Source organism: Actinia tenebrosa, unplaced genomic scaffold, assembly GCF_029948245.1.
Source record: "Actinia tenebrosa isolate PJP-AT-01 unplaced genomic scaffold, QUT_ActTen_1.0 PGA_scaffold5__44_contigs__length_20552954, whole genome shotgun sequence".
Taxonomy (NCBI): domain Eukaryota; kingdom Metazoa; phylum Cnidaria; class Anthozoa; order Actiniaria; family Actiniidae; genus Actinia; species Actinia tenebrosa.
The window spans coordinates 6588489-6706932 of NW_028292582.1; the positions used below are offsets into that span (position 1 = coordinate 6588489).

The window sequence follows — 118444 nt, forward strand, 5'->3', positions numbered from 1 at the left end:
TTGTAAAAAACTGTTCAAAATTGTATAAATATGGATATTCAAAAATCGAAATTTTGCATGAAAACATTCATTGGAGCCATCTCGTCTCCAGGCGAAGGGTTTTCTCACAGAATTCACACTTTTCAAAAATTTATATCTTTGAGTTTTGAACTTATAGGAGGACTAGCACGTAAATTGTCCGAATTCAGCTGAAACTTTACTGGAATAACCCTTAAAGGTCTAATAATCACTGGTTAAAGTTTTTTCCTGATATTCGGATGGGAAGTATTCCAGCTATGAACATTTTTGTACTAATTTAAGAATATCCGATAAAAGCTTATCAAGCGACGAGTGGCAACAACATAAAAAATTGACAGTTCAAGAATAGTAGACTCAAAAATTTCTTTTCATTTCGAATACTGAGTATCGACTGTTAAAATAATTGTAGGAAAACTCACAGGATAGAACCGATAATACTGAGACAGTTAAAGAACAGTTGACTCAAAAATTTCTTTTCATTCCGAATACTGAGTATCGACTGTTAAAATAATTATTGTGGGAACACTCACAGGATAGAACCGATAATACTGAGACAGTTAAAGAACAGTTGACTCAAAAATTTCTTTTCATTTCGAATACTGAGTATTGACTGTTAAAATAATTGTAGGAAAACTCACAGGATAGAACCGATAATACTGAGACAGTTAACGAACACTTGACTCAAAACTGAAAAATTTCGTTTCTTTTCGAGTCAGAGCTATCACAGATGAATTAATCATTTCAAGCCGGACCAATTAAAAACCTGTCAACATGAAATAAGTAACAAACCATATCAAGACTACATGCATGTTCAAACTTGGATGACCTTTACTTATTAAAAACTTTAAATATCATTCCAATGATGCCTATGAAATATAACCACGTACAAACAGTTGGCAAAGCATTTTTCTTGACTTTAATTGACAGCGTTTGGCGGATTGTAACTCTTCCAACATTCTAACAAAGGGTGTTCGTGTTTTCTAGAATCGTATCTACTTTGGGTTTTCACGACTCGAGGTCTTATGACATCTGGATCCATTTTTAGCTCTTTTCCGAGCTGAGATAAATGCTTGTCACTGATATCAAAGTCCAGTAAGAAGTACCTAAGGAGAGCGAAAAAAAAAATTAATTAGCTTTTCCGGAGTTCGTAGAATAGCATTGCTCACGGTTACTAAAAATAGACATCACAAAGCCTTGTGGGATCGAAATGCCGACAAACATTGCAAATTAAGGTTTCAATTTAATAGAAAAAAAGATTAGTATGTGTCGGAAAATGATAGTTCCTCCATGAATTGGAAACAACAAGAATACAAAACATTGCTAGCATTGACACCAGGGAAAAACGTTTGCGCATGCGTGCACTTCAGCACGTTTTCTAAGAATTTTGAAGAGTTCGATTGAGAAAATAAATGTTTGTTTTCTCCAAGTATACAAAAAAGTTCGAGAGTATACTTTTGTTAGACCAAGATACTGTATCAACAAATACAATATGAAAGAATTAGTCTTAAGTTTCAAGCATGGGCACTAAGTTTTGGCATTCTGTGAAGTCCAATTTATAAGGCAAGTCAAATTTACTTATGTTTTGACTAATTTGCATACGGATTCAGAGCATGCGCAGACGTTTTTCACATGTCGTGAGTATTAAAACGTCAACTAAAACACCCCCATGATGCAACGCGTTCTGCTTCCACGAAAAGGCTAATATGATAGGACGTTTGCAAGATGGCACCATTTGTCTCCCACTACCATAATGCTTCGCGAATTTTCTTTTGATTCAAATTTTTATTCTCTCATGAGAATAGTGAGACAATTGGTGCTAATTAACTGAACAAAAAAAGTGCGCAAGGGATTCTGGTAGCTGGAGTCAAGTGACACCATCATGCAAACGTCCTATTCGTCTAGGTGTAATGTTCTCCCATTTCAGACCACATGTCATTCCCTAGAGTACAATTTCTTTGTTTAACGGTTGTGCATGAAAAAACACATGAATAAAACTCATACAAAGGATCTTATTGTTAAGGGAATGAAACGTGGTCTGAAATGGGAAAATATTGTAACGGGACGAAATGCATTGTAAAAATAATGGACAATCTTATTTTTATGCTGCATTGTTCCACAATGGCTCAAAAGAAATTGAAAAAAGATTTTGACCTCAGAATTATTCTGAATAACTGAGACAGAAATAGGTAACTCTGAAAAAAACTGAGTTCTATTTAGGACTTATTATTTTATCATTATTCTATAAGAAGCATTTTGAATTTAGCAAATTGAGGTCCCTTTTCTATGGTATGTACTCTTATCAAACATGGATGGTGTCAGCATTATGATACAAACTCAAGTTTCACTGCAAAGTTTGGATCATATGCTGATGTCAGTCCATGTTCAATAAAAGTATCCAGTGATCATGAAGTCACTCATGAGTTCGGTCGCCCAGACTCAAGTTGCCCGGGGTTGTGGTTTGCTCAACCGTATTGCATGGTTCAGACCCCTGCAGTTCATTACTTAAGGGTTTCCAGAACTGTCAAACCAATAACACAAACACAATTAAATTTTAAAAAGCAGTAGTAAAGCTTTATAAAACATTTGTAAGGCATTTTAGATTAGTTTTGGCAATCTTTACAAGGTATGACCAGACCATAGAAAACAGGGTCCGAAATTAACTTTTGAGCTAAGTGGTCCTTTGGACAACCATGTTCTAATTCTTAGGCGTCCAAAGCAAAACTTAGGAGTCCCACATCGACGCCATTTTGTAGAGCCTGAATGACAATGGTCAGCAGTTAGCTATAATGCAGAAGATGCAATCGAATTTGTCAGCGATATTCAATGCCTTCCAACGAATGCATTATCTTGAATTTTTGAAAGTTTATCAGTTGAAAAATGAACTTTCTAGGTTTTTAGCAGAACAAAATATAAATTAGACTTGCATTCGGACTTTACTGACTCTTTTATATTTTTATAAAAGAAAACACCATGGCAAAAATGTAGGTCATGAGAAGGACAACCACATTCCAAAATCTAGTTGTCATTTGAAAAATTTTAGTCGTCCCTGACGACTGGATGACTGCTAATTTCGGACCCTGAGAAAAAGGACCTTGATTTGTTTTTACCTCAAAAAATTCACTAACAGGCATTTTTTCATGCATGCTTTATGTTGATATCTGCTTAATAGCCAATCAGTGTGTGAGAAATTAACAACTTGTGGTAAAATAATATTTGGAAAGTACCTGCCATGGTTATGCCAGTCTGCATGTGCTCTCATTCTGTAAGGTAACTTTTGCTGCCCTAGGTTTTCCAATTTACGTACAACACCTCCCTTGTCCATGATGCTTTTACATGTTTGACGTAACAGGTTTACATAGCCTTCCTATAAGAAATCAAATCAAGGCTGAATCAAGATAATTTGAAAACTGTTTACTAGTCATTAGCCTTTCTGAGGTGAGGGAAAAATCTGGGTTTTGAGTTAGCATTGCAGTGCATTTGTCTCCTAAAACATTTATATACTGAAGTGCAAATATATATCCATTTAGGGGAAGCTAAGTGGTTCATGCTACACGATAGCAATATGGCTAGCTGTCTATCGATGGACTAACCACAAAAATAATTATTCCGCCAAGACTACAAAGTAGGTATCTAGTTTTAAAGTGTTCCACGGGGATGACAAAGAAAGTTTCTTGAAAAAAATAAAAGAATTAATAAAATCGTTCTTGTTTTTTTGAGGGAAGCAATTAATAGCAAGTGGCTAACAAATCTGTGGCCCTCATTCCATGATCGAATTGGAATTTAGAGTTGATTTTGTGGAGAGAGGAAATCCAGAGAACCTGAAGAAAAACTCTCAAAGCATAGTAGCAAAAAACTAGAAGTAACTCTACTCACATACAACAAGTATGTACAATTTAAGTTTTCAAACACAATTTCTTTAGTTACCTTCACAAATTCATATATTCTTTTTACGAGAACATGCGTAATAGGTAAATAAATATACATTAACCTGATTTATATTTTATCATTTATACTTTTATAATCTATTTTCATATATTATTATTACACCCAGTCTGGAGGGAATTGAACCAGGGTTGCATTGATGAGAGGTGATTGCTCTCACTGCTAACACTTACATGTAAAGTGCTACTCTGATGAAAATCGCTCAAACTTGGATTCAGCTTAAATTTCCTAAGAATACTCTTTAAAGGTCCAATAATCACTGTATGAAGTGAATTTATTTTATTCCTATGAAGCTCAAAGGGTGGCTAATGTGCTTATTTCACATTACTTGTGACTATAATATATATTTTGGGGTGTTTGGGTATTTCTTTCTCCCTTTACTACTAATATTTTGATCATAAACTACAAAGAAATGTATGGAGCGATAATTGATGTTGAGTGTATGACGTCACAGACTCCAAAAAATAATCGTAAAAATATCATACTTTCGTCCTGAATATCGAGAAAACACCTCATACAGTGATCGTTGGACCTTTAAAGAGTATTCTTAGGAAGTTTCAGCTGAATACAAGTTTGAGCGATTTTCGTCAGAGTAGCACTTTAATAAATAATTAAAAGTTTCTCAATAAATATTTCAATGATTTGTTTTTATCCTACTTTCAATTAATCTCGCTTTTCATTGGCTGAGAGCCCTTAGCCAATCCCTGATATTGAATGAACTTGACACAATAAATGTATTATGTGTAGGTTTTCTGCAGATATTATATATCATGTCAAGTTCACTCAAGGTCACAATAGAGATTGAACCCGGGGAAAGAAGTACTCTTGCTTGTTTAGGGTAGGGATGTGCTGCTGAGCCCTCTGAACCCTGACCCTGTTCAAGAGTAAAATCTCTGAAAATCTTACCCTTTTGCCTCTAAAAAAAATGTTCCAGTACTTGCAAAAGTAGTTACCCTGTTTCAAGAGAAAGAGCTTGATTTCATATATCCTGTTCCAGAGAGCGAGCACGATTTCATATACCCTTTTCCAAGGTAGAAAAGCTGAAAACATACCTTGTTTGGCAGCACATACACATAAAGTGAATATAGTAGATTACCCCCCACCCCCCATTCGCTAATTTTTCAAAGGTTGTTACTTGATTAAAATCTTACATTTGACTTACTTTACTTTGGCACTCTTAGTCCCAATGGGATTAATGAATACTTTGCTTTCAACTAACCCTTTCTTTTGTCTTCTTATTGTTTGTTTTTGTTTCCTTGCCTACCTTGTTCTCATTGGTTTCTTTTGTCTTATTCTACCATATAAACAAACACTCCTTTCTACCACCTCTTACTCTGACAAAGGACTACATGTAGTGCCCGAGAAGTCAGTAAGTTTTTTCATCTTTTCACAGTGTATAATTTACCTTTTTATCATTACTTGCAAGACTGTAATGTATGGTCTTCCTTTTCCCTATATATTAGCTAGCTAGGTAGAATGATCCAGAATTTGGAGCTACAAGACATACCACACAGTAAGGGTTGTTATATACAGAGCACAGCAACTCAATAACTCTATAATTTCCCACCTCCCAGAGTGTGAGCCCAGACTTCACAACAAACTGAGTACACACTAAAAGCTTAACTCATTCCCAACTTTTTTTGACAAAAAATTCTGATAAATTGTGATTTGATGAGGAACGTGTTATATCTTTTGAAGCCAAAATTCGCCTTGATTCCCAAACGTGTGGGTTCATTGAATGATATTTAACAAGATGAACAGTCTACTCACCCTGTTTAATATCCTAGAGATGAGCACCAGGTCATATCGTGGCATTTTTTTACAGTTCTTTTCTTTCTTTAAATTTTTACTCTCCTCTCATCGTGTCTGCTACTGTACGAACCCGCTGACCAATAATACACACAGGCTCTGGCACTGGTTTTCAGGCTATCACGGTTCGATTCACCACAGGATGTCTATTAAATGGTATTGCTTTTGAGAAAGCCGAGCCGGACGAGTTAGTCCAATAACACATAAATTATGATCTAACAGTTTTTTGTTAATGTGATTGAAGCCTTCATATGGTGAGGACAAAATTACTGAGTTTTGATGGTGGGTATCATTAAACTTTTAATGACTTTTTGATTTGACCGAAGGGTCAGCCATGACGGCTGCCTCCCTTTTGGAGGTCAACTAATTATAATATGTCACACTCAGTGACCTCACCAACACCTGACCCTACGAAAGTAGCTAGTGTACAGCTCTGGTAATCGAGGATGCCAACATTCGAGCCAGGGATTCAAGCTAGGTTTGTGACTGTTTTTGCGACTGTTTTGACTTCTCTTTTTGACTGTCTTTTTCCCAACTGCTTGTCAATTAACAGTCTTTTCATTTGACAGGTTTTTTTACTGTTTTTAACTGTTTTTTGACAGTCTTTTGACAGTCTTTTTACTGTTTTTGACTGTTTTTTGACAGGCCTTTGACTGTTTTTTTTTTGACAGTTTTTGACTGTTTTTTGACTGTTTTTTTGACTTTTTTGTTTGGCCGTTTTGTGAATTTATTACTGTTCAGGCGGTTTCCACCTTTTGGACGTGTTCAAAAGGTAGACCAGAGAGAGAGAGAGAGAGAGAGAGAGAGAGAGAGAGAGAGAGAGAAAATAATAAAATAAAATAATATATATATATAATATATAATAAGAACATGTCCAATTAGTCTTTTTAAATCGTCACTATGGTTATCAGTGCACTAACAAAATTATCCGAGAAAGCTAAAAGTTTCAAAAACTCTCCGATAATTTTCATACCAGTTGTATAATAGTTTGCTTTTGCTTGCACGCTAAACTATAGAAACGCTACAAGCTTTAAACCACGAAAAATAATTTAACGTACATTCCTTGGAGTGGTTTGTTGATCTAAGAAAAGCCACATCTTATTGTTCTTGCTTAATTACTTTTCATCGTGAAAGCTCTTAGTTGAAGATGTTTCACCAAGATGTTTACTTTATCATATTGATCAACAACCCAAGCACAACGAGGCATTTCGAGAGCTTTGTTGAACGAATGAATAGGATTTTGAAGTACTTTAGTCAGTTTATAGTCCAGTGTAGAACCATTCTCAGTATTCTGATGAACTTAGTGGGCGGTAGACCTGTGAAAGAAGAATAATATGGAGCTCGTGTAAAAGGTAGGCAAACACCTATTCTTTTTGGGTTTTTAGGCCGCAGTCCGCGGCCGTCTTCATTTAATAACGGTATTGATAGCACAGTTTCCAAAACGACTTACATGCAAAGTACGTAGGTATTTATACGTCAGTATTTATCCTACATTTTCAACAGTCACTCGTACAAGCTACTGCCCTAACATAATCCGCAATGAATTGGGTCGATTCAACGCCCGGAGCAATTGATCAGAATCATGGTGAACGGTACAGAACATATATAATGAGTGAATGATTCTAGTGGCTGGAGTGAGAATGCGAAGTGAATTTAGGCGTAATGTCGCTCATCATGAGTTACATATCATCATTATCTGGCGTGATATAGCCAGTGACTCTTAAAAGCCGCAAATATGATTGCGGACGTAGCTATGATATTCAATGAATATTATATACTGTATATCAAGGTTAAACACGATAGACAGTTTTTACCTTACAGTATATATATATATATGATATAAAACGGGAGAAAACAAAAGTAATTTTGGTATCAAAATTAGCTATAGGCGTTTTATCATTAGAGCCCAAAGTCAGTTAACGTAGTGCCGTAGGAATATGAATAAATAAATTATTGTCGCTGTTATTTATTTTGGCTCATCAATGTGCATTTAAGTATAATATATTTTGATAGAAAGTGGCGTTTAATGGTTCATTATCGGGGAATGCCGCAGACCTTTAGCCAAAACTCAATTGATTTTTAACCCTTTACTCAGTTATTGCGGTCTCAGTTCGCGAGCTTATTGCAAGTGAAAGTCTCGCGGAACTTTAATCGGTTTTGCGACTTTTTGCGAAAATTCGTGAGAAAATAAAGAATTTATTAATGACCATTTAGCAGGATAAAAGAGGTTTAGCTTCTAGCGCCTCAAATCAAAACCAAGAAACTAACGGATGCATGGATGGAGGGAGAGGGAGGGAGGGAGGGAGGGAGGGAGGGAGGGAGGTGTGGATGGATGGATGAATGGAGGGATCGGATGGAGGGAGGGAGGGAAGGATGGAGGGAGGGAGGGAGGGATGGAGGGAGGGAGGGATGGAGGGATGGATGAATGGAGGGAGGGAGGGATGGATTAAGGGAGGGAGGGGGGAGGGAGGGAGGGAGGAATGTATCAAATGGATCAAAGTATTGCGTGTACTTAAAACAAACTGTATTCTGAGAAGTGCTAAATTTTCCGAAAAGGCAGAGGTGTTTATTTGTTTATTTTACTTTTAGTATGATACGTACTTTCATCATGCAAAATTTCAAAAAATCCAACGATGGCATCTTTTGCCCTTGAAGGTTCATCGATATGATGACTTAAGTTCATAATCACTACCTGAGCGTAAAGTACATGATTGGCTTCACGATCTCATAAAAGGGGGGCATCTAAACTATAGCGTTTTCGGCATGGCTTCCACTCCAAAACGATCAAAAACGTAGATAAGATCAGAAATGATGCAATATCGTCATCTGCGCAGACGAAGAACAGACGTGCCGATGTAAATGACGTCAACGTTTTTTCAAGAGCCTCGGTTTCTGCAGTCCACACTAATACGGCAGCCTCTCCACGCTGAACGACGTGTTCAAATGTCACTGAGTTTTTTAAATTTGATGCGTAGAAGCAATACCAAAACGCATCGAAAAGAATGCGTTATCAAAACAAAACGAATCAGTGTGTACGGAGTCTTTATTCATTTATTTTTTATTTTGTAATTTTTTATTTCGTAATATTTTTATATATTCAGTTTTTATGTTTTATTTTTTATTTTTGTTTTAAACTTAATTTCGCCGGTCGATTAATGCGATTGATTGAGCAAACAATATTGATATTTTTTAAACAGCAAATCTTTTTGACAACATAGAAAAAAAAAAAAAAAAAAAAAAAATTAGAGTATTCATGCTAGTCTTCTTTACAGCTAAGCTATAGCTATTGCGTTGTGTATGTCGTCGGCCTTTACGCTTGAGTGTAATACATATCTAATTAGGAAAGGAAAAACAAAGGGTCATACTATTAGAGTTTTTAAACGTATCTGTTTCTTTTATAGGAGCAAATATACTGAATCTTGAAAATAATCCTCGAAGAAACTACTTGGAAGTGCTCGGTGTGAAAGCATCTTTTCTCCAAAATGCAGGTAACTCGTATCTCGTATTCCATTACTTTTAACGATAGTGAATTGAAAAGTGAGCTGTTCACATCTGGTACATTTAAAATAAGTAATAGTTTTTCGTCGAGTTACCTCGATGTGAGATTTAGCATGCATTCAAGGTCGTAAAAAGACGCAATGAAAAGCGAATGTTATCCACTTTTGCAGAAAGACTTGTGCGCTTCAACATTTTTGTTTCGTTATAGTCACGTGACTAGGATTTTGCTTCCTTCAGTCAACACATTATGAGGTACACGTTTTGAACATTAATGACTGAATAGAAAAGTACTTAGTCTCGTAGACATTAAAACTCTCCCGGAGTGATGTCGTTTACTGTCAAAGACTTAATTATCGCGAACGGTTATATGTTACTTTTTCCGAGTTCGGTATCTGTGCGTTTTGATTCCCGCGGTCCACTACTCGAATAAATTTTGCTTAACAACTAAAAATGGCTAAAAAAGATAAAAAGCAAATGGGAAAAAACGAAGCAAACAAACAAACTTAAGTCATTTACCGTCCATTTACCTCGGCACAGTTCTTCCCTAATCCAGACCTTCTGGCTAGTAAATATCCTCTATTTCTATATATATGACCTATATCTGACCTAGCCAGAGGAAGGGGAGGGTGAGGGAAGGGGAGGAGGAGGGGGATATTGGGATACCAATAATATTTTCCCTCTATGATACCAATATTCTTCATCATTACATGACATCATAGCTTATTAAGCAAGGTCTCTTAAGCCGTAAGTCAGACATTGTTGGACCGCACACTAAATTTTAAGAAAACCACAGATACTTCACGGGTTCAAATCCCGTTCAAGATTCAGAGTTTTTTCTGAGTCTTACAATTAGCAATATTAACTTCATAAGTTGCTTGATATACTGTGCAATTGGATATGATTTATACCCATACATATTATCTAAGATATCAAATATTTGGGTTAAAAATACCCTGATACCAATATACCCGAAAACCCTGGCCGGGTCTGCTATATATTCTGCATGATTCATTATTTGGTCTTATTTTTGGAGTGATTCCTGATTTGATTCTTGCACTCACACTAGTACCCCATTCTCCATCGGTCACCAGCAGAGCCTCATCAGCTAGGGATGAGGGCAAAACAATTGTCATCTCACGGTACCCGATTTAGGGGGAGGGGTGGTGTTACCCGGTACCCACCACCTCTGGAAGGAAAATCTTAGATCTCGTCTCCAAATATCTCCAAAACTAAAAGCCAAATCACAGGAATGAATGGACTGCCTATCTGCATGTATGCTAAAAAACATGTTTTTGTATAAAAATTGCACTACAGATCCCCAGTATCAAGCATTTGAACAGGTCTCTGAGGGGGGAGGGGGTATGTACCGGTACCCACCACCCTAATTCATAAAATCGCGTTCCTATTTTGGACCATTGTTTTGACCTCATCCCCTAATGCGTCAGTACGAAACGCCAACTAATCCTTTGGATTAAGCTTAGGATTAAAACGTTTAATCTTTAATATCAATTTTTCAGTGTAGATTTCGGGGTTCGGGTCTTTGTAATAGTTGTTGTGACACTAATTTTTACTACGTGCGAATTCCAGAGGAGGATCTAGGTAGGGCCGTAACCAGGGGGGCACAGAGTGCACGTGCACCCCCCCCCCCCCCCCTTAAAAGCTTAAGGTCCGGTCATCTATCTCCTTTTGCTTTAAAACTGCATGTAAATGTTTTTTGATTAAATTAAAACCACTTTCCATCTGCATATTGTAGCAGTTTTAAGATACACTCACCCATTATTTCCTTTTTTTTGGCTCTGCTTTTTATTTTGGTTACCTTTTTTTTTTTTTGGTTCTGCAAATCATTGCCTGTGAACCTCTGCCAGATCCCTGGTTACGCCCCTTCCAGGGCTATCCCAAGTGCCTTATTATTGTTTGCGTTGGTTTTAACCAGTTTTTGTGCATCTTTTTCTAAGTGTACTTTTATTACGAACAGCATTTGATGAACACATGTTCCGACTAATTTGGCAAATGAAAGTAGCCAGTTATAAAATCTGTACTGAACCTGAAAGCTCCAATATTTTGACAACTTTCTTTAGATTTCTTGAATAATTTAGAAAAGATAATGTTAAAAGGTGTAACATACACTACTTCAGTACAATTGATTTTTCACTTTCTACAATATCGATTTTAGCGGTTTAAATGAAAAAAAAAAAAAAAAAAAAAAAAAAAAAAAATCATACTTTACTCGCAATGCACTATGGAATAATCCTGGATCCTCCTGGTGCGAAAGCAAATCGTACTGAATTAATCAAATCATCGATTAGTTATCATTACTATATTACCAATAACTCCATGCAGTTCGGCCAGCAATCAGACCAACATAAATTAGCTTAAATTCGCGGATCGTTTTAAAACGATCCTGCATCATAAAAAAGCCGGCCAACAGCCCCATTCTTTGTACCGCTCTCCTAGTTCGATGCACCAGTTAGACACCCGTAGAGTCCAACTCTTCGTCAAAATCGTCATAGCCCTCATGGACCACTGGCATTCTCGGGGTTCTCCTGTCTTTCCGGAGAACCATTTCAAGCAGTCGCAAAACTACAGTTTATCATGCACGGCAACTCCAGCTCGGCTAGGAATGATTATTCGTGGTCACTGAATGGAACTGTAAAATGGAGTATTGGGTGCATAGAAAATATTATTAATGGCACCCCTCCCCCTCCCCCTTCATGACAGCTTCCCAGTTAACTCTGTTGGTCGCGTGGCGCACCGGACGGACCAACACTCAGGGTCCCAAAATATCTGAGTAGAGGTACTGTCTTTACTATAAATATATCTGCAAATGGTTAGACCTTCGTCGTGGCTGGACCACGTAAAAAGGCAGTCCCGTCTCATTCAGAGACGTTTAAAAACGTAGAAGGTCACAAGTTTATCAGTGCTAATAATGCGCACTAAACTGAAAACAGAAACATTCTGATGGCAAAAAGTGAACTTTTAAGATCGATACGAAATGAGGCTAGCTCTGAGTAAACGAGTCTGTGATAATGGAACACAGCGATATTTGATTAATTCGAAAACAGTCTATTGAGCCCCCGGCCTTCCCCGCTCCGCTGTCCCGTACAGTCCCTATTATAGGCATTACGAAGTTATAGCCTGCGGTTGGACGCGAAGTTTATTGGTTCCTGAAAACGAGGTTTTAAGTTATTCACCAGATGGTAACCCAGACTAGCTATCGAACAGCGCCTCTAACCTCAAGAGACCCTCAAATAAGTTAAGTTGTTTTCAAGCTAAGTTAAGTGCATCTTGTTTGGATTTCAAATACTGAGGCATCCAATGTTGATTTAGAAAACACGCAAGCGAACTTAAGATGTATTAAGTGTGTTATAACAACAAAGGCTTTGCCTTATCTTTCTGTCTCATTTCGGTGACCGATTTGACCGCGTTATGCTTATTGTAAAGTAGGATCACAAGAGTATTGGAAAGCTTGTTCAATTTGGTCCGTTGGTACTAAATTCTCTTACGATATTATAGTGGGATTATTAAGTAACATTCATAATGTAAACCGATCTACCGTTATGTGCATCAGTTGCTTTTTGAAAATCTGTTTTAGAACCTGCGCAAATAACTCGTTTTCAATACACGTAATCCTCATAGTATTGGTAGTGAACCGTTATCATTTAGAGCCAGATAGTGTACCTTTGATGCAAATCGAGTCATGGAATGTAAAACATTTTCCTCGCACTCCCATTATTTGATGTATAGTTTTTTCCCTTCGCGTTGGCTCGAGTTGGCTTCGAGTTGGCTCCCGAGTTGGCTCGGCCTTTTTTCGTTCGTAAACACCTCACAGTTATATTCGCCTGCTAATGACCAAGTGGGTCCCATCAAAAACGAAATACAATTATACCTCTAGCGGATCCCTTACTAGCCGTATACCCTTCATTTAACAAATAGTTGCATGGTTCCAAAATACCCCACGCAACTGCACCCCATTTATTTTAGACCAAACCCCGCCCCTTTTACTATAGACGCCTTGCATGTGACGTCAAAGCAGCTCAATTTGGAGGACAAATGAACGAATTCAAAAGGAGGACAAATGAACGAAGGAATTTCAATCTCATGAGAATTACCCTTTTCCACTATGACGTCAAATAAAAAAAAATCTATTGTTTAAACGCAAAGGATTATGGTCGGAGGAGGAGGTCAAATCAACGCAAATTCACCAAAAATTGTTCTAAAACTCGTATCAATCCACGAAGAGAAGTAGTAGAATAGCCAGAAAACTCTCAGAATATTTTTAGTACATATTAACACATATTATATCTGAAAACCAGGCCATTTTAGATTAAATTTCTATTGGATTTGGCGATTCTATCCCCCACATAAACAAGCAGTGACGTCATAGTGAAATAGGGCAATTGGAAACCTATCGTAATGTCCTCCAAATTGAGCTACATTCCGACGTTCTGCGAGGGGTCTATTCAGCTGACACTCTAAAGTGCCCGCTTAATAGACAATAGAGGTACCACTGTATTTACAGTAACTGACGAACTCGTGTTCAGCGGACACCATGGAAGGTCCCGAAGGTGCCCGCTGTATAGAGGTATCACTTTATTTAGTGTAAAGCGAACCCGTATTCAGCGTACACCATGGAAGGTCCCGAAGGTATCCGCTTTATAGAGGTACCACTGTATTTACTGTAAAGCGAACCCGTATTCAGCGCACACCATGGAAGGTCCCGAATTGAAGGTGTCCTCTTTATAGAGGTACCATTGTATATGTATGGCATTTAATGTAAAACGAACCTGTATTCAGTAGACACCAGGCAAGGTCGGTCCTGAAGGGGTACCGCGCATAATAGAGATGTGACCACTGATGTGACTCAGTAAACATTACATTTTTTATGACCCCCTCCCACTCCTCTCCCTCGACTCAACACACCCTCGGCTCGGGACCGTTATTCAGACACTCTATTAGAGAGGAGCTCCTCTCCTTTTCCCCCATCCTCCAACACTCACCGGCACTGACGTGCGCTCTGATAAAAAATGAGCAAATAAAGACTCATGATCGATTAACAAGAAATGAGTTAGAGTTTGAACAAGCGTACAAATGGAACTTTTAGTCGCAAGTCTGAAGAGCATTTATTCTGAATAGACTCTTTTCGAGTTCCAAATTACCTCTGTGTTTATTGATTACAGACTCATTTACTCAGGCTTAGCCTCGATTTTGTGAAGAATATTCACGTGTTCCAGTCAAGGCCCGTCAAGTTTCAAAGTGTTCGTAAGTTGAAGTTGTGCATTCTTTACTTTACCGTTAGTATTTGTGAATATTTAGACACTGATACAAGGTTAAGCCTGAGTAAATGAGTCCTTAATCAAGAAAGACAGCGGTATTTTGGAACTCGAAACTGGACCATTCTGAATGCTAATAAAAGGGAGGGCATTTCCTGTAAGAACCAAGGGAGGATCCAGGAATTTGGAGAGGGGGGTCAAAACGTTGAAAGGGGGTCCAAACGAGTATTTCAGTCATACTAAAATTTACTGTGGCAAAACTGAAACATAGGATAAAACAGTCAATGAACCTCAGGTATGCCAGTGGGGTCCTGCCTCCTCGACCCTCCCCAGACCCTCCCCCTGGATCCGCCTTAAAAAGAGCCGCCCAAACCCGCCATTCCTTTTTTGGTTTTTATTCCATTATATTTATCTAATTTGCTCGGCGGTTTGAATTAATTAGTGCACATGTTTTGCTGATAATTATTAGAAGACTTTGAAAGCTTTGAACCAGTTCAGGAATTTTTTTGCTATTTCCTGGGTTTTTTATCAGCAGTACCACACATTCTTCCAGACGAAGAACCAGCCAAGAATCTAAATATTTTGAATGCTAATGAATATCGTACGTGAACTGGAACAAGTGATACTCATCGTTATATTAAATCGTTCAATGTTTAAAATGAATGGAATAAATTAAGAAATGAATTATTCCTAAGTGAAAATAAGATTTTTTCCCAAAAAAATGATAAAAGGTTTCGAGCAAAGGCCGCAAAAAATATCCAAAGCTATAAATTGCATAAAAGTAAATTTCAAAATTAATTTTATCGAAATTTGAAGAGTTTTCTTGGATTTTATAAGAAGGAATATGATGGAATATGAAATTTCCCCTTGATTTATCTTACTCAAATAGCTCGCATACTTGGTCCGTAATGAATATTAGTGTTATACTGTTGAAATTGTCAGCCAATCAGATTAAACAATTCATCCTCTGGCATTCTTTACGCCTCGAACAGACCGAGTCTCAAGTGACCGATTTCTCATCAAAATAAAATTCAACAGGCTTGCAAATGTTGCCTTGAAATAGAACATGGACTTGAACTTCCGCTTGTAGTCTAGTATTTCTTGTACTACCTATAGCGTATGCAAGCATGTGGCTAACACTGGACTATTTTTTGCAACCATTTTGTGTTCCTTAGCTCAAACACTCAACATGGCTGCCTGGGCTGCTGTTCCAAGCACGAAACCTAATGGAGATAAGGTCAGGAAACGTTCTTTTTCTGGAGGGCTGCCTATGTTAAATCGAAGTGGATCAATGGCGGACAAAACTCTCCTTGGGGTGTTGAACATCCTACGGATGGACGAAGAGGCTGCAAACACATTCTTAGTGAGGACCATTCTTCCTGACGGCAACTTACGTCTGGTAAGAAGATCTATGTCATAGTAGTAATTACTGTTAGCATAGCTCGAATGCTCGAGCCTAACACACTTCTATTCTATGATTGCTCGCTCCTTCGTACTCTAAATAATGTCGACGATCACAGAAAATTAGAACCGAATATCATTACGTCGAGGTAAATTCCACTTTTAACATATAAAGGGTTTTCCGTGTGGAATATTTTGACGGGAATGATTTTTGTTCTGTGGATTCGGCTCGTTTGATAAATACATGACTTGGCCCCGAGATTCCAAGAGATGTTTAGAGTATTTTATCTGCTGCAAGATCATTCAGTTTAGCTAACTATTCATGCGATGCTTTCCTCTTAACATGCGTGATTAATACGTTTATTTGGAAGTTTACGCTCGCGTTAAGCAAACCTTGTCTGTTGGTGTACAAATTGAACACGAGAATGAAAATATCAAGATATTTTTTGAGGGCTTGTGGCCTCGATAGGCGAGAAGTACGAGCTATTTTCTTATCAGATGTAGAGATAGCAGGATTTAGTAAGACTAGAACAATAATGCAACCTAAATATTTAGCATGTTCCAGTCTATGTTTATACGTAAAATTTAATTGTTTCAAGGACGCACAAAATTGATGGTCAACCCAATGTATCCTCGACATCTTTTTATTTTTATATTCGTGCATTAAATGTTTTAACAGAGCTAGATATCTGAAATAATTTGCTTTTCTGATATAGAAATCAAATGCATATCTACTTATAATACGTCTGATATCAATTGTACACAAAAGTAAATTTATTTAGACACAATTTTCTATTAGGATATTTTGGACATTTAGGAATGTTACACACATTTGCTTTGAAATTTGCCCCGTATAAAAAAAATCACTTCTTTATACTTAAATATGCCCTCAGCGTCGTTCGAAGCCTGAGGTTTGGTTTGTTTATGTTTTCTCGTAAATGAAATCGTCGGCCTTCGGCCGGTTCATCGTCTACATCATCGATACTTACTACTAAAGTCAGAATTTCAAACGCAGCTTGAATTTCAAGCTACAACGAGACAACTTATATTATATATAATGTAATATATTTGTTAAACAATTTGTAGTTTGCGTAGTAGTTTCTTTTTTTAACCGCGAAGCTCACAAACTTTAATCGTGAGAGCTGCGCCTTTTTGACCTGTGCAATGCTTGCGGTTTTCGACCTTGAAATTAACATAGTCATTATTTGACACTTAAATGCTCCGCAACCGAAACATTTCGGCTCCGAAATTAGTTCAAAACCCATCATTAATCACTATAGGTTAGTTTCTCTCTTATATCTTACGGTTTAAGTCACATCTTGATCCCCACGCAACAGTTTAACAAGAATCATTTTATAGAGTAAAAAATTTATCGATGAATCCTTATTTGGCCTTTAAAGATTTTAGGATCGTATCATTGGTACTCAACAATTTTTTTACTAATCCAGAGTGATATTGGAGCTGAATCATGATAGCATACAGGAAGTAGAGCAATTATGTAAAACAAAGTATTCAAATGATAAATTACCGGTCCTTACTACTGTCTCTATTGTGTACCATAATTGATATAAAGAGGCTCTTATTTGAGGGATTTGAATAGTATCTTAGCAGCAGATCAAAACCTATGGTCTCACAAAAACTCTTTGAAATTTGACTTTGTAAAGTGGGATTAAAATAAGATTTGTCCAATGCAGATAAAGGATTGTATGACAAAACAGTAGTGGATATACATACAACTCTCCTCTTGAAATGAAGAGGTTGAAAGGAAATCAGATGATTCGAATCACTCTTTTGAATTTTTGTTTTCAGTGTATCTTTCTTTTCAATAAATGTCTCTGAAGTAAGATTGAATTTAAAAAATCTAAAACTCTAAATATGAAAAAAAAATCTACCCCATACATATCATACATATAAAGCCACATCATGTTTCAACCTAATATTATTATGGTAAGCTTATCTTGAGATTATTTGTACAGATTGACACTGTTCTAATTGCACAATTTAAATTTCCAATGATAACAAACAACCAGCTGCAATTTATCATTCTACTTATTTTTTTAGGCCAGAAATGTGATAATATGAAGTATTTTGCAAATCTTGTCTAGTTTATAACACTGAATAAGTGAGGTAAAGTTGTTATTTTTTCAATGTTCAGTTTTATAAAATTTCGCAGGTTTTTTACGCATTTGTATGTGAAGCTTTAATGGCATAACACAAAGGTTTTAATATTCTACCTGCAGCAATAATAATAATAATATAATAATAAGCTTCAATGATTTTACCATTTTTGAAAAATATATGAATGCCTAAAAATATGGTAAATACAATGTACAATAAGCGTATGTATAAAAAATAAAAAATAAAAAAAATAAACCAAAATAATAAAAAGAGCAATTTAATATTTGCACCACATATGTTCCATTAATGAGATATATACATTAATTATATCAATTGATTAATTATATAATCAATATTAAATATATTTTATATGATACCATACATAAACTATACTTACCTCATGTTGACTCACCCACTGTCATCATATTTCTGGAGTATTGGTGTGGCCACTTACATCAACATTTTTCTTTTGGACTACCTTTTGCACATCTTTACTATAACAAAATGTGAGCCCACGGCGAAGGGGTATCCTAAATGAAATGCATAAAGATATATTATGCATCGTAATTGTTTCTTTTGCATTAAAAAAAGGAAAAAGGAATTTTTCCAATAGATGATAGATCAAAGTTTACTAAGGGAGCATTCATTTTTAGCTCGTAAAGAGCTATAGAGGTGGCTAGATTTCAGCCAATCGTTTTGGGTAATTTCTGTAAGAATCCACACACATTGTTTGCAGAGGAAGCCATTTTGGATTTTCGATCACTTGATTATCAGCAGCATATTTTGAGTATTCTTAGTTTACTTTATGCTCTTTTTATTGGACCTTGAGAATGAGATATTGTATTTACCATTCAGTTGGAAGAAGAATCCAAAAACAGCCTGGTTTGTCATATATTGGTTGATTAGACTTGGTCCAGATAATCTCAATCATAGAAAATTTCGTAACCAGAAATCGAGAAAAGAAAGGATTGTAGCCAATCCGAAGCCAATAATTTAATTGATAAAGACAACAGTTTGTTTGCTCAAAACATAACTCCAACTATTGCCTTACTCGGGTCTCAATACCCTCAATGAAATGAGTCAACAAGTGTCATTTGTTATCATCTTAGTTCATTGGTACTCAAAAAGCTTCATGAGCTTGCCATGGGTTACCTTAGATTTAGAAGGGCGAGTAGGCCTGAAAAATAGATATTAGAGTATATGCCCAATTTGCTAGCCCATTGCTGGCTTAGTTTGGAAATTTTAGAATGGCCCCCAATACCTAAATGAAAAAATTGCAAAATGCAAGGTTATTAGAAACAATCAGTGGTTCCCTTTTTCACTTGTAAATATTTGATGCCCTCCCCTTAATTCCTCCAGCCCCCTCCCCCTCCTAAAAAATGCATGCTCCCTAATGTAAGCGGATTTTGTAAACTTTCATTTTTGAATTAACTTTCGTTATAAAATATCTGTCATAAATCTTGTGTTCTGATTGGTTGGGAACGTGTGCCTTATGAGAGCATACAGCACACATGCCAGTTTTTATTGCATCATTCATATGCAAAATAACAGCTATTCTTTTTATTTTGTTTTATAAAAGAAATAAAAAGACTTGCTTCCTGTGGTGTGTGTAGTTATAAAGCACTTGGGGATTGGCAGAACACCCGAGAAGTGTTAAGAAGCACACTATTTTGCATCATGCTTCTCCTAACACTTCTCTCATGTTCTGCCAATCCCTGCCTGCACACAGCACAGCATACACACACATTTTGTATTTCTTAATGCATTGAAGGAATGCTTAGTTTGCATAGATATATTCAGTTCTGGATGCATTATATTTATATTCGGGAGGCTGCTAAGCTTGAAAAAAAGCATAAAACTTGCATAAGGCATAGCTGTGTGCAACCTCGCAATCAGAAAGTGTGTACCGAATTGAAAGTATATCGAATCGAAATAGGCGACCAACTTGAATAACTAGTGTTTTACCTGTCACTTTAAACTAGCGACTGACTAGCCTCTTGTAAATGTGAAAACGTTTTTATTTTCCACATAAACATGAGGCTAGTCAGTCGCTAGTTAGTGCAGAACAATAGTTATTTAGGTTGGTTGCCATATTTCTATTCAGTGTATATTATGAATATTGCTGGTTTCCCATAAGAAGGAGTTAGCAAAAAAAAAAAAAAGAGGGCCATGTTGGATGATATATATATATAAAAAAGAGAATACTGACGAATCTTTTGTTAAATTCATCCAATATAGCCAGCTGTGAATACCTACCATCAATATTTGATACTAACTAAAAAATACAAAAGTTTCAAAGCAAAATATTCTTTATTTAAAAGAAGGGAATACGAAAAAAACCCTGATGATTCAGACCTACTTCTCAAACAGTCGATGTAAAATTTTCTTCTTCCCTATAATGTTGGGCTACCTGTGGATTTGGCGGGAAATTTCGCGCCAAAACGCGTGCGCTTCACCCCTCCAGCTCCAGTGTATGTGGGCTTAGCCTCACTTCTGAGGTCAGTAAACAAAAGCAGAAATCAGAATAACAATAAACAAGCAACTCCTGGATTCGAGGCTAAGCCCGCACCGGAGTTCTAAGAGTCGTCAATGCGTTGAGCTAAAGCAAAAACTTTCGCATACATAGATAAAAATCCATAAAAATCACACTGAGTTCTATTGTTTGTCTTACGTTACAGGTTAGTGCAGACTACAATATGACCATACGAGATCTTGTGACTGGAATAGTTCAAGAATTTCATCTAGAGAACTACCAAGTGCGGGAATTACCAGGAAAAACGCTTGCAGACTTGAATGCCAAGGCTTCTTCTGTCGAAAATTCTGAAATTGCTATCGAAGACGTTGAAAGAAGAATGTCAAACTTTGAGTTAGATAATATTCATGCGAGTAAGTTTTTCTATCGATAGTTTTCACAGCTGCCATGTAAGACGAATTTAACAAAAGATTAGTCATTAGTCTAGGCTTTTGTTATATCATCCAACATGGTCGCCGTGTCTTTTCGGTTAGTTTATTCTCTTGGGAATATTTGAAAACCATCAATTTTTCCCTATCCTTTAAAGGAGAAACAATAAGGACTAAATTTTTGATTTACTTATAAATATATCATAATTAATAACGACGTAGTTGGTAATATCAGTGAACTCGCTGAATGAGCATTGCCGAGGTCTCGCCGAGGTCTCGCCAAGGTCTCGATCATAGGAAGGGCAATGTTCGGCAATGTTACTAGCATTTCCCGCCAATACACATACGCGTACGCATTTCATCTTTAGAGTTTCCCGCCATATCCACAGGAATCCCGCATTAATTAATGAAATCTGACGATGGGATACGAGGTCCAAAACAGTAACTCGAATTTATATCAAAAGAAAAACTATCAAAGGAATAGAAATTAAACTTATTATCTTTAACAAAAAAATAAGGAAAGTTTAAGACTGGAAGTAAAACGTTTGGGCTGCTCCCCCCGCTACGCCGCTGCTAGCTAGTTTAAATGAATTCACACAAAGTTACGTGGAGTTTACCAGCGTCAACAAACGAGCGTTTTGTTACTAACTTCATCACTATTTTTCCTTAGTCAAAGACCCAAGATTACGTTGTGTGAAGGAGCTGCTTTACGAAGAAGAGCAATTTTTTAATGATTTAAAGTGTGTGTTTGAAGTTTATGCAGAACCCTTAAAGTAAGTTTCGGCTTTATTCATGCAAACAAAACTATATTTTTGGCTTGAAAGAAAAAAGAAAAGATCCCTGAAAATTTAAGTCATCAGAAAGCTGCAAGAAGCTCTTGTACCATGTCAGTTCCCACTCTCTAGCAAGCTGGGAGATTTTTATATTTTTATATTTTTAAAATTTTTAAATCATTTATTCTAAATGTTTTACATTTTTTTGGGAGATGGTACCAAACTCATTGGTTACATTTATTTGTACATTTTTTCACTCTGTTTACTAGCTCTAATCTATTAACCTGGGGTCCAGAGATTATTTATTCTCGCTCTAGCTTTTTCTGTTTTGAAGCAAAGGAGCGAGCTCGTTACAACCACAGGAAGCAAAATGGAACCTCTGGAGCCCAGAGTATTAATCTCTCAAATTTTCGTCAGTTTGAGACGCTACTTTTTCCCCTGCCTTTTCCCGTCTTTATGAGCTTCCTGTGGAATTGGCGCCAGGTACCCTGTAACGGTCACCTTACTACCTTTTATTAATCCTCAATCCATTCTTGTATTTGAGGTTTATGCGGCAATGGTGGGATATGCCGGATGGCTTTAACCTATGATTTCCTCTAACTAGTATTTTATTGTTTTTAGAAAATGGGGCATGACAAGAGCGGATTATAAAGCTATATTTGAACCACTAGAAACAATCTGTAATCTAAACGTTAGATTGAGTAACATGGTAAGTCTGTCATAGGTATATAAAGTTACTCATAGTCTCTCTAGAGACCAGAAAAAACGGTGAAATATTTGCTTTTATATCCCGGCGGTGCTGGTAGGAGGAGTTAACATGTCAGTCAAACTTAGCAACTTTGACTGTAAAAACCAATCAGCCAATTTAGGACAGTAAGTTGATTCAGCGGTACACTGGCTCAGAGATTCAAAACATTGCTAGCAGCGTTGAATGTGTTCCCATACAAGTAAATATGTTGCATGCATCCACTGTTTGTGGGAGCTTCAAGTGTACATTGTGTTCCATTGGCTTGTTGCATTTACAAACACGTCATTCACGTGACTTTCTCCCTTTGTGGCGCGGTCATCCCGATAATGTGGACACTGTTAAAACTCCTTATTGTATTGTATCAGTAAAGTAATATTCCATTATCAATAACAGTGTTGCGCAATTATGAGGACATGGATATTACGAAAGAGGAAAACTGCGCGTAGACCATGGTGAATCATGAATGATAGTTCTAACATATTCTTTCTCTGTTGAGCTACTTCAGAAATGCGCTAAAAAACATGAGTAAGATTGGCGTTGCGAGATTAGTTAGAACTAATTTTTTCGTGTTACTAGATGAGTTCGACTTTAATTTTATTGGCTCTTTGCTTTCTATCTTTTTTCCTTTCGTATTGTTTTGTTATTGAGTAATTTGGTTTACAATGTTAATGTCAAATTGTTAATACACAATATAACTTTTGGATCTCTTTGCAGTTGGAAGAAGCCGTTAAAAAGTGGGAAACTTCCACGACGTTGATTGGTGAGTAGATTAATCGAAGTATCTTTTTGCTAATAACCCATCATAAAAGGCAAAGCAAAATACTCCAGTTTAGAGTTCTTTTTTGCCCAGGGTTAGCCTCGATTTTTTGTAGAATATTCATGTGTTTCATCGAAGTTCCATGGAAATTGTGAAGTGTTTGTATTGTTGAAGATGTGCATTCTTTACTTTAATGTTATTTGTGAATATTTGAACACTAATATGAGGCAACTATGAGTAAATGCTGGAGTTTGTCGTAGGCGTTATTTACCGTCATCAGTAAAGTCGGTCGGACTAGGGAAATTAAAATAGGTGCCATCGTTAAAACGGTAAATTACTTTCTTTTCCACTTACTTTTCCACTTGTTTGATCATATTTTGTTGTGGGGTTAGCAATCTGTTGTCCCAGGATATCGAACCGCGGCCAGATATAAAAAATATCGCCCGCTCCAACAGCCATTCAGAGCGCACGAGTTTTGTAGCATAAAATATGTTTGTATTCTACAGGAGGTATATTCACTGAATTGGATATTCTGTGGTCAACGTACGATGATTATTTTCAGTTCTTCAGGGGTACTCGAATGTAAGTACTCAAACACATCATGCACAACAGCGCTTTGGTTGACTTGCGTATTCAAGAGATGCATAAACTAATGTCATAAGAAAATCTTATTTTTATAGCAACTGGTGTTCTAGGTTGGACTGTGAGACCTTTAGCAAGATGTTCTTGCTAGATACCGCAAACCTCAAACTGCAGTTCGATGTCAATCTTCAATTTCCGTCAATTTACTGGAAGAGACGCCATATTGAATTGCATTGATGCTGAGTGTTTTTCCGTGTTTGAGCGTGTTTCTAGGCCTAAACTCAGCAGTTAGCGGTTAGCGGTAGACCTGATGCTAAAGGTCTCTAGTCCATCTTTCTCCCCATATAAATGCTTCACTCACCTCACTCCCCGCGCGACCAAGTTAGGGCGGAAAAAACTTGACTCGACTGATGGAGAGGAAAGAGGGACTGTTAATAGTCTAGTTTTTTGGTATGAATTAACGTACATTCGTAGTTATTAATGACTTTTTCTATTTGTCTTTTAGGTACTTAAAGCAAAAGAGAGATTATGAACCAGAATTTCAAGCATTTATAAACCTGCAAAGAGGAGCTAGAAATACACATCTTGAAATGTTACTTCTCAGACCAGTGAGTAAATCATTTGATAAATCAAATCTTCCATCGCAGCACTTAAAGGTCCATTGTTCAACCCATCAAAAAGGCGACATTTTAAATAAAACACGAAACTTAATTGCTCAGTTGTTTTACAGCAAATTTTCTCGATTCTCTCGTCATTCACTGAATGAGGTGATAAATGAGGTCGTTTACACTAACAAGTCACGTGACCTTATCTCCTTAAAATTAGTTGTGTCAGAAGGAAAACCAGAAATGAAGAGAGCACCTCGATGTTAATAATAGGCGAAGGTTCAGGTCATAACATATGATACAGGAGTAATGGCATTAGATAGAACATCGGTATTTCATTTTGTTTATATTTTATAATATAGGGTCACGTGACTTGATGGTACAAATACATTTTTTGATTGACTAAACGAAAACACCATCGACGGAGACGTGTCTTCAAAAGTTAAAAAAACCATTTACATCCGCCCCCCCCCCCCCCCCCCCCCCCCCCCCCCCCTTGTCGTATGAATCCCAAATGCCACGTTCGGTACCTTGGATTACTATGATGTTCTTGAAGAAATAGAAAACGCGCGCGTGTGCTGTGTGTAGTTTTATAGCACGCGTGGGTTGGCAGAACATCCGCCCCCCCCTTGTCGTATGAATCCCAAATGCCACGTTCGGTACCTTGGATTACTATGATGTTATTGAAGAAATAGAAAACGCGCGCGTGTGCTGTGTGTAGTTTTATAGCACGCGTGGGTTGGCAGAACACGAGAGAAGTATTTGGAGAAGCACGACGCGTAACGGAGTACTTCTCGACAATTCTCGAGTGTTCTATCAATCCGCACGTGCTTTAAAACTGCACACAGCACAGCAAGCAAGTTTTTTATTTCTTTTATAAAATACAAATTACAATAACCGTTATTTTAGATAGGAATGACACTTCTAAAAGTGCGCGTGCGTGATGTGTGCTCTCATAAAGCACGCACTCACAACCAATCAGAACGCGAGATTTAAAAACAGTTATTTTATAACTCATTTTAGTCCCATCCAAGCACCAAAATGGTTGCCATCTCTGTGAAAGCCATTGGTAAATGGCAGACAAACAAATGTCTATTAATATATTTCATAATATACTTATACGATAGATAATACATTTATCACATCGAGTTCACACTCTATTAGGAATTGGTTGAATATTCTCGACCAATCAGCGGAGAGATATTGAGTAAAATGTACAAAATGTCGGATGTCGGTAACACCCGAGAAAACGATCACCTGTTGATACTTATTACAGAGAGAAAGAGACCGCTTACTTATCACCTGATTAATTATGTTATTGTACCATGGAAAAACAAAATTAGTGAGAGGATAGAGAGAAGACACAGTTCGAATCGTTAATGGAGCAGAAATAAAACTTCGATATAGGATTTCGAGATTCCCGTAGTATCTCAGTGTTAATCAACCAAATTTTGTAACAGATATACAACACATTTCATGTCCTTATCGTGGACGGCGCTTAGACCTCAAACTTGACAGATATAAAGTGGTGTTTCACAAATAAAGTCTTGGCACAAGGGAAGCACGAGTAATCACCAATTTGACCGAAATTCAAATAACGGGTCCGGTATCTAGTATCCTCCTGGGTTCCAGAGGGATTTTTTGGCGGATTTACTGAGAGAGCGGCGATCAGTAAATTCGCGAAAAAATTCTCTCTGGAATCTAGGGTAGGTGTTGAGTAGAGTTGTTTGTTGATTCTCTCCTGTGTGGTATGTGAGTAGAGTTGTTTGTTGGTTCTCTCCTGTGTAGTATGTGAGTAGAGTTGTTTGTTGGTTCTCTCCTGTGTAGTATGTGAGTAGAGTTGTTTGTTGGCTCTCTCCTGTGTTGTATGTGAGTAGAGTTGTTTGTTGGTTCTCTCCTGTGTAGTATGTGAGTAGAGTTGTTTGTTGCTTCTCTCCTGTGCTTTGAGGGTTTTTCTCCTGATTCTCCGGTATTCCTCCCTCTGTTAGGAATCAACGTCTAAATTTCAGTTCGTCCATGAGTCCACAGGTTTATTACTGAGCGAGCTTGTTAGCTACTGAGTAATAAGTGCTACCATCGTCACAACAAGGATTATTCTAATTCTTTCTAGTGTTTATTGGAATATTACGATCGCCCCGGCCTATGCTAATAAAACTCGCAAGAAAAAGGAAAAAGGTAGAAAAGTGTTAAATATTTTTTAATTTAGTAAGAAAGTAGTGGAAATGAAGGTCTGAACATGCATTTTACTATGATACACCGATTTATGCTTTTTAAATATCGAGCGAGCTCAGAGTGTTTGATACTCGTAAGTTAATTGAAACGATGAGATTCTCAGCATGAGAACGTAAAGGTCATGTATCGTCAAGTCTCTGATGTCACTCTCTACTTAAAATATTTGTTACACAATCCAGATTCCTGAGGCATTAATGATTCTGTCGACTGTTTCCTTGTCTGTTGGCGACATCCCTTCAATCATACAAGAAATAAACTAAGTTTAAGGAATTCTTCGAGTTTTAAAGGAAAAATATTTTCACAACATGGTCAGAATTTCCTGATTGTAGGTCCTTCTTTAAGTTATCATGACATCATCACTTTGTCAATTAGTTTGATCAGCGGTAATTTGATATGATACTGGTACCATACATTGTTACCAACCGTTTACTGCTGAAGACGTACAGTGATGTAGCGGCCGTGACCTGGTCTGACCATGAGGAGAAACAAATCTAAAGCATTTTCAAGGTTGAAGTATGGGGTTAAAAAGAGTTTTAAAACGAGCAGGAAATGGAGTAGAAAATTTATACGCGGACGTCGAGCGTACAGTGTAAGTGATTGTCGTTTCCGTTCACGATTCTCGTTAATAAATTTTGGCGTAAAATTTTAAGTTTTGCTTCAAAAATCGAACGTTTTTGTGTATATTTATCTATCGTTATCATTTCGCTTTAAAACACTAGATTTTCTGTTATTAATGATTTCATTTCGATGTCCAGTTGCGAAGTCATTATTATCAACCTTGCTACTTGCTACTTAACTATTTGGCTATCCGTATGCTAACAGATAAGGCGGCCGAATAAGAAAATCCTCAATTTCGTTTAAAAAAATAGCAACACCATACTCTCTTTGCAATGAAAGTTTATTACAGAAAACATCTTAGCCTTAGAGTTTTCTAAGCTTTGCACAATCCGCTTATTTTTTTAAAAATTGCTCATCATTAGTTAATTATTAATGAAGACTATTATACCTAGTGTGTTTGTGTTTGCACTCTTGCTTGTGGCCAGGAAACTCTTCATGATGACAACATGTATCATTGTTGAATTATTTGTAGATAGGATATTAGCTCGCATTAACCGGGTTCGAAGTAATTCTACATTAAGGTTATATGTATATATATATATATAGTTAAATATCAATCAGCGGTAGTGCACTCACCTCTCACCTCTAATTTCTGGGATCTCGGGTAAGATCCCTGTATTTGGCATCACATTTGAGTAGAGGTTGTTGGGTCTCTCCCTTGATTCGAGGGTCTTTCTCCGGATTCTCTGATTTTCCTTCCATTGCAAAACCTTACATGCTAAATTCCAATTCGATCTGTAAATTCCAATTCAGTATGCAAGTTAGGATTGCCCTGACTTAGATCAGTTTAGAGGTTGTATCAGGGTATCGATCAAATTTAAGCTTTTCATAGCGTCCTTCCGTCCTTCCTTCCTTCATTCATTCAAGCACTGATTTGTTTATGTAGTTGAATACTTATTTACGTGTACATGTAATTATATATGTTTTGGTTTGTTTGTTTATTTGTTATGCCTAAATTAATCCAGGACTAGAATTAGTGACCTCACAGTGGCAAGGAGTGCAGCCAGGATTTCGCTAAGGGGCAGGCCCAAATTCAAAAAACCCGCAATTTGATTTGAGACCTGGCCCCTTGCCCCCCTCTCCCCCTGTCGAAACATAGTATACTTGTAATCATTATTTTCAGTCTAAGAGCAAGGTTTTGTCTTTCAGATCCAGCACGTGGTTGACTACGAGAGGATTTTAACGAGTTTACTTGATAAGACTCCCGCTGACCATCCTGATCGGCAAGACCTTGACCACGTGGCAACAAACTTCAGACGGGTAATTGTCTAGGATATCCTTTTAAGTCCCGAAGGCCGACCTGACAAACGTGAAAAGTCCCAACAATCTCCCAACATTCAGCCTACTGTCGGGACTGAGAATGCTGGCGCGTTAAGTTGTTGTGTCCCAAAACCACGGAATCGCGTATAATATGTGTAAATGCACATGTGTGGTGCCGACAAATGTTGGCTGAATGCTGGCTAACCTTGTATACGATGAAAACATTTTTAGAACAATAGACTGAAATGTTGGTTTGGTGTGGGGGAAATCAAACCGTCACCCAACATTCATCCAACATCAAAAAATCACATCCCATCATGTACATTGCCCATGACAAACGATGTCAGCTTTAATCGAGACAAATGTAGGGTAAATGTTTGGTAGAAAGTCAGGACCGTTTATAAGGGGCTTTAGAAAAGTATAAGCTGTCTTTGCAACCACTAGTATTGACCACTACTGTGAAACACAGTTTGAATTTTCGAACAAACTCTGAATTTAAAGCTTTCCTAAGCAACATTTCCGGCACAATCAAGCGCAACTGTGTACGCTTAGTATAGGGTGTGCGCTGAATAGAGGTTTGTTTGAAATATACTTACTTGAAATATGAGAGGAAATAGTCCCCTTCACAGTTCCCTGCGACATCTTGAAAGGTAGCCGTGCCTTTACATCGTAGCGAGACAAACGGTGAGCTTGCAATGATAGGTCTCTACCATTGCAAGCTCACCGTTCGTCTCGCTTCGATACAAAGGCACGGCTACCTTTCAAGATAGCGCAGGGAACTGTGAAGGGAACTATTGATTTTTTGACCATGAAATTTGCTTTCCGTTCAATGTCACTGCAATGGAATTTTCAACCACTCTTTTCCTGGTTCAATTTTCAGATAGTTTTCATATAGTTTCTATATAAGATCGTCACATAGCTGCCGAATAAAAGATCGTAGAGGTTTTTGATACCCTCTGTTATTTGGCGACTGGTCAATTGGTTTCTCTTCCACTCATCAAAATACTGTGTAACAATTTCCTAAATCCTTGTCGATAGCGTCTCATACATGAATAGAGTGGCTCCCGGCGAACGGTCTTCACATACTTCCTCTGTTCTAGTGTAAAAAGTTAATATGACGTGTTGGAGTTATTTGTCTTGAGTGACTTTCGAACTCCTAGAACAGATACATAAGGGTTATTTGGTCCTCTAGCTGTGTGCCGATTGACGACTTTACCAAAGTATCATGCTCAGTTGAGACAATGCGTTACCCAGGATGCACCACGTGGAGGTGGATGAAAAAATATAAACATGATGGCATAGGAATTAATATACTATAATAAAATAATGTAAGAGACTCCAGAATGAAACATATGCCAGACCAAATAGAGTGCCGTAAGTGCGCAAAATGATACACAATAATCGAAATAAATCAGGTCTTATTTATTGTTTTTCCTTTGCAGATTGTACGAGAAAGATCTGAAGAAATAGTGGCTTTTGAAAACGAGGTAACGTAAAATAACTGAGATATCTTGGATGTTCTTGCTTTCGTTATCTCTTACCTCAGTGTCCACTTATTAGACCATAACTGTGGTTATCTGTATTATGACTCTTGTTTTACTATGAAGGGGTTATCTCTCTAAAATGTTATCGTAAAATGAATGTGCAATGTAACAGTCATTTGTGTGAGGGTAGACACGAACTGATCTTCCACATTGATGGGCTGCAAGCATTCCCATGAGAGTTAAAAGACAAAAGCATTGTAGTGCCGTTAACAATGGACGCTAATAAGAAATCTTTCGTTAAATGGCACCAACATGGTCGCGATGACGTAACGTGCAATCGAAGAATTTCAATACCACATCTCATATGCTAGTACTTATTTAAGTCACACTTAGAGCTGGTTTCATATGACTGTGAAAAGCTTGCGGCACACGAACGAACGCGGTCGTGACAAGGCAAGGCGTACACCAGACCAATCACATTGCACGTATAATTTACTCTCCATCAAATCAAATACCCGGAACACGGCGCGGACACGGTGACCACCAAGGTCACGGCACTGCCAGACAAATTACATTGCACGATAATTTACTCTCCATCAAATCAAATACCCGAAACACGGCGCGGACAAGGTGAACCACCAAGGTCACAGCACTGCCAGACCAATCACATTGCACAAGAAAAAAATTGAAGCCAGTTAAAATTGTAGAAAACAATACGGCAAGGCATGCATATGGCACTGAGATTTTCACAGTCATACGAAAACTGCTCTAATTCTTTTGCCTGACAATGTCGTGAGTTAGAGAGATTACTTGATTGTCTTCGTCCGACATCCATTACATCTAGGGGAGGCACATCTTTACCTACCCACCCGTTCCTGACATCCTCTTTGTTAGTCTACGAGCGTGATTGCAAGTCGCATCCATAAATTACGTGACGTCACTATTTCTTGTCCTTCAAGAGTTGTTGAATTCTAAATGAGTAAAACGTAAAGTTATGTAGGGCCGGAAATCTCTTATCAATTAAGAGTCTGACTTATCTTAATCCACCTCGATTATAAGGTGCTGAATTGTTGTTTTATAAAGTAGTCTATATTGTAAGTAGACACTGCGACCTATCCATTTTATATGTTATAAATTGAATAATTCATCATCATCACAGATATGACATATTCATCATCGTCACATATATGACATATCCATCATCATCACAGATATGACATATTCATCATCGTCACATATATGACATATTCATCATCGTCACAGATATGACATATCCATCATCGTCACATATATGACATATCCATCATCGTCACAGATATGACATATCCATCATCGTCACAGATATGACATATCCATCATAGTCACAGATATGACATATCCATCATCATCACAGATATGACATATTCATCATCATCACAGATATGACATATTCATCATCATCACAGATATGACATATTCATCATCATCACAGATATGACATATTCATCATCGTCACAGATATGACATATCCATCATCGTCACAGATATGACATATCCATCATCATCACAGATATGACATATTCATCATCATCACAGATATGACATATTCATCATCATCACAGATATGACATATTCATCATCATCACAGATATGACATATTCATCATCATCACAGATATGACATGTTCATCATCATCACAGATATGACATATTCATCATCAGATGACATTCATCATCCTCACAGATATGACATATTCATCATCATCACATATATGACATATTCATCATCATCACAGATATGACATATTCATCATCACAGATATGACATATTGATCATCATCACAGGTATGACATATTCATCATCGTCACAGATATGACATATTCATCATCGTCACAGATATGACATATCCATCATCATCACAGATATAACATATTCATCATCATCACAGATATGACATATTCATCATCATCACAGATATGACATATTCATCATCATCACAGATATGACATATTCATCATCATCACAGATATGACATATTCATCATCACATATATGACATATTCATCATCATCACAGATATGACATATTCATCATCATCACATATGACATATTCACCATCATCACATATATGACATATTCATCATCATCACAGATATGACATATTCATCATCATCACATATATGACATATTCATCATCATCACAGATATGACATATTCATCATCATCACAGATATGACATATTCATCATCATCACAGATATGACATATTCATCATCATCACAGATATGACATATTCATCATCATCACAGATATGACATATTCATCATCACATATATGACATATCATCATCACAGATATGACATATTCATCATCATCACAGATATGACATATCCATCATCGTCACATATATGACATATCCATCATCCTCACATATATGACATATCCATCATCGTCACAGATATGACATATCCATCATCGTCACAGATATGACATATCCATCATAGTCACAGATATGACATATCCATCATCATCACAGATATGACATATTCATCATCATCACAGATATGACATATTCATCATCATCACAGATATGACATATTCATCATCATCACAGAATGAACATATTCATCATCGTCACGAGATATGACATATCCATCATCGTCACAGATATGACATATCCATCATCATCACAGATATGACATATTCATCATCATCACAGATATGACATATTCATCATCATCACAGATATGACATATTCATCATCTTCACAGATATGACATATTCATCATCATCACAGATATGACATATTCATCATCATCACAGATATGACATATTCATCATCGTCACAGATATGACATATCCATCATCATCACAGATATGACATATCATCATCATCACAGATATGACATATTCATCATCATCACAGATAGGACATATTCATCATCATCACAGATATGACATATTCATCATCATCACAGATATGACATATTCATCATCATCACAGATATGACATATTCATCATCATCACAGATATGACATATCATCATCATCACAGATATGACATATTCATCATCATCACAGATATGACATATTCCATCATCATCACAGATATGACATATTCATCATCATCACAGATATGACATATTCATCATCATCACAGATATGACATATTCATCATCATCACAGATATGACATATTCATCATCATCACAGATATGACATAGTTCATCATCATCACAGATATGACATATTCATCATCATCACAGATATGACATTCATCATCATCACAGATATGACATATTCTCATCATCACAGATATGACATATTCATCATCATCACAGATATGACATATTATCATCATTCACAGGTATGACATATTCATCATCGTCACAGATATGACATATTCATCATCGTCACAGATATGACATATCCATCATCATCACAGATATAACATATTCATCATCATCACAGATATGACATATTCATCATCATCACAGATATGACATATTCATCATCATCACAGATATGACATATTCATCATCATCACAGATATGACATATTCATCATCACATATATGACATATTCATCATCATCACAGATATGACATATTCATCATCATCACATATGACATATTCACCATCATCACATATATGACATATTCATCATCATCACATATATGACATATTCATCATCATCACAGATATGACATATTCATCATCATCACAGATATGACATATCCATCATCATCACAGATATGACATATTCATCATCAGAAGACATTCATCATCCTCACAGATATGACATATTCATCATCATCACATATATGACATATTCATCATCATCACATATATGACATATTCATCATCATCACAGATATGACATATTCATCATCATCACATATATGACATATTCATCATCATCACAGATATGCCATATTCATCATCCTCACAGATATGACATATTCATCATCATCAAAGATATGACATATTCATCATCATCACAGATATGACATATTCATCATCACATATATACATATTCATCATTCATCACAGATATGACATATTCAATCATCATCAATGACATTCATCCATCATCACAGATATGACATATTCACCATCATCACAGATATGACATATTCATCATCATCACAGATATGACATATTCATCATCACATAATGACATATTCATCATCATCACAGATATGACATATTCATCATCATCACATATGACATATTCATACCATCATCACATATGACATATTCATCATCATCACAGATATGACATATTCATCATCATACCAGACATGACATATTCATCATCATCACATATATGGACATATTTCATCATCATCACAGATATGACATATTCATCATCAGGATATGACAGTGCATCATCATCACAGATATGAACATATTCACCATCATCACAGATATGACATATTCATATTCATCACAGATATGACATAGTGCCATCATCAATCACAGATAATGACATATTCATCATCCCCCCCCATATATACATATTCATCATCATCACAGAGTATGACATATTCATACATTATTCACAGATATGAATATTCATCATCATCACAGAATATGACCTATATTCATAATCATCACAGATATGACATCGCATCATCATCACAGATATGACATAATCACCATCAATCACAGATATGCACATATCATCATCACTCACAGATATGACAAGATGTCATCATCAATCAACAGGATATGGACAATATTCTCATCATCACAGATATGACATATTCATTCATCACAAGATATGACATATTCATCATCATCACAGGTATAATAGAAGGACATTCATCATCGTCATCAGATATGGACATATTCATCATCAGTCACAGATCTGACATATCCATCATATCAGCAGATAGGAACATATTCATCATCATCACAGATATGACATATTCATCAATCATCACAGATATGACATCTTCAATCATCATCACAGATATGACATATCTCATCATCACATATAGACATATTCATCATCATCAATATATGACATATTCATCATCATCACAGATATGACATATTCATCATCATCACAGACTGAACATATTCATCATCATCACATATATGACTATTCATCGATCATCACAGATAGGACATATTCATCATTGAATGACATTCAGATCATGACAGATATGACATATTCATCATCATCACAGATATGACATATTCATCATCATCACAGATATGACATATCATCATCATCACAGATATGACATATTCATCATCATCACAGATATGACATATTCATCATCATCACAGATATGACATATTCATCATCATCACAGATATGACATATTCATCATCATCACAGATATGACATATTCATCATCACAGATATGACATATTCATCATCATCACAGATATGACATATTCATCATCATCACATATGACATATTCATCATCATCACATATATGACATATTCATCATCATCACAGATATGACATATTCATCATCATCACAGATATGACATATTCATCATCATCACAGATATGACATATTCATCATCATCACAGATATGACATATCATCATCATCACAGATATGACATATTCATCATCATCACAGATATGACATATTCATCATCATCACAGATATGACATATTCATCATCATCACAGATATGACATATTCATCATCATCACAGATATGACATATTCATCATCATCACAGATATGACATATTCATCATCATCACAGATATGACATATTCATCATCATCACAGATATGACATATTCATCATCATCACAGATATGACATATGACATCATCATCATCACAGATATTACATATTCATCATCATCACAGATATGACATATTCATCATCATCACAGATATGACATATTCATCATCACATATATGACATATTCATCATCATCACGATATGACATATCATCATCATCACAGATATGACATATATCATCATCATCACGACATATCAATCATCATCACAGATATGACATATTCATCATCATCACAGATATGACATATTCATCATCATCACAGATATGACATATTCATCATCATCACAGATATGACATATTCATCATCATCACATATATGACATATTCATCATCACAGATATGACATATTCATCATCATCACAGATATGACATATTCATCATCATCACAGATATGACATATTCATCATCACAAGACATGACAATTCATCATCAGCACAGATATGACATATTCATATCATCACAGATATGACATATTCATCATCAGATGACATGTCATCATCATCATCAGAATTGACATATTCACCATCATCAACAGATATGACATATTCATCATCATCACAGATATGTGACATATTCATCATCGTCACATATATGGAACATATCCATCATCATCACAGATATGACATAATTCACATCATCGTCACATATATGACATATTCATCAATACGTCACATATATGACAGACTATTCATCATCGTCACAGATATGAACATATCCATCATCGTCACATATATGACATATCCATCATCGTCACAGATATGACATATCTCATCAATCAGCACAGATTAGACATCAATTCATCAATCAGATGACATTCATCATCATCACAGATATGAATATTCAATCACCATCATCAACAGATATGAAGACATATTCATCATCATCATCACAGAATATGAACATATTCATCATCTATCACAGGATAATGGTGACAATAGTCATCATCAGTCGCATCAACAGATAATGACTATAGTCATCATCATCACAGATATGACATATTCATGCATCATCACATATAGGACATATATCACATCATCACAGATATGACATATGCAATCAATCAATCACAGGTATGACATATTCATCATCATCACAGATATGACATATTTATCATCAATCACAGATATGATATATTCATCATCAGATGACAATTCATCATCAAGCAACAGATATGACATATTCACCATCATCACAGATATGACATATTCATCATCATCACAGATATGACATATTCATCATCATCACAGGTATGACATATTCATCATCATCACAGATATGACATATTATCAATCATCACATATATACATATTTCATCAGCTACATATATGGACATATTCATCATCATCACAGATATGACATATTATCATCGTCAAGATATGACATTCATCATCATCACAGATATTGACATATTCCATCCTCCATCACAGATATCGACCATATTCTCATCATCACAGATATGACATATCATCATCATCACAGATTAATGACAGTATTCATCATCATCACAGATTTATGACATATTCATACATCATCACAGATATGACATATCTTCTCATCATCACATATATGACATATTCCTCATTCATTCACAGATATGACCCTATTGCATTCATCATCACCTAGTATGACATATTCACCATTATCACAGATATATGACCTATTCATCATCATCACAGATATGACCTATATTCATCATCATCGACAGATATGCCATCATACATCATCAGCCTATGACAATATTCACTCATCATCACAGATATGACAATTCATAATCATCATCCTCACAGATTATGACATCTTCATTCATTCATCACATATATGACATATTCATCATCATCCACATATATGGAACATATTCATCATCATCACCAGATATGACATATCATCATCACACAGATATGACATATTCACCATCATCACAGATATGCAATATTCATCATCATCACAGATATGACATTATCATCATCGTCATCATATATGACATATCCATCATCATCACAGATATGACATATTCCATCTCATCACATATAGACATATTCATCCATCATCACCATATATGACATATTTCATCAGCATCAACAGATATGACTATCCATCATCGTCACTATCAGAGGACATACCATCATCATCCACAGATATACATATTCACAATCATCACAGATATGACATATCATCCATCACAGATGACGCAGTCCGAGATATGCATCCATCACAGGATATGACATATTCATCCATCATCACAGATATGACATATTCATCATCATCACAGATATGACATATTCATCTCATCACAAGGTATGACAGTATCATCATCATCCACAGATATGACATATTTCATCATCATCCACCAGGATATGACATATTCATCCATCATCACAGATATGACATATTCATCATCAATCACAGATATGATATATCATCAATCAGATGACCGTCATCATCATCCACAGGTATGACATATTCAATCCATCATCCACAGATCAGGGACATATTCATATCATCATCAGATATAGACATATTCATCAATCACAGGTAATGACATTTCATCATCATCACATTATTCACATCATCACAGATATGACATATTCATTCATTCATCACAGATATGACATATTCATCATCACTAATATGACATATTCATCAATTCATCACAGATATGACATATTCATCATCATCACATATATGACATATTCACCATCATCACATATATGACATATTCATCATCATCACAGATATGACATATTCATCATCATCACAGACATGACATATTCATCATCATCACATATATGACATATTCATCATCATCACAGATATGACATATTCATCATCAGATGACATTCATCATCATCACAGATATGACATATTCACCATCATCACAGATATGACATATTCATCATCACAGATATGAAATATTCATCATCATCACAGGTATGACATATTCATCATCATCACAGATATGACCATATTCATCATCATCAAAGATATGACATATTCATATCATCACATTATATGACATATTCATCATCATCACAGATATGACATATTCATCATTCATCACAGTATGACATATTCATCATTATCACAGATATGACATATTCATCATCATCACAGATATGATATATCATATCAGATGACATCATTCATCACATCACAGATATGACATATTCACCATCATCACAGATATGACATATTTCACTATCATCACAGATATGACATATTACATCATCATTCATCACAGATATGACATATTCATCATCATCACAGATATGACATATTCATCATCATCACAGATATGACATCATTATCATCATCATCATCACAAATATGACATATTCATCATCATCACAGATATGACATATTCATCATCATCACAGATATGACATATTCATCATCATCACAGATATGACATATTCATCATCATCACATATGAGATCATTGACATATTCATCATCATCACAGATATGACATATCATTCATCATCACAGATATGACATATTCATCATCATCACAGATATGACATATTCATCATCATCACAATGACATTATTCATCATCACAGATATGAACATATTCATCATCATCACAGATATGACATATTCATCATCATCACAGATATGACATATTCCTCATCATCACAGGTCTGACATATTCATCATCATCACAGATATTGACAATTCATATCATTCATCACAGATATGACATATTCATCATCAGATGACATTCATCATCATCACAGATATGACATATTCACCATCATCACAAATATGACATATTCATCATCATCACAGATATGACATATTCATCATCATCACAGATATGACATATTCATCATGATCACAGATATGGCATATTCATCATCATCACAGATATGACATATTCATCATCATCACAGATATGACATATTAATCATCATCACAGATATGACCTATTCATCATCATCACAGATATGACATATTCATCATCATCACAGGTATGAATATTCATCATCATCACAGATATGACATATCCATTCATCTCATCATCTATGACATATTCAATCATCATCACAGATATGACATATTCATCATCAGATGACATTCCTCATCATCAGATATGACATATTCACCATCATCACATATATGACATATTCATCATCATCACAGATATGACATATTCATCATCATCACAGATATGACATATTCATCATCATCACAGATATAATATAAGGTCATCACAGATATGACATATTCATCATCATCACAGATATGACATATTCATCATCATCACAGATATGACATATTCATCATCATCACAGATATGACATATTCATCGTCATCACAGATATGAGAGATTTAATTCTTACTTTCAATATGCGCAAATTATTCGAAGAGTAAACTTTTTAAAATAGTTTGTGCTAAATATCCGTTGCTTGTGATAAGGGGTCCATAGGTTTTCTATTTTCGGAATATCCTTATTTGTTTATGTTGTCTGCTAATTGTTTTGCCTGTAATCGGTTTCGTTAGATGAGTTTCTAACATCAACTTCGTGGCTAATAATAGTATGGAGAAGTTATTTTTCTCATTTTTCGACACACTTGTCAAGCGTTTCAAGTCAGTCAAGCGAGCCAGGGAACAAAATTAACCCATGTTTTTGACCTCAAAGACTCAAACTACAGACGTGATAAGGGGAACCAATTTCGTTCCAATGTGAAGACGACCCGCCAGACATGCATATCAGTTTTCAACTACGTTTTACAGTCGCTGTTAGACGACCTATAAAATAAGGCACAATATTCTGAAGACATCACCTCAGAGATCGATGAAAACATGTATTTTGTTCAGTGATCGACTGTTCTTCATCAAAGAAACCCTTTCAGGATCAGAATAATGTACGAATTGGTGGTCTTCACAATATGTTGAATCAACCAAATATGGTTTTAGCCATGAAGAGATCTGATCTTTTTACATCTGCAAACTGTTCGACACAACTCGCCTTCAGTATTCTACCATACACTTTGATTTTTCCCTTCGATGACGCGGACCTTCCTCAGCCCATCGACGAGGAACTGGTGAGCAAAGAAGAAGCAAGAATCGAGATCCTCACCAATTATTTTCGCCAATTATTTTCCCATCAACTTGACTGAATTGGTTGCATCTTAACGACCAGAATGTGTTTTTCTTACAATTAACTTTATAACATCGATACTTCCGTACGGGTTCATCGTATTAGTTCAATATTTTGAGGTTGTGATGGTTGTAATTAGTCATAATATTGCGTTTGCCTCGCATTTTGGAAATGTCACTTGAAATATTTTTGGATTAAAGTAACTGTTATACTTTTTGTTTGTTTTTGTTATCAGGTGAAGATCAACCAAGTACAAGATAAATTCCCACATGACAACTTGTGCCTCATCGAAGGAGATTTACTTCCGGTAAATAAATATTTACTTTTAATTGACCTCTAATACCTCGACATCACAAAACGATTTGTTGTTTTAACGCAAAGAATCATGGTCGTGTGAGGGGGAGGGGGAGGGGGAGGGGGAGGGGGAGTGGGACAAAACACCAACAACACGAGGAAAATTTGGGAAAATTGTATTTTTTAGAATTTAGAAATACAATAATAGTCACCAAATACCGCATTGATTAAAAAATAATAATGTGATTATTGGTGAATAATTGCTGAGCCGCGAATCTCAGAGAAAAAACGGAGAAATTCGGGAGAAAAAAAGGTTTTAGTATTACTTCCGATCTGGCAACCTTTGGAAAACCTTGCTATTCTAGCAGTGATTATCGTCTCGGTTGCTCGGCCAATCACAGCACGAGAAACTCTATATTCAAGTTTAAAAGTATACTAATGTAGGATAAGCACCGGTATATATAATGCTTGAAAACCAGATACATTAGAGCTACGAATTCAGCTGAACAGTAAAATTAGTTCAAATTACTTTCGTCCCTTACCATTTTGTCCCGCTTATAGACAAACAGTGACGTCATAGTAGGGCAATTCCTTCCAAATAATGCATTCTTAAAAGAATGCTCGACATCCAATGACTAAATAACTTTACTTATTCTCCAAATATAGCGAAATAGCAAAGACGGGAAACAAGTCAGAATTCAATTAAAATGTTATGTATAGTTCAAAGCGACGCGACCCAGACACCGAGCTGTAACTGGGTTTTTAAATTCCTTCAAGCAAATTTCCAACTGTCTAATTTTGGCTTCTGGTTAGTATATGTAATAGGACTCCATGCTGTCCAATTAAGAAATAATTGGACGAGGAAAATTCCGAGGACTGCCAAAATTGGGCCGTAGGCCGAGTCCAATTTGGCAGTCAGAGGAATTTTTCGAGTCTAATTATTTCTTGATTGGGGAGCATGAAATCCCATTACCTATTAATTACATAGCTGCCTAATGAATCCCATATCAACAAGACCTGTCCAATTAAGAAAATAATTGGACAGTTACCTATATGGGATTAATGATAAGCTGTATAATTAATTGGATAATATGATTAGCACACCTTTTTTTTCAAAACCATGCAATAGGAATTATCGTAATCTCATTAAATTGGTGTTCAACATTTGTACGCGTTGTTTTGTTTCAGCGATATCGTACGAACGCTTCCAGAAGGAGATCAGCACCGTCTGCCGTGCTGAAAGCAGCACTAGTACCAAAACCACATCTTGCAGTAAGAGGGTAAGTCTTGTCAACGTCCATTCGGCATTAAAAACCCCGAAAAACGAATATCAGTCAATATCCAACTATTGGTCAATCATCAATACATGGTTCTGATTGGATAAACTACTACTAGACTACAAATAGACTATTTTCAATGCTTTAGCCTCGAATTTGTGCACAATATTCACGTGTTACATTCAAGGTCCGTCGAGTTTCAAAGTGTTTGTATTGTTGAGGTTGTGCATTCTTTACTTTACCGTTGGTATTTGTGAATATTTAAACACTAATACGAGGCCAGCCCTTTACAAATGAGTCTGTAATCAAGGAACACAGCGGTAATATGGAATTTGAAACAAGTCTATTTGTAGCTTAGTAGTAGCGAAATGTTTATTCGACCGACTAGTTGGACGTTTAGTTCTCTCGTCCTCATGACCTATGATAATCACGCCCTATGATTGGTCAATTTGCGGTCCATAACTTATGGTACGGACCTCGCACTCGGTTAGCTGTTATTAATGTCTCTTAAAAACTAAGCCAGAGTGAACAAGTCAAATTAAGATCATAACGAATATTACAATTAGCATTTACCAAAACAGGTAAGGTATTAGGTCCAACTTTGAAAAACCAATTCAATAAATATTTCAAAAATCACAATCCCATCAAAAGAAAGAGCAACATACCATAAGCTGGTTGACCAAGCTTCAGGATGTTTGGCCTTGTAGAAACAATGTTATGAGCATTTAAACCCTGCCAAAATTACAAAGACATGCAGTATGGTGTGCAGCCAAACTGTCCAGCTACACATATACATTCTCTGTATTTTTATAAATGTTTAAAATATCATAATTTCGTTACAAACTAGATGGAATTTTCAATTCTTATTTTTATGTGATCCTTCTTGTAGACTGCTTTTGAATTAAATTAAATTTTCGAGACTTGATTTCAACACCCTGCTCGTTTAGGTAAAGGTTAATTACGTTTCTACTTTAGGAGTCAACATGATGGAGGAAGCTTAAAGGTGAAGGCTTTTACTGATGCTACATCGATTTTCCCCCTTCCATCGAGGCATTTCGTACAAGAAGGATGTGCTCAAGTCACTGTTGTAAGTTGCCATGGTGATCGTGCGTGCTCAAATGCTGTGACTAATCAGTCTGTATTGTATCCTAGGGAGTGTCTACACAAGAGCGCCACCTTTTTCTTTTTAGTGATTTACTTCTAGTTGCAAAATCCAAGTGAGTATCTTGTTTCTGTTTGTCTTATTGGGCTAGGTTTCATTATCCTATAGTGAATTTGCTTGGGCTATGTAGATAATCTAACATGTATATAAGGAGCAAGTTGTAATTACAGTGCACTTTACAATATTCGATTGCCTTTAAATGAAAATTAATTCGAATTGCACCATCACTATCACACTCTGTTTTTCCGCCCCAAAAATACTTCCCCTCATTTTTACTAACGACTATTATTGGATCACTAAATCAATTTTATTGTTCTGTTGCTGTGCAAGACGAATCAATGGCAGAACAGAATTGAAATCCTTCAATAATTTTGAATAAATTCGAAAGCACTACATGCTTTATTATTCACAATGAGTATTTGCCTTATGCCATTACTACAGATCAGCTGCAACATACAAACTCAAGCATCGTATTCGTGTCAGTGAACTGTGGTTGACCAATTGTACTGAAGAAGTTTGTGAGTCAACAAAGTCTGCCGAGAAGTCTTTTGTGCTTGGGTGGCCTACGACGAACTCTGTCTTCACTTTCAGGTGAAATTTATGTTCAACTTTTTGGCAAAAATTTGGTTATTTTCTCTACCAGATTGAAGTGCATTTGTCAGAAATCAATAAAACTATCACTTGACATTGACAAAAGGGAAAATATTACGGAAGCCCACAACTGTCACGGCGAAAGCCAAAAGCTCACGGCAAGAGCCAAAAGCTCACGGCAAGAGCCAAAAGTTCACGGCAAGAGCCAAAAGCTCACGGCAAGAGCCAAAACCTCACGGCAAGAGCCAAAAGCTCACGGCAAGAGCCAGCAGCCTGGAGGTCTGGGTCGACGACTTTAATGATTGCAATGCATCATGGGATCATTTCAAAATGGCGGACACACACGTGTAGACTTTGTTGTGCTTGATTGCTGTTTAAATTATAGAGATGTTTTGCTCTGGCTGTGGAAAACCAGTTAACGATGGCGACCGATATTGTGCTCAATGCGGACAAGGTGAGGTTTTCTTTTGCTTTACCACGTTGTCATACAAAGACCTCTACTAGTTTTTTAACTAGTTTCGAAAGTTTTCACGAAAGGATATAAGCTAAACTTAACTCATCTTCATACCAAAGGTGTTGCTTCATCTTCAAATTTATCCCAGCCTGGAAGTTCAAACTGCACAGGTATTTGTCCATTTTACTAGTAATTCGTGTTTGAAATGCACTAGCCCAGTAAAAACAAGGCTTTTAAACATGATTATATGTGCTTATAATGTTTATAATTATTTATTATAGGTGATTATATGTTTGTAGTTAAATATTCAATAATCATATTCCCTAGTCGTTAATGCTTCCATGTTTTTTCTTCTTCTTTTATTTAAGAGAAAAGCTTTCTCACCACTTGTCCATCATCAGGGATAAAAAAAATATTCCCCCTCCGTTAAGTAATAAATCTGTAAAGGAGTGCACTAAAACAGTGAAGGGGTTTCATATGTGTACTATATAAGTTCAAGATTCTCAAAGTGTTCCATTACACTTGAAATTTAACACATTCTTATCTACCTTTTTCAAGGTAATCAGCAATCAGATGACTCAGATAGTAGCTTAGGTGGACTAGAAGAAGAGAATGATGAGGAAGAGGCAATAAAGTACTACTTCAATTGTGGATTTAATTACCAGGAAATCCTTGCCTTTCTTGCTAAACGTCATGGGATTTCACTTAGCTATAGTACACTGCTTCGACGTCTCAAGAAACATGGTTTAAATAGAAGAGGGATTGCCAATAGTACAGAATTTAATGATACGTTATTGAAAGTGCAAAAGCGTATAAGTGAAATTATTACTGGTCCTGGATCATCCTTAGGCTATCGAAGTATGTGGCACACACTAGAAATGGAAGGTCTAAGGGTTCCAAGGAAGATAGTTCAAGACCTTCTAAAAGAAATGGATCCAGAAGGTACAGAATTGAGAAAAAAACATAGATTAAGAAGAAGATGCTATCGTAATCCAGGGCCTAACTATGCCTGGCATATGGATGGCTATGACAAACTTAAGCATTGGGGATTTCCCATACATGGTGCAATTGACGGTTTTAGTAGGAAGATTTTGTGGCTTAAAGTTACTCGTTCAAATAACTCACCAATCAGAATTGCTGATTATTTTGTACAGACGGTTATTAAGCATGAAGGATGTCCAGTGGAATTGGTTACTGACCTGGGTACTGAAAATGGTCTTGCGGCATCAATACAAGCATTTTTTCGTGACAATCCTGATGCTCACCGTTATGTTTCATCACCTAGGAACCAGCGAATAGAGGGATGGTGGTCATTTTTTTCAAAAAATCATTCAATATGGTGGAGAAATTTTTTTCGAGATTTAGAATCACAGGGAATCATTGATACTTCTTCTGATTTGAGTATGGAGCTACTTTGGTTTTGTTTCAACAATATCCTACAAGAAGAGCTAGACATGATAAAAGAACACTGGAACACTCACTCAATTCGAAGGTCCAGACATGAAACAGTTCCTGGAAGGCCAGACTCTATTTACTTTTTACCTGAACTTAACGGTGGTGCAAGTAACCTGAAGTTGGATGTTCCTATAGCAGAAATAAATTATGCTTTGCAACATGTTGTTGAAGATGAAAACCCTGATGAAAGTGAGTACCAAGACTATTTTGATTATGTCAAGAGTAACCTTTTATTTAGCATGCCTAAAAACTGGAAGGAAGCACTTAATCTTTACAACCTATTGCTACATGTTTCTGAGAATGGCTGCTGAACAGTTCTGTATGTAACAGAACATATGGATATATTTATGTAAACTAAAAGGAGGAATTTGGAAATTATAAATTGTATTTTCAGTGTGTATGCTACTGATTCAATGAGCAACAATTATTGTTAAACATTTGATGGAAATTTAAAAAAATAGTAGTGAGAAATTGCTATGAAATAAACTTCAGATAGAGACTGTGCAAACATTATACCCATGAAATAGTTTGTGAGACTAATTAGTGACAAAATTGTTGACTAAATATTATTGTTGTTTAACAATTTAGTCTAATTAGTCTAGTCTATTTTTGTTTCCATGGCTCACTAAATTGTTGTCATGGCTCACCAAAGTAAACAAATTAGGCACTTACACCCCTGTGAAAGAGAAAACTGACTACTTTAGTTGTTTAATACAACAATGGATTTAGAATCTATTCCTAACCTTTTTGTAAAGTCTCCTCTTCAATGGTTGAAGGAAAGTCACTGTGATCAGCATATGAAACAGTCATTAAATCAGTCACTGTGACCGATTTAAAAAAAGTGAATTTCAAATATAATAGATCAAAACCACATTAATAGTAGAGTGCTCGCCTAAACCCATGAAACAAATACTAATTTTTAGTACTAAATAGTGATAATGAAACAATAGAAAACAAAGAATTTTGTATGAAATAGTACTAATTAGTAATAATTATTGTTCATGGGTTTAGTGGATGCACCCTATGATTATCCTACAAAGGAATGAACGAAAAAGACCAACAATTGTTAACTTGGCTTGCATTACAAAAAACGTAAAGTGAAAATGCAATACACCTTTGTGGCAATGCTTTGGAACAAGGCTCCATGGTACAGAAGTCCTGAAATACTGTAAACTTTGGGAAAATACAAGGAGGGCAAAATAAAGCAAGATATTTACAATTTAGAGAAAAAAACAGCTGAAGCATTACTCATGAAGCCTCTTTTCCAAGCAATACCAGAATGGTGTAATATAGCATTAAATTTACATCTTCAACTGCAACTTGTAATACCACCTGGATTTTCTTCAGAATTCATTGAATTAACTGAAAAGGTATTAACTGGGAATGTAATGAATAGTGGAAAAACACATGGTTTATTTTGAATTTCAAATATGAACATAACAAACAATAACACTTCCAATAAAGAGGATAAAAAGAAACTTTGTTAACTTCAATAATATTTTTGAGAGAATCCACTCTCTAGCATCACATCATATTAAAGTAAATTAAGATTTCTCATTATTTTCTTTATTGCTTAATCATGATTTTTTGATCTCACTCAAAAAGAAGGAAAACTTTTAAGCACTGCTACATCTCTCTTACCTATTTTCCAAAGGCTTGTCTTATGCAAAATGCAAGTACACCCAGTAACATAATTCGTTTGAACTAGTATTACATCTGGATCTATCATGACAAACTGGGAATGAGCCCCTGGGGGGCACTCTCTTGAAAAGTGGGTAGGGGGGCTCGACGGACGGTTTTGAAAATGACCCTAAAAATTACGCATAAATTAACTGAGATGCTGATTTCAGACCCTAAAAGGTACGACCACATTACGTTTCCAACCATTATATTCTTGTATGACGTTTGATATTTTACAGCTGGAAGTCAGCCGGAGACCCTAAAAGGTATGTGAGGTCTCATTTTCGACCCTAAATGGTCCGTCGAGCCCCCCTACCCACTTTTCAAGAGAGTCCCCCCCGGGGAATGAGCACAGGCTCTGACTAGAGTGAGTTTTTATATGATCCTCAAAAAATAGGAATGCCAACAAATCATGATAAACAATGATACAAAATAATCAACTCATTCATAAATCATCCTATTTGAACTGTCACTTATTGCTTTTCTCTGAGTGTCACTTTTGAAAGCTGATATACCAAGAAATAATATTATCAGCATATGGAATGCCAACAAATCATGATAAACAGTTAAGACTGAAGGAACAGTCTTAGAAATCACCTTCTTTGAACTTTGGCTTTGGCACTTGAATTTAAAAGAAATTTCAATAAAATAACTTTAACAAGAAGTAACTTGATTGATTGCAACCAAGGTTATGGTTTTGCAAATGCTTGTCCCTTGCAATATGCAATAACAAACACTTCTTTGAATTCTTTTGTTGTGCTCATATGGGCAACCGGAAATGTTATTTCTTGTCCACAGGCTCGAACTTGAGGGAAACAGACTGTGTGGCTCGGATTTCTCTCCATGCACTCATGGTCAAAATGAACAGTGATGACCAGTGAATTACCATTCAATGGTCTGTGACATTGGCCTGTTAGCCAACCAAGGACTCCTGCAGGCTTAAGATCAGCACTTTGGAACTTGTTGATGTCATCCATAGACTCTTCATCTTGGTATAAGCTGTCATCAGTGTTCCATGCTAAGGCTTCAGAGTACCCTCCAACTTCCTCATCTTCTAACAGCATTAGAAAATCTTGAAAGCTATCAATTACCTCTTCTTCCAATGTCCTCTTGGTGGTGCCAGGTGCTGAATAGCATGGTTTAAGAAGAGAAAAGACATTACTGGCATCTACTGGTTTTTGGCCTGAGGCATTTGACACAAAAAGAGGCTTGAATATGTCAGCATTCACCCTCATGGCATCTGCAAGACCATAACAATTCAGACCCTCGCAAAACTCCTTCAGATAAAGTAGCCTCTTGCTGACAATGCTTACTATGACAGTTCCAATAATAGCATCTGTGTGATTGGTGTCAATCAAACCAGTATAACCATAATCAATAATTGCATCTTGGTGATCACTCATGTTTTGCACTATCTCATCAAGCAGCTTTCTTTCTTTGGTTGTCAAATGCTTCTTACTTAGACGTGAAATATCAACATCTGGATTCACTAGCATCTCATAAATGCACTCTTCAAAGCATTCCAAAGCTGGCCCTCCCTGGACAATACTTGTTGCCACTATCTGTCCACATGTCCTGAAGATTCCATTTTGGATGTGGTACATTGAATCTACTGGGGCTCCATCGGGAAATATAACTGTCCTCATCTCTCTCAAAGCATATTCCAAGAATTCCTTCGCCATTGCTCCGCTGTCAATCCCATCTTCACCACTGAAATGGACTCTTAGTGCTTTCTCTGGGGATGTTTTCATTGCCTCTCACTGCCAAAGCTTTAAACACCTCATTATTGGAGCTTTTCTTCTCATAACTAGGAAAAACTGCCCATCTTTATCCACTTGTCTTTCAAGAGACTTAAGTGCACTCGGTATATCAGCAAAACCAGCTTTATTTTCACTTTTGTAACTTTCGACGATATTCCCTGCTTCATGACTCTTTTCCAGATTTGGAACATCAGAGTAATCCTGCAATACTTCAAAGGGCTCCACTTCATTATCGCTTGGATGTTTTTCAATACCATTTCCATCCTTGGGATATTCATCATCTAGATGGCATTTCTTTTGTGGTGGTTCTCTTTCATCTTCAATTGTTGGATCATCTTTCTCAGAATATTTTTCAGACTTGTAGTCGTCATCGGAACAAAGATATAAAACCATTCGTTTATAATCTTTGCCAACTTCTTCTCGATAGCGTGAAAGTTTAAAAGGTTCATTCGTACCAGGTAAAAACTCTGCTGACTGCCCATCCTTGAAAAGTAATATATACTCTTGCTCATCGTTATAACAATCTTTGTTGTAATTGGCCCACTTCTCTTTTGCCTTTTCCAGGATGTTCAAATATGGTGCCTGATTGGAAATACGAAGGGCAAGTCTCTTTCCCCTTTTCGGTTTAAGCTTCAATGCTTTGTCACTCCACTCAATAAGACCAATGAAGATGCCAACATCTTCTTCTTTATCTTTGTCTTTTGGTTTGGCAGTTGTTTTTGATACAAGAGATTTCCAATTTTTCCCTTTCAATGCTTTATAGTCACTGAAGGACTTCACTGTGCTGGCAGATTTTGAGTTTCCTGTTTGTGAAAAATAGAAATCATTTTTGCAATATGAGAGCTAATATTCAAACCATCTGTGGATCAAAAGATAAGGAATTCTTTTGAAAAGGAACATTACTAAACACTGATCCCCTTCTTTTTATTTTGAAAATATTAACAGCTTTGTATCCAGAATAATTTCAAGGGGTAGGGGGTGACTTACTTTATGCTTTATTTATAATTATCTTAATAGGTGACTAGACTGATTAAATTCAAAAGGCATGACTTAAAAAAACAACATCTAGATATTCATTGTGACATATTGCATGTGCACAGGGTATTTAAAAAGTAGTCATTGAATTAGATAATCCATTTGCATAGACCATGGACTGGGGGTCCGTGTTTTGTAGTCCAAGTTTTGATAAAGAATGTATTATGAATTTTATTACTGCACCTGCTTCTTTTCTTTCTTCCTCTTTTTCAGTGTTTGGCAATCCTATTGAAAAGATATTAGAGATGTTAATAGGAAATCCAACATTGATTCATAATAAGTTCATGCAATTAGGGACATACAATTTGAAGCCCAGCTCTGTTGTGGGCTCCTCACCCCTACTTTTATCAATATTAGTATGTTTTTCCTTCTCATTTTTATTATCACAATCATCATCATCATTATTAGTAGTATTATTAGTATTTTAATTAAGCCTTATAATCTAAAAACAATGTGTAGTAGCTTTTTTCGGAACCAAACCGAGTACTGAAGGTAAATTACTTTCTATTTGTCCTGGGCTAGCTCGTCTGAACTTTTATATCAATACCTTTGCCTTCATTTTTCTGTACGCAAAGACATGTTAACTCCTCGTCTTCTGAATAAACCCTTATGCAACCATTTTGTGAAACATGGACGCCCGACGAGCGAAGCTCTTTCTCGTACCCACATCTTGAACACTTTTCCGTAAAGAGAGCTCCACTCCCGTACTTCTCTTGCAATAGTTTTGGGACTATAATAGTAAAAATACCATGAATCCAATTTTTTACTTTTTTTCATAAAAAATTTAAACTAAAATGTTTATGCCATCTTTGAGCGGACCATCTTTGAGCGGACAGTAAGCGAGTAAGCCGGCTAAAGCATTTATTCAGCTTAATTTCGTGTACTACAAAATGGAGCCACATTTAACTGAAGAGTGCTTAGTACTCACCTTGTCCGCATTGAGCACAATATCGGTCGCCATCGTTAACTGGTTTTCCACAGCTAGAGCAAAACATCTCTATAATTTAAACAGCAATCAAGCACAACAAAGTCTACACGTGTGTGTCCGCCATTTTGAAATGATCCCATGATGCATTGCAATCATTAAAGTCGTCGACCCAGACCTCCAGGCTGCTGGCTCTTGCCGTGAACTTTTGGCTCTTGCCGTGAGCTTTTGGCTCTTGCCGTGAGGTTTTGGCTCTTGCCGTGAGCTTTTGGCTCTTGCCGTGAACTTTTGGCTCTTGCCGTGAGCCTTTGGCTCTTGCCGTGAGGTTTTGGCTCTTGCCGTGAGCTTTTGGCTTTCGCCGTGACAGTTGTGGGCTTCCGTAAAATATAGAAAGTAAAATCTTTTAGAGGCCGATCCAAAAGTTTTAAAAGAGAGGGAGAGAGAGAGAAGGGGGGGGGGGGGGGGGGGGGGGGGGGGGAGTGCTGGGGGAGGGGATCGTTGATCTCTTCTCCTTTTAAGGGGGCACTTGAATGAAAATGGATTAAAAATTGGAAATTATTTTAAACTTAGTTTAACTTGGCTCCAATAGTAGCCAAACAACATATTTTCTTTACAGTAAAAAGTGGGGGATAAAAATTATCAATTTTATTCAGCATCTAAATAGACCCGTTTCGAATTCCAAATTACCGCTGTGTTTCTTGAATACAGACTCATTTGCACAGGGTTAGCCTCGAGTTTGTGCACAATATTCACGTGTTCCAGTCAAGGTCCGTCGAGCTTCAAAGTGTTTGTATTGTTGAAGTTATGCATTCTTTACTTTACTGTTGGTATTTGTGAATACTTAAACACTGATACGAGGCTAACCCTGTGCAAATGAGTCTGTAATCAAGGAACACAGCGGTAACTTGGAATTCGAAACTGGTCTATTGTGAGTAGATGACGTCATTTACTCAACCCTATTATTCTTTCTGCTTTTGAACCAAAATTTCTCAACTGCAAGTGGCTCCCAGGCTAAAATGTTCACTAATCTGGTTTTCATAATCTTAATTGAGTCATATTATCCTCAAATGCTTCAATTACTCGTACTTTCAAAAATTTGGACGTTTTCATCCAAGTGCCCCTTTAAGAAAACTCATGCATTTTGGCAATAATTATCATTTGCGTACTATAACAGTACTAACTTAGAAAACGTTAATTCGATGTCATTCTCTTTCACAGTACTGCTGAGACACGCGATATTTGGTTTTCTGCTTTAACCAAGTAAGTCAAGTCATAAGAAATAATATTCCTTAGTCTATACTTACAAAATAGCATACATAAGAGAGGGGAACTTCTTAACAAAGCGCGCGCCGTGTAAATTCCTAGTTGGGCTATCTTTAGTAACCAAACGCAATTTAAATTCGCTTTACCCTACTCCCGATCCCGTGCGTCATCAACTTGCGCCCGCGCTCTTTGATTTCATCACTAAAAACGAAACAGAAATAGTGCGCGTGTGCAAGGTAATGACGCACAGGAGTAGGATGGTGTCTTGATACTTACTGATGGTCTATCATAAATCTTGCACTCTGATTGGCTGATCTACTTTTACTAGCTGTCTATTAGTGATATAGCACTAGTAGCGAAAAAAAGCCGGTCTTAAAAAACAGAAACACTGGCGGCTATCTTGCGTTTTCAATGTAATTTCAAAATTGTTGGTATTCATTTGTTTGCTTACAAGTAGGGTTTAGACAATACTCTAAAGCAATACTCTCAATTCAAGTTCGCCTTTGCTCAGTCTTAGCCTCGATTGTGTAAAAGTGTGATTTTTTTATTAAGGTCCATGGTATACTACGGAACAATACGAGTATGAGAATATATATGAACTACGTACTCATACTGCGGTTGTAATAAACGATATGAGTTGAGTTGAGATTTTTTTTTGAGTTTAAGATTCCACGGGTTTTAGATGAAAAGCTGAATATTATAAGCCCTTTTGGTCTACGAGTTGGGCTTTGGATTAAATTGCTGGTTTTTAATGATATTCTTAAATCAAGGTACATCAAGACTCAGAAAGATGCAGAAGACCCTAAAGTTGTCACCTTAAAAGTTTATAACCGAGATATGGAATCAGCTGATTCGTTCGGTGCAGTAAGTACCATCTAGCATAAACAGCAGTCACTGTGCTCTATGAGAGAAGTTAGACTGTCAGTAACAGTCCCTCCCCCTCCCCCCAATAAAAATCGTACCTTAAAAAATTCTGGTCTTATTTTGTTCCAGTCAAAGTCCTTGTTTTTAAAACGTTTAACGAAAATCCCCCAGCCCTCCCCCCCCCCCCCCCCCCCCCCCCCCCCCCAAATGAATAAAATAACATAAAAAACAAAAAATTACCTTAAAAGATTCTGGTCTTACTTTGTTCCAGTCAAAGTCCTTCGCCATTTCCAATTTCGATGATACGTCGGCTGTTGTGAAGATGTCGCTCGAACAATTCGAGATTCAGGTATACATACAATAAAATTATATTTAGTATATTTTTATTATATTTTCATTATATTTTTGCAAGATCCTCATTGTGCAAATAGTTGGAAAGTACAGCTATTTGAGCAAGCCCGTACCGCTCGGAACGAGTTACATGATTGGATTAAAAAACAATAGATTGGTCATCCAAACAATACTGAGCACTAAACCTAACCTTACGAAAGCGGTACTGTACTTAGGGAGTAATGAAAATGCAGCTATCGAGCGGTACTGGATTACTCAGCTATTTCAAAAACGGTTGTGAAGGTTTGTTTGCAAGTTGCATGCTGCATACCAAGCTTGAAATGTGTTTTAGATTATGCAAAATACAAAAACCAAAACCAAAACCAAAACCAAAACCAAAAAATACACAAAAAAAGAATAGAAGAAGGGAAAGAGAAAAAAAAAAAAAAAAAAGAAAAAAGAAAAAGAAAAAAATACCGGAAAAACGTGCAGGCAAAGTTTGGGGAAAATCCGTATAGTCGTGATCTCTCGTTGATTGCATTCACATTGCCCATAGTGCATTTCGGGTTTAAAATACGACATGCAACAAAATCTTCACCAACCTTTTTTTATAAAATGTTTTAAAATGCATGCAATATGCAACAACAAATATCAATAAAAAGGCAAACTAGGATATTTGGCTTGCAAATTTTCTTTCTTCCATGCACTAGCTTCCTATGGTTCCATCTATGGCAATAAGGGTTAAAGTAGCAAAATACAGTATCATCATCGTCATGATTATTGTCATCATCACTACAATTGCCATAATTATCATCACCTTAACCTTTTTAAGAATAAACTATTATCTTTCTTGCTGTATATTGAGCGAGATATTTTGATTTTCAGACTGATGATGCTAGTGAGTACCATTTATGGGTTTTATCTGGCAAGGAAAATTGTGCATATCCTTTACTTGGTATGTGCTTGTCTTCTTATGGATTGTTGTATTTGTAAAGCATGTAACGTATGAAATGTTTATTCTTAAAGAGTTGATCTCATTGAAAAAAATCCATTACGCAAGTGTGGTGTGTTTTATGATCCGAGTTGGTAACCCCAGGGGGGAGTGGAGGGGGAGATATAGTCCTGTTAAAAAGTTGATGTGAAGTTTCTCGAACATGTTTTGCTTTGAATTAATTTAAAACCACATATGAATGTCTCCCTATTCATGTGACGTCATAGCCGCCATTTTGAATCACTTTGACAAAAGATCGATTTGGTTTTGGTTTATTTTGTCATGTCAACCAACATGGCTGCCACGTCTTTTGTCCATTTATTCTCATGGGAAGAGAGGCACGTCACCAATTCTTTAATTCCACGTTACGGCCATGTTTATGCTACTCAGCGAAAAATTTCTCATTAGCATCCATCGTAATTCGCACCAAGATGGCCGCCATGTTTTTTTCTTTTGACACTCTTGGGATATGCTTGCAACCCAGCAATAGTGTCCCGTGTAACCAACATGGCAGTCACGTCTTTTGTCTTTTCATGCGCGTCATCAATCAAAATACTAAATACAATATCATCGAATACAAACTGGTTTGACATATTGTTTGTCATTGTTATTTTAAGGTCATGAGTTCCCTTTTGCCATCAAGATGAACCACATAAGAGAGGCGTCTACTTCAGATGAGTATGGCGGGAACATTTTTGACTTTGATCAACAGCTTCCGTCCATGGATCCCCTATCACCTAGTACGCAGTGTCAGTTTATTCTTACCAAAAGTAAAAAAACATCCAAAGTGTCTTCAGTTGGTAAGAACTAAGCTGGATTATACGAATAGCACATAACTAACAACTGCTTCATTTCACTATTACGTTACATTAAAACGAATTGTTTTTGACGCAAAGAATTATAGTTGTGGAAGGCAGACAAAACAGCAACAACTAAAAGTGAACTGCGAAAAAAAATTTTTTTTTTTAGAATTTAGAAAAGCAATAGTGGCCCTCTGGATACCAGCGTTTTGGCTAAATGGACCACCTTAACTCGAATAAAGGTTACTTAACAATTTTTCACTAAGTGAATATTGGTGAATATTTAACGAGACGTAATTGAAATACGTAGATATCGTAGAATAAACAACATTTTCTAAAACGCTCGAAAACCAGACGCATCAAAGCTTTCAATTCAGCTGCAGAGTAAAATTAGCCCAAATTCTTATTGTTATTCATCATTCCCACCCCCCCCCCCCCCACCCCCTTATGACAGGCTGTGACGTCATAGTGAAATAGGGCAAATTGGTATCATTTAATGTATGTGTGACCTTTGAAAGTCCTTGTTTTGCTTTCCGCCTTCCATACGTCTTGCGCACTTGCACTTAATTTTTTGGACACTATTCTCGCTGGGGAAATCTTTTGGAGACCAAAACCACAACATTCTCAAGTGGATTATTTGTTCTCGTGGTATGTAATGCCGCAGCTCCCTAGAGAATATATCACTATTTATATGCTGATGTTATGGTGTTAATTGTTGAATGTCTAGAAGGGCAACAGTCTTCACGGAAGTGGAAGAACCCGATCAAAAAGTCCCCAATCATAAACTGGGCGATGCATAAAAAGACGACAGGTTCTAAAAATCAAAATTCTGACTCACAGTCACCGCCAGCAGGAAAGTGAGTAAAACTAGTATTTAGAACTATACACCAAAGAGAAAAAAACGCTGTCTTAATGAATATAGGTTCGATCAACGAAGCTAAGACCGAAGGGTATTCCGGGTAAACAGTTAATGACGCTAATATTATGCATATCGTACTCTCAAACATTGATTCAAGTTACCGAACAAAGCATTTTGTCACTCTTCATGCATGTGTCTGTATACAAACACTCTACAAATGCCCACTATATCAACTACACAGAATACCACTTGGGCTTAGCTTTGTTGATTTTACTTTTTCAACCCGACGACGTTTTTTCAATGTGGTATATACACTACTTACTGCTAGACCAAGGAAATATACTATAGACACATTTCGCATCGCATACAAATCCAAAAGTGTAATTGATGGTGCTATTTGCTTAATGTGAAGTTCAAGTGAATGGAAGCCGAAGTTGTGCATGCATTTTATCCGCATTCCGCCAGTGTTCCGTTTTGAGAGTACCTATTGTAGCTCAGAAACGTTTCCCTTCACTTAGCAGGCAGCCGCTCTATTAGCCATTCCGAGATAGAAATAGAGATATGACCAATCTGACTTTATTCTTCACTTGACTCTGAAGATGACTTCCGCTCAGGTTGTCGAAACGTCAGTCACATCAAACAGTTCTTCTCAGGATTACAGCCATCCGGATGATCATAATACTTCGATAAACATAGAGGGGAAAACTGGGTCGAGTTGCAATTGTGGAACTGGTTTATGGGACATATTCAAGATGGCGTCTGTTTCGTACCTTAAAACAATCCCAGAATTCGCTGCAATACCGACTCGATCCGGTTTTTCCCTCAACCTCGAAGTAGTTAATTCATCTAGTTAGTGCTATTAATTAATACAATGTGACTAAGTTTGTATCTTTATCATAGGTTATTCGAGTTGCCTTTAGACGTGTTGTGTACGGAAGAAGAACCTGTGCCAAAACCAATACAGGACATCCTAAGACACATGTTTCGTTATGGTCCTGGGGTCAATGGTATTTTTCGTAAGTCAGCAAGTGCCAAAAGGGCTAAGGAAATTAAGCTTGACCTTGATTCAGGTAAAGTAAATGTTCAATTACCTGATGGTTATAGCTCATCTAATTCGTCTTGGTATAATACACCTTATTCGAGTTCCAAATCGACCCTTCTCAAAATTGTCTTGAATCCTATATAAAAAAGGGCGGTGATCCTCGTTGGAAATTTTGACCCCTAACCGGGTACCTGGATCTTGTCCAGGTGGGTGTTGCAACGGATAATTTTTACCCCTAAAAGGTACCAATTATCTATGATCTAAATGACAGTAGTCAGATAATGAAGAGTAAATGAATATTCTGAATTACAACTGCCAATTCTGACTGTTATCAGATAATCTTAGGTATCGTATTGCCTCAAAAACACCCAGAGATACTGGCTTACTCTCTGGTGGTCCTTTTGGATTTGTGACACCCTAAGAGGCACCAAATTGCCGATTTGGAGCCCTAAGAGGTACGACGAGCATGTCCATGCAGATTTGAAACCCTAGAACGATGAGCATATCCGCCCTTTTCCAATCGGAGTCCCCTCCCCCCCCCCCCCCCCTCCCCCTGGGTAAGGTCTAGTACGTATAATCATTCGTTTACATTTGATACTAAAGGACAGATAATATATTGCATCAAATATTTTATTGCAGGAAAAGAAGTATTATTCGAAGAAGTATCTGTTGTTATTACGGCTTCTATCTTAAAGGTTTGTAAAAATTGTTCAGGCCTCTGAAGACTTCTTTTCTGCTTGCGCAAGCTTCGCCCGTCTCACCTAGTATAATATTGCAATGACATAGCGTCTATACTAGGTTTTTTCAACTCGAAACGTGGTACACGAGGTGCAAACGCAATACCGAAATGTTTTTTTCTTTTCGCATTTGCGTTTCACGTGTAACATTGCTTGCGTTCGCACTTGCGTTGCTCGTGTGAACCACGCTATAATATGTGGACCACTTATTCGATACATAAAAAAGTGGCGTATGACAAGTTTACCCAAAAATGGTTGTCCAAAAAATCAGTAAGATGATGATGCATTCTGGGTGATACAAGAAGCTTACAAACCTCTTTGTTAGACTTTATTCTCTTAAATGTTTTAGGAATTTCTTCGAAGACTTCCCGATTCTATACTGGATAGCGATGACTACGAGGAGTTAATTGCAACCAATAACATAGAAGATCGGGACGAGCGAATAAAGCAAATTAAATGGTACGTACTTTAAAGGAATCGTGAAATTCGCTGTATACGTTTACCAGTAACTTTCATATCCTAAGCAATATGTACTGTTTCATAAAAATAGCCACGCAGAAAGGGGCAAAAGGTATACGTTTACCAGTAACTTTCATATCCTAAGCAATATGTACTATTTCATAAAAATAGCCACGCAGAAAGGGGCAAAAGATATAAAAGTGCGGCTGTCAAGAAGTATGGTAGTGGAAATGTTTCGCATCTTAGCACTTTAAAGTAAATGTTTGCAATAGGCCCTTTGCACTGACTTAACGGTCACGTGTCTGTACTGGTGAGCAAAATTTTGGTTTTTATTTTAAATTGGTGATTCTTTTTAGCTACTTGTAAAGAACTGAATGAAACGATGTGTAACCAGTGTGTTACGAAATGCAGTTCTATTACGATCTCTCGAAACAGGTTGTAAAAAGTTTGTTTGCTCACCAGTATATTTCACCCATGGGAATCAAGATGTTCATTCATTTGCTCTCAGTGAATTAATCAGCACGTGATTACTGAGCTGCAAAGTGCCTGTTTACCAAAGCAGCTTAGACTAAGGTCAAACATCTAAATCTTGCTCAAGAGGCTTTGCACCATCACATGATGGCATGCAGCCATGGTAGCAGGTACAGCAAAAATGTAAACTAGATTCAACTGTTTCTGCCTCCTGTCATGGCTGCCATCACGTGATGGTGCAAAGCCTTTGTTGGTCATTTCGAGATAGAGGGAAAACCTGGGTCGAGTAAGCATTGCTGTGCATCATGGGACTCTTTTAGGGGACGTTTACAAAATGGCGTCTATTTCGTCCTCTAAAAAGATCCCAAGATGCACTACTTTTCCAACTCGGAATGGCTAATATGAGCCAAAATATAATACTTCCCATTGGAATATAAAGAAAAAACTTCAACCAATGATCATTAAACCCTTAAAGGTTATTCCATGGAAGTTTCAGCCAAATTAAATTTCGGAAGATTTTCGTGCTATTCCCCCTTTAAGACCGCCTTGTTATCCATCGTTTAAATGCGGTACGCATTTTGTGAAGTTCGACGTACGATTGACCTTATTCTTAAGGCCGGTTTAGACGGTACGATTTTCGCCAACAACTATCCTATACAACACGCTCGCGCCATCCTACAACTCGTGTCGTACCTACGACAGACGCGAGCGTGTTGTATACGATAATTGTAGGCGAAAATCGTACCGTCTAAACCGGCCTTTAGAGAAACACTCCAACGCCAAGAAATACCGTAATTCCTAATCAACTTAATTCTTACCTTGCTTTTGTTTTTTTTTAGGTTTCTACAAAACTTAAATGTCTACAACTACGAAATTCTCAAGCGATTTATGTGCGTCTTATATCACATCGCCGAGAACTCGAATATCAACAGCATGAATGCGTACAATTTGGCGGTTTGTGTTGCACCCAGCATGCTTTGGCCGCCCAAGGGATCAAATATTGCAGCTACAGAGCAATCAAGTGACGTCCCGCCTTTCGTTCAATTCTTGATAGAGAATTGTATTGAAATCTTTGGTGAGGATGTTGTAACAATCCTGGGCGATCGTAGTGAAATAGTTTTAAATCAAGAACCACTTGAACCGGAAAACGGTATCGAAATACAAACTTTTAATAGGCAGTCATCTACGGACGATGGCTTGGAATCACCTGAGCCTCTCAGCCCGAGAAATGAGCGCAGCTCGTTAAACCTTAGTGACTCGAACTTGTACAATGCTGATGCAAGATCAAAAAATCTCTTATCAGCAGGTATACCAGAACGAAATAGTGTTAGTACGCCGAGTTCACCGTGTGTATCGCCTAATTCTTCGCCTAAACTTCGAAGACCAAATATTGAAATGTCTAATCAACTACGAGATGCCTTTTTTGAACCCAATTCACACAACAGTGTTCTTGATGGCCGACGAAGTTCAGAACCATCAGAACTTAACTCCGAATCTACGAAAATGAAGATAAAAGGCTATAGGAAAATGCCTCGGTCTCGTCGTCAACTAAGTAGTACGACTACTAGTGCGGAATTAATTGAACATAAACAACCAAAAACTACGCCAAGTGGGAAAAAGCTAGAAACTGCGGTACTACGACGAGCTCATTCTCCTTTGACTGTCCAGGCGCTGCCTGTTGATGCAAATATTGCTAAACCAATCCCAAAATACTGTCCTTCATCTTCTGTGATAACAACTGCTAATCGTATTCCACCTGTTAAATATGCTGTAAGAACACAAGCATTAGCAAGTAATGGTAGTGAAGATCGTGGAGCGTCGCCGGATATTTCTAGTATGCGCTCTCCTTCGCCGACTTTAACGCCTGACCAAGTGTTTCAAGCTGTTGATCGACGAAGACAGCCTGCTGCTCCTTCCTACCATCAGCACATGCTACGAAAAATTGGAAGCAAACCAGCTTTCTTTCAAGGTAGAAGTGAATCCTCTGAAACACTTGCTAATGAAAAGAATGCTGTGAAAAACATATCCACGGAAGGAAACGATAGATATGATGACGAATGTAAGACAGACCGCTCTAAGTTTAAACACTTCACTCGCTCATCTAGTATCCCAAGCGATAGAAAATGTCGACCTGAACCTTTAGATCTTTCTCGAAGCGAACCTTGTACGCCCAACTCTCCGTTATCTCCAGTTAAGAAGGAGGAACAAACTTGGCCTGATCACAGGGATGATACAAGCACAAGTTCTGGGGGTTCAAGCACACGTCGACTTGAACACTCGCCTTTTGGTCTCAATTTACACCACAAGAGATCAAGTAGCGACAATATCAAGAAAATACCAAAAGTTCAAACTCAAATCAAACCACAAATTAAAACAGTCAACAGTAGGCAATTGTTACTTAATGGTGGAAACACGCACTTTCCACCGTCGGAGTTTTTTCCACATGAAGCAACCCAAGCAAAGACTCAATGGGGATCTGAAAATCCATCTCATGGTCAGGTAGGTCAAATATCCCCTGGAGCTACAGTCAGCGTACCTCTATATGTGTTTACCCCGTCTGAGAAGCTTCCAGTAGTCGCTCTCCATACCCCAGAGCTAGAAGGAAATCCTTCGGGAATGGCAACTTTATCTACCAGTGCGAGTAGTACAGGGACTTCACCTTCCTTGAGTGGCAGAAAAAGTAGTCATACTTCTTCGTCATCGTCCGTTTCAAGCTCGGATGATCGTTCTAGCGTCGGAGCCGACGTGGCCGTCTCAGAAACGAAGACTAATATCACTCAAATTAGGGACTTGAAAGAGTTGCTTAGTGTTCAAGCGCAAACGAATGGACTCAAAATAAGCCAAGAAACTGCTGAAGAGATAGCTAAAGTCAAGGAAATTCGGGCGTCTTCAGATTCACGTTTGCATTCTGGGTACACTTCTCCTAGCCATGATGATATGGAAAAAATGCTTTTCACCGAAGAATCCTATGTGTAATATGAATACTTATGTAAAAAATAGAAATAGTAAGAAAGTGGTGGTCAGGACGGGAAGACAGTGAGATGTCCATGCTTCTCGGTGTGGCTCCCTTGGGATATGATGTGGCGTAGCAAAAAGGATTTGTTAAATACGCAGATAATGTCCCTTGATTCAAATGTGCCACTCTTGTTGTTGCACCCAATTCATGATTACACGACCACAACAGCCAAATATAGGCTTTGCACTTCACGTGATGGCAGTCATGACAGGAGACAGGAACGATGGGCTTTTCTCAAAATTATCGAGGCTTATATCGAGGCTTATATGAAAACCCCCCAACAATCACACTTTTACTCGATGGAGGTTGTGATATTTCCCTTGTATTTCCACGTTACATTTAAGATAATTTTAAGAAGAGTTCATTGAATCTGGTTTAATATGATTTACAATAGAAAGTATTCAGTTTCCCAAGATTCTGTTGTTGTGCTTCCTGTCATGGTTGCCATCACGTGACAGTTCTAAGTCTTTATACATAAAGGTCTTTGGCTTCCAAAATGTGTTAACACAGAGTGCTTGAATATCTTATTAACGGGAGCCCAAAGCGCTGAAGTTGTATCCAATTTTTTAGCCAATGTCTGGGTCACGTGAGTATGAATATGGGTAAGATAACTGGAATTGCATAATTGTGACTTTAAGTCATATTGACTTATTTCACCCAGATTGTAGACAAAAAACGTCAAAAGATGTACAAAGGAATACTTATACGAATAACAAATGATTATATAAAGAATGCCAGTCAGATTTTAGAAACCAATCAGGTCTACGAGGGCGTGGTTTGGTTTCACCAAGTTCAGGGTCATATTTTTTAGATGATGGAAGTAGTAATTGAAACTAAGAAGCAAACCTTAGAATAGACACATACCTGATATTTGTCGGTGACATTGAAATATGCAATTAGAAGTATAAGGATAATAAAGGCTATGTATGTGTAATAATACGTAGTACATTACAAACACTAAAAGTGTGCAACATAAATAATGTCACTAAATAGTGTTATTTTTAGCTAATTATATTAGTTTCTTTTGTTTAATTAGTGCTATTTACTGCTAAATAGTGATAACTATTGCACACATTTAGTGTTTGTACTCTACCTAATAGCTACGGCTGAGTTGCAGCGCTACTCAAATATAGGCGTTAGCCCCCCTCCCCCCCTTTTCATAATCACGATATCAAATCTGCCCAAGATGTCTGGGTTTTTGGCTTCCGTCGATCAAAACTATTACTAGCTCAGGCCGTTGAAAATTTTGATTGAAGGAGGGCCAGTCCGACCAAAAACCCAGACGACTCGAATGATAGCAAGTTGTCTGCCATGTAATATAGTCCTCTAGTTTGGGTGTAATGTTTTCCCACTCGTGCCATTCCCTAGAGTATCATTTCTTTATTTAACGGCTGCACTTGAATATGGATACAACTCAAAAAAAAGAATCTTTTTCTCAAAAGAATGACACGTGAAATAGGAAAACATTTTGCCTAAGCAAGAGGGTCTACTATGAAGATTAGTATAAAAGGAAAACGGCTTGTATGCGTCACCAAACAAAAATCGAACCAAGAAAGACAACTTTTTTAGAATAAATAAATAGACTTTACAAATAGCGATAAAACGTATATATAAAATATATTGAATATAGAAACTTAATAAAGAATTTTGATATTTTCTGTATCAGTTCTAGGTTTTCTTCCAATCAAATCGATTCACCCAACCAACCATCATTGACCCTCGCTCGGTCGCTTTATAGGACTATGACTTTAAATCGAAAATGCATAAGGGTGATCAATAAACTTGATTTGTTACAGAAATTAACAGACTTCGATTTGACCCTCGTAACGCGCCCTTCAAAGTATCCTCACGGTCAAACGCCTTCTCCGGCCTCAGTCGAAATAGACCGCAAATGAAATTATCGGTACACTATTTTGTTGAGTATATAGAAATTTGTCTTCTGTTTACTATTGATGGGTTGCAAGCATTCCCAAGAGAGTCAAAAGACAAAAGCATGGCGGCCATTGTGGTGCCGTTAACAATGGATGCTAATGAGTAATCTGTTGTTAAATGGCACCAACATGGCCGCGATGACGTAACGTGCAATCGAAGAATATTCATATCGAGAATTTCAATTCTGTTTGAATTTAAAAACAGTAAGATATCAGTTTACAAAGTTACTGATTATAGAGGAAGCGAACTGTTATAATATTTTGGTGTGACTGCTTTTATCAAATGCTTGCAATAAAGCCTTCAAATAACGAGAGAAACTACCTATACTCAAGTTTTTAAGATTCAGTGATGATATAGTCAAATAGTCAGTTTTAGACCTTTGAATATTTTGTTCTAAAAAAGGTCAATCTCAAGTTGCTATGGAAACCACGCACGAGCGTTTTAAGATTCTTGGCATAAATTTAACTCATTTGGATTTTTTCGTGCATATTACTGTGCTAATTTGTAATTAAATATTTCACAAATATAATAAAATAATAGGATAGATAAAATGAATAGAATTACGAACCGCTGAAATTCGAGAATCTCCAAGGTTCTCGACAACCTCGGGACCGCATGAATATTCTACACTTTTCAAATTGTAAAATGATAAAGTTGGGTAAAACACAGGCAGTCCAAACAAGGTTCCGCTGTGTATGGTTTATAAGGGAATGTATGGGAGTTATGTATATCATGTAAAGATACTGCAGTGGATTTTGAAAAAAAAACACTAAACGGCCCCAAATCGCGCTGAAACTTCGCAAGAAATTTGAACGAGGTACAAGCAACGACTGCATGTATCAAGTTTTGAAACAAATTGTTGAGTGAAACATTTCATTGCAGCATCTTCATGATAACTCCCGTACATAATAAGTTCATTGCTTTCTAGCTATTTCTTGCATGTTCTTAGAAAATTGGCTTCAATTCTGCATTTGTGGGCCTTAATCCATATGCGATGTTCAGGCTAGAGTGAGACAATCCCACACCTTTAAAGGGGCACTTGGGTGAAAATCGATAAAAATTATTGGAAATGACTTGGAACTTGTTTAAACTTATCTATAGATAGTAGTCAAGCAACATATTTTCTTCACGGTAAAAAGTGGGGGATAAAAATTATCAATTTTATTCAGCATCTAAATCGTGAGTAGATGACGTCATTTACTCAACCCTATTGTTCTTTTTGCTTTTAAACTAAACTTTCTCATCTGCAAGTGACTCCCAGGCTAAAAATTTTACTAGCCATGTTTACATAGTCATAATTGAGGGCATATTATCCTCAAATACTTCAATTATTCGGACTTTCAAAAACTGGGGCGTTTTCATCCAAGTGCCCCTTTCTAAAAAACCTTTCAAATTCGCTGTTATAGATAAATGGGTTACATAACCCCACACTGTCATGAAGAGAGAGAAAGAAAGAGCTTAAATCTGATCCGCCATGCACACGTTATTTTGCAACCATTCTCAAAAGAGCCTCAAGACAAAGCAATGGCGTCCATGTTGTTCATGGTATAAACAAAGAACGCAAGTGAGGAATCTTTTGTTAAATTCCATCAACATGGCGGTGATGATGTAACGTACAAAATATCCTCATGCATGAATACTTTGTGAATAATCCTTCCCTTCTTATATAAAGCCTGTGTTAAGTTTTTATCATCACTTGATTTCCTTTAGCTGCGGAAGACGAGGTTTATCTTTACGTCGAGCAACATGATCCTTTTGACGTTTCTTGTGGTTCTTCTTGTGACTGAGAATAATGCTGGCAAGTGTAGGTTTGTTATTTGACAAACTTGATGTCTTTAAATTGTTTAACCTCGGTTCGGAAATCTTGAAATTCGTATCGATGTATTAGATTCCTGGACATGGCATAACATAAGAGGTTTTTTGGGTCTGTACCTTGGTTCGAGGGTCTAGTTCCGAGTTTTTCAGTTTTCCTCTCTCCTATATACTTATAGCTAGCGCTAAATTCTAAATAGATCTGTGATGAGATAGCCATGCCCTGACTTTGATCAGCATACAGAGCCCCGGGGTGTTCCAGGGTTCAGTCTGTGAGTTAGTCATGCTCTGATTTTGATCATCCCGGAATGGGTTGCTTCAGGCTAGGGATCGATCTGTTAGTCAACCTTGCCCCGACTTAGGCTTACATCAGCCCAGAGGTTGTTTCAAGGTATTGATGAAATCTGAAGGCATCTTTTTAGAGTTTTAAGTGCATTTCATGTAATTGTTCTACCGGTAGGTTCGAGAACATTGACAACTGCCGGGGGATACTGTGCCTTGCCGTTCACCTACAAGGGTGTGGTATACAGGAGCTGCACTACCAAAGATCACAACCGTCCCTGGTGCTCTACGACATCTAAATACAACAGTGATAAAATGTGGGGAAACTGTGCAGGTATATCATATGTTATTGTTCTCTGATAGATTCGGCGAGACGAGCCATATGGAACTATAATAAACACCGTTAATATTGGTAATTACATTGACATTTTCAAGAACAGACTTAAGATTTTCAAAGATTTTAAATTTTACACATGATTTTCGAGAACAGATTAATCAAAGACGTGTATGCCTATGAATCCCCATAGTTACCGTTGCTATGTCCCACAAGCTTAACAAATTCTCTAGAATATCTCAGAATTTAAATCCCTGATCGAGGAAAATCGATTATGAATTTGTTTCAATAGTTGTTTGTGCTGCAAAAGGAGTATAAAATTGCCTCGTAATCCTTGTATTTTGTCTGGACCGTAGAATATTACTTTCAATTTAAGGCTTCAAGAAGGTTTACAAAAACCGCTCACTTATCGGCTGTCACTGACGAATTTTGCTTTTTTCCTCAGCTCATACATTCAAAATACTTTCATTCTTATCTCTAGGGTTCACGTCTTCCGGAGTAAAAACAACCTCGAGAGAATACTGTGTCTTTCCATTCATTTTCGAAGATGTGGTGTACAAGAGCTGTACTTCCAAGGGCCAACATCGTCCCTGGTGCTCTACAACAGTCAACTTCGACAAAGATGAAAAGCGGGGAAACTGTGCGGGTAAAAATAAAGCTAAAACATTATCTTTGATATTTCATTAACTTCACGAAGAGGCGCTTTGAATTCCGCCCGCGATAATCCCCGACAGAAGCTATTTGCCAAAACCACAAGTCTTTTCGATATCGTTACGCGGTTTTTGTAAGTGACTTTTACAACTTGTATAGAGTATTGGGGATTTTGCCTCCGTAACTTGGACCTTTTTGATGATAACGAAGTTAAGCGATAAAATATTATCAAATAACTTTAACTACGTTTCGAAGTTTCAAGAACATTAACTTTTTAAAGAAATGCTCGTCAAAATGGGATTGTTTGATTAATGAAATGTTGTTTATTAACAAACTGAAACCTAGCTTAAATATTCAAAGTGACTCTATTTGGGCTAAAGTATTTTATTAGTGTTTTATTTTTCTTTCTTTGTTCGCCATTTTATTGTACAACTTAAATTACATTCGTTCTTCGTATTTACACCTTTTTATACTCATTATTATTCGTGTATATAAGTCAACGTTTTCTCAGTTTTATCACTTGATAATGACGTTCAGGTAAACGTTGTGTAATGTTATTCATTAGTAATATTTTATCGCTTTACTTCATCATCAAAATCTACAAAAAAGTAACTTGAACCGTCATTATTTTGAAGAGCTGGGTGACAGAAACATTAAAAAATGCTTAGTTTTCTTTCCTTTTGAACAAGAGCTGTTTACTGAGCCCAAAATTTAATACATTCACATGTGAATGAAAATTTGAATAGCAGGCGAAGAATTGTTCAATTCATTAGCACATTCCTGAGGAGAGAACCTAGATCTTTGTCATATCAGTATGTACTTTTGTTGCAGGTTTCGCCTCATCTGGCGTGAAGACACTTGATGGAGAGTACTGTGTCTTTCCCTTTACGTATTTTGGAGTAGAGTACAAAAGCTATATTACCAAGAATAGAAGCAGCCCTTGGTGTTCTACTACAGCTAAATACAACAAGGACTACAAGAGTGGAACGTGTGCAGGTACAGACAAATTATATATACAAACGACATATAGAGTACAAACACTATAAGTGTGTAACATAGATACCACTAAATACTGCCAAATTATGTGAATCCTATTGTTTTCGATTGTTTAATTAGCAATGATTTACTACTAAATAGTGCAAAGTGTTGCGCACTTTTAGTGTTTGTACTCTAAAAACGTTTCTAGTTTTAAGTCACGTGGAAATACTGCTTTTTCTTTTTGGACAGGATTTTATTCCGGTGTGAAAACCACCTCAGGTGAAGGCTGTGCTTTTCTTTTCGTCTAACGGGGACATAGCTACAACACGTGTATTACGAAAAACCACAGCCGTCGTTGGTGTGCTACCACTACAAACTACGACAAGGACAAGAAATGGGGCAACTGTGCCTAAGTAAGGTGAGAATAAACCTCGACACTTTCAAGCGGTTTTCGTATGAGTGGGAAACGATATGCAAAATTCGTTGTGATTGGCTTAATTTACTTGGAGACAATGGAAACCATTTCAGTGCTACGGCATGACGTACCGTGTACTAGCCTTAAGTCAGTAGTTTACGTTTAGCACTCATTCGATAATCATTCAAGCTCAAAGTATAAAATACTTTAAGTAGAAATTAGATTGTCGTTCGTAAAGTTCTTGGGATTTTGTTGCAGTATCTTAAAAAGGTATAAAATCAAGAGATTCAGTGTTAGGGAACGGAGTTCCTACTTGCTTTTGAAGTAGTATACTTGAAAGAAACGTATTCGATTCGATGCGGAACTTTTCCAAAGCTTTTTGCAGCACCCTGGTAGCCGAACTCGAATAACTCGAGATCTTTTCAACACTCGAAGATAAATTTCGTATCGCCGCGCACCCATGTAATATCCTCTATCTAACATGTGAATCTGCCTTTCGTATGTCTGTGAATTTAAATGGCTTAAGCACATAATTAATCTACCCATATTGGTCTGCTGGTGTATTTTGGAAACCTTTTCCACTCACCCGTTTGACAATGTACTGTTTAATCATTCATTTAATATCGTTTTCTCATATTTTTCAGTTCACAGATCTTCTTCAAGAGATTACCGGATCGTGTGGTTAGATCGACACCTAAAGATATAAATGACAAAACTTACTATAAAGTTGTGAACAATTTTGTTTGAAAATAAAATACATGAAGAAAGCCCAGTTGGAAAAAGTGATTGTTTATAACAATTATTTGCCTTTGCTTCATAATGAGCCTCTTTACTTTAGCTCAAATGGTAGAGCTATATAAGGGAATCCGGAATCCACGAAATTTAAGGTTTTGGAATCCAGTTCATAATGGAATCTGAAATCCACCATTTTGGGATCCGGAATCCGCTAGTTTGAAATTCAAAGTATACACTCAAATGCTATCGCCTCGACCTAGACTGAACCGATGTAGCCCCTCCCCCACTGTGTAATATCTCCACCAAGAATATCTGTCATCGGATGCTGATTTAATTGTTAGACGATTTTACTTATAATGGCAAGTATATCAAATATAATTTTCAGAGAAAGTACCTGAAAATTAACGGTCCGGAATCCGAAATACAAAAGTTTTGGAATCCGGAATCCAGCGCTTGGAATCCGTAATCCAGAGTCCCGGAATCCAGAATCCAGCGCTTGCAATCAGGAATCCACCATAAGTCCGGATTCCCTTACATGGGACGATAGAGCGCTCGCTTAGCATGCAAGAGGTACCGGGATCGATAACCGGATTCTCTAAGTTCAGTAAACCTTTGCATGAACTGTTCTTCTATAGCCCAGAGGTCCAAGGATTAAAACCTTGCTCTGCTAACCACTCTTTTTATATGCTTCTATTTTTTCTTTTCTTCTTTTTGCTCCTCTTCATCAAATGTTTGGCCTGGTATCCAAGCGCAAAAGTTCAGGATGAGTTTGACCACTCTCGTACCCAGAGCCCTTATTTCTTACTGCGCATGCTCGACGAAATAATTGGGCTCTGGAAAACTCCAATATTTCCTGTGCTGTGATTGGTTCTCGAGAACAAAGGAAGATACCGGAAGTAAAAATTACAGTACTAGGGAAAATAAACAAGATGGCGTCTCGAATTAAGTACAACCAAAAAAGCCTGTAGGGTCGGATTTTTCAAAACTTGCCGGTTTTGTAATGGAAATTGTATTGATGTCCATCCAATAGATATTTTCGGATTTAATTTAACTGAAAACCATCTTCAAAACCTAATTTTCCAAGCGCAAATTCACATGCTCGTTAAACATCGTCCGCCATTTTGAATTTACCTAGTCTGTCATAATGCGCATGTGCGAGAAACCCAGAATCTGGGTCTTCCGGTTTGGAGTTTTCCAGAGCCCAATTATTTCGTCGAGCATGCGCAGTAAGAAATAAGGGCTCTGGGTACGAGATTGGAGTTTGACCAATGTCGTTTTTGGCGCATTCGCAATTTTCCGGAAGTGAAATATAATCAATCTGAAAATCATGCTTTCAAACAGTTCTGTATTTAATTCTGATCAAAATAAAAATTAGAAATCGGGAATATAATTTTTTATTTCGTTTTTGGCAAGTATTTGAACGCATGCGCTTTTATACCGGAAGTCTAAGAAATCCTGGTCTCAAAAACTGGGTTATTCCAATGTCGTCGTTCTTCTCCGCAGGCCAGAGGAAACGCAGGCTCTGGGTACTAGATTATTGGAGTTTGATCGGCCAAACGACACAGGTTTATTAATCAAGTTTATTCCCTTCACAGGTTTACTCATCTACACACTCCTTTCACTCCACCTTTATTTTTACGACGTTTTTTAAAAAATATGTCGAAACACCTACCACCCAGCTTAACCATGAGAAAGTAGCACATCTTTGCTTATTATTTTTCAATCCAGTGCCTTTGTAGCTCAGTGGTTAGAGCACTGGTCTAGTAAACCAGGGGTCGAGAGTTCGAGTCTCTCCAAAGGCTTAGAAATATTTTTGAGTATCTTTACACTTTTTGTATGTAATTTCCAAGAGCACTTCCCAAATATCAAGAGCAAATATTTCAATATTAAGACGTTTGCAGGGGAGGGGGAGGAGGAGGTGCAGCCTCTCCACTTTTTGCGCCAAAAATACGAATACAAATCGAAAAAACTTTTCCCAAAAAAAAATTGGATTGAGAATATGCTAAAATTTTCAAATGCCAGACCCCCCCCACAACTTTTCAATATGCTCCGCGGTCCCTTTTAACTCATACATAACGAGTAAAGTTTTAGCCGAATTAAAAGTAGACTAGCAATTCACAAGACAAACAAAATTTTTTTAGGATTATTGTCAGTGAAGACTTTCCATATTTTAAATAAATGTTGGATGCCACGTACGCAGCTTATACTCACGAATAATCAAATGAAAAACCCACCTACAGCAATAGTCCCATTTCTACAACACCCTAAACATATGTTATTGGGCTCCCTGTGGTCCTTCCCATCTCACCTTTGGTGACTGTGCTTAATTATTTTCGCAAATATCCTGTTATTTTGGTCGATATTCCTACACAAACAGATTGTTTTCTATCAACTGATACGTCAGGTAAGTCGGTAAGGATGTATTGCGTTGTTCAGTGGGTATTTAGTGCTGTTCGTAGGATCAAAGTGCTGATGACTCGAGTCATTTGGAAACGACGCTGTCACGAAATAATCTGTAACATCTACGAAGCGAAGATAAATATACCAGTAAATTATAATATAAAAGCATTATTCTATACATTTACGCTTGTTTGCCTGTTCTAGCTTGTCAAACAATTAAATAGTGCAGTGTATTGGAGAACTTTGGTAAAGTGATGCGATTACTGATGCTTTAGTAGTTTACCAAACTGAAGAATATTTAACAGAGCAAAATCATGCTAGGCCATTTTATTGATTAGGAAATGATTTTCATTCAAAGTCTGTTGTCTGGTTCATCTTGTTTTTCCCCTCAGGAAGCCCAAGGTTAAAAAATCTGAGGTAGGACTCTATTACTGATTTATGTAAATAATATGCCAGTGATTATAGAGTGCAAACAATATAACCGTGAAACTTTAGTAATACTAAATAGCACAATTTCATGCAAATTCCATTGTTTTCTATTATTTAATTAGCACTATTTTGTACTATTCAGTAATTAGTGTTTCACGGATTAATTGTTTGCACTATATAGGTATTTTGATATATCAGTCACATTCTTCAGTTTCCCTCCATCCTTAAAAATCAATTTTTAGATTGTAATTTGATCTTTAGGCTTCTAATTAGTTAGAAACTAGCTCTGTAGTGGTTGTCCCTTTATGTAATACAGCTGCCAAAGCTTAATAGATCTTTTATTTGCAAGGTAATTTACCCTGCATTTGTCTCGGCAACCAGGAACTTGATAATTGTATATACTAACAATTTTGTAAAGGGAAAGTATCTTTCTTACTGCTGAAGCTGAAATATCTTAGCTCCATCGCCATTTTCACTGTGTGCTAATAGTGTTCCTTTCATATTTATTTCAGTATTCAAATGGAGTCAGGTAACCATATAAAAAGAGAGGACATGGACTCAGATGAAACAGAGTCAGATTGGTTTGGATATGCTTGTGAATCTGGAGAGATTTTGTTTCATTACAACATTAAGACTGGAGAACACAGATGGAACAGAAATTCTACTCACTGTGAGGTAAGTCTCTGCTTTAGTCTGCTCGCTGTGCCTTTCCCTGCTGTGGCGCGCTGCGTGCTGTGCTGTGCTTTGTTGTGCTGTGCTGTGCTGTGCTGTGCTGTGCTGTGCTGTGCTGTGCTGTGCTGTGCTGTGCTGTGCTGTGCTGTGCTGTGCTGTGCTGTGCTGTGCTGTGCTGTGCTGTGCTGTGCTGTGCTGTGCTGTGCTGTGCTGTGCTGTGCTGTGCTGTGCTGTGCTGTGCTGTGCAGTGCTGTGCTGTGCTGTGCAGTGCTGTGCAGTGCTGTGTTTTGTTTTGATCTTTATAAAGTATTCATGTACTATAATGAAGAGATAGAAAAAGAGCACGCATGCTATGTTGAGTTATACAAGCACGCGGGAAATTGCATGAGTCCGAGAGAAGTGCTAGGAGAACACAAGCCATAGGTGAGTGGTTCTTGGCACTTCTCGAGGGCTCACGCAATTTCCCAAGTGCTTGTATAACTCAATGTAGCACAAGCAAGGGGAGTTTTCTATCTCTTTTATAAAATAACTAAGATATAACTAACGATTAACTCAAAAGAAATAATATAAAACATAAGAAACAAACAAAACATTGCGCGCGCAGCTGACATCACATTCTCACGATCTATGTTGATTTATATGTTGAGAAACAACAGCATCCCTTGATCACTTATATTATTTACGACTTATATTATTTACGACCAGATACAGATTTTGTGTTAACTAAATATATTTTGTATGTCACTTTTCTTGTACATATATATATATATATATATGTATATGCTAAAAATGTATGTAGCATTGTATATATGTAAAACATTAATTTATTAGCCAACATCCGAAAGACGGTTTATCTATACTAAGGAGGTTAATAAATAGATCTAATCTAAATCTAAATCTATATAAAACGGTAATTGACCAATCAGAGGGCGCGTTATATCTATGCGTTATAAGTATGGACTGTCCTTTAGAAACTGAGGTCATTAAGGCAATGGAAATAAGCATAAGCTTTCAGATATTGTTATGTAGCAGGAACATGATTCTAATTTTTTTATACTTGTTGTCAATCTAGAACAGCATCCTCAGAGTACAGACCAATGATGTACCAGATGTACGAAATGAACTGTGCAGTGTGGCTACACAGACTGAAGACTACGGATGTGTCAATCAATGTACCTCAATGTATGTGGACAATGAACGACAAATGGAAAATAGAGAGATCGAAAGCAACAAAATAAAAGAGGAAGTAAGCGATGATGATGATGCTAGTGATGTCAATGAGCAGAACACGTTCAATAACACTGATGTTGACAAGAACCTTGATGAAGTTAGTGAAGACTATGAGATGGATGAGTCATTGAGTACCATAGTTACCAAGATAATAGAAAAGGAGATTGTGCAAAATGTACAACCCCAGCACGAAAGTGATACCAAGACTTATGACTGCTCTTACTGCAGTAAAACATTTAAGTGGAAAGCTAACCTTGTTGTTCATGTACGAACACATACCGGTGAAAAGCCATATAAATGTTCGTATTGTGATAAAGCATTTACACAGAATGCGTCTCTCAAATGCCACTTACTATTACATACAGGTGAAAAGCCATTCGAATATTGGTATTGTGATAAGGCATTTGCAGAGAAAGCAGCATTAAATACCCAACTACGAACAAATACGGGGGGCGAAAAGCCATTTGAATGTTCCTCTTGTGATAAAGCATTTACTACGAAAACAAAATTGAAAATCCATCTACGAACACATACCGGAGAGAAGCCATATAAATGTTCGTATTGTGATAAAGCATTTGCACAAAAAGGTGATCTCAATCGCCACCTAAGAACACATACCTGTGAAAAGCCATATGAGTGTTCGTATTGTGATAGAGCATTTTCACAGAAAAATCATCTCAATGATCATCTAAGAACACATACCGGTGAAAAGCCATATAAATGCTCGTATTGTGATAAAGCATTTGCTAGGAAAACGTCGTTGAAAATCCATTTACAAACACATATCGGTGACAACCCACATAAGTGATCTTATTGTGATAAAGCATATATAAGGAAAACAAATATGAGTATTTATCTACGAACACAAACTGGGGGGGGGGGGAGGGGTGGCGGTGTTTTTAGCATTTCATACTACAAATACTTATAAATATAAATACGAACGTAATGTAATAATATAATAAAAAGTAAATTAATAAATGTAAATACTAACTAGGTGAAATTAAATATATCCGGATATTTTAAATTTAGTTATATATAATTTCACCTAGTTAGTATTTATATTTATAAGTATTTGTAGTCTGCATACATAATTTTAAAAGAAATTTCGGATAATGTTCTTTTGTTTAATTACCCAATCAGTGAAACATTGAGAATCTGGATGTTTGACACGAGCCAATGAATGCATTTGTGTCAGGCCTTCCTTCCCCCCTCCCCCTCCCCCTCCCCCTCCTCTGCTCGAGAATTTACTATTCATCCAATCAAATGTCCGAAACACGGCGCGGACACGGTCACGCCAATGTCACGGCACTGTCCGACCAATCACATTACGCGAATAAAAAAATCCCCCAATCAAAAGGGATATTAAGAGTTAACTTAGGCCTAGGGCAAACGTGGAACTTTCCATGCACCGAACTTAATTACATCAAAAAATGCCGCCTCATTATCACCTGATATCCATTGTTTTTGATGAGTTCGGTGAATGGAAAGTTCCACGTTTGCCCTAGGCCTTACGCATTCATTAATTTGACTGATATCTTTGCTAGTAAATGTTATGCTTGTATCGTCAGTATACATTCGTGGCTCAGAATAAGTCAGACATTTAGGCCCCGTCCACAAGTATCCGGAAATTTTTGTATCCGCAAATTATTTTTTGCGGGTACGAAAATGTTTGCGTCCACACGCAGCGTATTCGAATCGTTTTCACCGTCCAAACGTATCCGTTTTCGTAAAATTTGCGGATACGGACACAAAAATTTGCGGACACGTGTGGACGCAACCCGTATTCGCAAAAAAAAATTTGCGGATATGTGTGGACGGGGCCTTAGGTAAGTCATTGATGTATAATAAGAACAAAAGGGGTCCTAAAATTGTAATGATTCAAAACCCAATCGTTGACGCCTGAACTCGTTTGCGTTGGCAGGAGTTGAGGTCTGCAAGGTGGCTGTCCCATCACCCACGCCGATCCCGGGGATCTACTGCAGTCCTCACGGTTCTTCTTCGCGTCTGTCGTACGCTATTTGACAAAGGAAGTTCTTCCAGTTTTGTCCCCCAGATGGGAAAGATACAGGCTAGTGCTTCCGTTTACCCGCGAATGGAAACTTTGTTGTTTGCGAACTTGTTTTGTCCAATTCCATTTATCATTTATCGATTAAGGGTAACGTTGTTACGTTGGCTATAACGTAACTTGTTACGTTACGTTATATACATTATTAAATATATATTTAGTGGGCGCGGTTTTTTTGTGTGTTTCTGTGTATATATGTATAGTATTATACTTATTTTTCCCTTTTCTTATATTTATACTTTTAGGATCTTAATCGCAGATTTTAGTATAGATTTTATTTAGATTTTCATAGATTTTATATTGCTGATCACCGGTTCATACCAGCTGTTCTATCGTGTCCAACCGATCGGTAAAGGGTAAACAAAAATATTATTAGTATTATCATTATTATTATCATCATCAACATCATCATCATCATCATCATTATCATCATTATCATTATTATTATTATTATCATCATCATAGCTGTACGCGCTCCCTATGTTAAACATGGTGTAACATAAATGGTTCTTTTGCCCTGCTGTGTGGGTACCTGAGGCTGAAAAGAGTTGGGATCGAACAGTCGAAAGAAGACATCTACTTGAACGTGAAGTATGCAGCAGTTGACTCCATGACTATTTTCTCTTATCAGCTACAAGCTCTGCCGCCTTTGTGTGGTCACCTCTGTGAACGCGCTGGTTACTCAGGCGCGCGCGATCACACCCCTCGCACCCTGGCGCTCAACCCAAACTTATCACTACGATGAGTTTTAAAGAAATGGTCGTTATTTAAATTCTTCAGTTCAAAACTGAAGAAGCCTTAATCATCTAACATGCAAAGATAAACAGAAGTCACAAATTTAATTGAAATCGCTGCGTTCGTTGCTTGTATTATTAACTAGTTTTTTATTATTATGAAGTTAAATAATAACGATATCAAGTATATTTTGAGCAATCTTTCCAAGCTTTGGGATTTTGAGGTTTAAAGCTTACAAGACATTTCATGAATTTTTAAAAGCAACTTTGTCTGAAAGGTCCGACTAGAGTTTCATCCCTCCTTGTCTCTATTCTCTACAGATAGCCTATTCTTCGTTTACACCTTACGACATTGCGGCAATGTTAGTACCATTTAACAAAAGATTTCTCATTAGATCATTAGCATCCATTGTTAACGGTAGCACAATGGCCGCCATGTTCTTGTCTTTTAACTCTCTTGGGAATGCTTGCAACCCATCAATTCTCGACTTTCACACCCCCATAATGCCTTGCTTTTGGGGGGGGGGGGGGGGGGTAACCAATCAAAAAACTGTCGCGTTCTCGTGCTTATTTTCTAAACGCGTAAAACAGCATTAATAAGCCTGAAGCGAGATGACGTTTTACCCCCGTCTCTAGACCGTAATCCTTTTCACACTGCTTTTGTTCTTTAATTATGACTATTGTTCCTGTATTCTCTAAGGAATCAAAAATTTTAATATGAAAGAATTTTAAAAACTATTATGGTATAGAGTCGAGGGTAAAACGTCATCTCGCTTCAGGCTTATTAAATGCATGATAGTTTTTTAAACATTAATGCGGTGGGCTCCCTGTGGTTAAACTAAAAGTCATTTAAAGGCTCAATTTAATTTAAATATTCAAAAACACTGTTTTACTACTCTTGCTCTATACATTTCTTTAAAAAAAAACCATTTTTATAACATCAACGAAATATAACTTTTAGATACTCGTATTCGTTCTTTGGTATCGGAGGAAGACTTTAGCAAATTTTACCACCCCCCCCCCCCCCCCCCCCCAGTTTTGTAACATCTATTTTTGTATAAGAAAACGTGCGGGATCAAGTTATGTTAAATGAGATATAAGGTTGAGATACTTTGTAAGAGTACAGTGTAGAGTGCTGGTAGTTTGTCCAATATCGTGGCAACCAGGCGCAAACACATGTGACTGTATACGACGATCGGCACAACGTATTACTATGAAAAACTTAGAGCAGTTTTCGTATGACTGTGAAAAGCTCACGGCACGAACATGGACGCGACATGGCAAGCAATAAGCCAGACCAATCACATTGCTCGAGAATTTACTGTTCATCCAATCAAATGTCCGAAACACGGCGCGGACACGGTCACGCCAATGTCACGGCTCTGTCCGACCAAAATACCGCGAATAAAAAAATCCCCCAATCAAAATTCTAGAAAACATCATGGTCAAGCCAATGTGACGGCACTGCCAGACCAATCACATTGTGGAAGAAAAATATCCCCCAATCAAAAGTCTAGAAAACATCACGGTCACGCCAATGTGACGGCAGTGCCGGACCAATCACATTGCGCGAATAAAAAAATCCCTCAATCAAAAGTCTAGAAAACATCACGGTGCGGCAAGGTACGCATACGGCACCGACGTTTTCACAGTCATACGAAAACTGCTCTATGGCACGGTTAGCGCCTTGCCGTGACTGTGTCAGTGCAGTGTAGATGAAAATATTCCAAATTCCTCACCGTAACCGTGACCTCTCGCACTCGTATGAAATCTGCTCTAATAGCGGCAAATTATGTCTAGACAAGTCTTGCCTAAGCAGGACCTTAGCACCAACAGAATCCACCCAGAAAATTACAACAAACACATCAAAATTAAAGATCTAGTGAAGGTTGGTCCGCAATCGAACCCCCAGCCCTAAATGAGAAATAAGATTCCTTCCCGTAATATCGATGTAATCAAACATTCTCATAAGTGTGTGTATGATCATGTGTTGTGAAGTGAATTTTTAACCCCCCCCTTTTAGTTTTCCAAGACATTTTTGCTACGGCCCTCCTTTCCCCCGGTATGAGTTCGTAGATGTTTCCTGCTAGCAGAGCCTATTTTTCCTTTGTTTTGGAGGCAGAAAAATAGGCTCCGTCGATGTAGGAAGCTTTCTTTGATACACCGCCGACCACAATCGTGGACGAACAAGACCAGTTTTAAAACCGGTTTTTAACCTGGCAAACGTAGTACGCATGAGTAAATTTGGCGCCAAACGTTATTTGACAAAGGCAGCTGTCTAAATCATTACAGCGTTGCTAAGTTACGCCCTGCATGCGCGACAAGTATAACGTCCTACATCGGCCACCCTACAAGGGAATCGTAGATGGGAACTGATACTCGCTCTTGCATGAAATGATTTATCGCAATAAGAACATTCAAATGGCTTTTCATCGGTGTGTGTTCGTAGATAAACATCGAGATCACCTTTCCGTACAAATGCTTTGGACAATGCGATCATTCATATGGCTTTTCACCCGTATCAGTATGTGTTCGTAGATGGATACTGTATTCATATTTTGTAAATGTTTTATCAGAATGCGAACATTCATATCGTTTTTCACCTTATGTGTTAATAGATGGATGTTCATACTCGTTTTCTTTGTATATGCTTTAATACAATAGCAACATTCATATGGCTTTTCACCGGTATTTTTTTCGTAGATGATGATCGAGATTATTATTCTTTGCAAATTCCTTTTGATAAAATGAACAATTATTAGGCTTTACACCTGTATGTGTTCGTAGATGAACATCGATAGTACATTTCTTTGCAAGTGCCTTTTTACAATACGAACATTCTTATGGCTTTTCACCGGTATGTCTTCGTAGATGAATTCCGAGATTAGTTTTTAATGCAAATGCTTTATCACAAAACGAACATTCATATGGCTTTTCACCGGTATGTTTTCGTAGATGGACATTCAAATTATCTTTCTTTGTATATGCTTTATCACAATATGAACACTCATATGGCTTTTCACCGGTATGTTTTCGTAGATGGATTTTCAATTCCGATTTCGTGATAAATGCTTTATCACAACACGAACATTCATATGGCTTTTCACCGGTATGTGTACGTAGATGAAGTCCGAGATTAGTTTTTAATGCAAATGCTTTTTGACAATGCGAACACTGGTATGCCTTTTCACCGGTATGTGTTCGTAGATGAGTATCAAGTACGCTTTTCCACTTAAATGTTCTACTGCAGTAAGAGCAGTCATAAGTCTTGGTATTACGTTTGTGCTTAGTTTGTACATTTGGGACAAGCTCCTTCCTTTCTTTCATCTTGGTAACTATGGTGCCCAATGACTCATCCATCTCATAGTCTTCACTAACTTCATCAAGGTTCTCGTCCACATCAGTGTTATTTAATGTGTTCTGCTCATTGGCATCAATCGTATCACCTTCGTTTACTTCTTCTCTTATTTCGTTGCTTTCGCTATCTCTATTTTCCGTTTGTCGTTCATTGTCCACATACATTGAGGTACATTGATTGACACAACCGTAGTCTTCAGTCTGTGTAGCCACACTGCACAGTTCATTTGGTACATCTGGTACGTCACTGGTCTGTACTTTGAGTATGGTATTATTCTAGATTGAGAACAAGTAAATAGTGAGTTAAAGTCTAGACGTAAGGTTCATAAACGTGTAGATTTTTATAAAATTGTTTCGGGTGTCACTCCTTCCTATCTCTCGGACTTGTTACCAGCAATAGTTAAGCAACGTTCTACTCGTTCTCTAAGGTCTAATTATAATTTTAGTCTTTTTACTCGTAGGACGGAACGTTTTCTGCAGTCTTTTTTTCCTTCTGCTGATAAGTTATGGAATTCTTTAGATTTGCAAATTAGGAATGTTGAATCTCTTTCTATTCTTAAGAAAGATATCTGTGACAAGTTTTTTTCTTTGAAATATAATAAACTATTTAAGGTGACTGCCTACTTTTGGAAATTGATTTAAACTTTTTTTAAAACTTCGATTTTCCGAATTGAAATATAATGCTCATTCCAAATCTGTAAAGAAAAATAGGGTGTCCCGAGCTCGTTTTCGAGATAATCCGCATTTAATGGAAGCCTACGCACGAGCTTTTGGAGTAAAAATTGTGCCACCGGAAGTGGTTAGAAAAAAAATTAAGATTCATAAGATAATAGTCATTTGCAGACTATATGATTACACGAATGAAGGCTAGTCAATCTTTCTACAATAATACATGGTTATTTTCGACAAAAAGGCAAAGAGATACATTGAATTGTCATATTTTTTAGTTTCGGTGCTCTTAAAAATCTCATAAAGTTGAGCAAAAATCCCTACAAACATCTATTTTTTCATGTGTTACTGATTTAAACTTTTCCTAAAATGTTAATGTAACCTAGATTTTTAGGAGTTTTTTCGAATGAGCTATCAAAAAATATAGAGTCCCGTGCAAAATTTGAGGGTTTTGCCCTGTTGAAGCTCAAGACGCGTATGGTTCTTCAATAAAATCTTGTAGATTTTTCAGCGGTTTTTGAGCGCGCGCACATCGTGGGCTCAAATAGAACGTTCAAAAGTAGGCAGCCACCTTAATTATTCTATTTCAAGAATAGCGTCAGTTCTACATGCTCGATTAAGGTTACAAGCCTGGGCATTAAACGAGTACTTGTTTCAAATCAATTGTTCTTCCTCTCCCCGATGTAGATGTGGAATTGAAAAATAATCAATTATGCACTTTTTCTTTAAATGTCCCTTATATGCTGCTCAGAGAAATTCTCTTTTTACCTCAGCTGCATTGATTTGTGGTAGTTTGTGGCAAAATGTTTCTTCAAAAATGCAAAAACTTAGTTGGTTTTTATATGGCTGCCCAGCCCAGCCCAGCCCAGCCCAGCCCAGCCCAGCCCAGCCCAGCCCAGCCCAGCCCAGCAGGGAAAGACACAGCAAGCAGACCAAAGCAGAGACTTACCTTAGAGTCAGTAGAATTTGTGTTCCATCTGTGTTCTCCTGTCTTAATGTTGTAATAAAACACAATCTCTCCAGATTCACAAGCATATCCAAACCAATCTGACTCTGTTTCATCTGAGTCCATATCCTCTCTTTTTATATGGTCACCTGACTCCATTTGAATACTGAAATAAATATGAAATGAACACTATTAGCACACAGAGAATATGGAGTAAGTCTGACTACAGAACAAGGAAAGCAAGTATAGCAGCAGATAGCAGAATGGTGATGGGGCTAAGATTTTTCAGCTTTATCAGCAAAATATATCCTTTTCTTTTACAATGCTCTAAGGTACCTCATTAGCATATACAGGTATCCAGTTATTGCTTGCCGAGACAAATGCAGGGAATTTACCTTAATAATGGAAGGTTCTAATATAGCACATTGCAAAGTCTCACTGCGCTTTATATCTTAAGATTAATGGGGGGCTTTATGGGCTGAATATAAAGGAACTATTAGCAGCTGTGTAGCTTACGATCATGAGTGAATTGTTAGCATATCATTAGTATTATGCCTTGAAATTAGAATATTTGTTGGTCTGTTGAACTGGGAGACCATCCATCCATCCATCTGTCTGTCCGTCCATACTTTATTTCTCTGTGTAGGTCTTTAAAAGGCAACTTAACAAATCTGATGTGGACCCTACCTAAAAACTAAGAATTACTCCTAAAACTTAAAACTATTAAGAGGAAATTTTTTCAATAATGAGCAAAAATGGCAAAAAGCGCTGAAAACCAGACTTTTGTATGAGTTTTGATCCCAATTTTGGTGTTGGGTTAACACTCAAAACCTTTTTTTAACAGTTAGAAACTGATGTACTATGATAAAATGCCTGTTTGAAGCAGTATTTACAATTGTACAAGGATATTTTGTTGCATTTGTGTTAGTATGTAGCTTTGTCAGGCTTTTTTATAGAAAATATATGGGAAATAAGCAAATGAAGGCCTAAACCTCATTTTCGAATAAAATGTTTGCTTTGGGTTAACAGTTTGATTCCACTTTCATCGGTCATCTCCACTTCCAAACAAGTTAAACTTTCTGAATAACAAGATCTTAGCCTTGTACAACAGCCTTTCTTCAAGAAAATAGTTTTTGGCACTCACTGCTTAAATACAAAAATAATTCTCTCTTAAATTTAATTATTATTTAATTTAGAGTTATATAAAATACATACCCATCTATTTACACTGATATAAGAAATACGAAACAGAGCGCAGTTAACAAACTCATATTGGGGAATAGCCTGGCCCCAAACAGCAATATGGCAAAAGAGCTATTTGGCCAGCCAATGGCGCCCAACAGCCACATCACCTGCACTCTATTCCTAGAAAAACTAATAATAAATATAATTAGTCATATCCTTATTCGTATTTACTGTTGTTCCTTTTAGGAAATAAATTTGTTCTAAGGGCTTATAGTTACTTTTAAGAGCTTTCTTAAAATTGTCTCTTTTCGTAAGTCTTCTGGTCCACTTATCTAAACAGTTCCATGCAATTGGTCCTCTAACTGTACTCAAGACTGTTTTTAGCATCATAACATCATAAATAACTTACCTCACGTATCAGTTGACCAGAAAACTACGGAAGCTTCTAGGGGAAATGCGAGATGCGAGTTGTTTAATACGACATGCGAGTTGATTAAAATCCGACATGCGAGTTGATTAAAATACGACATGCGAGTTGTTTAAAATGCGACATGCGAGTTGTTTAAAATACGATATGCGAGTTGTTTAAAATGCGACATGCGAGTTGTTTAAAATACGACATGCGAGTTGTTTAAAATGCGACATGCGAGTTGTTTAAAATACGAGTTGATTAAAATGCGACATGCGAGTTGTTTAAAATGCGACATGCGAGTTGATTGAAATGCTACATGCGATCGAGTTGCTGATTCCATTTCGAATGACGTCATTTTTTCCTGATGTCCGAGTCTGAGTAAAGTAAGTATTCCCTAGTTTCCTTTCGTTTTATTTTAATATGTTCAAATATACAGAGCTTTTTTTACATTTTATTACGGGCTGAATTCCTTGCGCTTTGTTTTGAGGACTTACTTAGAAGTTTTTAGATGTAACCAGCATCTAGTGAATGCAGGACGATGTCCAGGACTGAGATTATTACAATTATTAAGACTTACTTTCAACTCGCATCTCGCATTTTAATCAACTCGCACCTCGCATTTTAATCAACTCGCATCTCGCATTTAAAATCAACTCGCATTTCGCATTTTAAACAAATCGCATCTCGCATGTCCCCTAGAAGCTTCCGTAGAAAACAGTCTATTTGTGTAGGAAAATCGAACGAAATAACAAGGAATTTGTGAAAATAAGACCGAACTCGAGTCAAGCACAGTCACCAAGGTGAGATGAGAAGGACCACAGGGAGCCCAATAACATGTGTTTAGGGTTTTGTGAAAGGGGAGTGGTGCTGTAGGTGGATTTTTCATTCGGCTGGGCGTACTGCTTATATTTCCAAAAATCAACTTTTGAGCCATAAACGATTGGACTTAAGAAATATAAAGACGTCATAACTGTTGATAATATTTATCAATTTGAGAGCAGTTGTTTCATTAGTTCAGGAGATATAATAAATTAAAGTTGCTAAATTTTGCAGTAAAAATTTCATAGTGTTAATTTGAAAACCATCAAGAGATTTGTCCTCAAATTCTCAGATATCTTCCAAAGCGGTAGGATCTTGCCACTTTTGATGTTTGTTTGTTTATTGCCTGAATTTCCAAGAATTTCATGTTTTTGACAGAAGTTCATATGAACTATGAACTTAGTTATGAACTTCTGTTTTTGATCAAAACAAATTAATGACATCATCGTACGCCCAGCTATTCGTGAGTATAAGCTGCGTACTTATTATCCAATGGTGATTTAAAATATGGAAAGTCCTCCACAGGCAATAATCCGAAAAAAATGCTTTTGCTTTGGGAATTACTAGTTCGAAAATCGTCTGAATTTTAATTCAACTAAAACTTTCTAGTGGATTATGATCTTTATGTCCCTTTAAAACACTGGTTCAAGTTTATTCTCGATATTCCAATACGAAATATGATATTTTTCTAAACTCAAAACCAGTCCTTCAATCCAGCTTTGGACTTCATAGAAATAAAACAAGACCCTGGGGGCATAGCTATTAATGTGCAGTAAAAGACATTTTGCGAAAAACGTTTATCTCATCATTAGATCTAAACATTCATTCTAGCTTCAATAATAATAATAATAATAATAATAATAATAATAATAATAATAATAAATATTTATATAGCGCCTATCCAAATTTGCTCTAGGCGCTTTAAACAAAAAGAAAAACCACAAACTGTGGTAGGCTGTGAGCTTTAAACTTTTATTGTAAAACTTCCTGAAGAAGTCTACAGAGTTAGACGAAACGCGTAGGAGATATAATATATAAAGTTTTACAACCTAGCATCCTAAGTGCTTCTCACTGGTTCCTTTCAAAAAAGTTTCAAAAAGTTTCAACAAAATAGTCGTCAGTGACAATGGAGGAAATGGAAACCGATATTTCTCATCCAGTTCAGTATGAATTATGATCAGGAAGACAGTCTATAGCAAGCTCTCGTTACCAGTCATCACAATAGCTTGCATAGAAATGTGTAGGTATCAGGACAAAGAAGTGTTTGTATTTAGGTATATAATAATAATAATAATAATTTATTAACTTATATTGCGCAAGAATCAACATTTCTTTTTTCTAATGCGCATTACAATCTAATAAGAAACTATAACAATACTAAAAAAATAATAATTTACATGAATAAAAACGTTAAAATTATTAAATCCCCCCCTTCCCCAACCCAGCCAAACATATATATATATATGAATAGATTCATGAATAAAATAAAAATATTGAAACAAATAAAGAATAATCTATTTAAAATATGCCATCTTATAAAAATACGACTTTAGGGGTGTCTTAAATTTGACAAGAGAAGAGATGTTGCGAATGTCCAGTGGGAGCCCATTCCACAGTTTGGGAGAAGCCATTCAAAAAGATCTATCGCCAAGCGTCCTTAGAGACTTACACGTGGGAATGTTGAATAGGGGGGGGGGGGGGGGTACAATTTTTTGCTGCTAAAGGAGGGGGTGGGGGGGGGGCACAATTTTTGTTGACATTAAGTAGGGGGGATCTTGAAATTTTGGAGTATTTTTGAAATTTCCTCTGCCCCCCCCCCCCCCCCCCCCCTGCGGTATACATTATGAATGCAGCCTAAATACATGCAATTTGTTTGTTAGTTTTTTTAGTTTTCTTTTAAAACAATTACAATAAGTTTTACTTTCAACGAAATTTCTCTTCTCCTTGTGAGGGGCCTATTGTCAATTTGATATGGCCCTTAAGAGGGGCTCGTTGACAATTTTTTTTCAAAAATGTCAATAGCCCCTGGGTATGCCCGTGCTCCTCCCGTTGGGGCAAGACATTGATAGGTGCAAAATGTCGCTTTTATGTATATATATATATCTGAGTATCTGAGTATATATACATAAGAGCGCCATAAAGGGCGACATTTGGATACGATATGGGATTTATATAGGAAATTGAAGGCGCGCGAGAAAAAAACGTTCTAGTACATTTTTTTATCGATTTTTTTACTCTCTCGTATTTCGGAGGTCATTATCTTGACCTCGAATTAATATATATATATATATTTAGTTTTTCCGATGATATTTTCACCATTCACTTTAAACTAAATTAGGCTCCCTGTGATTTTAGTACTAACACTAAACACATGTTAATGGGCTCCCTGTGGTTCTTCCCATCTCTTAGTGATTGTGCTTGATGTCAGTTCGATCGATTGGCTCTTGTAATTTTCGCAAATATCTTGTGATTGTGGTCGATATTCCTGCACAGAAAGATCTTTTTCTGGTCAACTGATACGACAGGTAAGTCAGACATGATGTGTTGCGCTGTTTTTTTTATATTTAGTGCTGTTCGTAGGATTAAAGTGCTGATGACTCGAGTCATTTCAGCAGTGTTGGTAACGTTACCTTGCATATAGGGGCGCCTACTTACGTTACCTTGCATATAGGGGCGCCTACTAACGTTACCTTGCATATAGGGGCGCCTTGCATATAGGGGCGCCTTGCATATAGGGGCGCCTTGCATATAGGGGCGCCTTGCATATAGGGGCACTTTCCATAAAAGGCCATCGGTTGAATGATATATGATATGAATTGTATACTGCTGCAAACTAAAACATAGAATATATCGAATAAGGTTGTGTGAATGTAAAAGATTGAAAAAATCAAACTAAAACATGTACGATTTACAAGAGTCTATCCGTGTTTTGAGACCGGTTTTAGCGAGAGTGTTTAGCGATCACTGCCTGAATTAAAAGCACGTTAAATCTCGCAACAATCACGTATTCATGCAGGGGTTTATAAACATCTATTGACTACTAGTGCTGGTTGTATTACATGATTCATTTACAAGGATCTCTTTTATCAAATATAAGCCGAAAGCGCCATTACAGACATAAACTTCATAAACCAGTCACGTAAATATATCAGAGAAATGTTGAAAACCAAATTCGAAAAATTAACTTTACTGCCATGAAACAAACACCGTAGTGATCTACAGGATTAAGTGGTATCAATGTAAAAGTTTCAAGAGAAATTGATTCATTATTGTAAGCTAGGGGCGCCTACTTACGTTACCTTGCATATAGGGGCGCCTACTTACGTTACCTTGCATATAGGGGCGCCTACTTACGTTACCTTGCATATAGGGGCGCCTACTAACGTTACCTTGCATATAGGGGCGCCTGCTAACGTTACCTTGCATATAGGGGCGCCTACTTACGTTACCTTGCATATAGGGGCGCCTACTAACGTTACCTTGCATATAGGGGCGCCTGCTAACGTTACCTTGCATATAGGGGCGCCTACTTACGTTACCTTGCATATAGGGGCGCCTACTTACGTTACCTTGCATATAGGGGCGCCTACTTACGTTACCTTGCATATAGGGGCGCCTACTTACGTTACCTTGCATATAGGGGCGCCTACTTACGTTACCTTGCATATAGGGGCGCCTACTTACGTTACCTTGCATATAGGGGCGCCTACTTACGTTACCTTGCATATAGGGGCGCCTACTTACGTTACCTTGCATATAGATATCAAGCTTTAAACACTAGAGAAAACCTGGTATTTCATCGATATCTATATAATAAACCAGATCTGATTACAGCTGATGTAGCCGTAAACTGATCTTACCAGGAGAAACCCTTTAAAGAGCAAAAAAAGTTATAAAAAGTTCCAAAAGTCGGGTTCCCTGTTGTTACCTTGCATATAGGGGCGCCTTACTTACATTAATTTTTTGTTGTAAGACTACCTTTCTTTTTTTTTTCCATTTGTGATCAAAAATACAAAAAGAATTTATTGTTCCGCAAAAGAATAACAAAGACGACTATAAATGACAAATAAATCTAATGATATACATGGCTGCTGGTCCCCTCTCACACACGAGATATTAATCTGAATATATTCAGAAGGGTATCATCAGGTACCACCTGACTCATTGTCGCCAGCGTTTAGTATTCATACAACTTTCTTTTTTTTTTCTTTTTCCCAACATTTTTTCTTTTCTTGTCTTATCTTAAGGATTTCTTTCCATTAGAAATGCTTCTTGGTGATTTTCTGTGCAGGGGTTTACTCCCCTGATTCTTGGTGATTTTCTGTCCAGGGGTTTACTCCCCTGATTGAAATCAATGGTATATACTTACAACCATCCATCTTGATTTCTTCAAAATCTTGTAATAGTGTTCTTGAAACCCAAATCCTTCACTGGACGTACCAAGCAGCCAAATGACAGCATTGATTTTTTTCGTCAAAATAGGGTACCTAGCGTAGAATTCTAATTGGCTACGAGAGAGGACTGATTTCCGGAAAACAGCTTAATTTGCATACGGGTAGACAGAGAAGGAGATAGATCTAAGGTGTTATAATATTGATTCTTTTGTTGTTGTTTTTTTTTTTTGCTTTTTAGGTTTGACACTCATAGATTGATATACCGCCTCGTGCATCTAGGAAACGTTTACAAAAAACGGAACTTGTCGATGAGTTTCCGAGTTTTTGTTACTGCTATGAACAGGCGTTATTGAAATGCGCAGGTTGTTTTAGTTAATAGCTTTTTTTTTTTCGATTTTTCCCCCGGTTGTCATGCGCATAAATAACTGGAGTTTTGCTTCCTCATCAACTATATGATCAGAATGTAGGGGGAAAATAGCGAGCAGGTAGCAGAATCAGGTCGGACAATATGGAGGCGGATAGTAAAAACAATAGATGTGAAAATTATTGTTTTCAAAAAACAAAACATTTTTCCCCCCTGGGTTGCGTAAAATGCCTTGTTTTTTTTTAAAAACTATGGTCTGCTCTACGAAATGGCAAATCTGTGCAAGATCACACATAAATGGATTTGAATGACGTGTTCATAGATTCATGAATCATACGCTGGCACAGCATGCGCAGCTGAGGCTGTGACTTTAGGCTCTCCTTAGTTAGAAGTAATATTAATGAGCGGTTAAATAATATTTCTAAGAATCCGCATTTTTTTGCAATTCACATATTTTGTTTTTATTTTATTCCGGTTCGGTATCCTAAAAAAACTTCCGTTCTGATTTGCTGTTTGAGCGGGCGGTATTTTTTTTCAATATCTGCCCGCGCTCGTGGTCCGGTATTCTTTGCAGCTAAACAACAAAACAAAACGATAACAAAAACAAGTAAAAAAGCACGGGGGAAAAATTATTTGGCATTGCGTTTTCAATTATTGGAATCAATAATTATGTAGTTAGTGACCGCAAAAAAAAGTACCTTTTTATCTGCTTTTCGAATTTCCTTTAAAGGACTAAACTTGAGAAAAGATAGGAAATTTCATCACATCCATTCAAAAAAAAAAAAAAAAAACACTAAATAAAAAGGTACCTTTTCTAATCATTTGAATTTATTCTTACAATCTATGAAAAGTGTAGGATTATTGACGTTGTAAGAAAGAAAAAAATTTGTAAAAGCTGAATTTATTGTGATTTTTAAATTCTAAATTCAGAATTTTACAAGAAACTTGAGTAAGAATAGCCACAATCTATCACTGATTTTGTTGTCAGTGCAATTTTAGATGGAGCCTATTAACTAAGTAAAAATCTTTTAATAGTGACGTTAGTAACGCAATGCTGTTTTCTCCTGTTACAAAACCGCATCTGTCTAGTTTTACTAATCGAGTGTCATTCCACTTCACTGGTTAAAAGATATACGAAAGCGGTACATTTTTATTAAAATAAACCATTTAAAAGGTGTACACGTTTGAATAAATTCGTACTGAAAAAAGTACTGAAAGAAAGATACACAAAAAATGTTCTAAAGTGCCCCCTCCCAAATAACGGTACAAGCTCCAGATACCAGCACATTGGGCAACCCATACACGTTCCAGAAGTGTATGGTTTGTTTAAGAATTAAACAGGGGCGTGCGGTATTAGCGTGAAATCGCGTTCCTTTTTTAATTTCAATTTGAATTTATTTCGAATCTTTTTGAAATTTGCTTTGAACGCGGAATATTACTTCTCATGAACCATGCATTTTTTAATTATCGTGAGCTGTACGGAGAATGAGCTCGGCTGATAATATACATGAAGCTGTCATGAAGTGGCTTATCGTGAATAAAAATCATAATTTCTGATGAACAATATTTAAAATGACACTATGAGCTCCAATATTTTGTTTATTTTTATTTTTTCGTCTTTGGTTAAAAAATGTAAGTCAATAACAGTCACATTGGGATAAAAGAATATGCACATATCATTTTTGTAACCATCAAGATCGCTGCCTTTTCAGCGTATGGTAGACTAGTGTTGCCACTTGACTTGGTAAAAGGTATTCTGGAGTAGGCTTCACATGAGGGCAATTTCCATTTCATCTACTACATATCAAGCTGAAAAACAACGGATTTATGTCGTTATCAATGTATTGAACAGTGTTAACATATTAACTATCTTGTCAAACCAGGTTGTTTAATATTATACGTTTATTATCATACTATTATACAATTATTGATCATGATATCAACCCCGTGTTATAAAACGGTCGAGTACTTGAACATTTACGATAAAGATGTATAATAAAAATAGATTACATTATATATACTATATTTTATAATATGGATTATTATCATCGATTGTAAAGCGCCTAGAACAATTATTGATATAGACGCTATACAAATAAAGCTTATTACTATGATATTATTATTATAGATTATCATGATTAGATATTACAGCCGGATTATGTTACGAGTGAAAGCGAAAATACAGCTAGCTTCACAAGTAAAATTGTCTGGCTGTAAGCAGTGTTGATAAATTATTCATTGTACGCGACGAAATAAATGAGAAAGAGTGCATGAATAACAACGATTTTTATTGCACACAAGCAGACTTGAAAGTTAGGACCTCAAGGAGATCAACAAAAACAAACTTACTCAAAAGAAGAAAAATAATAAGACGTTAAGAACATTCGTGTATTATCACTCTGTAATTCCTCTATGAAAATGTTCGTAAAACACGGGAAATGAGTGTGTGGTATGGTATATGCAAGGTAACGTAAGTAGGCGCCCCTATATGCAAGGTAACGTTAGCAGGCGCCCCTATGTGCAAGGTAACGTTAGTAGGCGCCCCTATATGCAAGGTAACGTAAGTAGGCGCCCCTATATGCAAGGTAACGTAAGTAGGCGCCCCTATATGCAAGGTAACGTAAGTAGGCGCCCCTAGATTACAATAATGAATCAATTTCTCTTGAAACTTTTACATTGATACCACTTAATCCTGTAGATCACTACGGTGTTTGTTTCATGGCAGTAAAGTTAATTTTTCGAATTTGGTTTTCAACATTTCTCTGATATATTTACGTGACTGGTTTATGAAGTTTATGTCTGTAATGGCGCTTTCGGCTTATATTTGATAAAAGAGATCCTTGTAAATGAATCATGTAATACAACCAGCACTAGTAGTCAATAGATGTTTATAAACCCCTGCATGAATACGTGATTGTTGCGAGATTTAACGTGCTTTTAATTCAGGCAGTGATCGCTAAACACTCTCGCTAAAACCGGTCTCAAAACACGGATAGACTCTTGTAACTCGTACATGTTTTAGTTTGATTTTTTCAATCTTTTACATTCACACAACCTTATTCGATATATTCTATGTTTTAGTTTGCAGCAGTATACAATTCATATCATATATCATTCAACCGATGGCCTTTTATGGAAAGTGCCCCTATATGCAAGGCGCCCCTATATGCAAGGCGTCCCTATATGCAAGGCGCCCCTATATGCAAGGTAACGTTAGTAGGCGCCCCTATATGCAAGGTAACGTAAGTAGGCGCCCCTATATGCAAGGTAACGTTAGCAGGCGCCCCTATATGCAAGGTAACGTTAGTAGGCGCCCCTATATGCAAGGTAACGTAAGTAGGCGCCCCTATATGCAAGGTAACGTAAGTAGGCGCCCCTATATGCAAGGTAACGTAAGTAGGCGCCCCTATATGCAAGGTAACGTAAGTAGGCGCCCCTATATGCAAGGTAACGTAAGTAGGCGCCCCTATATGCAAGGTAACGTAAGTAGGCGCCCCTATATGCAAGGTAACGTAAGTAGGCGCCCCTATATGCAAGGTAACGTTAGCAGGCGCCCCTATATGCAAGGTAACGTTAGTAGGCGCCCCTATATGCAAGGTAACGTAAGTAGGCGCCCCTATATGCAAGGTAACGTTAGCAGGCGCCCCTATATGCAAGGTAACGTTAGTAGGCGCCCCTATATGCAAGGTAACGTAAGTAGGCGCCCCTATATGCAAGGTAACGTAAGTAGGCGCCCCTATATGCAAGGTAACGTAAGTAGGCGCCCCTAGCTTACAATAATGAATCAATTTCTCTTGAAACTTTTACATTGATACCACTTAATCCTGTAGATCACTACGGTGTTTGTTTCATGGCAGTAAAGTTAATTTTTCGAATTTGGTTTTCAACATTTCTCTGATATATTTACGTGACTGGTTTATGAAGTTTATGTCTGTAATGGCGCTTTCGGCTTATATTTGATAAAAGAGATCCTTGTAAATGAATCATGTAATACAACCAGCACTAGTAGTCAATAGATGTTTATAAACCCCTGCATGAATACGTGATTGTTGCGAGATTTAACGTGCTTTTAATTCAGGCAGTGATCGCTAAACACTCTCGCTAAAACCGGTCTCAAAACACGGATAGACTCTTGTAACTCGTACATGTTTTAGTTTGATTTTTTCAATCTTTTACATTCACACAACCTTATTCGATATATTCTATGTTTTAGTTTGCAGCAGTATACAATTCATATCATATATCATTCAACCGATGGCCTTTTATGGAAAGTGCCCCTATATGCAAGGCGCCCCTATATGCAAGGCGCCCCTATATGCAAGGCGCCCCTATATGCAAGGCGCCCCTATATGCAAGGTAACGTTACCAACCCCCCTCAGTCATTTGGAAACGACGCTGTCACGAAATAATCTGTAAAAACTACGAAACGAAGATCAATATACAAGTAAAGTACAATATGAGAGCGTTATTCCATACAAATACACTTCTCTACTTGTTCTATCTTGTCAAACAATTCGATAGTGTGGTGTATTGGAGAACTTTGGTAAAGCAAAATCGAGTAACCGTTGCTTTTTGGTGGTTTACCAAACTTTAGAATATTTAACATACTAAAGCAAAATCATCCTGGGCCAGTTTTTATTGATGATAAAAGAAATTTTCATTCAAGTTTTGAAGTCTGGTTCACTATTAGGGGCCGAATTCAGCTTTTATTAGACTGAAACCAAAGCACATTAGACGCCATCTTGTTTTTTTTGCACAGGAAGCCCAAGATTAAATAATCCACTAAAAAAGCCACTATATTGTTATTTTCATCCCCGTGAGGTCTGCCTCAATCAAGATGATGATGAACATAGAAGGTTGAAGTGAGAAAAAAAAAAACACAGAGAAAATAGATAACTAGAATATTAAAAAACCAAAAACAAGAAAAATAGGAAAGCAGAGGGTAATTTTTTTCACTATGCAATACAATACAATACAATTTCATTTGGTACCTTATACTTAAGAGTACATGGGTGTTTGGTTCCAAATATATCATAGGTATATATATATATACTATGTATTAGGTAATTTTCTTATTTCGTTTTCACGTATCAGCATACATTGATGAATGTAAGCTGATATAGCTTTTTGTAGAGATGCTGATTTTGAATTGATTAAAAACAGGAAACAACTGTCAGCGCTCATGTTGTTGAAATTAATGCTGGTTTTTTTTTCTATGAACTCTCTTAAATCGTTTCTATGAGAGTCATATAGTGGACACCAAACTAGAAAGTGTTTTTCGTTTTCTACTCCCGACTTACACACTGGGCAAATCTTTTCATCGTAAATGAGATAAGGCCTCTTATACCTACCCATTTCTACTTCAAGATTATGGTTGCTAATTCTTAATTTTGTAAGCGCCACTCTGTGCTTAATATTGGTGACTTGACTTAAATATTCTTCAAAGTTATAATCCGTTTTGAACTGACGAAAGACTCTGGGTTTATTTTTATGTCTGGCGTCTTTCCTTTCATCATTGTGGAGGTTGCTCCATAAAATTTGCCTCTTAATGTCATATATTCTTTGGATTATAATTTTTCCATATTCATACCAATCTTGGAGAAAGATCATTTTGTTTCATCTAAATTATCCCCAATCTGAGTTGTTCTAAAGTAGTTTTAATTTTTGATTTTTAGTGCCGTTGTTTATACCTATGAGCCCTGGGGGGGGGGGGGGGGGGGTACTCCTATATATGGACTATATGGGGATGATCCGCTGAACAGGGTATGGTTTTTTGTGCTTCTTATCATAAACAGAGTATGCAATTTCAGTCAAGTTCCAAGTTTTTTCTGAGTTTCTTGTCATATTCAGGGTTTCTACTTTCGTATTGACTGAAACTGGTTATCATGGTCGTAAAAAACGATACGCAAGATGACATAATAATTGAAACAGGAACTCAGTGCAATAAATTATATCTTTTGTCATAAACAGGTTCTACAAATTTGAGTTTTTTTGTCATAAACAGGGTACCCCTTTCAGAATCCCAGCGGAACACCCCTACCCAAATTCTGGTGGAGTACCCCCCCACCCCCGGGCTATGAGCAAGAAGCACTGGGGTCAAGAGAGCCTCTGTAACCCAGGATATTGCTGCTGCAGCAGGTGGCGACGTGCTGCTAATGCATCGCCTTTCACCAATGACATCTGGGTCATTGGTGAAAGGATTTTTCTTATTGGTGAAGCTCAAGCATCTTATCCCCATCGCTATGCTGTTATCCGCTTTCCTTACTCTGTAATATCAAGTTTTACTCCAGAATTACTGTTCATTTCATATTTATTTCAGTATTCAAATGGAGTCAGGTGACCATATAAAAAGAGAGGATATGGACTCAGATGAAATGGAGTCAGATTGGTTTGGATATGCTTGTGAATCTGGAGAGATTTTGTTTTATTACAACATTAAGACTGGAGAACACAGATAGAACAGAAATTTTACTCACTGTGAGGTAAGCCTCTGTTTTGCTCTGCTCTCACTGTGCATTTCATTGCTCTGCTTGTGCTCTGCTCTACTGTGCAGTATTTTAATACATTAAAATTAATTATTTTGATGTGTAGTTTCAGAAATTATCCATAACCCCCCCCCCCCAGAGAAATTTGGAATTTCGGAGGGGTAGGGTCAGAGAAAGAACAAAACTACAGAGTTGGTATTGTTGAAAATTGGAATTTTCAGGGGTGGGGACCTTTAAAAAATTCCTCTGTGGATAATTTCTGAAACTACACAATACATTTAAACGCACAGTAATACTGCATCATACTGAGCCAACACCAAGCAGTTTAGACAATCACTGGTATAGTCATAAGTAAAGACTGTCCTCTAGAAACTGAGGGCATAAAGGCACAGGAAATCGTATACAGCTATTTGAAAAAAGGTTGAATATTGAATACCGCATACTGAATAGTGCATTCCAAGACCAAAGGGTATTGTGGGTCTTGTTAATTTGAAATAAAAAGTAAATATCAGCAATTAACTCTCTGCATGTAAAATTTGACTTGCGCGCTGGCTTTCCTTTTCGTTGCGTTAGCCAATCGGAAACCTTAATTTTGAAACTACGATACCACAAAATATTGTGTCAAAAATACATTCCTTTGACTAAACGTTGTCGTTCATCGGATCATCCCTACGCGCCTAGACCGAAAAGGATAACGCGTAAATTACCCAGAACTTGCGTCATCCAAACTGCTCGCCAGTTTAAATCTAATTCGCCGTATGCTCGAAGTATGGTTTTAGCAAATTAAATGGGATCGGAAACAGCGAGCTCAAGACGTGTTAGATAACATATGCGGCAGCTAGTAACTGTGAATTAATTATCCCCATGATTCTTTTCGGTCTAGGCGCGTAGGGATGAAGCCGATCAAACGACAACGTTTAGTCAAAGGACTGTATAAGAAGCTATTTAGTGAATCGCGATGCCATATATTGAGAAATTGCACAACTTTTAGATATTAATATGGAACAGGTAAATGGTTATAATATTTCACTTGTTGTTTATCTAGAACACCATCCTTAGAGTACAGACCAGTGATGTACCAGATGTACCAAATGAACTGTGCAGTGTGGCTACACAGACTGAAGACTACGGATGTGTCAATCAATGTACCTCAATCTATGTGGACAATGAACGACAAATGGAAAATAGAGATAGCGAAAGCAACGAAATAAAAGAAGAAGTAAATGATGATGATACTATTGATGTCAATGAGCAGAACACGTTCAATAACACTGATATTAACGAGAACCTTGATGAAGTTAGTGAAGACTATGAGGTGGATGAGTCATTGGGCACCATAGTTACCAAGATAAAAGAAAGGAAGGAGCTCGTACCAAATGTACAAGCTAAGCACAAAAGTAATACCAAGACTTATGCCTGTTCTTACTGCAGTAGAACATCTAAGTGGAAAAGCGTACTTGATACTCATCTACGAACACATACCGGTGAAAAGCCATTGAAATGTTCGTATTGTGATAAAGCATTTGTTACGAAAGCGAAATTGGATATCCATGTACGAACACATACCGGTGAAAAACCATATGAGTGTTTGTATTGTGATAGAGCATTTGCACGAAAAGGGAATATGAATAGCCATCTACGAACACATACCGGTGAAAAGCCATTTAACTGTTCGTATTGTGATAAAGCATTTATTACGAAAACGAAATTGGATATCCATGTACGAACACATACCGGTGAAAAATCATTTGAACCAAAATCCTTTTCACACTGCTTTTGTTTTTTAATTATGACTATTGTTCCTGTATTCTCTAAGGAATCAAAAATTTTGATATGAAAGAATTTTAAAAACTAGAGTCGGGGGTAGCTACTTGTAAAGAACTGAATGAAAACAGATGTATCCAGTGCATTACGAAATTTAGTTTTATTACGATCTCTCGAAACAGGTTGTAGAAAGGTTGTAGAAAATGTGTTTGGACTCCAGTAAATTTCACCCGTGGGAATCAGGATGTTCATTCATTTGCTCTCAGTGAATTAATCAGCACGTGATTGCTTAGCTGCAAAGGCCCTATAGTAGCTCTATCACTGCTTTTGAATTTTTGTAATTTTTTCCACTTCTATTTGCTTTTATATTCTTACTGAACTCCCGAACTCAGTAAGCTGTCCGCCTTCCCTTCTTATTTTTCTTCCCCTTCGAGTAGATATTTCAAATACAGTCAATCCAAAAATTGTTGTCGTCGACCAACTCAAGCCTACGCGACTGGACCGAAAGGAACTCTGGGTAGTAATCATTGAAACCGAGTTGACTGCATAATTTTATCTGACTAGTTATGCCTGGTTTACAGCACGAACCTTCGTAGGCGAGCGGGAAGTGTTGAAGGAGACGTTTTTTAATGCCTTCATATTTTCGGAATTGTGAACTGAATCATAACTACTTTGTTTTTCTTTCCCTAACCCCAAAGACATGCATTTGATAGATTGTTTCTCGCCATTATTATCTTATTACTAGCGGGAACAATTAATTCAGAACGAATATTTAACTGCTTCAGTCATGATTTTTTACCCATATTCCTTTCGGTCCAGTCGCGTAGGCTTGAGGCGGTAGACTACAACGTTCTTTGAATTGACTGTATGTTGTGAGCTGTCCTAGTCTGGGATAGATCTTCAGGGCGTGTTTCATGACTGTGTAAACTGTACTGATTTCAGTTGACGAACAAACTTCTGACGTAGACCGTCTGGCTCACAGAAGGAATGAGGTCAGGATAAAAGATCGAGGTGATTGGAATCCACTCCGTCTCGGAACTTGCTGCAGTTCCTAGTAGTGAACCCCCCCCCCATATACCGTAGTAGCTAGGGGAGGGGTGATCTAAATTCCTGACTACCCCTTAAGAATGTAGGGGGAGTGGTGGTCTAAATTCCTGAATACCCTTGGAGAATGTGAGGGGAGGGGTGATCATGAAGATGGAATGTAGAACAGAGGTCCAAGTACGAATTGCAATCACCAAGGCGGGAATTTGAAATATGAAATATGAATACATATTTTTATGGAGAGAAAAGTTTAAAAGTCCGATCAAAATCAGCAGAATCACTTGCTCATCACCTTCGTCGGAAAAACCCCACTCGGCTATAATCCAGCCAGAGTACGGATAAGTTAACATGTCATCTGGAAAAGTAATACAAATAGGAGACCGTGGATACGCTATTTTTGTGAAGAATGTTTGAAGGGAGAAAAAAATATGTATCCGCAAACAGAAAAAAGATTTGTCGAGCGGGAAGACGGTTCTAACTAGCTCAGGAGTGTCTTTGACTTTAGACGAATGGACATCACTCAAATCGGCAATTGAAACAGTGGATACGGAGTTAGTGAACAATGAGGCAACTACTGCATCCAGTCAGTCCGAAACCACCGATCTTCATAAGGAGCCAACCGCGTTCTCTGGATCCATTCAAACCCTTCCGGATGATGGCAGTGCGCAAAATTACGAGGCACAACTAGGAAAAGATTATTTACCAAGAATTTTCACCACTTCTGAACTGGACACTATTTTTAATGCGCTCGGTCCGGAAATGGAACTGACAACAAGGGAACAGCAAAGTGGATTACCTACTGGACAGCAGCAAGTACCCAGTTGGGGATCTCGAATGTACTATTATCCGCCGTCATAGAAAAAAAAAATTATACCAAAGACATATTGTTATTGTTTTGGATTTGCTGTAGCATTTATTGAAAAGTGAAATAAAATATTTTGTTTCTTACAAATGAAGTTGGTGTCATAATTAATGTACATGTTTGATATGAGTAGATATGAAATGACAGTTCTGCATCCGGTGCCACCGGTGCGAACCGGTGCTCTCCCCCAGACCCTACTTTCCGGGCCGGTAACAACGGTGACGTATCCTATAGTGAGGTTCCAGTGATGTTCCAATCCTGCACCCGGTGCCACCGGTGCGAACCGGTGCTCTCCCCCATACCCTACTCCGGACCCGTAATAACGGTGACGTCATGGCTATTCTTACTACCCCGTGTTTCTAGCCATGTCTATTCTTAGTTTGCTGGATTGCACCACATCCTATATTTTACGTCAAAGTTTGATCCTAATAAAATGTTCTGATCTAATTATTCATAAAATATAGTTTTTCTGTCACAAAGCCTATTGTTAAAGGATTAGACTCTTTTTACTTTATGCTTTTGTTTCACCCTAATTGAGTTCTACGAAGTTGACTCATCGAAAAACAAACAATTAAATGACTTGCCCAAGGAAAAAGAGCAAACACGTTTTTCAAAAATCTTTTCCTTTTTTAATTTATTTATAAAACGCTCAATGCATGTGAATACAAAAAAAGTTTAGTTACAGCTCTTTTCATTTTTTAACTAAGTATTATGTTTTGATTGTCAGTATATATTTGTTCAATAGAAACACCCGTCACTTGAAACAATAGAGGACTGTGTTCTGCAAAATTTGCGAGTCAAAAAAACCTACTAGATATCAAGACCACGTTTGTAAACAATAGAAGACTCAACAAACACAGTGTTTTGATTGATTTTCATAGTTCAGTCACTACAGCTAAACTCCGAACTACACATTTTGCCAGTCGGGTATCGACTTGGCTATCGCTCTCAATCGTTTTTTCTACTTTATAAAAAAGTTTTTACAATCATAGGAGGCCATCAGAGTCTGCGTCAGAAAATAATTGAATCATTCGTCTTGCACTTCAGGATTTTGAGTCATAACAAGAGGTTTTAGCGTATTTGATTTTAAAGAAAGTGTATGCATTAAATTACAGTCTTCGCAACGATAAAACATTTGTTTTGTATTTTTGTCACTGATAACAAAAGGGTGTATGCAAACGTCACACACGACTAATTCGTTTTGAGGACTGTGATACGCTTCGTGCCAACAGCAATTCGGGCATTGTGCCACTGATATCTTTAAAAACGATTTGGGTTCTTGACAAGCGTGACACTCTCTTTCTTCTTCTTCTTCTTCTTTTTCTTCTTCGTCCTCACTCTCCGATTCTGAGTCCTCGCTGTCATGTTCCTCTTGGGATTCTTCAGCATCATTGTCACTTTCAGTTTCACTATTGCTAACACCCGTATCATAGTTATCTTCTGTTTGCCTGGCGATCAGATCTGCCAATAGTATTTTGTTGCGAATAAGATTCTTGTCCAAATCAAGCTCTGCCAATCCACTGGTAAAAGTCTTGAGCCCTCTTGGGGCGTTAACTTCTGGGTTGTAAGGTAACAAAGCATACTCGATTAATTCTTTCATGTTGGCTAGTGGAATTCTACGTTGATGATGAAACAGTAATGATGAAAAGGTAAATTATACATGGAATTCCAATACAAAATATCTTTGGATGCTACCATGCTATGAAGTAAATCATGTGCCTTTTGTCGCGGTATGCTTTTAGGGAGCTGTCGTGCCATTCGATTGATTTCATTCTCATCCGATTTCGAAAATTGCTCCTCCTCGCTAGAGGAATCTTCGCTCAGCTCGGGTTCTGTAGATTCTTCTTCTGAAACTCTTCTTCTCTTCATGATGACCTCTACTAGTAAAATGAAGTTCTTGGGATTTGGCTGGGTTTTTTATAGCAGTAAAAGACTCATAGCGCTCATTAGAGGAGGCAAGTGTAAGAAGGCCAGAAAAACATCTGATTTGTACTGTACAAGAAATTTAAGATTTCACTTAGGTTTCTATGGTAACAATTTAGCCTTAAGGACGAAGTAACTATTGGAACAAAAGATTTAGGTTTGTTGACCTTGTAAAACACCTTCCTAACAAAGTTCACTAATTGAATTCTATACACCGGATAATGAAAGGTTCTTCTTATTTACTCAATAATCTGGACTTGGACCTTTTGACTTCAGCTGTTCACAAAACCAGTTTAGTAAGACTTGCGCAGAAAAGACTTCCTAAGGACACGTATAATTTTGGCGTCCTTCATTATAGTTGTTTACTCATAAATTTTTAGTTAAGAATTATTCCCTTACTTTTGGTATAAACTTTGGGGTACTTAAAATAGTATGTTTTGACTTAGAAACACAAGCGACCGTCATCGACGCTTTATTCAGTTAATCCTTTTCTAAAGACTCTTTTTAAGATTAAGGTTCTTAGGTCAATAAGGCCAATATTCTAATTTATTCCTGCAACTCAGTACTTTCACTGGAAACCAGACTCAAACCAGTTTTTGTAAGTAATTCTACAATTATGCTAATTTCTTCTATAAATATAGGTTAGTTTCAGATAGAGAGATGTAGATTGTTAGTCGTGAAACAGTCTTGTAACTACTAGTACTTGTGAGCGTCAATAAAGATCCCGTGGAAACTCTAACCATAGTCTCCCCGACTTCACGACATTTGGTGCAGAACCCGGACACAGAAGGTAAATCATTGTGTCGGCAACCACAAAAGCATGTATATGTAGGTGCGTCAGATTGCGCGTTTTTAATCTCTATGTATTGTCTTGTCCTTATGTTATTTTAAAACCTATGTTTTGTGACTGTCTCTGTGTTCATAGTGGGTTTTCTTTGTGTTCCCTTGTAACAAAAGATTTATTCATTTTCGGATTTTTCCTCCTAAAACTAAGTTGAGCGTTGTTTGACTAAAAGATTTTTCACCGTGTATCTAAGATCGGGAAAAAACGTTACCTCTAAGAAAACTTGTTCAAATCCTATTCATACTAAGAAAGCAAAGAGTGTTAGAATGGCAGAAGCAGAGGAGAACGTAACCGCCCTTAATAAAGAATTAGTAGCAGTACTGAAAAAATCGTTTGAACAATTACAAACTACGCTGATAGAGCAGACCGACAAAAATCATGGTGAACTGTTAGCAGTTAATTCGAACTTGAAAGAGAGTATGACCAAAACTAATCCTGCTCAAAGGAGTACATCGGGTCTTAGTAAGAGTCCAATTTTCTCAGGAGACGAAGCAGAAGCTTTAGAGTTTTTAGAGCAATTCAATTCTTTTGCCAATTTTCATTCATGTGACGAAAAACAAAGGCTTGCCGCCTTCCCAATTAGTTTAATTGATGGAGCGAGACCTTGGTACTTTACGCTTGACAAAAAGTTTTCTACCTTTCAAGAGCTGTGTGGGTTGTTTAAGGAACGCTTTCTCTCTAGAAGCGATGATTGGGTTTTAAGATAAGAGCTTAGCTCTAGGAAACAGAGACCAAATGAGAGTGTAGCAGATTTTAGTGTGGATATTTTGAAGAGATGCCAGCGCCTTGATATTCCAAAGAAAGAGCGCTTACATTTTTTTATTCAGGGATTAATTCCTGAGATAAAGAACTATGTAATTTTGGCTCAGCCTAAAACAATGGAAGAAGCTGTTGCATCTGCTAAAATAAGATCCACTATTAAGTCGGATACAATCGCTAGTGTCACCTTACGAGACATGCAAAATTTGAAGCAAGATATGTTAGGTGCGGTTTCGAAACTGGCAGCGCAAAATTTAGCACAAGTCGCAGCTTTTGAACAACAAAAGCCCGCAATCAAACCTAGTGACGCGTTGACGGCTGATCAAGTTAGGGATTTGATACGAAGCGAAGTAAAGAGAGCCGCTTATTCGCCGAGACCTATGAACAATAATAACATGCGTTTTAACCCCAGAGGTGATTTTGGTAGAGCAACTAGGACTACGGACGGCACAGTTATTTGTTTCAAATGTAAAAAAGTAGGACATTATTCTAGGGTGTGTCCGCAGCAGAACAATGGACGCGATGCTAATCAAGCTTCTCGACCCTTTAGGCCATATCGCGATTTTCAGCAGCAAAGGCCTCAAAACGCATTTTCAGGTGATTATCGACAGGGAAACGGCCAGGGGATTCGACAAGGGGGACTCGGATCCCAAAGGCAGTGAAAAAAATTGTTTCAGAAAAATCTCAGGTTTTGTGTTGTGATTCTAATAAAGATATTTCAGTGACTTCTGTTGTAGATAATTCGAAAGGAAATCAGTTAGTTAAAGAGAGAGAGGGAAAACCGAATCGGCTCGTTTTGAAGAACCCAAAAGGGGCTGTTCGGAAGAGTTTTAAACCTAATCAACTCTTAACTAGTGAAAATGCAAAAAGACTTCGGGAAAACCGAGAGTTTAATTCAGTATGTGTTAATGAAAAATTTACACCTGAAGCCACTGTTTGCTCAGCCGCTAACACCTCGGTTAGTCGTTCATTAAGGGATAACCAAAACGTGACCCCCGCGTTTGTTGACGAACTTAAGACCGACCTTGATCCGGATAACAATACAAAGAGCCGAGCGTGTTCTTTAACATTTCAAAGGGACTTTTCCAAGCCATTTCGTGAAGGCACAAAGCCTATTGAAAATCCGGTGTTCATAAGTAATCACGCACTGGGAAATTCTTTCTACTCACTCACAACTCTTGACACGCCAAGACTTAGAGTACCTACGGATAGTCCAAACCAGGTATGTCCTTTCTTTTCCTTCACTAAGTTAATGCTAGTAATAATCTTTTTCTACAAGATTATATCTATTAGTGTCACGCGTTTCCATGATTCCACTAGATATTTCCTGAGTATTCTTCGATTCATCAAATCTATTAGTCAATCGGTTTTTCAAACATTGCTCCGAACTATTTCAGCGTTAGAATTGGCTTTTGGATCTTTGGCTCCACAAAAAGACGACAATCTTCCAGTAAATACACCAATTAGGAGAAATATTTATGATTTAGACGAAGTTTGTCCAGTTAAATTTACGGACGGAGCTACAAGTGTATCCATATCGGGATCTATTTACGGACAGACATATTCGTTTCTGATAGATACTGGTGCTATGTTGTCCTTGATTAGCGAAAAGTTACTAAAGCAATTACCTAGGCTTAAGAAAGCTCTAAAAACGGAAGGCATTTGGCCATCCCTTCGTGCCGCAAACGGTCAGGGTATTGAAATAATTGGACAAGTTCATGTTCCGATAACTATTGGAGAACAAAAATATCCTTTCAAGGTTTTAGTCGCTAAGGAGGTTACCTATGACGTGATACTAGGAAAAGATTTCTTAACTCAATATGAAGCAAAGATTGATTTCAAAGATTTCGTTTTTCAATTAACCGAACGTGAACAAAGTAAGAATGATGAGAGTAATGAGTTAGTATGTACTGTACACCTAAAAGATGACGTGGAACTGCCGCCTAGAACAGAAACAGTACTTCCTGGTTCTGTGAGATTCGCCTTTGACCCGGGAATAGTGGGACTAATTGAGCCGAAACGCTCACTATCTGAACGATATCATATTTGTACAGCAACTGCGCTTGTAACGCTCAGTAATGATTTAAGCATGCCCGTTAGGATATTAAATCCCACCTCAATGCCGATTTCGCTCTATAAGGGAACAGTAATAGGGCGGTTTATTCCGTTGGAGGAGAAAGAGATTGCGGCAATAGATATCCAAGGTTTTAATCCAGCCCATTCACCTGTGACAAACACAAGCAAGGATCCAGGAGAACACATAGATCTCTCCAAAACGGATCTTACTGAAACACAAAAAACCGAACTGAAAGCTCTTCTGTCTGAATTTCGAGATATATTTGCTTTTTCTAATTTCGAATTAGGCAAAACCGGTCTTATTAAACATCAAATAGAGACTGAAGGGCCGGCCATCAAACAAAGGCCTTATCGAGTTTCGGACAAACAACGAGAACTCATTGAAAGGCATGTGAGCGATATGTTAGAACGCAACGTTATTTCTGAATCGATAAGTGCTTGGAGTAGCCCCGTAGTATTAGTACCCAAGGGAAATTCAGGAGAAACTAGGTTTTGTATAGATTATAGGCGCCTCAATGCAGTAACTAAGAAAGACTCATTTCCGCTGCCGCGCATTGATGACTCTATTGACTGTTTAGGGGGGTCTAATTACTTTACAACCCTTGACCTTATGAGTGGTTATTGGCAAATAGAACTCGACGAGCAATCCAAAGAGAAAACTGCGTTCACAACGTTCGGGGGACTTTACGAATTTAATGTTCTTCCTTTTGGCTTGACGAATGCGCCGGCTAGTTTCCAAAGACTCATGGAGAGCGTTTTGAGAGGCCTAAATTATAAAATCGCTCTATGCTATATTGACGACATTATAATTTATTCCAAAAATTTCCCTGAACACTTGAATAACCTGCAGGAAGTGTTTTCGCGGTTGCGATTGGCTAATTTGCGGCTTAAGCCCTCTAAATGTGAATTCGCCGCGAAAAGCGTCAAATTTCTAGGGCATATAATAACTCGGGATGGTATTACACCGAATCCTGACAAGGTTTCAGCAGTAAAAGGATTTCCTGCACCAAAAACTCCTAAAGACGTTCGTAGTTTCTTAGGCTTAGCGAATTATTACAGACGTTTTGTGAAAGATTTTGCTAAGATAGCGGCACCATTGAATGCACTTTTGAGCAAAGACAAAAGGTTTTCCTGGACGGAACCATGTCAGTCGGCTTTTGAACTACTAAAGAAGACCCTTTGTGAAAGTCCGATATTAGCATATCCAGATTTTACTAAGCCTTTCTTGCTCTACACCGACGCCAGCGATTTTGCGGTAGGTTATGTCCTTTCTCAAAATCAAGGCGGACTCGAAAGGGTAATTGCTTACGCAGGAAGAAATCTAACTTCCGCAGAAAGAAACTATTCGGTTACTGAAAAAGAAGGTCTTGGATTAATTTCAGGGATTAAGAAATTTCAGCCTTACTTACATGGTCGTAAGTTTACAGTGTTTACTGACCATAGCGCACTTAAATACTTGTTTACAGTTAAAAATCCGGCAGGTAGACTCGCTCGCTGGACTCTACTCTTGCAACAATATGATTTTGACATTGTCTAAAGGCAAGGAAATAAAAACGGTAACGCCGACGCTTTATCGCGAAGAGAATACGCAAATTTAAACGTGGTAGATTTCCCAACTGTTACACTCAATCGTGTTAAAGAGTGTCAACAAAAAGATCCTGATTTACATGACATATTACACCTTTTGTACGACGGTACATTACCAGAGAATGACAAAAGAGCTAGAACCATTATTTTAGAAGAAGAAAATTACTATATTAGTGAGGAGGGATTGCTGTTTTACCTCCCGTATAAAAATAATCGCGCGAATAAGGAGTATTTGCCAAGATTAGTGGTACCACAAACTTTAAAACATGAAATCCTAGTACATTGTCATGACATCCCGCTGGCGGGACATCTAGGTTTACAGAAAACATATGATAAGATTAAAACAAGATATTTTTGGAAGAATATGTATAGGGATTGCGAGGCCTGGGTAAGAACGTGTACCGAGTGTTCAATGAAACTAAACCCGAGACCGTGGCCCACAGCCCCGCTTCTCCCACTTCCTGTAGAAGCAGCATTTAGTCGTGTAGCAATCGATTGCCTTGGACCATTCCCAGAATGCCATTCAGGCAATAGGTACATATTAGTCATAACAGACTACCTAACAAGGTGGCCCGAAGCTTTTGCATTGTCGACTATCGATGCGCCGACAATAGCGCGAATTTTCTTAGATGAGATAGTAGCGCGTCATGGTTGTCCGCGCACGTTATTAAGTGACAGAGGAAGTAACTTCCTCTCGAAATTAGTAAGAGAAGTTTGCAGACTTCTGGATTGCAAGAAAGTCCAAACTTCAAGTTATCACCCCGCATGTAACGGGTTAGTTGAACGTTTTAATTCAGTTCTAGCTAAGTCACTCTCTATGTATGTCAGTAAAAATCAAAAAGATTGGGATGTTTTTATACCAAGCGTACTTTTTGGATATCGCACTTCACCTGCGGTAGCCACGGGTGAATCACCGTTTTATCTTTTGTACGGTAGAGAACCTCGTTTACCACTCGATGTTGCGTTATTACCGCCGCGAGATTTGTCTAAATCCGTAGAAGAACATCGGGCTCGCATAGTTAGGAATATTGAAGTCGCACATGAGGTAGCACGCTCGAATATTCAATTAGCACAACAAAAGATGAAAGACGCGTATGACAAAAAGGCAACTCCAATTAATTACAAAGAAGGTCAGAAAGTTTGGGTTTATACCCCAGTTACACCCGTAGGATTATCTAAGAAACTAAGATTTTTGTGGCATGGCCCTTTTCGGATCGCGACCGTTCTCGGGCCCTCTCACTTTCTTCTTCGCACTTGTAATGATAATAGGCGTGTAGTTGTAGTTATTCATGCTAATAGGCTCAAACCATTTTACGATCCTAATGATCGTCCTGTAGATATACCGGCCGATTTAGATGACCATAATGAACCTTGCTTGTGCGAAGACGAGTTTCCAGCAGATAGTTTCGAACCCACACGCAATGACTCGGATGATACACAAAACATAAATCCTAACACAAACACACCAAATTCTAACGCAACACAAAGCCGATCCGCCTCAAGGAACACGGATTCGGCACAGCAAACACAGGCTGCCGCCAGTAAGCCAATTCACTTACATGAAACGGAGCCTATTTTTCAAGCTGAGAAATTATTGGCAAAACGAAAAAAGAAATCTCGTTGGCAATATTTAGTAAAATGGGCTAACTGCCCGGAAAGCGAAGCCACTTGGGAACCAGCTAGTAACATTCTTGACGATTCTCTGATCGAGGCGTTCAATAGCTCCCAACAACAGTCCGAAAAATAGGCCACGTGTCGTGACAATGACCTCTTTGTCCTGCTTAATTAAATTTATTTTGAGTTATTTCTTATTTACACTAGGACAACAATGGCACCAACAACTGATATTTACGACTCTGATAAACCGGATAACAAGCTTTATACAGATTTCACAGCTACCGACAAAGACCTAGATTTTTGCAATGACACACCGCTTGACAGCCTCTACACAGATTTTGATTATGCCTATATCTCAATACCTGAGTATCATATTTTCCGACCAGTCTCACATCACAAATTGTTTCAATTGAGCCAATATTATAGATCAATGCTAGCATGGAATCATGGAACACGTTCAGACGAAATTAAGTTTCAAAAGAATGTCTCGGGGGTCATCACACTGCCCCCTATTTTCGCTCGTTTTTCGGTACTTTGTTTTATAGACTTATTTAATGACTCTATGCCAAGTTATATTTTCGAGCAAGATCAAATTGCTGTTGTTACGATTTGTGGTTACCTCGGAATTCCGGATTCATGGGTTGAAAGCCAACTTCCTGATCCCGAAGTCATACCCCACGGATATGATTATTTACGACACCTGTTTATATATACGCTCTATGAAAATGGTTATCACCAATTAGCCAAGAAGTATTGTAGACATACAGCGCAGATTGACCTATTGCACTCGGGTTATGATATGGACGGTTTTGTCCAATTTAGTTGCATTTTGTATTTTTCAATTGCATCTAAGAATCGATACTCCTAGGTTTTTGTTCATCGTCATAATCAATCGCCTTTATACAATATATATATATATATATTTTTTTTATTTGTTCTCTCTTTAAGTCATGAACTGCAACGTTTGCCAAAGGGAAAACCCCACAGGATGGCCAGGGCAGCACGCCAAATACCTGCCGTGCTGCCACAAACTAATTCACGAGGTGTGCCTCGTGCTAGCATACCACAGGGGGAATGCCGCCGACGGGTTACGGTGCCCCCTGTGCAGTGATCCACATCGCACTTCGCCTGTACACATTCCACCGGAAACCAACACGGGGCCGACTTTCGCCATATTCTTCCAATTCATTCGGCCCAACCTGAGCGCCATCAGGGCGTATTGGGAAGAGGTCGCTACTCTTGCGGCCTTGGGTATTACTATCGACGGCCCACACTTCGACTAGTCGTTGTTGGTGTTTTGTTCTTCTTGTAATGTTGTCTTGTCTATTCCGTTTTAATTGTCTTCTGTAGGTTATTATATCGTTTTACTGACAGAGAGGATGTGTGGTGAAGCTTGGTACGAATGTAACGGTGTGTTATTGTTAAAATAAAAAAAAATAAAAAAAAAAAAGAAAAAAAGAAAAGTCATCGAGTAGAAAGTAAGAGAAGGACGGAGTGGCTGGATGTACTAACTTGTTTTCTCTACTAATAACTGCGACTGATACGATACTTGACTTATTGATGTTGACTTCCTTTCTAACCTGACAACAAATCCGTTATACTTTGTTCTTTTTCACAGAACCATGTGCCAAATAATTTTTTTCTTAATTCGCTGTCTAATTTTTTCCTCCATACTAATTAATGCTACTGAGTTTGATAATACAGGCAAAACTGTTACTTTCTATCCATCGTCTTTAATGATTGCTCACAACTCGAGGCCATTGATCTTTTATTCCGATACGCACACTTTGAATCTAAACCTCAAACTTCAGGCAACACCATTTGGCAAAATACCAGTAGTTAAGCTTCAATGCTCACCAGCCCAACAAGATTTCATGAATAAGGTGCTGGCTGCTGTCCGCCAAGCTCATACCAATGTTCGAAGATTATTATCTCTCCCGGGTTTCACACAATTACTGGAATGCGATAGTTATTTGAGAACTTCTTTTGAATTTGAAACCAAATTAACATCCACCATGATTTGTCCACGTGCTTATAGGCCATCACTTCGAATTTGTAAACAATGGGCTGTAGCTAAATGTAAGAACATAAGTCCCGAAGAGAAAAACTGGCTTAAGAAACTATCTCGTGCTAAAAGGAGTGCATGGGCTTGTCATAGTGGATTGCTTGGACTAATCAGAAAAATTTATACTTCCTTCGGAGGTTCATGCAACTCGGATAATCTAGTTGGTCTGAAACGTACGCTTATCGATCTTACAAATGCCTTAGAAGACGAACGAACACTTATAACTACAGTTAACGGCAAAACTGTTCAGCTTTTAAAGGTGACCGATAAGCTAACGTCGCGGATCAACACAGTCGCTACTGCTATTGCAGATATTGACTCCACACTTGTCAAATGGAAAAAAGAAATTAACAAATTTGGCAAGACTGAACAATGTCATTATGATTCTTTATTGGATTTTACATCTAAATTTTCTTTCGAAACCTCAAAAATGTTTAATTCCTTGTTACGCTTTATTGAAATCCAAGATGTGCTTAACCAGTTTGCTAGAATCTAAGGTAGAGAGTTAATAGGAATTAATGATTTGCCAGAAACTTTGACTTCCGCTTTGACTTCTCAGTTACAAAAACAAAGAGAATTTCGTTTTACGGCTAAGGCTTTGGCTGATGGTTTTCCGATCTTAATGAATCCGTTGACACAATATGAACACAGAGATAGACACATTTCACTCCATACTCTTGTAACTTTGCCGCGTATTACTTCCAAAAGTGCATTTTGTACTGTTGAGTATCTAATCCCTTTTGCTTATCAAATTAACAAACGTTGCTATACTGGACCATTAACCCGTAATGACTTAATTCTTATTTCTTGCACTAACTCTAAAATAGTAATCAAATCTGACGCGCTTGCTAAATGCTTTAGTCATCATGGCACTTTGGTTTGTCCCGATTCTGTGACACGACGCTCGCAGGATGTTTCTTGGCTTGGTTTACCATGGACGCCTGCTTCCACTGTTACCTTCCCACGATCACACTCACTATCTCCTTGTGAAGACACTGATCACTTGTATCACCTTGGTGGACGGTACTTCTTATCTACTAAAGCACAGACCATCAAATTGAACAGTCAACCTTTCCACATGTCTCCATTGGCGGTTTATCATATTCCATGTAACCATACCTCTGAACAACTACCTACTGGATTTGGTACTTGTCCTGAACACTTGACCTTCAACCTACCCATTTTTCGTAGAAGAAGTGTGAAATATGTACCTTGGATTCCCACTGACTTCAACAACAATACCATCGATCTACACTACCAATCACTCAAGATACCACCACCCTTAAAACTTAATAAAACCGTACTAAAAGCTCTGGACAAGACCTTCAACAGAATTGACGGAGACCTTGCTGAAAAGTTAAAGAACATTCGCAAAGATGTCAAACAGATTCATGAAGTTTCAAGTAACCCGTTGGTACTTGTCATTGCTTCTCTAGCCCTATGCTTCTCATTCATCAATTTACTGATATTCATTGTACTTGGTTGTTATCATCACCGTAGGAGATAACATCAACCCGACCTTAACTTAGTTCACTATGTTAAAGTAGCACCCAAAACCGCCAGACCATTACCACAGACCATGACAGACAGACCACTACCAACTATCCCTGAAGAACAGACTCTTCACAAACCTGACACTTGCCCTGATTGTGGAGAAACTGAGCATGAAGAGGACACTGAACACTTACAAATCAATAACGTCGAAAACGCCTGATCTCAACGATTCATGAAGAATACCCTACCACTTGAATTTCAACGACTCCTGAAGATTTCAGCCTAGAATTCCACGATTCATGAAGATCAAAACTATGGACCTCACAAGGAATTAAAATGAACTTTGACGATTTTCGTCAACTTATAACTTACGATATATCATTATTCTATACTTAATCATTTATTCTTGTAACTTCTAGAACGGCACTAACGTTGTTGATGTTTCGGAATTCATACACGTTAAGAACTTCTAGAGGTATTTTCTCTTATATTTGAATATTTTAATCTATTAGCTTTAGGGTTTGACTAAGGTTTTTTGGCTCATAACTTTCGGTGTTGGGATCATATCTAGACAAAACAAAACAAAAAAAAAACAACGTTATCATACTCAAAACGAATTTCACATTTATCGACATTTATTCGCATTTATTCTAAATTACTTAGCTAGCTTTCAAGTTTCTAAGGTTAACAAATATTTATCGCATTTACTCATTACGGGAATTACAAAAATTAGAGCTACATTGGATCTTTCGCTTAAAATTTCATACTTCTCACGGAGCTCGAAACTTGTCCGGGGAGTATTGTAAGAAGGCCAGAAAAACATCTGATTTGTACTGTACAAGAAATTTAAGATTTCACTTAGGTTTCTATGGTAACAATTTAGCCTTAAGGACGAAGTAACTATTGGAACAAAAGATTTAGGTTTGTTGACCTTGTAAAACACCTTCCTAACAAAGTTCACTAATTGAATTCTATACACCGGATAATGAAAGGTTCTTCTTATTTACTCAATAATCTGGACTTGGACCTTTTGACTTCAGCTGTTCACAAAACCAGTTTAGTAAGACTTGCGCAGAAAAGACTTCCTAAGGACACGTATAATTTTGGCGTCCTTCATTATAGTTGTTTACTCATAAATTTTTAGTTAAGAATTATTCCCTTACTTTTGGTATAAACTTTGGGGTACTTAAAATAGTATGTTTTGACTTAGAAACACAAGCGACCGTCATCGACGCTTTATTCAGTTAATCCTTTTCTAAAGACTCTTTTTAAGATTAAGGTTCTTAGGTCAATAAGGCCAATATTCTAATTTATTCCTGCAACTCAGTACTTTCACTGGAAACCAGACTCAAACCAGTTTTTGTAAGTAATTCTACAATTATGCTAATTTCTTCTATAAATATAGGTTAGTTTCAGATAGAGAGATGTAGATTGTTAGTCGTGAAACAGTCTTGTAACTACTAGTACTTGTGAGCGTCAATAAAGATCCCGTGGAAACTCTAACCATAGTCTCCCCGACTTCACGACACAAGACCTCCCCCACCAAGCCCTCGCCTTTTTGAATCAGAATTTTTTTCTTGGCCTTAAATGGTATTGATCCATGAGCTAACTCTCTTATATCATCCTTGTGCGGTCTCAATCTTTCCTTTTGTCCTTCTGATATGGGAATTGTTCCTTGTAATAAATTATGACAGACCTCACACATTACATGAACTTGTTCGGGAGTGGCTGTTGCAAGCAAAAGTTTTTTCTGGTGCTCTGGGCATTTAGTCAAAAGATGTAAATAGCCAAAGTTATCACGAAGTAAGGCAGACATGTTTTCTCACGGGATGGTTTGTTCAAATGAAATGACAACGGAAAGAACCACCGTATTTGTTATACAACTGGCTGCTTACTATCTACACTAGATTCTACACTAGATTCTACACTAGATTCTACACTAGATTCTACACTAGATTCTACACTAGATTCTACACTAGATTCTACACTAGATTCTACACTAGATTCTACACTAGATTCTACACTAGATTCTACACTAGAGTCTACACTAGAATCTACACTAGAATCTACACTAGATTCTACACTAGACTAGATTCTACACTAGATTCTACACTAGATTCTACACTAGATTCTACACTAGATTCTACACTAGATTCTACACCAGATTCTACACTAGATTCTACACTAGATTCTACACTAGATTCTACACTAGATTCTACACTAGATTCTACACTAGATTCTACACTAGATTCTACACTAGACTCTACACTAGACTCTACACTAGACTCTACTAGATTCCTATATCTACACTAGAATCTTATGTAGACTAGAATCCCTGAATTCGTATAAATGGCGCTCCCTATAGGAATTGGCCTCATTCTTCGAAAGACGCACGATGACACGGTTCTGTCCTATTTGCGAAAAGCAGCAAAAGAATTTATACACTCATTTAAGTCGAACTCATAAGTTGGACAATTCGCAACGAAAGTATTGGATCGGTCAAGAACAAATGCGAAAAAGCAGTCATCGATTCACTCCGTACCCATTGCCTCAAAATGTTGAAGATCACACGAAATGTGACAGGTTTCAGTTACTCCATCCGTTCACTGCTCTGGTAGCTGGAATGACTGGATCTGGAAAAACGGTCTGGGTTCAGAATTTGCTTGAACATGCAACAAGAGTCATAAATCCATCGCTACAGCGTATTGTATGGAGTTACGCACAATGGCAACCTGCTTACGAACACATGTTAACAACCATTCCGGGGATCGAGTTCGTGAAAGGCATACCCCACGATATTGACGAGGATGGTTATTTCGACCCCAAAATCAATAATGTGATTGTAATTGACGATCAAATGACAGGGACATCCAACGACAAGAGAATCATGAACCTATTTACCAAAGGATCTCATCATCGCAACCTCAGTGTTATTTTCCTGATGCAGAATCTCTACTTTCGAGGAAAAATCATGCGCACCCTGAGTTTGAATGCGGCTTACCTTGTTCTTTTTAAAAACCCAAGAGACAAAATACAAATGATGACATTGGAAAAACAAATGTACCCAGGAAAAACAGAACAGTTTATGCAAAAGTACGAAGCCGCTGTTCAAAGACCTTATGGGTATATTTTCGTGGATCTCAAACCAAACACACCAGAAGAATGCAGGCTTCGGACGAATGTTCTTCCCAATGATCTGCCTGCTTTGCAGATGAAGCTGTCAAAAACAGCAATATCGCAACTTGGTGGTGGACAGTCAGATGTCACGCAATCTATTGCTAACTATTTCGAACGTCAAAGCTATTTACAATTGCCTATGTTAAAAACAATGCAGAACTTAGAGGAGCAAATGACTAGCATTCGCAGGGATTCCAATACCCCTGCGGAACTAAAAATCAAAAAATATTCGCAGCTATACGATCGATATCTTAATCTACAACAGCAAATTCGAAGTGGTTCGCCCCACAGCTCAATGCTGGAAATGGTGCAATCACCACAGGTACCACCATTGACTCTCCCCACTAGTCTAACATCCCCAGAAAATGTTACTTCAACAAGTCTCACTGATAGCGGCTACACCACACCCAAAACTAAAACGCCTTCATTCCTAGAGCGGCTAACCTCAAAAATTAGAACTCCTGCTCTGGAACTCAATCGAGCGAGAGCTTCAGCTTCACCGGAGGTTCCTTCCACTCCATTAAGAACCACGACTAGTCTTGATCAACCCTCTTCAATTGTCTTCTCATTCAGCACCCCCAAAACACAATCCCTGCCACCTCCACCTGATTTCCTACCAACTCCTCCGTCAAGCAAAGAAAAAGCTGTGAAGTGGATTAGCTATCAAGATTCAGATAAATATCTTGGTAAAATCTTAAAACCACCGCGACGATCAGAACGATTGAGAGCGATAGCCAAGTCGATACCCGACTGGCAAAATGTGTAGTTCGGAGTTTACCTGTAGTGACTAAACTATGAAAATCAATCAAAACACTGTGTTTGTTGAGTCTTCTATTGTTTACAAACGTGGTCTTGATATCTAATAGGTTTTTTTGACTCGCAAATTTTGCAGAACACAGTCCTCTATTGTTTCAAGTGACGGGTGTTTCTATTGAACAAATATATACTGACAATCAAAACATAATACTTAGTTAAAAAATGAAAAGAGCTGTAACTAAACTTTTTTTGTATTCACATGCATTGAGCGTTTTATAAATAAATTAAAAAAGGAAAAGATTTTTGAAAAACGTGTTTGCTCTTTTTCCTTGGGCAAGTCATTTAATTGTTTGTTTTTCGATGAGTCAACTTCGTAGAACTCAATTAGGGTGAAACAAAAGCATAAAGTAAAAAGAGTCTAATCCTTTAACAATAGGCTTTGTGACAGAAAAACTATATTTTATGAATAATTAGATCAGAACATTTTATTAGGATCAAACTTTGACGTAAAATATAGGATGTGGTGCAATCCAGCAAACTAAGAATAGACATGGCTAGAAACACGGGGTAGTAAGAATAGCCATGACGTCACCGTTATTACGGGTCCGGAGTAGGGTATGGGGGAGAGCACCGGTTCGCACCGGTGGCACCGGGTGCAGGATTGGAACATCACTGGAACCTCACTATAGGATACGTCACCGTTGTTACCGGCCCGGAAAGTAGGGTCTGGGGGAGAGCACCGGTTCGCACCGGTGGCACCGGATGCAGAACTGTCATTTCATATCTACTCATATCAAACATGTACATTAATTATGACACCAACTTCATTTGTAAGAAACAAAATATTTTATTTCACTTTTCAATAAATGCTACAGCAAATCCAAAACAATAACAATATGTCTTTGGTATAATTTTTTTTTTCTATGACGGCGGATAATAGTACATTCGAGATCCCCAACTGGGTACTTGCTGCTGTCCAGTAGGTAATCCACTTTGCTGTTCCCTTGTTGTCAGTTCCATTTCCGGACCGAGCGCATTAAAAATAGTGTCCAGTTCAGAAGTGGTGAAAATTCTTGGTAAATAATCTTTTCCTAGTTGTGCCTCGTAATTTTGCGCACTGCCATCATCCGGAAGGGTTTGAATGGATCCAGAGAACGCGGTTGGCTCCTTATGAAGATCGGTGGTTTCGGACTGACTGGATGCAGTAGTTGCCTCATTGTTCACTAACTCCGTATCCACTGTTTCAATTGCCGATTTGAGCACAGGTAGCCCAAGCTTGGTTTCTGTGGTGTCCTGTTATAAGGAAATGTATGGAGATTCATCAAAAATTTCAATAAAATCATTGAAACGTGAAATAAAGTCTCGACATTTTACCCGATCATTGAGCGTGGTTATTTTTTGAATTTAGCCCGTTTTAAGATTTTTTCCCCCACCAGTAAGAAATAAGAGAAGGTTGGAAACTCAAGTCCCAAAAGCGAACCATCACGGGTCTTTGAAACCTCGTACGTCTTCGAATTTTCTTTCCAGCGCCAAATTTTTGTCATAACCCTTCTCTCACATCCCTATAGAACCGAGAAAGTCGCATTAGAGATTAGTCTTCGCGTCTTTAAGCCATGAAATTTACCTGTATTCACATACTACCTCGCTTGTTCTGACCCGTACTCGGAGCTCACTGTACACCAGTTCAACGGATTTCTTTCGGCAACCGACCTGAGGTCACGCCGGAAGTCTTCACAAAAATAGCGTATCCACGGTCTCCTATTTGTATTACTTTTCCAGATGACATGTTAACTTATCCGTACTCTGGCTGGATTATAGCTGAGTGCAAGTGGGGTTTTTCCAACGAAGGTGATGAGCAAGTGATTCTGCTGATTTTGATCGGACTTTTAAACTTTTCTCTCCATAAAAATATGTATTCATATTTCATATTTCAAATTCCCGCCTTGGTGATTGCAATTCGTACTTTGATCCCTGTTCTACATTCCATTTCATTAATCCCCTAAAATATTTCGCTCATCTTCATGATCACCCCTCCCCTCACATTCTCCAAGGGTATTCAGGAATTTAGACCACCTCTCCCCTCACATTCTTAAGGGGTATTCAGGAATTTGGACCACCCCTCCCCCTACATTCTTAAGGGGTAGTCAGGAATTTAGACCACCCCTCCCCTATCTACTACGGTATATGGGGGGGGGGGGGGGGGGGTGGGGTCACTACTAGGAACTGCAGCAAGTTCCGAGACGGAGCGGATTCCAATCACCTCGATCTTTTATCCTGACCTCATTCCTTCTGTGAGCCAGACGGTCTACGTCAAAAGGTTGTTCTCCAACTGAAATCAGTACAGTTTACACAGTCATGAAACACGCCCTGAAGATCTATCCCAGACTAGGACAGCTTTAGACCACCCCTCCCCCTACATTTTTAAGGGGTATTCAGGAATTTAGACCACCCCTCCCCCTACATTCTTAAGGGGTAGTCAGGAATTTAGACCACCCCTCCCCTAGCTACTACGGTATATGGGGGGGTTCACTACTGTTCCTGCATGGCAATACCCCACTCTTATTCTGAGTTAGAACAATCATTCTCATGGTGATTATTGATATCAGTTCAGGAACGGGATAGTGTAGTAATTCGAATCAGAAACCATTAACGGTTTTATGATTATTTTTACATTGATATGTGAGGACATAGACATGATCTTTTGGTGTGGTAAGCGACTAGTCTCTTTTCCATGCAAGATATAAAAATGATAACACGTGATACGGTAATGACAATAACAAGCAGGGCAAGAAAGTAAAGTCAGCAAAAAAGGAATAGATATTTAATTTTGTGAGCTC

At 37.4% G+C, this 118444-nt stretch overlaps 7 protein-coding genes, 2 long non-coding RNA genes and 1 other non-coding gene across 12 annotated transcripts; 6 read left to right on the forward strand and 4 right to left on the reverse strand.

The window, feature by feature from the left end:
• Positions 1 to 828: 828 nt before the first annotated feature.
• Positions 829 to 5865, reverse strand: LOC116292667 (small ribosomal subunit protein bS6m). Of its 2 annotated transcripts, XM_031700022.2 has the most exons (4): positions 5731 to 5857; positions 4867 to 4914; positions 3243 to 3382; positions 829 to 1121 (listed from the first exon to the last, which is right to left on the reverse strand). In XM_031700022.2, exons 1-4 carry the CDS (start codon positions 5773 to 5775, stop codon positions 935 to 937), a joined length of 420 nt encoding a protein of 139 aa, XP_031555882.1. In that variant the 5' UTR covers positions 5776 to 5857; the 3' UTR covers positions 829 to 934. The 2 variants fall into 2 exon arrangements, with proteins under 2 accessions (XP_031555882.1, XP_031555890.1); XM_031700030.1 differs by lacking the exon at positions 4867 to 4914 and having other exon boundaries at positions 5731 to 5865.
• Positions 5866 to 6647: 782 nt separating this feature from the next.
• On the reverse strand, positions 6648 to 19350 carry LOC148906414 (uncharacterized). Its single transcript, XR_016121362.1, has 3 exons — positions 19209 to 19350; positions 18454 to 18586; positions 6648 to 7085 (listed from the first exon to the last, which is right to left on the reverse strand). It is a non-coding gene; the product is annotated as an uncharacterized LOC148906414 (long non-coding RNA).
• Positions 15519 to 64001, forward strand: LOC116287205 (uncharacterized). 2 transcript variants are annotated; one of them, XM_089038185.1, is made up of 24 exons: positions 15519 to 15936; positions 20735 to 20942; positions 21628 to 21730; positions 22352 to 22439; positions 23193 to 23238; positions 23742 to 23817; positions 24323 to 24425; positions 28422 to 28532; positions 29975 to 30019; positions 41110 to 41181; positions 42357 to 42448; positions 43421 to 43532; positions 43598 to 43662; positions 44049 to 44198; positions 52726 to 52767; positions 53541 to 53634; positions 53906 to 53983; positions 54850 to 54919; positions 55573 to 55755; positions 56483 to 56612; positions 57515 to 57684; positions 58296 to 58351; positions 58743 to 58852; positions 60163 to 64001. In XM_089038185.1, the coding sequence occupies exons 1-24, from the start codon at positions 15727 to 15729 to the stop codon at positions 62297 to 62299; spliced, it is 4551 nt and encodes a 1516-aa protein (XP_088894311.1). In that variant the 5' UTR covers positions 15519 to 15726; the 3' UTR covers positions 62300 to 64001. The 2 variants fall into 2 exon arrangements, with proteins under 2 accessions (XP_088894311.1, XP_088894312.1); XM_089038186.1 differs by lacking the exons at positions 15519 to 15936; positions 20735 to 20942; positions 21628 to 21730; ... (4 more) ...; positions 28422 to 28532; positions 29975 to 30019 and adding an exon at positions 40281 to 40818.
• Positions 44514 to 47664, forward strand: LOC148906415 (uncharacterized). Its single transcript, XM_089038191.1, has 3 exons — positions 44514 to 44652; positions 44772 to 44822; positions 45211 to 47664. The coding sequence occupies exons 1-3, from the start codon at positions 44586 to 44588 to the stop codon at positions 46416 to 46418; spliced, it is 1326 nt and encodes a 441-aa protein (XP_088894317.1). The 5' UTR covers positions 44514 to 44585; the 3' UTR covers positions 46419 to 47664.
• On the reverse strand, positions 48132 to 49546 carry LOC148906416 (uncharacterized). The gene has a single exon (XM_089038192.1). It carries the CDS (start codon positions 49536 to 49538, stop codon positions 48477 to 48479), a length of 1062 nt encoding a protein of 353 aa, XP_088894318.1. The 5' UTR covers positions 49539 to 49546; the 3' UTR covers positions 48132 to 48476.
• Positions 49545 to 51671, reverse strand: LOC148906417 (uncharacterized). The gene is made up of 4 exons (XM_089037614.1): positions 51511 to 51671; positions 51130 to 51312; positions 50766 to 50807; positions 49545 to 50350 (listed from the first exon to the last, which is right to left on the reverse strand). The coding sequence occupies exons 1-4, from the start codon at positions 51575 to 51577 to the stop codon at positions 49545 to 49547; spliced, it is 1098 nt and encodes a 365-aa protein (XP_088893740.1). The 5' UTR covers positions 51578 to 51671.
• A 2016-nt stretch (positions 64002 to 66017) lies between the features above and the next one.
• LOC116287208 (matrix metalloproteinase-9-like) lies at positions 66018 to 68719 on the forward strand. The gene is made up of 5 exons (XM_031693852.2): positions 66018 to 66075; positions 66544 to 66699; positions 67181 to 67345; positions 68182 to 68346; positions 68578 to 68719. Exons 1-5 carry the CDS (start codon positions 66018 to 66020, stop codon positions 68634 to 68636), a joined length of 603 nt encoding a protein of 200 aa, XP_031549712.2. The 3' UTR covers positions 68637 to 68719.
• Positions 68720 to 71207: 2488 nt separating this feature from the next.
• Trnat-agu (transfer RNA threonine (anticodon AGU)) lies at positions 71208 to 71280 on the forward strand. Its single transcript has one exon. It is a non-coding gene; the product is annotated as a tRNA-Thr (tRNA).
• Positions 71281 to 72124: 844 nt separating this feature from the next.
• Positions 72125 to 75038, forward strand: LOC116287206 (uncharacterized). The gene is made up of 3 exons (XM_031693845.2): positions 72125 to 72295; positions 72820 to 72982; positions 74052 to 75038. The coding sequence occupies exons 2-3, from the start codon at positions 72827 to 72829 to the stop codon at positions 75015 to 75017; spliced, it is 1122 nt and encodes a 373-aa protein (XP_031549705.2). The 5' UTR covers positions 72125 to 72295; positions 72820 to 72826; the 3' UTR covers positions 75018 to 75038.
• An 11768-nt stretch (positions 75039 to 86806) lies between these two features.
• Positions 86807 to 97649, forward strand: LOC116287207 (uncharacterized). The gene is made up of 3 exons (XR_016121359.1): positions 86807 to 86921; positions 95474 to 95636; positions 96685 to 97649. It is a non-coding gene; the product is annotated as an uncharacterized LOC116287207 (long non-coding RNA).
• Positions 97650 to 118444: the final 20795 nt, after the last annotated feature.

Coding starts and splice junctions, on each gene's coding strand:
- LOC116292667 (XM_031700022.2), bottom strand. CDS start 5,775: ATGCCACGATATGACCTGGTGCTCATCTCTAGGATATTAAACAGG. Junction 3,383..4,866: donor TTTTTTTTAGAGGCAAAAGG/GTAAGATTTTCA, acceptor GATTTCTTATAG/GAAGGCTATGTAAACCTGTT. Junction 1,122..3,242: donor GACTGGCATAACCATGGCAG/GTACTTTCCAAA, acceptor CGCTCTCCTTAG/GTACTTCTTACTGGACTTTG.
- LOC116287205 (XM_089038185.1), top strand. CDS start 15,727: ATGGCTGCCTGGGCTGCTGTTCCAAGCACGAAACCTAATGGAGATAAG. Junction 42,449..43,420: donor CCACATCTTGCAGTAAGAGG/GTAAGTCTTGTC, acceptor TTTCTACTTTAG/GAGTCAACATGATGGAGGAA. Junction 58,352..58,742: donor TTACGGCTTCTATCTTAAAG/GTTTGTAAAAAT, acceptor TAAATGTTTTAG/GAATTTCTTCGAAGACTTCC.
- LOC148906415 (XM_089038191.1), top strand. CDS start 44,586: ATGTTTTGCTCTGGCTGTGGAAAACCAGTTAACGATGGCGACCGATAT. Junction 44,653..44,771: donor TTGTGCTCAATGCGGACAAG/GTGAGGTTTTCT, acceptor TTCATACCAAAG/GTGTTGCTTCATCTTCAAAT. Junction 44,823..45,210: donor TGGAAGTTCAAACTGCACAG/GTATTTGTCCAT, acceptor ACCTTTTTCAAG/GTAATCAGCAATCAGATGAC.
- LOC148906416 (XM_089038192.1), bottom strand. CDS start 49,538: ATGAAAACATCCCCAGAGAAAGCACTAAGAGTCCATTTCAGTGGTGAA.
- LOC148906417 (XM_089037614.1), bottom strand. CDS start 51,577: ATGTTTTGCTCTAGCTGTGGAAAACCAGTTAACGATGGCGACCGATAT. Junction 51,313..51,510: donor TTGTGCTCAATGCGGACAAG/GTGAGTACTAAG, acceptor TTACTATTATAG/TCCCAAAACTATTGCAAGAG. Junction 50,808..51,129: donor ACAGAAAAATGAAGGCAAAG/GTATTGATATAA, acceptor TCTTTTCAATAG/GATTGCCAAACACTGAAAAA.
- LOC116287208 (XM_031693852.2), top strand. CDS start 66,018: ATGATCCTTTTGACGTTTCTTGTGGTTCTTCTTGTGACTGAGAATAAT. Junction 66,700..67,180: donor AATGTGGGGAAACTGTGCAG/GTATATCATATG, acceptor TCTTATCTCTAG/GGTTCACGTCTTCCGGAGTA. Junction 68,347..68,577: donor CAAGAGTGGAACGTGTGCAG/GTACAGACAAAT, acceptor CTTTTTGGACAG/GATTTTATTCCGGTGTGAAA.
- LOC116287206 (XM_031693845.2), top strand. CDS start 72,827: ATGGAGTCAGGTAACCATATAAAAAGAGAGGACATGGACTCAGATGAA. Junction 72,983..74,051: donor GAAATTCTACTCACTGTGAG/GTAAGTCTCTGC, acceptor TTGTCAATCTAG/AACAGCATCCTCAGAGTACA.